At 44.2% G+C, this 129,511-nt stretch overlaps 1 protein-coding gene and 1 pseudogene across 1 annotated transcript; one reads left to right on the top strand and one right to left on the bottom strand.

Moving 5' to 3' along the window:
• Positions 18,467-128,444, top strand: SEL1L3 (SEL1L family member 3). Its single transcript, XM_018049349.1, has 24 exons — positions 18,467-18,658; positions 35,013-35,583; positions 48,706-48,832; positions 50,740-50,861; positions 51,217-51,332; positions 53,616-53,674; positions 62,752-62,884; positions 64,751-64,883; positions 66,584-66,724; positions 79,466-79,677; positions 81,172-81,351; positions 90,071-90,190; positions 92,235-92,375; positions 96,677-96,739; positions 99,751-99,927; positions 102,657-102,784; positions 104,166-104,249; positions 112,188-112,278; positions 112,411-112,495; positions 113,601-113,710; positions 117,897-118,024; positions 118,847-118,949; positions 119,033-119,105; positions 127,319-128,444. The coding sequence occupies exons 1-24, from the start codon at positions 18,494-18,496 to the stop codon at positions 127,456-127,458; spliced, it is 3,402 nt and encodes a 1,133-aa protein (XP_017904838.1). The 5' UTR covers positions 18,467-18,493; the 3' UTR covers positions 127,459-128,444.
• On the bottom strand, positions 56,670-57,046 carry LOC102183775 (annotated as a pseudogene).

The raw sequence follows: 129,511 nt of genomic DNA, 5'->3' as shown, positions 1-129,511 counted from the left end.
AGAAGGAAATGGCAACCTATTCCAGTACCCTTGCCTGGAAAATCCCATGGACAGAAGAGCCTAGTAGGCTACAGTCCATGGGGTCACAAAGAGTTGGACACGACTGAGCGACTTTGCTTTCTCTTTTCACTTTCATATCTAGAAGTAGACCTCTAGATCATGGGTTTTGCATATTTCAGCTTAACTGAAACTCCCTAATAGTTTTCCAGAGTGACTGAACCCATTTGTGCACCCATCTTCAGTCTGCAAAAGTTCTTGTGGCTCCACATTTTCTTAGGTTTTTAAAAAAATTATCCCCCATGATACAGCCATGTTTGTTTCCATGTTGAAACATATTATACATTTTTTGCCAGAAAGGGAAAATTGACCTTTCTGGAAGATGTACCAAGTTTATCCTGTGGCTTCACCTGTCCCAAAGTAGAGGAGCTCAACCAAACTGACCTCTTAGAGGTTCTTTAACCAGAGTCATTACCTTCTAGCCTTTCACCAACTTTCTTAGTCAGAGCCCAGCTTCCCTCCTCTGTCTGTGAGGAGGACCCACTGCTGACCTTCAATTTATTTTTCCAAGACAGTTCTTATCTGAATAATCTTATTTTGATCACACATTCCTCTCTCTGTCACTTGGATTTGCCTCCAAGTCCTTTCAAGGAAACGGACCATATACTCCTTTAATATATACCTTCATCACCTGCAGGAATTCTTGGGACCCCATGGGGAGCCATCAGGATTTGCTAATGGACTGCCCGGCTTAGTGTAGCTTAAATTCCATCTTTATACGATAGTTTAAGTGATTTAATGAGTGGCTGTCAGTGACAAGGCACTTGGGGACTGTGCATAAAATGACACAATAGTATAAAAATAAAGCTTTGCTCAGAGACTAATACACAGAACTGCTTTCCATGTACACATCACTCTTTATCCTAGAGGAAACAGTTCTTTCTTCGGTCAAGTGCAGTCTGTTTTCATTGATAAAACTAAGCAAACCCTCATTCCCTTTTTGCCTGGCTTGAATGCTTACAAAGTCAGGAATCATATATAATATTCATTTCAGCAATGAATATGCAGAAAGTGCTGCAACTCTTTATTTAGGGATTTTAAACATTGCAGTCATGTTCATCATGGTGACTGTGGGCTTTTATATCTAAGTCAGAATCATTTCTCAAATTCGTATTTAAATATCTCAAATGGTGCTCTTGGCTTCTTGGGTACTTTACAACATACAACTAAAGAAGGAAGGTTAGCCACGCCAAAAAATGACAAAAAAAGGAAAGGAATGGTGCAGCTGTGACTATTTCACGTTTAGGAAGCAGCAGGATCAGGGAAGAGAAGAGAATTCTGGGGGAGCCAAATTTGCGATGAGAATCTGGATGTTGGCTTCATCCTAAAGCACAGTGTGGGAGTTGTTCTCTAACTTAATGATGCTCTAAGTGAGGTATACAATTTTTTTCTCAGTTGTTTTGTAGGCAAGATTTCTCTTCTGCTCCTTTCAATAATCTCAATGCCGAATACTGACAATCCAAATGGTTACCTGGACCTAAGCACACACACAGTTTCACACCTATATCTTGGCTGGTGATTTTACGTTTTAGAATAGTTTCATTCATTCAATCATGTCGTTTCATTCATTTTATGTTTAATGTCTAATTAAATGGTCAAATAACAAATACTTACCCAGCACCTGTGATATGGTAAGTGTTGTGCTTGTTGTTCAGAGTACAATGATATGTCCTAGCCAGATATTATTCAAATAATTACACAAATGCTTGTAAACCTGCATCAGCGTGAATGCACCAAAGGAAGAACAAGATGGAGATGTGTGTTTGAGGGCTTTGATTTAGGGCGGTCTGGGATGTGTTCTTAAGGAAGTGATGGGCGGAGATGATGTCTGTTAAACCAGCAAGTGAATTAATTAGGTAAGGTAGGGGGAGTGGAGGGGAGCTTGAGGAAATGGGAACCGCTTGTGCAAAGGCCCTGTGGTGGGACAGTGCCTTATGTGAGGATTCGGTCAGTGTGGCAGGAGCAGAAAGAGTAAAGGCAGTGGGTAGGACCTTGCAGGCACTAAAGGAGCTCTGTCTTTATCTCAAGAGCCAAGTTGACACACGGGGAAGAATGGGTGAGGGACAGGAAGAGATCCAATTGCACAGTGTGAGTTGTGGGACTCAGAGGTATGCAAGGAAGAGGGTTTTTAGAACCTCTTGTTCTCACCTTACTCACAGCCCCAGGGTGTTTATTTGACTCAATTGCAGATGTCCCCTGATAGCTGTCAGGCAGGCTTCTCTCCCAGGCCTGAGTGGGTAACAGGGAGGATGCTAAGGGGTGGTGGCGGGCCACACTCCAGTGGTCCGGATCCGCTCTCTCCTCTGTGCACAAGGAGCCATTTGCAGGACGCCTGTGCTTTCTGCTGGGAGACCCAAATGTACTGAGCTGTAAGAGTCTGACAGGGAAGCCTGGTTTCAACTATAATAGAACACAGTGCACCCAACCTACTGACATAATCTCTCTCCAGAAAGGTAATGTGTGGCCTTTGTGTGCTGGAGCTTCCATTTACAACCTAGATTAAATATAGACAAATGCAGAATATAAACGTTCTTGACCCCATTTATAAGGCAAATCACAAAGTACATCGCAAATGGCATTCTCAGACTCCAGGTATTCAACATTTGGAGATGCAAAAGATCTGAAAAATATTTTTGGTTCAAGCTATTCTAATGTGGAGCCTGCTAAGACAACAGTAACAACAATAAGAATTCAAGCAGACTTCTGGGCGGGGACAGAAGGGAAGGGGCACCTATTTCCTGATGTTGGATGTGATGGTCATAGAGCAGAGTTTCTCAACCTTGGCACTGTTGACATTTGGGGCTGGGTCATTCTTTGTTGCGGGGCACTGCGTCACTAGCATATTTAACAGCATCCCTGCCCTCCCCTCATTCCATGCCAATAGCGCATTATCCCCTCTCCTGGTTGTGATAAGCAAAAATGTCTCCAGACATTGCCAAATGTCCCCTGGAGGGAATAGTTCACCCCCAACTTCTGAAACCCTGTACTAGAGGATCCGTAATTAATATATATGGTGTAGAGACTATTGTGAAATAAAAGTATGCGTTGCCAATAATCTGAAGATTGTTCCATGTAACAATGTTTGGATTTTTCTATGGAATGTGGCCAGAGGTTTTTCAACCTGAAATCAGTTTTACTTCTCAAACTATTTGGACACATAGCACATGTGTGAAAATGACTACTTGAAACTCCCAGCTAAGGGGCAAACCCCTTTCTATTCACTGAGGGAAGCTGAACTTTTGATTCTGCAAGTCCACTTTTTAATTTTAAGTTGGGAGTGCAAAGATGGTTTTGCCATTTCTTTCTTTGCAGAAGAATAGCAGCACCAACAAATAACTGACTGTTCATGTTCTGTGCTCTTAAGCCTTTAAATATTTCTCAGTTTGGGTGGGAAATGGGAGGATATTAAATGCTGCAATACAATCATTTGGATGCTTACCCATAGTCTGGAGGAATGGGAAAAACTTTGTGAAATTTCCCAAGAGGGTGAAGTGCCCTGTCTGGGGTCCAGTGCTCCCTGTCCTGTGCTGGGACAGGCATTGGTGTCCAGCGGGGGCTGCTGCAGCCAGGCAGACTGAAGAAATTTGGCTTTCAGCTTCTTTACTGTGGTGTACGTGAGTGACCTTGAAAATTGGCTCAATCTCCTTGGACCTCCACTGTCTTTTTCCCTGAGAATAAAAATAAAAGCAGTGACTGAATCCTTCATCTTAGTGTGGTGAGGTTTAATGAGATCACAGTTGGGGGATCTGGTGTTATCATTTAAGGACTGTTGCTTCTCACCTTGATGCTACCAGGGCTTTCCCCTTATTTTGCCTATTTTTGTTAAATTGGCTAGGTAGGCAGATGTTTCTTCTGTATAATTGGAGATGCAGGATTTACAAATGTCAGGGAAGTACCTGTCAACCATCCTAACTTTAAATTTGGTGAGTTGAGGTTAGATATAGACAAATTTAAGTGAATTTTATATATATATATAAAATATATAAACTTATATATACAAAACAAGTTTAATCTTATTTTGTATAATAAGATTAAATAAGTTTAATCTTAATCTCGAATATATAGTTGTTTGCTCTCTATATGTAATATATAAAATAGATTCAAACTATAGCTATAGCAAATATCCTTGAATAGAGTCCTCATGTAAATGATAATAAAATATTACCTAAAATATTAATAGTGCCTTAATAATATAGCTTGTGTGTGTCTGTATACTCAGTTGCTTCAGTCGTGTCCGATTCTTTGTGATCCTATGTAGCCCGACAGTCTCCTCAGTCCATGAGGATTCCCCAGGCAAGAATACTGGAGTGGGTAGCTATTCCATTCTCCAGGGGATCTTACCGACCCAGGGATGGAACCCAGGTCTCCTGCATTGCAGGCAGATTCTTTACTGACTGAACCACCAGGGAAGCCCAATAGGCAGCCTTTGTGTTTATCTGGGGGAAGGAGAATTTATCTACACTCCCTGAAAGAATACAGGGACAGGGCTTGTTTGGTTTTGGTTTGTGGTCTGTGCTGCTGGAAGGAGGAGGGTTAGGTAGGAAGATGCTGGTCCATTTATATGAAGGCTGAAAACTGCTCCCTGACTAAGGCTGAACTTCACCAGATAAACTGGGATGACTGCAGGGGGGAAGCAAGCAATAAAAATGAAACTAACATCTTTGAAACCGGAGCATGATGTTGGAATATTTCAGCGGTAGCAGCTTGGGATGTTGGTCTGTGGGAAAAGGTGGGAGGCAGAGACCTCTGAGGTTTTCGTTTCTGATGCTCAGAAGTGTGTGTCCTGAATAGTAAGACTTTGATCCCTGTCCAAAATGATACAAATAACCCCACATCTGTGTAGTTTGCAAAGCACTTCTCAGCCACCTTGTCCTTTAATCCTAGGGACAATCCTGAGAGTGGCTGGCATCATTTTCAATGGGTAAAGCCTGCTCAGGAGGGTGAAGGGACTTGCTCAAAGGTCCTTGATTGGGAGTTGGTGGAGAACGAATTCTATCTCACATACCAAGGAAGACAAATCCCTGTTTGTTTGTTTTTGAGAGGTAAAATAAAAATTGAAAGCAGTCAGGATTCCAGATGGAGTTGGGGATCCATAGAATGATTTTTTAAAAAGTGTCTTCCCCTGCAACTCACCACCCTTTCCTTTTCATTTGAATTTCCTGCCAGTGGACTTAGGGTAAGGTCATCTTTCATTTTAAGGAGGTGAGAAAACCTGTCTTCTTGTTCATTGCCATCTCTCTCCCACACTGAGACTTCCTATAGGCTAATGGCCACATCTCAACATTAGCTGCTGGTCTGTGTGTCACTGGGTGATAGGTAAGTGAACGATTGCATGTTGTGGTTTCAATCGCTTTGATCTCTCCAAGGACCATGCCTGTTCTTCTATGCGTGTGGATTCCGGTTTATCAGTTGTAAGATGCAGTGAGCTGAAGTCTGTTCCTGTAACTGACCAAGAGGTCTTAGCCCAGGGAGGCACGTGGCTACTCTTCTCATTCTGCAGCCGCGCTCACTGCTGCTGCTGCTGCTGCTGCTGAGTCGCTTCAGTTGTGTCCGACTCTGTGCGACCCCATGGACGGCAGCCCACCAGGCTCCCCTGTCCCTGGGATCCTCCAGGCAAGAACACTGGAGTGGGTTGCCATTGCCTTCTCCACTACAGCCACATATCTGCCACTTTCACGTCTCGGTTTTTTTTTTTTTTTTTTTTCATTTCCTATGATTTTTGTTTGGTTTTGCCCTCTGATGATTTGGCAAATACATTTATACTTCCCACAGAGATATTTAAACCATTTGTGTTAAAGGTATGTTTTTTTTTCTAATATGTGTCTTGTCAACAGTGCAGTGAAGATACAATTTTAGAAACTGAAAATATGTTCAAACACAGCCTAGTAAATGTTATGGCTCATCATTGGGTGTTTGGCCTTTGCAGTTTCATTTTATTTAATGCCATATTTGATGTTCTTGATTTGAAATACTTCTTTTTATTTTTGTCTTGAAGGCAGTATTTTTTTAACGTTTCCCATTCGACTTTCTTCTAATAACAGCCTCTCTCAAAATATACTAGATTTCTATAGTAATTCATCTCTATGTGTTTGTCTGTCCTTCTAGCATCATTTATCTACATTAAAAAAACCTGCTTACTCTGGAATGTGCTAAGACAGACCACCAGAGTGTCAGCCCCCAGAAGAAGCCTTGTGTCCTGTGGCCTCTGCCAGGCACCATGTGGGTTTGCTTTTTCAAAGCAACGCATCTGGTCATCACTCACCAACCTGCTTGGCTCTTCCTGGAATATTTTCACTGCCTTTCCACTTCACTCAGATTTGAGAGTTAATTATTTAATACGTTTGCAAAGCACATTGGGTTCCCTAGAGAAAGTGTGCCACGTAAATATATATAAATGAATAATTAATTAAAGTGTAAGCAGATTACTTGGTGATTTCTTCCTTAACTGCCCCATTTTCCTAATGAGGTGTTTTGAAGTTCCAGTCTGGGTTTGGTTTCTCGACCCTCCTCCTTCCCCACGCTTTCTCTTTCTTCCTCTTCTTAATTCCTTCTGTCTTCAATTCTTTTTCCCCTCTGCCAGTTCTATCAGTGCCTACCAGATTGTGAGCACTCAGTCAGTCACAATGATTTAGTGCCAGACCTATAGGTAAAAGCCTTCATTAACTTCAATGGGCATCATAAGCTCCTCAGAACTCTAGGGTGAGATTAATAATTAGATAATGATTCTAAGGCACTGAGAAAATGAGAAAGCAGGCTCCTGAGATGCTGAGCACGGTGTAGCGATCAGTAGTTGAGAAAACCTTGTTTACTGACCCCTTTTCCCTGATCCGTGTCAAGTAAAACAAGAAATCCCTGATACTCTAAAAAATTAATATAAATCAAATCAAATCCCTCCTACAACCTCCCTTCCTCTCAGGGGCCAGAGCAAACCGAGGAGATTGCAATTTAAGAGCACGCTTTGGCAGTTTGTTGGATTCTTTTTGAGTGAACAGTGGACTGATTTAGATGGAGTCTGAAGGAGTGACATAATTGCTTATTGAATGTTGATGTCCAAATCCTAGTTATTCCTTTACAGAGATTAAAAGGAATTAGGGAACAGTTCACGTCCATCCTGCTAAACCTGACCCAGTTTATTTACACTGTAATCTTACTTCAGAGCATGAGAGGTAAAATGAGCTCCTCTTATCAATTAATAGCTGAAGAAAAATTTAGATTTCAAGTTCAATGTAAGAGCTATTTATTCCAAAGTACTACAGAAATGAAGAGGTGTTCTCTCTTATGTTGGGGGTGAGGATGGGGGGAGGTGGATAAGGAAGTGCTGAAGAGAATTGTTTTCTTTCCCTCTTGAGAGTTTGAATTACTGTGCAATCTTGGATTTTCTAGTGACCTGTGTTAAAGCCCTGGGGCTAAAGCAGACCTATAATGGATCTATTTCTGAATTGTTCAGCAGTATTGGAGTTTAAAACAGCAGCCGTGGTACATGCATATAATGAGGCCAGTGCCTCCTTCTGCATCCGGGAGGGCACTGTTCACAGCCCTGCACGGCCTCCCAAAGTGCGGGGCAGACCCAGCTCTTCCTCAGCCCTCTCCTAGAATCCTTGAAGGCAGCCAGCCACATCCTGAACAGACACAGAAGTTACTTTCAGGATATAAGATAAAAGACCTGCAGAAGACTGAGCTCATCTCCAAATCCTCACTCTGCTTGGTCCACCTGACTCCCACCCCTATTCCATGCCTGGAAATTCCCTTCTCTGGGTGAAAGCATTGTTCCACATTCAAATACCTCTGGGAAGCATAACACATTCTCTTTACCAGTCATTAATAATTTAGTGTTCATTCGACAAACATTTGTTGTTTGTTGAATTTATTCATAACATGAATTAATCAGAGTCAGGGAGGGAGAAGATGTGGCAGAGCCCAAGGCTGCCTTTCTGCAGGTGGCAAGATCCCTCAGAACCTCAGCGGGCATCCCTGGAAAACCAGAAAACCAGGAAGACGGATCAGGAGACCTCCCAAGCACTTCCAGAGCCAGTATTGTCTGTCTCTCAGCCAGCTGTGGGAACCAGCACACACTGGACAGGTGGGGGATGGCTGGATCGAGCCCAAGACACAAGGGCATGAATGTGGAAATTCACCAGATGGCTCAGGGCCTCAGATTTGCTCTGTATTAACCTAAAACTAAGATCATGGCATCTGGTCCCATCACTTCATGGGAAATAGATGGGGAAACAGTGGAAACAGTGTCAGACTTTATTTTTCTGGGCTCCAAAATCGCTGCAGATGGTGATTGCAGCCATGAAATTGAAAGACACTTACTCCTTGGAAGAAAAGTTATGACCAACCTAGATAGTATATTGAAAAGCAGAGATATTACTTTGCCAACAAAGGTCCATCTAGTCAAGGCTTTGTTTTTTCCAGTGGTCATGTATGGATGTGAGAGCTGGACTGTGAAGAAAGCTGAGCGCGAAGAATTGATGCTTTTGAACTGTGGTGTTGGAGAAGACTCTTGAGAGTCCCTTGGACTGCAAGGAGATCCAACCAGTCCATTCTGAAGGAGATCAGCCCTGGGATTTCTTTGGAAGGACTGATGCTGAAGCTGAAGCTCCAATACTTTGGCCACCTGATGCGAAGAGTTGACTCATTGGAAAAGACTCTGATGCTGGGAGGGATTGGGGGCAGGGGGAGAAGGGGACGACAGAGGATGAGATGGCTGAATGGCATCACCGACTCGATGGACGTGAGTCTGAGTGAACTCCAGGAGTTGGTGATGGACAGGGAGGCCTGGCGTGCTGCGATTCATGGGGTCGCAAAGAGTCAGACACGACTGAGTGACTGAACTGAACTGAACCTAAAGCTTTGTTTCCAGGTTCCAGAGCTCAGCACAGAGCCTGGGACACAGTAAGGACCCAAAGACACTGAATTAAAAAAAATAAGAAAAATGATAACACCTATATGTTAGTTTTCTAGTGCCACTGGAACAATATGTCACAAACTGGGTGGCTTGAAACAATAAACATTGCAATAGCCTTACAGTTCCAGAAAGCAAGAGTCCAAAATCAGGGCTCTGGCAAAGCCATGCTCCCTCTGAAGCCTCTAGACAAGGATCCTTCCTTGTCTCTTCCAATTTCTGGCAGACCCAGCCATTCCTTGGTTCATGGTAGCAAAACTCCAATCTCTGCTGATGTCTTCACACGGCCGTCTTCCCTCTGCGTCTTCACACTGCCATCCCTCTGTGCATGCCTATGTTCAGATTGCCATATTGTCTGAGTACAGCAGTAGTATCAGATTAGGGCCCCTCTTATGAGCTCACCTTAACTGGAAATCATCTGCAAAAACTCTATTTTCAAATAAAGTCATATTGACAGGTACCAGGGGTTAGTACTCCAACCTGTCTTTTTAGAGGACACAGTTCAACCAATAACCACCTACTCCATGGGACTATTGGAGCAGTGAACTGAAACTGGATTATGAAATGTCTTGATGCTTGGAAAGTGTTTATGCAAATGTAGGGTAAGGAACTCAGCTGGGATGTGAGTCTGGCCCTTTCTCCCAACCATTAGGCTATCCACAAGGAGCTTCAACATAAGGACTCTGATGTCCAATTGTGAAGATAAATGAAGGGGAAGAATATAGAAAATGAGGTTCAGGACCCAAAAGACAATTTTCACCACCTTTACAGGGCTACGTAGGCTTAGTTCAGGTCCCAAGTGACTGAGGTCACTTCCAATACCCCATGTGCTGACCCAGATTCCCCAGAATATGTCCTGGGCGTTGATTGCCTGCTGGTCCCAAGTGTCAAGGTCATACCAGAGAGAATGGAAACCACTGACTCACATTCATCTGAGGTGGTTTATAGCCATAAACTTGGAAGGTCGCTTAATGAAGAAAAGCTTTAATAAGCAGCAGTAAGGCATTAAATATTGTACTATTCAGAAGATGGAAATGGTTCCTGACCTTCCAGAGCATGGGTTCTAAAGGACACAAGACATGAGCACTGGTATATATTTTATGTGTGAAGAAGGCTGAGCGCCGAAGAATTGATACTTATGAACTGTGGTGTTGGAGAAGACTCTTGAGAGTCCCTTGGACTGCAAGGAGATCCAACCAGTCCATTCTGAAGGAGATCAACCCTGGGATTTCTTTGGAAGGAATGATGCTAAAGCTGAAACTCCAGTACTTTGGCCACCTCATGTGAAGAGTTGACTCATTAGAAAAAACTCTGATGCTGGGAGGGATTGGGGACAGGAGGAGAAGGGGACAACCGAGAATGAGATGGCTGGATGGCATCACGAACTCGATGGACGTGAATCTGAGTGAACTCCAGGAGTTGGTGATGGACAGGGAGGCCTGGTGTGCTGTGATTCATGGGGTCGCAAAGAGTCGGACAAGACTAAGCGACTGAACTGAACTGAACTGCACCTGTTTGGGGGGGTTAGCACCAGGGAAGCACTGCATTCTAGTTGATTAGGAGCCACAAGTCTAAATTTCAATTTTGGGCTCAATAGTAATTTTTCCTGAAGGTTTGAATAAATCATCCAATCTGCTTCTGTTTCAACCGTTTCTGGCATTTCTATTTTAATCATTAATTTTGGCTGCTCAGGACCCCAGAGTCACCAAACCTGTTTGTGACTTAATATGGGATTTGAATGAGGGAGGAGGCAGAAGATTCACTGGGAACCAAACAGGAGGAAATGGGCTTGAATTCCATTCTGAAAGATTTGGGCCAAATGCAAGGCACATCTTCTCCTTAATGACACCTGCAATTCTTTGGTTCAGTCTGGCAAGGCAGATTATAGAATCTGAGCGATTGTAATTTTGGTAAAAATAGGAGAGATTGTCATGTAAGCAGGGTAGTTTAATTTTCATTCTGATTTGTCTGCAAGGAGATGGGTCAGATCAACTATCCATTCAAGTGAATCAGTACCTCAAGACAAGAAGAAGTGCGTATAATCCACTCTGCTCCTCTTTCTGCTTTGAATGCCAGGAAGCTCAAAGCCAACTACACAGTTCAGTTAAAATATTAAAAATTAGCCCGGGGCACTGTTTCAGTTATCTATTGCTGTGAACAGACAACCCCCAAACTCAGTGTCTCAAACAGTTTATTTGTATCTGTCATGGTTCAGTGGGTTGCCAGGATTCTGCTGGGCAGTGCTTGTTTGGGGACGCTAGTGCAGTTTCAGCATAATGGTGGCTGGGGCTGAAGTCATCTAAAGGCTGAACTAGGGTAAACATGCAGGATGCTTTGCTCATGCATGAGATGGCCAGAATGGCTGGAGGCTGGCTACCTGTCTCCCTCCAGATGGCTAGCTTGGACTTTCTCACTTTATGCCAGTGGTCACAGTTCACACATGGCCACTGACTTCCCCAGGCGTCATATTCCTCCCCTGCAAGCTTATAATGGGAGATGTGGTCTACGGGTGGGGTCATCTTTGGAGACATGCTCCCACAGCTATTTATTAACCTTTTATTATTTTTCATGGTCTTATAGGGGATGTCTTTTTTTTGTGAGCTTTTTTTGAAGTAGGCAAGCATGAATAACATCCACAGGATGCTTAACTCTTTTCTAGGGCTTGATAATGGACAATGCACCCACTTGTGCTACTTTACCTGGCCTTTGCAACACCATGAAGATGGGCAGGTCCACTGATTTCATCCTTATTTTTACAGACATGGAGACAGTTTAGAAAAAGATTAGTCATTTGCCCAGGGTCACACAGCTGGAAGCACAACTGGACAATGGTGTCTGAGCTGGCAGTCCACGTTCTCACGCACCGGGCGGAGCCCTGATAGATACCTAAGTGTGAAACCCGGGAGTGACTCCCTGACATGCTGCACAACACCTGCTGCTTCTCCAACACCCACTCCCAGCAGGAGTTCAGCGAAGTGGCCTGAGCACGAGTCCTTGGGCAGAACTGAATCCAACCTGGCTCTGCTGCTTCCCAGCTGCGGGCCTGGGACCCTTTAAACGACTCAGTGTCTTCGTCTGTAAAATGAGGTTGCTGATGACGATGCTGCTTATCCCCTCTCAGGACTCTCATGAGGATTAAATGAATTAATGCATCAAAGTCATACTTGATACCAACTTTAAAAAGAAATTTCTCCGTGAAAAGCTACCGAGATAAGTAGCTATTAAGAGGACTCTTGTCTAGCTTTCCTTCCTTTATGCTTTTATTGATTTTATATGGACCTTATTAAGCTTCCAGGATGGTATTGACATTTTACACTTTACTGGATACTGCATATTACCGGATAGATGAAAAGTCCTAAGTCAATGTTAATGACTGCCTGAGTATCACAAATGCAGTCGCAGGATGTAGTTGTAAAATACCATCAAGACTTGTCGACATAAGCCACTTCCCATGCTCTCGCACGCACCCATGCTCCTGCTTCAATTATTTACACTGACATTCTCTCCCTCGGTGCCCAGTGGCTCTCTCCTCTCACTCTCCATCCCGAGTGGATCTGCACATTCACACCCAACTCCTCTCCACTCTGCTGCTTTTCCACACACACATTCTTCTCAATATGCGCAACCAAAGACATCCTTCCACCTGTGGACATGTGCTCTTGACCTTCCGCATCTCAGAGCAACTTCCTTCCTCAGACCCACCGTGTACAAACATTTCGTGCTCACTGAGCCTGAAACGTCTCCCTCCATCTCAGATTCCCCCAAGGATCTGGAGAAGTTTCTCAGCTGTGCCTCAGAAGGGCAAGATGCAGATCTATGTATGAGTGAGGAGGTTCTGGCTGCACCTTCCCAGGGATGCTCAGCTCACAGAGCTCTTCATCAGTGGCCAGAGAGTGGATTTCCCTGCTGCTCACCTGGACACTGCACAGACATCCTGGGAGCGGACCAGGGATGACAGCTGGTGCTTAAGGGGACAAGTGTTCCCAACACGGGAGGGAAGAGGCTTGGCTAAGGGAAGCTGCCTGCTTTTTCCCAGCTCAGAGTTGGGGGGAGCATTGAGCTGAATATGCACCTATTCAGAAGGGCAAAGAGCCAAAAATAACTAGGAGCAACAGCATTTCATCTGACAGCCCCAGAAATAGAGCTCATTTCAGAGCTACAGACCGAATGATTCCGAGACCTTCAGCATCCCCACAGAAATACACAGGGAAAGTCTGAGGTGACACCAAGAGCTTCCATTGCCTCTTCACTACAACTTCTCAGAGTGAGGGCTCTGGGGCCCAAAGGAAGCGTCTGCAGAGTCAGAGGCTTGAGGCTTGAAGGACAAGGTCTGGCAACCAAGACATGAGGATGGTACCTGGTGCAATGTTCTAAGGAAGGCAGAAATAGGAAGTAATCAGTCCATATAGAACAGAGATAGAACTGGGATGGAGGGAAGGTAAAGACTAGGTGTCAAAAGAAAAATGAAGTACTGAACGTTTAAAAACGCCATGCAGAATGTAGCTGGATCCTGAATGCTGTCCTTGGCAGAAGGAAATCCCATGGTCTCCTGGTCAGAATGGGAATGTGTCTTCTTACAGCCTTCTTCTCTTCTATTTTCATTTTCTGCTCTTCTATTTTGATGTAAAAGGCAAATGTCACAGTTCATTCGTCTTGATTCCAAATATCTGAAATTGCAGAAAGGAAGTCAAGGATGGAAGAAAGGAGAAGGCGGGAAGATGCCAGAGACCTCTGACTGCAGTGGGGGCTGGGGGTGGGGAGGACGACTGTGTTCTAACAGAAGAAAATCAGGGAGAGAGGAACAAATGAAAAAGGAAAAGGAGGAAAGAAGATAAGAAGGAAGGAAGACAGGAGAGGGCAGAGAGAGGAAAAATGGAAAAGGAAGATAGTGGATTTGATTATATTCAAGGAATTTGTTTAGGAACTTTCTATGCAAAGCTGAGAGGGTTACTCAGAGCTGAATAAGACACAACCCCTGCTTTCAAGGAGCTCACAGTCCATCTGAGGAGCAGAAATGGACAACAAACTAACTACAGGATAAAGCAGGATTAAAGGGCTGCAGACAATGCTTAGTGGGAACAGAGAGAAATGACCAGTTGATTTTTTCATAGGTATATAATTTTATTTAGTGGCATTTTAAAATTGAAATATAGTTGGTTTACAGTAGTGTGTTAGTTTCAGGTATATAGCAAAGTGATTCAGTTTTATATATATATATTTTATTCAGATTATTTTTCATTATATTGTATGTATGTGTATGTGTGTGTGTGTGTGAAAGTTACTCGGTCATGTCTGACTCTTTGCAATCCCATGGATTGTAGCCCTTTAATCTACAGGTTCCTCTGTCCATGGAATTCTCTAGGCAAGACTATTGGAGTGGGTAGCCATTCCCTTCTCCAGGAGAGATCTTCCCAACCCAGGGCCTGAACCCAGGTCTCCTGCATTGCAGGCAGATTCTTTACTGTTTGAGTTGCTGCTGCTGCTGCTGCTAAGTCACTTCAGTCGTGTCTGACTGTGCGACCCCATAGATGGCAGCCCACCAGGCTCTCCTGTCCCTGGGATTCTCCAGGCAAGACCACTGGAGTGGGTTGCCATTTCCTTCTCCAATGCATGAAAGTGAAAAGTGAAAGTGAAGTCGCTCAGTCGTGTCCGACTCTTAGTGACCCCATGGACTGCAGCCCACCAGGCCCTCCGTCCGTGGGATTTTCCAGGCAAGAGTACCATTTCCTTCTTGCCATTTCCTTCTCCATTATGATGATGCTAGTTCCTTCCTAATTTTTGCTGGCAAAAATGCCCTGTCTTGTTAATGAAATAATCCTGATAGAAGATTGTGTATAGGAGGTGGGGATTGTATTTTGTTTGGTGGTTTGGCTTAAATATTTTTACTCGGTAAGTTAATAGTTGGCCAAATGGCATTGCTCTCTGAGATTTTTCTGATCTCCAACCATTCTGGCCTAGAGTAGGAAATGGCAACCCACTACAGTATTCTTGCCTGGAAAATTCCATGAACAGAGAAGCCTAGAGGGCTATAGTCCATGTGGTTGCAAAGAGTGGGACATGACTGAGCATGCGTGCACGTGCGCACACACACAGACACACACACACACACACACACAAAACCATTCCAGAATCTGAGAACTACTGGCCTCAGATGTTACACAGCATCAAAGGCAAGCAGATCCTCCCCAGTCCTTTTCCCTCCAGGACTCTGGGTGCTCCTCCACAGGTAAGGGAGGCTGCCATCTTCCTTCCAGACTCTGTTGCCTTTCTCCTTTCCCATGTTCAGGTATGGAATCGTTCACCTTCCACTGTCTCCTTAGAGAACACGTGATGAACTGACTTATGCTTTGGCAGTAATGAGAGATATCACATTAATACACTTTCTCCAGGGGCCTTCACATTTTAGTGAAGTATTAAAACTTAATTCAAACCAATGAATTGTAATGGTGGAATTTTAAGCCATTCCACGGGGGCAATGGAAAAGAGGCTATTTTTAAATAAAGAGACTTCTTCTGAAACCAGACCACACCCTTCAAATTAATGACACAAACCTCTAGAGAGGAGGCAAGGGCAATAACGGATTTTGTCTTCTGGATCAAAATGTCATAGTCGACTGTGAATAGAAATCCTGACCTTCTCTTTCTCTGCCCCTCTGCAGTACAGAATTAATCAGTCAATCCCATCACCCCCTGCCCTGGACCACAGAGCAACTTGAAAGTCACTTCCAGAGGATCAAATTGTGTTTGGGTCAGTTTTCTGCCTGCCTGCTGCTCCTCAGGATTGCCAGTACCTGGGGTGGAGCCAGACACACAGTAGGAAGGCAGTAGAAGATAACTAAGTGAGACATAGCCTACATCAGGTTAACAAGAGCCCCGTTCCCTAGGGGGTGCCTCCACATTGGCGAGAGTTAGGTAAATTCAAACCCTTAAAGCTCACAAGACTTGAAAGCTTTCATTCCACATATCCTGATTACAAACAACCCAAGAATTCAGTTCCCCAAAGACCAGTCTAAACCATGTATAATGAAGGAGGAGGGAAAATCCAGAGGAAGGTCCTGGAAGACAGATGGGACCCCCAGAAACACTATGAGGTCCAGTTCTCTGGAACTGGAACAGATTGTCTTCCATAAGCATTAAAAAGTACCAACAAACCTATTTTCAGGGCAGTGGACACAGTGGGGGAAGGAGAGGGTGGGACGAACTGGAAAAAAACATCATGGAAACATACTCATTACCATATGTAAAACAGACAGCCAGTGGGAATTTGCTGTATGACACAGGGAGCTCAACCTAGTGCTCTGTGACAACCTAGAAGGGTGGAATGGGGTGGAAGATGGGAGGGAGGTCCAAGAGTGAGGGGATAAAGGTACACCTGTGGCTGACCCATGTTGATATATGACAGAAAACAACACAATACTGTAAAGCAATTATCCTCCAATTAAAAAAAAATCAAAAAAACTACAGTCTACTATACTGATAGAAAAAAATATGTATATAATCTAGGACAAAGCCACCAAATCTTTTATCCCTTTGGACACTTGATAGAATAAATGGTTTTCTACATCACACAGGAGAATTTTAAGAGCTTTGGGTCTGTGGAAGTGGGACAAGGTATAAAATAAAGAAATCCTCAAACGCTTTAATGTGGTTGCTTCTGGATGAAGGGGGAGCAGAGTGACCCTTTCCTATCAGCCAGTGGTTCTGGAAATGGGGTCTCGGAACTGGCAGCAGCATCACCTCCCAGCTTGGTAGCAAGCCCCACCCAGGACCAGCTGAACTCCAAATTCTAGCTGACTTGCCCAGCAATGTGGGTTTTAACAAACCCTCCTGGTGATAGCAGGCAGACTGAAGTTTGAGAACCAGTGACATAAGACTACTTTGCAGCAAGTGACTTGGGGCCAAGAGCCTGACCCAGGGCCACAGCCCTAGGTGACCTAAAAAAAGTAAGGAATGACTCAGCTGAGTTGCTGAGTGTGGACAGGGCTGCACAAGAGATGGCTGAGGGCATATCCAGGCACAGGGGATTCCAAAGCTGGTCTAACCCTACCCTGGGCATCCTCTCTTCACTACCAACTCTCTCCCGATGCCTGTCGGGACTTGACCTGCTATGGTGTCCTCTCAGGCTCCCAATCTATTATTAGTTCCAATCCGCTCAATCCACCAGTGCCAAAGGAAAGCTTTAGAGAACTTTCGAAGGCTGGTTAACTGTTTCACAGCAGCCGCGGGCCCAAGCAATTGTGTGAGCCGTTAGACACAGCCACACGCTTCCCAGAGCGCCAGGGCTGGCGCCAGCTGGGGACCCCTCACTCCAGCCTGGCCCCTTGGCCTCACGGCAGAACTCAGGACAGCGAGCAGCCATCCCAACCTGAGTCCCCAAGGCCGAGGTTGTGCTGGATTTTTTTTTTTAAGCTGTTTGTGCACTTCAAGAGCCTCGCCCCTTTCACTTGGGGCTTGAGCACAATTGCACTGGCCTAATTAACTCATTTTCTTTTCGGTCCAAAGTGGAAGCCGCGGCACAGGGATGCAAATCAAATACAAGCCCGCTTTGGGCGCCGATACTCTGGACAATTAAAACAAAGAGCTCGGCGGCGGCGGCGGCGGTGCCAGCCGGGCACAAAACGCTCGGGAAGCATCCAGAACGTGCCGCGAACCAGCTGGCAGGGTGGGGCACAACCCGGGCTGAAACTGTGCAGGCAGGGAGGCGGCCCCGCCCCTGCAGGTGGACAGGTGGAGGTTGGCAGGGGTCAAAATCCATCTTAAAGACTGGAAGCTGGGCCGCTGCGAGGCGCGACTCCAGGGGGCACACTCGCCCTGCGCCGGGAGGGAATGGCGCCCTCGCCAAAAAAGCCACCAAACAAAAACCCACTGCACAGGCGGGAACTGGGCTGCGCGACCCGCCGGAGGAGTGGGTGGGAGAGACGCGATGTGCAGGAGAGAGACAGAATGAGAAAAGGAAGGGGAGAGAGGAAGCGGATTGGGAGAGAAGGGAGAAAGTGGGGGGAAGAGGGGGGAGGTTAGGAAGAGAGAGAAAAGAGTGAGAGAATTGGGGAGAGGGAAAAATGGGAAAAGGAGGGAGGGGAGAGGGATCGCGGAGAGAAAGAGTGCGGAAGGCGGGCGGGGCGGGGGGGTGGTTGGGGAGGAGAGGAAAGAAAGGCAAAGCGGAGCGGGCTGGGAACTGGGGGCAGCGGCCAGGGGGCGGGGCTGGGGTCGGTCCCCACCTGCGTGGGCGCGGGCTGCCCCCTGGGGTGGATGCCCGGGGGCCGCAGGGAGCGGCCGGGAGGCGGGCTGGGCCGGGAGCGGAGGGGAGGGAGGGAACGTGGACTGAAAGGCGGGGAGGAGCCGGCGCTCGGCTGGGGCTGCGGGGGCGGCGACGGCGGGAGCGGCAGTGGAGGCGGCGGCGGGTCCGGCGGCAGGTGGCCCCGCGCGCGGCGGCCGCCCGGCCGGGGGCGGGCGGGAAGGTGGCGCCTCGGGCGGGGGCCGGTCCCTGCACCAGGTGACCTGTTCCGGCCCGGATCCGGGCGGCCTCGCCATGCAGCGGCGCGGCGCGGGGCTCGGGTGGCTACGGCAGCGGCAGCAGCAACCCCCGCCGCCCGCGGTCGGCCCCCGGGCCGCAGCTATGGCACCCCCGAGCGGCGGCGTCCCCCTGGGCCTCGGCGGGCGCCCTGCCTGCGCGCTGCTCCTGCTCTGCTACCTGGTGAGCGCCGGACCCTGCCCGGGTCCTCCCCTCCGCGCGGGGCCCCGGGGACGCGGGTGGGGGCGACCAGGGACCTCCGGCTCGCGGGCGGGTACGGCGCGGCTAGTTTTGTCTCTTCCTCGCCGCCGCACCTCGGGCGCTCCCGGCACCTGGGATGGGTACCCGGGGCGTGGAGAGGGGTGCGTGGACCGGACTTGCGGCGCTGCACTCTCGCCGGGATCCGTTCCTCTTCCTCTGAGACCCGCTCTAGACCCGAGTCAGGTTCCTCTGGAGCCCCGGTCCTGTTCCCCACTTCACCTGGGAGCCTCGCTCCCCGCGTTTCCTCCCTCCCTGCAGCGCACGGCTCTCCTGCCCTCTCCCCGCCAGTCCTGGGCTTCCCTGACAGTCTTCTCGCGGCTCCTTTCCTTCCCATACCCAACTTCGCCTCTTGCTTTCCGCCAAAGCCACCCGCCTCGACCCTCCTTTTAGTTTCCACCCGGCCTTCATGGCCCGAACCGTTTTGTGCGGACGCACCGGGCGAGGAGCCTAGTATTTCCAGCGCTCTTCAACTCCTCCATGGTCACTCCAGCCAAGTTGCGGATGCCGGAAAGAAATCTAGTTCTTTGTAACACGCTTACCGCCAGAGTGGAGACTTCAGCTGCTTCTTGAGCATTATTTCAGAGAACACACTCGGCTCATGCATGTTCCGTTTACAGTTTGCACACTTCTTGGCTTCTGCTTTAGCCATCAACTAAATGGCAGTAGCCTATTATTTAAAACCAACTCATTTTAAATACCAGAGTAATTTAGACCCTCAGAACAAGGTGGGGAAATATTCCTCAGTTCCTTCGGTAGCTTTCTTTCTTCTGTTTTGAATTCTCCTAAACTATAGTAAATTTGCCGGAGGGAACACCCTTTCTGTCCAGCCAGCCTACCTTATGTTCCAGGATCCTGCAGAAATCTTGGGTTATCTTGCCATATATTACTGTAAATAAATGAAATGGAAAATGCTGAATCATGAAACTGATGTAATAGGAAATTCACAGAATACTAAAAAGAAAAAAAAATGAGCAGTGTCATTGTCCAGAATTATTTTCATTTATGTGGCATTGTCATTATACGTAGACTTTTCTTTTTGGAGGATAAAACTGCTCAAGAACTGGCAGGAATTAGAATTTGATTCCAGAGAAACTTGCCATCCAGCCCAAGTTTCTTTTGATACTCTACTTCTTGGATGTTTCACTCCGTGAAGCAAGAGGATGTAAAAATGCACGTTGTAATTCTGCTTTAGTATCTACCTGTTGAGCAGCCCATGTTTTCCCTCATATTATAAAATAAGCCAGTACCAGGTTTTGTGGTTGGCTTTAGTTCATGTTTTTATAAGAAGTTGTCAGTTGACATGAATGATTTTTTTTCACCCAGGAGATATTATTATTTAATATTTATGCCACAGGGTTATAGCACACAGGCTCATAAATAAAACTGCCGTAACAAATGACAGGGTTTCAGTGTAAACAGATGATTCCTGTCCACAATGCACTGGTTACCCACAGAAGCAGAAATGATGTAGTAAAGCACTGTGTGAAACATTAATGCACAGGCGATCAGGAAAGTTCCACGTGGAAATCCCAAGACCTGGCAAGGAGAGACTGCTTCTTGACAGTTACAAGAAATTTAAAAAAAAAAAAAAAAACAAGAAGAATAAAAGCCTAAGTGGTCCACAGGAACAGAGGCAGATGATGGAGCAAGTGTAAAAGTTCTCTATGGACCAAGGGGGATTTGAGAGAACCGATCACAGAGAGGACAAAAATGATGTTATGGACAGACTATGGTGAGTTAGTGAAGTGGTAAGGTAGGGCTCCAAAAAGAAAGATTATAGAAAACACTGTAAGGTGGGAAATAACTAGAGCATGGACAAATGTCTTGGCAGACAAAGAAGGAATGAATTTTGGAATTATCTTGGAAAGGGAAATGTCAGTGCTCCCTGACTGTGTGCGCTTCCTTCAGATGAGCTTCGGATATGCTACTGTACAAGAAAAATGATTTGGATAAACAAGAAAGCCGTGTTGCAACTGAATGAGAAAGTTTTGCAAAACCCAGAGAAGCAAACGTGTGACTTGGAAGGTGGGCTTAACCTTTTGTTCTAAAGGTCTAGCCGTTGGCTAGAGATTTTGCTCTAGAGGTTTGTGCTACCAGAGAAACTGCTGAGAGGTAGCCTCTCTTGACATTGGAGAAATTCAATTGCAAATTGGGGAAAATGTAAAACAGCTGCATGAAAAACATGGAACAACTGAGAAAGTGCATAATTGTGTGCATCTTGTATATCTAGAGAAAGTGATTGGTCAGGACAGAGAGGTGGACAGGTGGAATGTAGAGAGCAGAAAAGCTAAGCAGAACCTCAGAAATATGGAGACACTGGAGGAAGAAAGCTATCCTGTAATTTGGAAACCTAAATAGTAATAGTAATACTACCACTACTAGTAGTTTGCATTGTGATAGGTTATTTATGTGCATTATCCAATATTAATCTTAACAATAACCTTGTGAGGTAGGAGCTAGTATGATCCCTGTTTAGATGAGTTAACTGAGGCTCAGAGAGATAATGTTAGTTGCCCTGGGACACACAGGTAGTCCAAGGTGGAAACCCAAGTCTGTCTCCTTCCAGAGCCCCAGTTCTAGCCATTGGCTTCTAGCTTATTGCCTTCTGGATTTTGCTGCTTGTAACCCATTCCCCTCATTCATAGATGTATGGCCCATTAGTAAAGTTCTCAAAATTAGCACCTACTGTGAAATGGGCCAGGATGTGAGGTCATGTCTAAAGTAGCTTAAAATATACAAAGCAGGAAGCCCAGCCACAGAGTAGAAGCAGAATGCTAAAGAGAAAAAAAAAAAAAAAGGTAAAGTCAGGAGATATTTGCCATCGCAGTGGAGAGGTAAAGATGGAGTCCTTGTACAGTCCAGAGGCAGCTGGCCGAGTTCAGCGCTTGAGTCTGTATGAACATGTGTCCATGAGTATAGCCAAGTGTGCCTTGGAATGTATTCCAAAGACAAACTGTCGGTGATCTGGGGACTGATTCCTCTCTTGTGTCATCCTTACCTACATGCTTGTTTACAAGGGCTGAAGGTTCAGAGTGGCTTTCTAAACAAATGCCTTTAAGCTCCCGCCCTCATGGGGGACATGCTTCCTGGAGCCAGGGTCCTGAGGTGATGGGCACATTCCTCTTCCACTAGCTGGGACAGAATAACCTTCAGGAGCAGCCCAAGAACAGTACTGTGACTGTAGCTAGGATACTGCCAAAGCATGAATAATTGTGACGAGGCCTGAAAGATAAGTCACGGAACGATGCCAGGCAGATTTCTGAAAAGATGATCCCTGGTTCCAGCAGCTGCCAAAAAAATTCTGAGGTCGCCAAAGGTCAAGATGCAGAGAGCCTCCTCAGAGAGGCTGAGGCCCTTGAAAACAAAAAGGAATGGAAACCGCTTCCACTGGGGTCACGGGTGCTGCCTGGTGTGGTCCGTGGAATTCTTGCTCAGCCTCACAGACCCCCTTGCCAGTCTCGGTTATCGTTAACTCTTACCTTCCTCCAGACGTGACTAGAATGACCTGAGGCTGCCCAGCCTCATCTGTGGCAATGGCACTTGTAGAAGGCAGTTCTGTCTGATCCGAACTCTAGTCTCGAATGTATAATTGTTTTTCTTAAATGGGAAAACAGATCTCACGGCGGCTGGTATTGGTGTCATCTGTAGAGCTGAAATATTCCAAGTGGACATTTGCACTTGTGAGACAACCAGAGGACAAAGAAACAAAAGTGCATTAGCGTCACAGATGTATGTGGGGCTCATTAGCAGACAGTGACTGTGACAGTCTGGTACAGAATTCTGACCGTCAGTTATCCCTTTAGAAGTATTCATTAATTCCTTGCTTTGTGTAACACAGGACCTAGGAAGTTCAAAACAAGGTATAGAGGCCCTCAATTATCCAGTTTGTGCAAGTAATTATGCATGTCTGAAATGCACAGACCATCCTCAAACTTCACATCAGCCAATAGCTTCTGCATGCCTCCCAACCACAGCCCCTAAAAGCTCCCAAATGGTGGTGTTTGCCTCCTGCTTTCTCTTCCTTCTGGTTGTCTGTTGGCAACAGTGTAGGAGCCACTAGTTGGCTGAACGAAGCAGCTGGAGGGAAGGTAGAAGAGAAGGTGTAAAAAACCCGGGCAGTTTATGGAGAAGATGAATAGAGTGGAGTAGACCATAAATAGCCTGAAGCAAACTCAGTTACCCTGTTTATTGCTCATCCCATTCCCTGGGGAAAAGGACTGAGGGGCAGGAGGGCAAGCAGGATGTGAGGAACTGCTGAGGAGGTTCTGCTTTGGCGGCTTAGTATTGGTTTCCTAGCTTCACCCGAAGAAGGGCTGACCCGGACTGGGGAGTCAGCTCAGTGCAGCGTGTGTGTTTGTGAGTAAGATAATGTCTCCCCTCCCCAGACGTAATGCATGCATGGTGATCTGATGGCATTTTAACCTCTCATCCCCCACTTTTAAGATGAGAGTGAGCCAAGTCCTGAGACTATCCCACCTGTAACCAGAAGGTGGTGAGAGGCATAGACGTAAGTGAGTGCATTTAGGCATCGTTTTGGGTGTTTCTGTGAGTCAGGAGCATACCATCACAGGCTTTGGAGTCAGCAGCTATGGATTTGAATTTTGGTTCTGCTCTTTAGTAGCTGGTTGCTCTTGGGCGAGTTATTTACCCTATCTGAATCCATTCTATTTCTTCTTCTCTTAACTGCAATGCTGTGTCCCTCATGGAGCTGCTGTGAGGTTAAAGGGGAGACCTTCTGTGCAACTTAGTGTGAGAGGATGAGGTTAGAAATGAATGAGAAGACTTAACTGCATTTGTCCCAGTGCCCAGCACATAGTAGGTACTCAGTGAAATGAAACTGAACCAACTTTGTTTACCCTCCTGTAATGTGTGTTAGAAAGAAATAGCATATCAAACAATATTAAATAGGAGAGAGGAGTATTGGGTCAGCAAGGAGTATTGATCATTATTGTGATGGCGTTTCTCTAGCCAGCTCTCAATTTGGGGAAGGCACTTGGGTCAGCCGGGAAACGTTTCCCCAGGCTTGTCTTAACCTTGAAGTCCGTGTTGACATCATTGTTCATTCTGCTTAATGGCATGCTTTGTTGACATAAACAGAATTTTTGCTTATTTCTAGTTGGCAGAAGTCATAAACAAGGGACTTCTAAGTCAATGCAGTTGCCCTTTTGACCTCTGGAAAGTTTGATCCAGCCAGTTTGGAGAGAGGGTGCTCAAGAGCCAAGGTTTTCCTAGGAGCCCGTGGGGTAGAATAAACAGGGATGAGAAAAACAGTCAAGTGTTGTTTACAATCAGATACATTCATGTGCATGTGTAAGTGTAAATGAATTTTCCTCAGCGAGGTGTAAAGTGACGAGAGTTAAGATTTTCTAATCTCTCGGCCCCTTCCTTAGCTAATAAGTGGATCGTATAGAGAGAAGAACCAAGTTTTCTCAGCTCTTTGGAACAAGCGAAGGTTATTTGAATAGTTTCCTCTTATTGATTTTTAAAGGAATGAGATGCACTCATCCTAAAAAGAGTTTAGGTGGCTTTGATAGATTTTTTTTTTGTTCATCCAAAAGATATATCAGTTCATCTGTTTCTTGATTCTCAGGCTGAATGAAATGCAGTTAGATTTCCAATTTGGGGTCTATTATTAGGAACATACATAAATGACCCATTTCTTTCTTTCTTTTTTAAAAATTACAAAACACACATAATTAGACAAAGACAAAGGAAATCTGTTTTGTGACTCTGTGGACTGTTGTCAAGTTTGACTTTGATTAGGGCTTCCTTCTGGTATAAACAGATGTTGCAGGACTTCAGCCCAGCTCCATTGTGTGCGGGTGGAGCATGGATGTGGCTGCCTAAATGATCATTTGAGGGGCACAGCAATGTCCTTTACACCCCAACTATGTTGCTTATGAGCTGCAGGGCATTTGGCCTTGTTTTTAAGGCATGATCTCCCCGAAGCTGGCATAGAAATACAGATATATGACGTTACTGCAGTATTTTTTTCATTATCCCAGTAACATGGATGAACTTGCCAGATGAGAAGGAGTCCAACAGAGGCTAGAGGGACAGGAAATCTAAAATTTTTTAATTTGTATTTTTGGTATGTAGAAATGGAAAAGTTCTAGACTGTAGGGCAGTTGTCTGAAAGATATGGGAGAAGTCCACCTCAAAGGAACATGATGAGTGCTGGAGTACCACCTTCTCTGACCTCACTCACAGTCCCCCAGGTCAGCTCTAACACCCAGGGGCCGGGTGAGATGCCAGAGGTTAAGGGCTCTTTGGAAGGAGATTAATGAGGCTGGATGGAAAACATGGAAGGAAGTGCCAATCCACCTCCATGACCGTGGATGTCAGGAAAGGGTGGTGGGAACTCAAGATTGGATCTATTATATGCAGGTGCCCCTGGGACTGTGGGGCAGTTGATCCGAGTTGGACCATTGAGGCTTCTGGCAAAAATGCCCATGTCTGGTACTTTATTTCAGCAAGAAACACTTAGCCAAACTCTGTATGTGCCGAGCTCTGTCTTAGAAGCCGGAGACATAACAATGAATAAGACATGGACTCTGACTTTATAATATCTAAAGAAAGGAACATTTGGGGTACTTTTTAGCTTATGTTAATGCAACCTGGCATGTGAAAATACCTATGAAGGTTGGACACGTGTCATGCCTGTAGCTGAAACTCTTCAAGTTAATTGCCTTATTCTCCTGGCAGAAAATAGCTCATAACCACACACATGACTTGAGCCAGGAAATCAGCTTCAGCTTAATCAATATTTAGAGTGTGATGTGTCACTAATCGGTGTTGGTTTTGTACATAACAGAGGTAGCCACGGCTCACGGTGTAGCAGCTGCACACTGGGTCTGCTCCAACTCACAAGATGCCAGCTACCTACATCACATAGGTGCCCACAAGACTGAAGATTGTAACACTTTCTTGGGGGATTTAAACCATGGTCTTCAAACCACTTATAGTGATTCTGAGGCCCTCTTTGGGGCCAGCACATCCCATCATATTAAGAATATTGCCCTATCCCTGACGTTGCTCTTCTCTTGTTCCCCAGATGACACTCATACTTCTCAAATCTTCTGTGTCAGTCCATGAAATTCTGTCTTTTCTCAGCCTAGCTCCAACTTCTTGTCTTAGATTTTTAGTGAAAGAAACATTAGCGAGATGTCAACATGCCCACAAGAGACCCTTGGCAAAATAACAAATCAAACCTCATCAATCACACATATAGGAAATGATGCCTGATTGGGTAATTCATCTCATCTCTCCTATGTGATTATTCCTTTACAAAGTGTATCTCTGTCTTCTTTAAAACTCTGACACTTTAAGTGGTCTTTGTTGATTCTTGTATGATCTTGTCATCTTTCCAAATGGCTGTAATTCAAAATAATGACATGAGAACACATTTTCATAAAAATGAAAAAATAATATCTAATGATACAAAAACTCTATCTAGAGTAAAGGCTTGACAATCTACAACAGTGATCTGCAAGCTATGGCCCCTGGGCCCATCTGGCCTGCTGCCTTTTTCTGTAAACAAGATTGCAGTGGGCAACAGCCATGCTCACTGGCGTGTGTGTTGTCAATGGCTGCTTTCTTGATACCGCACTAGGTGAACGTTGAGTGGCAGAGAAACCCTAAATAATTACCATGTGGTCCTTTTCTACAGGAAATGTCTCTGACTTCAAATCTAGAGTAGTACTACTGGGTAGAAATATCACGTGAGCCACAAATCCGAGCCATATAATCACATTTTAGTAATGTATTTTATTTGACTCACTTATTACAACATGAAATCAGTATAAAAATTATTAATGCGATGTTTTTCATCCTTTTCTGTCTTCAGTCTTTGAAATCCATTGTATCTTTTACACTTATAGCACATCTCAGTTTGAGTGCTTAGTATGACTTGTGGCTACTATACCAGATAGCACACATCCAGAACCTGTCAACCTGGAATATACTTTTACTTCACTTGAGACTCTGAAGCCAGTGAGAATAAAATGATCTTCAAATGAGTATATGGAGGTTTCCTTAAAAACAGAATTTCAAGGGAAGGTCTTTGAGAGAATACCCCATACCTTCTTCATTCTCTTCTGTCACCACCCATCGCCACAATGAGGAGCCTGGGGTGTGGAAAGTTGTGTGTTACCAAGGAAAAGTGAAACTATATTTAACCCAATACTGCACTTACTAACACAGAAAAGTGGGCTGGGGGATTTTTAGCAATGAAATGTAAACTAATGAACATTATTATTAACTGCACTTTCCAAATGAAATGTAAGGAAATCAGACAGCTCTGTTTAAAAGAGGTTTTTACTGGAGTTCCTAGCATCAGCAATAAAAGTGCGATTTAAAGAGTCTACCATATGACCCAGCCATCCCACTACTGGGCATGTACCCTGAGAATACTGCAATCGAAAGAGATGCATGTGGCCCAGTGTTTGCTGCAGCACTTTTTACAATAACTAGGGCATGGAAGTAGCCTAAATGTCCATCAACAGATAAATGGATATGGAAATCGTGGTACATACGTGCAATGGAATGTTACTCAGCTTTAAAAAAGAATGCATTGGAGTCAGTCCTAATGAGGTGAATGAACCTAGAGCCTATTGTACAGCGTGATGTAAGTCAGAAAGGGAAAGACAAATATTGTATATTAATGCATGTGTATGGAGTCTATAAAGATAGTACTGATGAACCCATTTGCCAGGCAGCAGTGGAGATGCAAGCATAGAGAGCAGACTTGCGGACACAGTGTAGGAGGGAGAGGATGGGATGAATTGAGAGAGCAGCATGGAGACATGCTCATTACCATATGTAAAATAGACAGCCAATGGGAATTTGCTGTGTGACACAGGGAGGTCAACCTAGTGCTCTGTGACAACCTAGAGGAGTGGGATTGGGTGGGAGATGGGAGGGAGGTTCACGAGGGAGGGGCTATATGTATACCTGGGGCTGACTCATATTGATGTATGGTAGAAACCAGCCCAATATTGTAAAGCAATACCTTCCAATAAAATTTTTTTTTAAAGTGATTAAAAAAAAAATTGAAGTGGAGAACAGGGCTTGGGTTAAGTGTTGAAGTATGCGTAAAAAGAATGAGGAAGAAGTTTTAGGTCATTCTCCGAGAAGGGACACAATTATATTTAACAAGCCATAGCATATCCTGGACTCTGCTCCCTATTAAATATCATTAAATAAGGAAATGTCTCCTTCCAGGGAGCTGAGGAAGGGAAGCCCCAGGGATTGGGGGAGTGGGCATTTGGACTGGGGAGTGTTATTCACCCATGCTCACCCCTCTGGTCCAGCTTCCATTAGCACCGGCCGCCTCTGGCTTCAGCTAAACTCTACTGTGGGCTCAACAGCTCGATTCAGATCTTAACGGGGGCCACAGCTTGGCACCTCTGGCCAAGTGAATAAACCCTCACTTGTTTAAATGCTGGCCATATCTCCCTTCATACAAAAGCAGAATTCAGCCTGGAGTTCTCAGGGAGCAGTGAAATGGCAAATCTCTGGTCTCGTGGTGTGTGCTGTCCAGTGGAGAGCCTCGGGGTGGGTGTGAAGAGAAGGAGCCGCTGAGAGTCTGAGCTGACTCGGCTAAGCCTCCAGTTGTGGGATGTTGGAGAACGTCCCTTCCGGCTTGCCGTTTCCTTGGCTTGAAAAATGGGGTGAGCTGATTTATCGCCAAGGATTCATCTGCTCTAATATTCTCTACTTATGAGATGATTTTAATTTTTACTCCCCCTCTTGTAATTTGGAGGTCTACATGATAACGTAAAACAGTTAAACTTCTCCTTGCGGGGGCGGGCAGTTTGGACTGTACCCACTTCTTGAGGTGTTTCTTCCTACAGGTTTCCCATGACTGATCAAAAGTTGTGGCTGGCTCTTCTAACATTCCTCTGCCTTTTGAAGAAGCTGCATTTTCCACTTTCATCTTTTAGAATGGTTGTTTTTCTCCCCCACCCCTAAACCCCGACTTTTAGGGGATAAATATTCATGTGACACAAAATTTGAAAGTAAAGACCAAGCGTGCAGGTCTCACTCTTCCCCTCTCTCCTGGTCACCTGGTCCTTCTCCATGTGAGCAGCAGGTGCCATGTGTGCTGAAACAGAAGTGTATATATTTTTCCCTTTTTTAAAAAAGCTGCACTTCTGAATTTGCTTAAAAACAAACAAACAAACAACTAGAGATCGTCCCATTATCTGCAGGAAATCTTCCTGATTTGAATAGCTGTGTAGTACTCCAGGAGCAGATGTACTGTCATTTACAAAACCAACTTTCTCTTGGTGGACGTTTAGGTTTTCCATCTTTTGCAGTTACAAATAGTGCGATAGTGGAAAGTCATACATAGATCAATTTGCACAAATTTGACTCTGTATATTTGTAGAAGCAAATCCTAGAAGAATTTGGGGGCCAGAGGGTAGGGGCATTTACACCTTTGATAGTGCCTGATTTCCATCCATGGAGGTGACAGCAATATGTAAGGCCAGGCGTCCCCACTTCGACCAGTGCAATGTACTATTGGGCTTTTTCATCTCTGTGAACCTAGGTTCAAAATGGCATTTCAGTGTAGTATTTCTTTAATTTTTAAAAAATTATTTATTTTTTAATTGAGGGATAATTGCTTTACAGAATTTTGTTGATTTCTGTCAAATATCAACATGAATTAAGCATAGGTATACATACGTATATTCCTTCTGAACCACCCTCCCATGTCCCTCCCCATCCCACCCCTCTAGGTTGTTACAGAGCCCCTGTTTGGGTTCCCTGAGTCATATAGCAAACTCCCATTGGCTATCTATTTTACATATAGTAATGTTAGTTTCCATGTTACTCTCTCCATACATCTCACCCTCTCCTCATGCCCCTGTGTCCGTAAGTCTGTTCTCTATGTCTGTTTCTCCATTGTCAGCGTAGTTTTAATTTCCCTTTTTCTTGCTATAAGTGAGAATTTTGAGTAATATCGTTTGCTCATTTTTCTTGATTGCTAGCCTTGTTTCTACACGACTGTCAGTGCTCTAAAATAGAAACACTACCCCCTTTTTTATTTGCACACATTTGCGTATGAATATTCACTTATTCACAGATCCACAGAGATCAAAAAGCCCAATAGTACATTGTACTGGTCGAAGTGGGGATGCCTGCCCTTATGTATTGCTGTGGGCTTGATCTCCACGGACGGAAATCAGGCGCTATCAGAAGCGTAAATGCCCCTACGCTCTGACCCCCAAATTCTTCTAGGATTTGCTTCTACAAATACACATACTCAAACCTTTATTGATTCTTTACTGTCAGTAGACTGCAAGTCCGTCTTCCTCGGGCTGAAATGTGGTGTTCTCCAGAGCTGGGGTTCTGCTTTTCTTTTCATCCTCCTATTCCCATGTCCTTTTGTGTGTTTACCCTGTTCTGTTCTCTGGCCAAATCCAGCTGCTTGCTGGACCTTCAGACAGCCATGTTTCTGCCTTCATGCCTCTACTTAAGCTGTTCACAACACTCGTAGTGTTCTCTCTCTGCCTTCCTACCTAAAGAACTCTTCAAAGCTCTGTTGAAATGCCATTTCCTCCACAAAATCTGTCCCAGAGCCCCCAGTCAAAATGACTCGCGTTTGCTGTATTCCCTTAGGATTTTGCTTTCAGTTTGCCTGGCGCACTGCCCATGTTCTGTCCCATGTCCCTACTATTTGCAAATGTGATTCCCTGATCCCAGACTCTGGGTGCTGTCCACCTTTGCCCCTCTTACAGAACTGAAGAAAGGGCTCCCTATTTCTTCCTTCTCTGGAGAAGACTACAGTGACCCTTTTCTTTAAAACTGTGGTGAGAATATTCATAACAAAACATTTACTGTTTTAGCCATTTAAAAATTTACAGTTCAGTGCCAGTAAGTATATCCACACTGTTGTGTGGCCATCACCACCATCCATCTCCAGAACTCTTCTCAGCTTGCAGAACTGAGAGTCTGTGCCCATTAAAGCACACTTCCCCATTTCCCCTCCCTGTTGATGCTCGTAAACAACAATCTACTTTCTATCTGTGTGAATCTCACTTCTCTTGGTAACTCATGTAAGTGGAATCAAGCAGTATTCATTCTTTGGTGACTGGCTTATTTCATTTAGCATAATGTCCTCATCGTTTATCTATATTGTCGTGTGTGTCTTAATTCCCTTCCTTTTTAAGGCTGAATAATGTTCCATTATATGTCTGTACCACATTTTGTTTATCTGTCTATCCATCAGTGAACATTTGGATTGTTTCTACCTTTTGAAAATGTTAGTTGCTCAGTCGAGTTCAACTCTTTGTGATCCCATGGACCATAGCCCGCCAGGCTCCTCTGTCCGTGGGATTTCCCTTGCAAGAATACTGGAGTGAGTTGCCATTTCCTTCTCCAGGGGATCTTCTCAACCCAAGGACCAAACCTGAGTCTCCTGCATTGCAGGCAGATTCTTTACTGTCTGAACCCCCAGGGAAGCTCAGAATACCTACCTTTTTGGTGTTATGAATGATGCTGCTGTGAAGCTGCTTGTAAGTCTATGAACATATCTTTTCCAGTCCCTGCTTTCAACTCAGGTATAGACACAGAAGTGGCATTGTTCAATTATATGGTAATTCTGTACTTAATTCTTTTAGGGACTGCAGTACTGTTTTCCACAGTGGCTGTACCATTTTACATTCCTGCCAGTAATGCACAAGCATTTTGATTTCTCTACATGCTCTCCAAAATTTGGTCCTTTCTTTCTTTCTTTTTTTTTAATAGTAACCATTCCAGTGGGAGTAAAGGGGTCCACAGTAACCTTTTTGCTATTGTGTTTTGGACTGGGAGCTGACTGTGGCTCAGATCATGAACTCCTTATTGCAAAATTCAGACTTAAATTGAAGAAAGTAGGAAAAACCATTCAGGTATCAAATCGTGAGCGATTATACAGTGGAAGTGACAAATAGATTCAAGGGATTAGATCTGATAGAGTGCCTGAAGAACTATGGACGAAGGTTTGTGACATTATACAGGAGGCAGGGATCAAGACCATTCCCAAGAAAAAGAAATGCAAAAAGGCAAAACGGTTGTCTGAGGAGGAGTTACAAATAGCTGAGAAAAGAAGGGACACTAAAGGCAAAGGAGGAAAGGAAAGATATACCCATGTGAATGCAGAGTTCCAAAGGAACTAAGGAGAGATAAGAAATCCTTCGTCAGTGATCAACACCAAGAAATAGAGGAAAACAATAGAATGGGAAAGACTAGAGATCTCTTCAAGAAAATTAGAGATACCAAGGGAACATACATGCAAAGATGGGCACAATAAAGGACAGAAATGATATAGACCTAACAGAAGCAGAAGATATTAAAAGCAATAACACACAAAAGAACTATACAAAAAAGATACCTTCATGACCCAGATAACCATGATGGTGTGATCACTCACCTAGAGCCAGACATCCTGGAATGCGAAGTCAAGTGGGCCTTAGGAAGCATCACTATGAACAAAGCTAGTGGAGGTGGTGGAATCCCAGTGGAGCTGTTTCAAATCCTAAAAGATGATGCTGTGAAAGTGCTACACTCAGTATGCCATCACATTTGGAAAACTCAGCAGTGGCCACAGGACTGGTAAAGGTCAGTTTTCATTCCAATCCCAAAGAAAGGCAATGCCAAAGAATGCTCAAACTACTGCATAATTACACTCATCTCACATGCTGACAAAGTAATGCTCAAAATTCTCCAAGCCAGGCTTCAGCAATATGTGAACCGTGAACTTCCAGATGTTCAGGCTGGATTCAGAAAAACCAGGGGAACCAGAGATCAAATTGCCAACATCCGTCGGATCATTGAAAAAGCAAGAGAGTTCCAGAGAAACATCTGTTTCTGCTTTATTGACTATGCCTAAGCCTTTGACTGTGTGGATCACAACAAACTGTGGAAAATTCTTCAAGAGAGGGGAATACCAGACCACCTTACTTGCCTCCTGAGAAATCTGTATGCAGGTCAAGAAGCAACAGTTACAACCAGACATGAAACAACAGACTGGTTCCAAACAGGGAAAGGAGTACGTCAAGGCTGTGTACTGTCACCTTGCTTATTTAACTTCTACACAGAGTACATCACGCGAAATGCTGGGCTGGATGAAGTACCGGCTGGAATCAAGATTGCCGGAAGAAATATCAATAACCTCAGATATACAGATGACACCACCCTTATGGCAGAAAGCAAAGAAAACTAAAGAGCCTCTTGATGAAAGTGAAAGAGGAGAGTGAAAAAGTTGGCTTAAAACTCAACATTCAGAAAACTAAGATCATGGCATGTGGTCCCATCACTTCATGGCAAATAGATGGGGAAACAATGGAAACAGTGAGAGACTTTATTTTCTTGGGCTCCAAAATTACTGCAGATGGTGACTGCAGCCATGAAATTAAAAGATGCTTGCTTCTTGGAAGGAAAGCTATGACCAACCTAGACAGCATTTTAAGAAGCAGAGACATTACTTTGCCAACAAAGGTCCATCTAGTCAAAGCTATGGTTTATCCAGGAGTCATGTATGGATGTGAGAGTTGTACTATAAAGAAAGCTGAGCACTGAAGAATTGATGCTTTTGAACTGTGGTGTTGGAGAAGACTCTTGAGAGTCCCTTGGACTGCAAGGAGATCCAACCAGTCTATCCTAAAGGAGATCAGTGCTGGATATTCCCTGGATATTCCCTGGACTGACGCTAAAGATGAAGCTCCAATACTTTGGCTGCCTGATTCAAAGAACTGACTTATTGGAAAAGACCCTGATACTGGGAAAGACTGAAGGCAGAAGGAGAAGGGGAATGCAGAGGATGAGATGTTGAATGGTATCACTGACTTGATGGACATGAGTTTGAGCAAGCTGTAGGAGTTGGTGATGGACAGGGAAGCTTGGTGTGCTGCAGTTCATGGAATCGCAATGAGTTGGACATGACTGAGCGACTGAACTAAACTGAGCTGTGTTTTGGATGTCTAAATCACAAAGTCTCATTTAGAGAAGAGCTCTTAGCATCCATCCCTCTGTGCCTCCTAGTCAAAAAGCATTGCCTTGATTTCATGACAAAACTTTCCAGACTTTTTTCTGGAAGGAACGTCTACACTGAGAGGGCCTCATCATTGAAACAAGTAGATAAACCCACAGCTAAAAATCTTTCTTGGCACATCTGGCGCCATCCACGGTGAAAAAAAAATCAGACAACACAGTCTGTGGTCCGAGCCTGCCTATGTGTGATTTGGAGCAACAGAAACTTCCTGCTGGCTCATTTGTAATGTAGGCTTGTCCTGGCTCAGAACTTAACAGAGAAAAAGGGGCCAGGCTGGCATCCCTGATATGTGTTCTCTCGGGCGCCACTTTGAACTCTTCTCCCATCGTCTCATTTGGCTGCTTTTGACTACCATTTGAAGTCAGGACAATAGTTTGAAAATGTCTGCAGCTGGACTGCCTCTTTTCCACTCTAAGGCATGTTCACTGCTACTGTTCAGGATTTGCCCTGAACTAGCTCTTCCATTTGGAAACCAACTCTGGAATGATTGCCATGTAGCTTTGAAAGTCCCGTTTTGATCAGCAGATGCTACTCAGTCTGGGGAGAGAATTTAATGTGGCCTAATCTTCACTTGTGTGCATGTTGGTTTTTCTCCAATTGTTTGGTAGTGCTTTCGACATCCTTTATCTTCCACTTTCATTGCATGATGTAAATGGATATTTTTTTTTCTTCCAGGAATAAAATGATTCATGTATCTGTTAATATGGGCAGTGGGAGGAATTGGGAGATTGGGACTGACATATGTACACTGCTGATACTATGCATAAAGTAGATAACTAGTGAGAACATAGTGTCTAGAACAGGGAACTCTACTCAGCCCTCTGTAGTGACTTAAATGGGAAGTGAATGCAAAAAAGAGGGGATATATATATATATATATATATATGTATAGCCAATTGGCTTTGTTGTACAGTAGAAATGAACACAGCATTGTCAAGCAAATGTGCATGAATGCCAAGTCGATTCAGTCAAGTCCAACTTCGCAACCTTATAGACTATAGCGCACTAGTCTCCTCTATCCATGGGATTCTCCAGGCAAGAATATTGGAGTGGGTTGCCATGCCCTCCTCCAGGGGATCTTCCCGACCCAGGGATGGGACCTGTGTCTTTTATGTCTCTTTCATTGACATGCAGGTTCTTTACCAGTGGCGCCACCCCAGAAGCCCTGTAAAGCACTTAAAATGAAAATTAACAAGAATATGATCATTTTTAAACTTACTTCTTTTCTTTTCTTCTCAGAATTTTGTACCATCTTTAGGGAGGCAGACTTCCCTGACAACGTCAGTGATACCCAGAGCGGAGCAAAGTGTGGCTTACAAAGACTTTATTTATTTCACCATCTTCGAAGGGAATGTTCGCAATGTGTCTGAAGTCTCGGTAGAGTATTTATGCTCTCAGCCTTGTGTTGTCAATTTGGAAGCAGTTGTTTCATCTGAGTTCAGAAGTAGCATTCCCGTGTACAAAAAAAGGTGGAAGAATGAGAAACATCTTCACACCAGCAGAACACAAATTGTACATGTGAAATTCCCGAGCATCATGGTTTACAGAGATGATTATTTCATCAGACACTCCATTTCAGTATCTGTGGTGATACTACGCGCCTGGATTACTCACCAATATAGCAGTGGGGACTTGAATGTTAAATGGGAGGAAAATTTGCTACACGCTGTAGCAAAGAATTACACGCTGTTGAAGACTGTCCCGCCTTTTGAACGCCCTTTCAAAGATCATCAAGTGTGCCTTGAGTGGAACATGGATTATATTTGGAACCTTCGAGCAAACAAGATTCCCCAGTGTCCTCTCGAGAATGGTAGGTCATTTGCCTTGCTAGGAACCTAATGCTCATTTCTTCAGACAGCCTGGATGGGAGGAGAAGGAGTGTATGAGAAAATTCTTATCTTAGCAATCGGGGACACAAGGCAAACTGAGTCTATAATTTTGGACTTTGGGGAGAAAAGGGATAAAATGAAAAGTTGTGAGCAGAGAAAGAGTAGGAGAGAACAGGATTGAAGATGGAGGTGAGAGAGGGACAGAGGGTCATGGAAGGGTGCTTTGAGAGGCTTGAATCTGCTTTACGTTGAAGAGGAACATTAGTGCCACTGAAATAAGGATCTGGAAAATCTTCCTCCTCAGGTCCCTCAAAAAGCCCTCAAGTGTTGGTTTTGGTGCAGAGTTAGCTTGTCAGCCAAGTACCTGAGTTCAACTCCTGGCTCTGCCACTTTCTGCCAGCGTAACTTTGGAACTTTAAGAACCTCAGTTTTCTTATCTGTAAAATGGGATAATAAATAATAATTCCCTCAGGGCAGTGTGGTGAGAATTAAATGAGATGTGCTTGACATATAATCAACACTCAGTAAAAAGTAGTAGGCATAATGATGATAGAATGCAAACTCTATATTTTAATCCAAATGTCACAGGGTCACAGCCACTGAGGGATCAATAGAGGAGGCTCCTATGCCTTTTTTCAGCCTTCTTTAAGTACTGGGGTTGGAGGTCACTGGCTACGTGCATTTGGAAGAAGAGGGCTATAATTCTCTCCATTGTTGCAGGGGGCACCTTGCTATGTGGATATGGAGTGCCTGCCAGCTCTCTGCCCGTCCTGCAACTGGGGGCCTATCCAGGCATGCTCCCAGGCACTCACCCCGAGCCTGGTCATGTTTGCTAAAGTGGGACCCTAGGATCACCTGTATCAGAATCACCCAGGGCTCTTGTTGCAAATGCAGATTCCCATTTCCTGCTTAGACAGGATCTGTCGGGTATCCGGCCCTGGAATTCACATTTTAAATACATTTCCATGACTCTGATGCACCTTAAAGCTTGAGAATCCCTGGAGCAAGGATAGAGCTGGTGGGACTTTGAGTTGAAGTGGCTGGACCCCCAGGCAGACTTGGAGGGTGGAGGAAATACAATGGCAGTGAATATTTCCTGGGGTCACTCCCAAACAACCCAGCATATAATGAAAACAGAATGGACCAGAATAACCATGTGGTGTATAGTTGGTCAGAGGCCACTTGCTGTAGAACCAACACATTTGGCATTTAAAAATACTCTTTATTTTGAAATAAATAGACATTTGCAGGAAATTGCAAAAATGGGATCGAGTCCTTGTTTATTTCCCCCAGCTTCCCCTAACTGACATCTTCCATAACTAGAGTACAATATCAAAACCAGGAAATTGATGCTGATCTAATACTCCTAACTAGACTGCAGACCTTCTTCAGAGTGCACCTGTTTTTACAAGCACTTTTGTGTGTGTGCATAGTTCTAGACAATTTCATCCCACATTTTATTTTATAGTCCTCTTCTGTGTCTGGCTTATGTCTGAGCAGTGCTTTAAACGTAGAGAAATCTGGAAGAAGAATCCCCTTTCTGTCTTTCTGTGTGTGTGTGTGTGTGTGTGTGTGTGTGTGTGTGTGTGAGTGTGCACACTGGGGGTAGGGCAGGATGGGCAGTTAAGCCTCCGAAATAGTCAAGCTGCCTGCGTTTTGATGATCAGTGTACATCCCTCTTCCAGGCAGGGCCCCATGCTAGCATCTGTCTGGAATGCCTTCTGCGGGGATACCTAATTTGTTAAGGAGAAGGCAACACGGGGCACCAGCAGCCACAGTTTTGCTTTGCCTCCGATTGATTTTGTCAGGGCTTAATGATTCCATTTCATGTTTGGCAAATCACATATTTCTCATTGAAGAATGACTGAATCGCAAACTGGAAGTTTTCAAATGAAGTCATTTATGAACCGGCTGAGTTCTTAGGGTGCCCGAACATACCCTTAAAATGAGAAACAGCTTTTCTTTCTTTTGTTGTTCCTTCTCAGTAGTCACTGGGTTCAGGAACAGCACAGTGGGTTTTGTTTCTCCCCACCTCCTTCAGACCGTTACTTTTGGGGCGAGAACCAGTCTAATAAAGGCATAATGCAGAAGAAAACCTTTTCTAAGAGTCAAAATCACTGACAATGGGAGGGGGGCTCCATTCACCTGCAAAACCAGCTATTTGCCAGGCTGAGATTTGTTCACCAGGAAAGGGGAGCACTTCCCCTCCCTGTCTTAAAAAGGAAATCAAAAGAAAGTCTGCCGCAAGCCCCGTGGAAAGTGTCCACGACCTTTGTTCTTGATATCGGCGGCGCAATGGAAGGGGGCCAGGCCTCTGGCTGGTTCCCAGCGGGGGCTTCTTTATTCTGCTCTTGAAGAACAAGAGTCAAGTCCGAACAACAAGGTGGCATTAGTGCGCCGCGGGGGCGCTTTCATGCCTGGCCCCACCGCAGTCTGCCGCCAGCCCTGGTGTGGAGTTGGGGGGACGTTTTCTGTGTCAAGTGCCTGCTGTCCTGCAAGAGCTCTGCGTCTGAACTAAGTACCCCCTGTGACTCGCTTGCATTTTCTTTTCTCTTTCTGAAGAGAGAGCCCAGTCTCGGTGCATACATGTTCCATCTGTGTGGTTGGAGCGCCCCCACCTAAAGTCTTCAGTTAGGCTTCCGGGGCCAGAGCTGTGCACCCTGACACTCTTTGCAGCTCATCATCTCCTGTGCTGGGATTGTGCCAGCCTGGCCGGTGGGCTGGTTTTGGGTGGAGGTGCAGCTGGCTTCCGTCCCACCCTGCTGGGCCAACCTACCCCGGATCAGAAGCTGGCAGCCTTTCAGGACACGTTCGTGCCAAGGCTCGGCCACGTGCCCTGCCAGTGCACCTGTTCTTGCCTTTGGCCAATAGATCCACCCTGCCTGGGCCCCGCTGATCGTCTGTTCCCTCCGGGGGAGGACACCGGGCATTATCCGCTGCCTTGTCACACGTGTGCCTGACTCACGCATGAACTCACCCAGAGAAAGAAATCAACCGCTCGGGCTGGTGGCTCCAGGGGTGCACCTGGACCGCGCGTTCTGTTGTGAGAGGTCAGCTGGCCCTGCGGCCTCCATCTTCAGCCCCGACCGCGTATTCAATCTGTTCACCGCGTGTCTGCTGTCATCCTGGTCTAAGCCACCATTGTCCCTGTCTGGATTCTGGCCGCAGTCTGCAAATGGCCTCCCCGCTGGCCCTTGTCCCCCTACTCAATGGCCCCTGCAGCCAGCTCCTCCCTGATGGAGGAGGGAAGGATCACCCACGTCCCTGGGCATGGCCTGTGGAATCTGTCCCTGTCCCCTTACCGGCCTCATCTCCTGCCACGCTCCCCCTTGCCCATCTGTTCCAGCCATGCAGGCCAGCTTGCTTCTCCCTTGATGTACCAAGTTCATTCCCACTTTGAGACATTTGCATCACTGTCCCCTCCCCCTAACATGCTCCTCCCCTAGATCACTGTGTGACTTGCTCTCTTACTTCCTTGCAACCTCTGCATGAATGTTGTCTTACTGGGGACAGCATCCTGGACCACCTTATCTAAGACGGCAGCCCTACCCGGTTGCTCCCGCCACACCAGTATCCACCTTTTATTTCCTTCATAACCTTAGCTCCCCCAGGCCTTGTAATTGAATATACTGAATGGTTGATTTGCCTGTGGAGTGTCTCTGTACTAGCACACAGGCTCCATAAGGCCTGGTGTGTCTGGTTCTGGTGCCCAGGGTGGCACCCTGTACACAGCAGGCACATGACAACTGCTTGTTGATTGAGGGATGAAGGCTCTTAGCCAAGAGGCAGGGACCCTTTCTCTCTTAGCTTATGTGTGGCCCTCTCACTGTGACAGCCTGTTTCCATGGTAGGGAGCGTGTAGGGTGGGGTCAGCCATGTGCCGTCCGTAGTGCCTGTACACACTGAGGCTTCCCGGGTGGAGAGCGTTTTGCTGCGCTGGTTACGGCTGCAGTGATTCTCCTTTGCAACTACGCATGAGCACAGCTTCACCCCGCACCTGCCCTCTAGCTTGAGTCTGTGATCACTCATCTGTATGCCTTGGCTAACGCATCTCTTTTTACTGGAAGCTGCCACCCCGCCGCCCCCTCAACACTCTCTCTCCCAGCCCCATGGCCATTTTTCATGTTTTCCTAGCAAAATCATAGTCATATTTCAGTAGTCCGCTCAAATTTTCTACTCCTTCCCCACAAAGGTTTCTTCTTTTCTTTTCTTTCCTTTTTTGATTCTCAAATCGGAAATGAACTCTCTGCCCTCCAGCTTCCTCTTGTTCCCTCTTGGTGCTCACCACCCGTTATGATGTGTATCATGTTCAATTCCATAAAGACTGATTGAACAGCTATCCTGCGCCAGTTTCTTTACTAAGTCTGGAGATTCAAAGACGCGGACATGGTCGTTCTCTTTAATGTGGTTATCCACAAGTAAACACAGCTCCCAATAGTAACAGTCACTTTCCCTTACTGAGCACTCACTGTGTGCCAGGAACTGTGCTAAGTGCTTGTGCAAGTATCTAATTTAATACCAGTGCACTACTGTCATTATTTATAGAGGAGGAAACTGACTCGGAGAACGAGAGTAATTGGTCTAAAGCCACACAGCTAATGATCGAACTAGGACTTGAACTCAAGTAGTTTGGTTCCCAAACACCACGCTTAACCACTAAGCTATATTGCCAGGAGATGTCGTGAAGCTATTTGTTTATTTAAGTCACTTATTCATAGAAAAAAGTTACTGAGCAACCTGCGTCTTAGGTACTTTGCAAGGGTTCTTCATAGAGGAAGTGACATTTGAACAGAAATTTTAAGAAAGAGTAGAGTTTCCATAGTCAGAAAAAGAATAAAAGAAAGAACCCATCTGCCAGGGCAGGAGACACAGAGACACAGGTTCGATCCCTGAGTTGAGAAGATCCCTGGAGGAGGGCATGGCCACCCACTCCAGTATTCTTGCCTGGAGAATCCCATGGACAGAGGAGTCTGGCGGGCTGCAGTCCATGGGGTCACAAAGAGTCGGACATGAATGAAACAACTTAGCATTCACGCACGCACATCTAGGCAGAAGAGGAGAAAAAGAGAAAGTAATGCAGTCTGATGCGGGAATGGGGACGAGCCTGCAACCCTTGGAATGAGGGATGGCAAATGGGTTTCATCTTGCTTGCCAGCTCAGAGCAATGGGGGTGGCTACCTAGAGCACAGTGCTGAGAAGGATTCTGAGGCCGAGTCTGTGCTTAGTGAGAGAGACGCCGTGTAGATTGATTACCAGTGTCTGCCACAGGTGGAAGTGTGGAGTAGCCGCACTTGAGCTTTTGTTCAGGTAGACTCTCAAGTGTGAGATGGGCAGTTCCAGAAAGAAGACTGGAAAGGCAAGTTGGGGCGACACTTTGGAGTTCCTTAAATGCCATGCTCAGATGTAGCAAGCATTTTGTTCTACTTCCACCTGCTGCACGCTCAGTCCAGCTCTGACCCCGTGGACTGTAGCCAACCAGACTCCTCTGTCCATGGGACCTCCAGGCAAGAACACTGGAGTGGACTGTTGTGCCCTCCTCCAGGGATCTCTTATGTCTGCTACACTGGTACTTCCACCTAGACGAAGATTTTTCTGACTTTCCCTCTTAGGTCAGAAACTGGCAGTCTTCTTCTCTACTCTCTTTTTCTTCCACCAGAAATTCATTCTCATTTTCAGACCTAATGGATTGTAAGTAAGATTTCCTTATAACAAAATTCGTTTACAACAAAATCATAGAAGAGTAAGTCAAATTTTGGAGACAGACTTTACATGTCTCTGTGAAAATATCAGTTTATTCAGTGGAACAATTCAAGTTAATGATATGATGATGCTTTTTGTAATGATAAGAACTACAAATGTGACACTCTTAGAGACAAAAGAGACTTCTTTCTTTCCCCCAGGTAATCACTGTAGACTGGGATTTTTCAGTAATGCCATTAATGAATGCCTAGCGTCTGCATTGCCCTTTATGATTTTCAAGTCACTTTTTCCATGCGCAGTGTCTCATTTAACCCTCATAAGAGCCCCGGGGGCGGACAGTAGTTTCATTCTCTTTTTACAGAGGTGAAAATTGAGGCTCTGGGAACTTGTTTAATGGAGTCCAAGTTCTTTCAACTTTGCTAAGCTGCTTCTCTGACGTATGCTAAAACAATTCCAACCCAGGTTATACATTAGAAGGAATACACTTTTGTCTAAGTTGAATTTTGATTGGCATGAATCACCTTGTTTTCCTCACCCACTGGACTTTGCCTCTTTGAAGTGGATTGAACCGCTGGGGCGCCCAGGGCGGGGCAGGCCTCTGCGCGGGGCAGGCCTCTGCGTGTGGCAGGCTCCTTCTCCCTACCTGCATGGAAAAGCCCAGAGATGTTCTTTTCTCTTGTAGCCAACAAAGTAATACATGTACCTGGTTAAAAAATTCAGAGAGTGTTAAAAGGTTTGGGGGAAGAGTAAATTCCTACCTGCCCCAGTCTTTTGGTCCTATTTCTTAGAGGCAAGCTCAGTAACACTAGATTCTGTGTTTCCTTCCAGGGATGTTCTCTGCCCATATAATCATTAGGCTGATAGACCCTTCTCTTCTTACACACATGGGAAGATACTAAAGATTCTGCTTTGCACTCATTAACAATATGGCAGAAGTTTTTTCTATGTCAGTACAGGAAACATGACCACGTTCTTTGCAATAGCTCCCTAGCATTGCATTGCCTGGCAGTCCATAATTTATTTGCCCTGTCCTCTGTTGATGGTCATGCCGGTCATCTTTTGTCTTTTATTGTTAGCAACAAGGTTTCTGTAAGCACCTCTGCATGTGTATCTTTGTACACACAAATAAATATGTTTGGAGGATAAATTCCTGGGAGTGGAATTTAGTCTTAAGACTCCTAGTGTTGAACATCTTACAGGCTTCCTTAGCCACTCACTTCTTTGCTTAGTGCCCTTTGCAGGGATAAATTCCAACCTAAATCATACTTGCTAGAAAGTAGAATTTTTTGTTCCCAAGCTTTGGCTTTAAGGACAATAAAACTCCCAATCACCACTTTCTGTTCAGTGTCCTGCGTTTGGAAAGAAGATTGAGTTATCATCATTCTAACTTTACTTCTCTGGGTTGGAAAATCGTAGCTTATTTTCCTCCAAGTTCCCCTTACAGACTTTTAGCCTCAGGAACATCCCCTGGAGAAGGAAATGGCAACCCCCTCCAGTATTCTTGCCTGGAAAATCCCAGGGATAGAGGGACCTGATGGGCTATTGTCTGTGGGGTTGCAAAGAGTCAGACACGACAGAGTGATTAAACAACAGCAAAACAATGACTTCTTTGCCTCAAGACTATCTCTAAAGAAACGTGAAAGTGAAAGTCACTCAGTGGTGTCCGACTCTTTGCCATCCCTTGGGCTGTAGACTGCCAGGCTCTTCTGTCCATGAATTCTCCAGGCCAGAGTACTAAAGTGGGTAGCCGTTCTCTTCTCCAGAGGCTCTTCCCAACCCAGGGATCAAACCCAGGTCTCCCCTATTGCAGGCAATTCTTTATTGTCTGCGACAGAATTTCTCCACAAAAGGACTGAGGGTTTCAGCTGCATCACTGTGGTGTATTTGAAGCTCATACTAAATAGAGCTTTGTTATGTAGAAACAGGAACTTCCCCAAAGCAGGTATCCCTGTCAGGATTCTGAGCATTCTGTTGAACTAGAGAATGGGCTGTGTAACCCCCCAGCCACCCCACTTAGGGTAATCAGTTCAGTTCAGTTCAGTCACTCAGCTGTGTCCGACTCTTTGCGACCCTGTGGACTGCAGCCCACCAGGCTTCCCTGTCCATCACCAACTCCTACAGCTTGCTCAAACTCATGTCCATCGAGTCGGTGATGCCATCTAACATCTCATCTGCATTCCCCTTCTCCTCTTGCCTTCAGTCTTTCCCCACATCAGAGTCTTTTCCAATGAGTCAGTTCTTTGCATCAGGTGGCCAAAATATTGGAGCTTCATCTTCAGCATCAGTCCTTCCAGTGAACACCCAGGACTGATTTCCTTTAGGATGGACTAGTTTAATATCCTTGCTGTCCAAAGGACTCTCAAGAATCTTCTCCAACACCAGTTCAAAAGCTTCAATTCTTCAGCACTCAGCTTTCTTTATAGTCCAACTCTCACATCCATACATGACTCCTGGATAAACCATAGCTTTGACTAGATGGATCTTTGTCGGCAAAGTAATGTCTCTGCTTCTTAAAATGCTGTCTAGGTTGGTCATAGCTTTCCTTCCAAGAAGCAAGCGTCTTTTAATTTCATGGCTGCAGTCACCATCTGCAGTGATTTTGGAGCCCAAGAAAATAAAGTCTCTCACTGTTTCCATTGTTTCCCATCTATTTGCCATGAAGTGATGGCACATGCCATGATCTTAGTTTTCTGAATGTTGAGTTTTAAGCCAACTTTTTCACTCTCCTCTTTCACTTTCATCAAGAGGCTCTTTAGTTTTCTTTGCTTTCTGCCATAAGGGTGGTGTCATCTGCATATCTGAGGTTATTAATATTTCTTCTGGCAATCTTGATTCCAGCTGGGGTGTCATCCAGCCTGGCATTTCACATGATGTACTTTGCATAGAAGTTAAATAAGCAGGGTGATAATATACAGCCTTGACGTACTCCTTTCCCTGTTTGGAACCAGTTCGTTGTTCCATGTCTGGTTGTAACTGTTGCTTCTTGACCTACATACAGATTTCTCAGGAGGCAGGTCAGGTGGTCTGGTATTCCCATCTCCTGAAAAGTTTTCCACAGTTTGTTGTGATCCACCCAGTCAGAGGCTTTGGCGTAATCAATAAAGCAGTAGATGTTTTTCTGGAATTCTTTTGCTTTTTCGATGATCCAGTGGATGTTGGCAATTTGATCTCTGGTTCCTATGCCTTTTCTAAATCCAGCCTGAACATCTGGAAGTTCATGGTTCACATACTGTTGAAGCCTGGCTTGGAGAATTTCGAGTGTTACTTTGCCAGCATGTGAGATGAGTGCAATTGTGTGGTAGTTTGAGCATTCTTTGGCATTGCCTTTCTTTGGGATTGGAATGAAAACTGACCTTTACCAGTCCTGTGGCCACTGCTGAGTTTTCCAAATGTGATGGCATATTGAGTGCAGCACTTTCACAGAATCATCTTTTAGGATTTGAAATATCTCCACTGGGATTCCACCACCTCCACTAGCTTTGTTCATAGTGATGCTTCCTAAGGCCCACTTGACTCTGCATTCCAGGATGTCTGGCTCTAGGTAAGTGACCACACCATTGTGGTTATCTGGGTCATGAAGATATCTTTTTTGTATAGTTCTTCTGTGTATTCTTGCCACCTCTTCTTAATATCTTCTGCTACTGTTAGGTCCATACCATTTCTGTCCTTTTTGTGCTCATCTTTTTTTTTTTTTAATGTCACTCAGGGTAATATATATATATATTTAAAATATCACTCAGGGTGATATTAAAAGCATTTGACAAATAGTACGAGGTGGGGGGTGGCCCAGGCAGGCTCCTCCAGGCACTGGCCCTGGTGCTGAAACAGGATGTGCTGAATATCGTTACTGAGCCAGATTCTACTCTGAAGGAGAAGCCAGAGTGGGTATTGTGTGTGTGTTGGGGCACATCACCTAAACAATAAGGACATATTTCAGTATTTTAACAGCCAGTAGAGCCTCACATGGGCATGCCAGCTGAACATCAGCCCTAGTTCTCTCTGGAAGGACTAGTGAGATGTGATGTGGTTTAATAACAAGCACATTGGTTTGCAGTGGGAGACCAGGTTTGAGTCATACCTGGGTCTCTTGTTAGTTATACGACCTTTAACAAGACATGAACACTTCTCTTGTCTCCAAATGAAGGAGTTTGCACCATGTTAAATCTAATGCTTCTCCTTGCTCTAAAATTTGAGGAAACAAAGCAATAACAGTGGCCAAGGGAGTGGGTTTCAAACCTGAACTGATCCTATGGCATTTCGTGTTTATGTCCCAGTGATGCCTCTTCCCCATGTAACTTCCTCATTCAAGATTAGCCAAGAGAAATGGATCTGAAAAAAGACATTTAATTTTTGACTTGGGAGGCATGGGGAACATCGTAGAATGATGGAACATGATGGGTGAAAGAGACACAGATGCAGATCCCGATTTGGCCACAGCTGTGTTCATTTGTTCATTCATCCATTCACTCTCTAAATGTTTTCTGAGCCTCTATCATGTTTGGGCCACTGTTCTGGCTCTGAGGATGGATTAAAGAATGAAGTAAAGTCCTTGCTGCCCTGGAGCTTACATTCTATGTTAGCAATTAATTTAACCTCTTTGAGCCCATGTTTTGAAGTCGAGTTTTCCTACCTGTAAATCCTTCAATGGGCAGTGGCATTGTTACTGCAGTTTCCCATTTAATGCCTATGCCAGTCATCACAAATCAGTTATAGCAGTCCAAGCAGCCAGTCAATTACTGGAGGATGTTATTTATCCTGGGCTAATATTTTATGTTGATGCATTTTATGTAGAAGAATTCTCAAGTCTTTCCCTACTCCAAAATGTTTCATTTTTTTTCATTATTTCTAACGAAATGGGAAGACAATATTGTACTGAGGGAACCTGTAATAGAACTCCAAATCATAGAACTATTATTAAAGCTACAGATTTTACAAGAAAACCATCATCACTTTGGTTTTGTTGGACACAAAAGATATGTGTTATAGTAAAATTATTTTAGATCTTTGGGCCTTAGATTTTCCCTCCACAGTCTTTTGCTGCAAGTTCTCGTATTCAACTAGCTTTGCTTTGATCCCTGGATAAAGGAAAGGCTCATCAACATTCACTTTTGACTCCTTTCACTTTGGAAACCTCCTTTATGAAACCTCCTTTTACTGTAGTCAGATGGGGCAGAATCAAATCCTGCTCATTCTGATAAATTTTTCTACTATATACTAGATAACAGCAGTCACAAGCAGAAGGCTTTCCAGGGGGCTAACATGGCCATCTGGTCTCCTATGTTTTGCTCACCACTGTGGAAGCCAGCCAAGGTTGGGCTGACATCAACCTCTTGGTCAGTTTTTTTCCTTGGATTCTGAAGACACCCTTGCAGTATTTCCATTTCTAATCCTCTTTCCTGGCTCCCATAACTGACCAGCAAGTCCAACGTGCTCACATCGAGCTCAAATTGCAAAGAAAAAAGTTTGAAGTATTTCTGTTGGAATTAATAACTCCACCCTTTTGGGTTTCTAAATGTATCTCTGAGACTATGAAAACATCACTCTTATGATTTTCAAGTTATAATGAACTAGAGGGACCTCTTTATATATTGAAGCATTTTTCCCCAATGAGGAATGAGAGCTGGGATGTCCTCTATCCCAGGCTGAGGCTCCTATAATTTTTGCCAATATTGTCATTTGGTAACTTGCCCAGAAGTCAACTCTTCCCTCTCTAAGAAGACCAGGAAAGCAGATTATTTCCAGCATTTAAACAGAGACCTTTAGACCAGGAGCATTTTAAGAAAGAGAAAAGATGATCTTTATTTCTATGTTGAACTCAGTGAATTAATTTTTCTTTGAAGTGGGGTGGAGTATGGGAAATAAAAAAAATCCATATTAACCTTTTAGACCTTAAATACAGATGAAATAACTCAGTTTTCTCTATAAGATTTGTTACAGGTACTCCTCTTTTCTAGAGCCGCAGAACTCTCCCACATGTGCAAAATAAAGAGGAAGACTCTAGTTTTTTTTTTTGTTTTATTGATTCTTTAAAAAAATTATTTATTTTTAATTGAAGTTTAATTGCTTTACAGTATTGTGTTGTTTTCTGCCAAACATCAATATGACTTATCCATAGGTTTATTCATGTCCCCTCCCGCTTGAACATCCTTCCCACCTCTCTCTCCATCCCACCCCTCTAGGTTGTTACCAAAGACTCTAGTTTTAAAGGGTATAGTGTTTTGCCTGAACAAAAGAAACCACTCATTATACACAATTCCACTCATTACACAACAATTTCAATATTTAATAGAAGACTATTTAACTTAATTTCAATATGCAGTCATTAAAAGAAAAGAAAGAACCATTAGAGAGAAGTAGTAGTATATTCATCACCAAATTGGGCCGAAACCTACATCCAGACTTGAACAGTGCTGGTAAGTCCTGAATGACAGCAATCTGGAGTCCTAGTTGGGAAGAAGGTCCTGGGCTGTGTGTTCACTCTGCAAGTAAGAGTTCAAATTGCAGTTTTCGCAGTTCTCATTTACAACCCCAGGCTGCAATCTGATATCATCATCGGTTTGCATTCAGAAATGCAGCTCTTATTTTTCTTTAACTTTTACAATGCCCTCTGTTTCACCTTGTGAGTCAGAAGACTTCTTAGACCCCAAGTGAAAGAGTGAAAGTTGCTCAGTCATGTTGAACTCTTTGTGACTACATGGACTATACAGTCCATGGAATTCTCCAGGCCAGAATACTGGAGTGGGCAGCCATTCCCTTCTCCAAGGGATCTTCCCAACCCAGGGATCAAACCCAGGTCTCCTGCATTGCAGGCAAATTCTTTACCAGCTGAGCCACAGGAGAAGTCCTAGGCGGCTCAAGAAATTCCAGGACCCACTCCCTTTCTTACCTAAAGTGCAACTTGACTTGCTGAACAACTATATATATACATTTACATATTTATTTATTTATTTAACAGCAGTACGGACCATAGTAGATGGTACTTAAGTGTTAACTGTTAGTATTATTACACAAATTCAAAATGCTTTTCATAGCATTAGACGGGCAGGATGTGAGGTAGTTAAGCACATGGAATCTAAGCTAGAAACTTGACATTTTGTTCTACTACTTATTAGCTCTGTTACCTTAGGCAAGTTATTTTATCTCTCTATACTTCAGGCTTTTCATCTGTAGAGTGGGACTAATGAAGACTCTCCTTTGTAGGGTTGCTATGGACATGAATTGAGATATCTCTGTAGAGTGCTTCTTGGGTGCCTGGCATATATTCAGGGTGCCATAAATGTTTGCTGATATTTTCAGACTTAAATGTTTGATTGGAGCTAGGCAATAAGTTCCAGAAAGAATGTGATGTTGAAAGCCGAGTTTTTCTGGAAATAATTTAAAGTCAGCTGTCTTGCTGTTTACAGATATGGTTACCCTCCTGGGATTTCTCTATGCCTCCAGTGGAGAAAACACAGGCATTGTGAAGAAGTTCCTGAGATTTCAGAATCGAGAGTTGGAGGCCACCCGACGCCAGCGGATAGATTACCCAGTGTAAGAAGGGGCTGGTGATGGGAGGCCAGTGCGGCCATAGTGTTCTTTTTATCTGAGGATCAGAGCAGGCTGATCTGACTCACACGCTGAGTCACTCAAACATGTCTGACTCTTTGTGACCCCAAGGACTGTAACCCACCAGGATCCTCTGTCCATGGGATTTTTCAGGCAAGAAATACTGGAGTGGGTTGCCATTTTCTTCTCTAGGGAATCTACCTTACCCAGGTACTGAACTTGCATCTCCTGTGTCTTCTGCATTGCAGGCAGATTTTTTACCTGCTGAACCACCTGGGAAGTCTAGAGCAGGCTAGTGGACCCACTTAGGAGGACCTACCTTTGTATTATGCTTTGAGGAAATGATGAGATCTACATAGCTTAGGCAGAATTTGTGGACCCAAAAACTTCAGCATTTGGAAATCATTCTCTCACTTAGCAATCCTCAGTTTGCCTCGGAATGACTGGTATGCCATTCCTGGGAATGACCTAAGTAAGGGAGTCAGGTGTTGGAGCCTGAGGCTTTGCAAGGTGTCAGATGCAGCCAGCCACAGCCCTGCCAGATTGCAACCTTTGGTTTGCTTTTTCTGCCTTGGGAGATTGGATGAGCTGTTTGAATCTCATAACGTCTGATCTCCTCCATTGATTTCAGCAAAACCCAGATATATATATATATATATATATATATATATATATATTTTTTTTTCCTTCTGCTGAATTGAAGATGCTGAAAATGGTTCGTGGTTCACCTCAGACCGGATGGATTCAGCAGAGTGATTTAATTCTTCCCATGCTGTTGGCTGTAGAAAGATCTTGAGTCACTTTACTAAGCGTATGTTCTTGCTAAGCTTCCTTGTAATAACTTATCTTCATGAGCTTGCTCAGCTGGGTGGGTCAGAAGGGAGCTGTGTGGCACCATCTGTTTGTATATCTTACACTGATTTGGAGGCCAGATTATAAAGCCCAGAATATTCTAATATACTAAGGTCTTGTTGGGATGAATCCCCAAAGAATCTGGAGCTGCTGCCACTTTAACCCAAACTGTGAATTGGTTTTTGGGGAAATGGAGAGCATTCTCTGTATTGGTTTTGACCTTGATTCATGTTTTACTCACAAAACACAATTGCTCTCAGCTCATCTTTAAACTGCTGGTCACTAGCACAATGTGTAACGTCAAGCAAGTGTTCAAACAGCAAATATTTGTTGAATGATTTGTGGATCACAAAGCTTGGCTAAAATATTTCCTCTTGAAGTTGACTACTGTTATTTTATCCTCACTTGGCAAATCACAGATGGACAGTGTATTTTTTTTCAACTAAAATAGCCCTTATCCAAAAATGGAACAATTAGAGTAGTTGCTCCATATCGGTCAGCCAGAACTGTGATACCAAACAACCTCATGTGTGCGTTAAAATAGTATTTCTGGGTCCTATTAACATATTGCAATGCCATTTGCAGATTATGACATGTTTCTGCCTTAGGGCTTTTATCTTTGAAAGAAGTGAAATTGCTCAAAAAGCCCTAATTATGTCTTTTTTTTTAATCATTGAAATTAGAATAGCTTCTTATCAAAACCCAGATTTTTAGTCTGTTTTTGGCTTTATCAGCCTTAATCAAGTATTCAAATGGCAGGTCCGTGTGATTCTCAAAAAGGCATAGGAATAGTTTTTGGTGCAAGGTACAATGTCTGCTAGTTTTGTACAGTGATGCTTAACTCCTGTCTTTCGCAGTTACTATAACTACCTCCTTTGTTTCTAAAATCAAGCTTTGCAAGTGGATCTCCCATGATGAGCACGAAGGCAAATTCATCCCTTCAATGGAAAAAAAGCAATTTACTTGGTCATTGTTAACTATAATTACCTGTTCTCAGATGGTATCAATCTGCAGAATTTTTTTTCTCCTCACTCTTGCAGGTTTACTGTTTCACTGTGGCTTTATTTACTCCATTATTGCAAGGCCAGTCTCTGTGGGATTCTGTACTTTGTTGACTCTAATGAGATGTACGGCACACCTTCTATATTTCTCACTGAAGAGGGTAAGCATGAAATAGAATCTTTAGAACAACGGTGTGGTTTTCTTAAGCTCTGTCTTTTGGACGATATGTCTGTCTAGAATAAGGAATGTTGTCGTTGCGGCCATGCAGGAGGAACGATGGTTTCCAAGTATGGACTTCAAGTTCAACTTTTTCTGGAAGCTTAAAACAAACATTTTTAATACAGATGAATGTACCTAGGTGTTTTTTGTTGTTTTGTTTCATTTTGCTTTTATTTAAAGGAAGAAGGAATGTGATCTAGTCATAGCTTTTTTGGAAAATCCTTGAAAAGATATAGCCACTTCCTTCACTTCTAACTATACTTTGTCATTTTCACAAACTTTTGTTTTCCCTTTAGGCTACTTGCATATTCAAATGCATCTTGTCAAAGGAGAAGACCTTGCTGTAAAAACGAAATTCACCATACCTTTGAAGGAGTGGTTTCGCCTGGATATCTCTTTTCATGGTGGCCAGGTACCAAGAGCATGTTCCATCATGAATCATATCAGCACCGTCACTTAACTTTAAGCATTGCTGTAAAGTCAGGGAGCTAAGAAATCTGCAAAAACAAATTTGTGGTAGCTGATAAACTTTTACAACCATAACACTTTTTTTAAATAAAAATTTTATAGTTGGAATCTTAAATCATAAGCATCCTATCCCATTTAATTAACTTTTAAAGTGCTTTTTCCGACTATATTGTGAATGAATAATACATCTAGCTATATAACCACAATTATCTGAGCAATTCAAGCCTTTTTTCCTAGCAAAATAGGCTTTGAAGAGATAAATGGTAAAACAGCCTTGGCATATTTATATAGTGTTATCAAATCTACAACTTTTTTATAGGAAATTTATTGGTTAGCTCAGCCAAGAAATGGTTTGACTGTTTTTGGCAGTGAAAACAATTGCTTGTGTTTGACATTAAACACATAATAACCAACAAACCTGAGTGATAATTCTGGTGAGGTGGACGTTCTTTATCCACTTTGTACTATGAAACACTGCGTATAGCAGTTTCAAGCACTTATAACACAGATTTTATGGATTATGGCAAATCTCTTGTTATTATTGAAGATAATTCCATTCCTTTATGTTGTTATATATGATATTGGTGTACTGCCTTTTTTCTGGTTACTTTCTTATCAGCTTCTCTTGCTGATTGGTGATTTTCTGAAAATGAAACTGGAAAAGACGTTTTGTTTGTCTTCTGTGTTAGAGAATACACAGACTTCCCTTGGTGGTTAGGTTTATCACATGTCCTTTTTCTGAAGAGAAGAGAAATTGGGTCAGTCCTTGTAGCTTAACTGAGGAGAGTCTGTAAGATATTAGCTGGCATTTTTTGTATTTTTTTCCTTAATGTTGTTAGGTGACATTGCTGCGGTCTGAGTTTTAGTGTCTCATTTGCATGAAGATTATGATGGCATTATAGCTTGGTTGCTGCTTTCTCTTAAGGTCAGCTCAGTGCCTCATATCACTTAGGTATCAAATCATCAGAGCAAATCACAGATCTTATTTTATACCTGCTGTATGCCAGGCACTATGATCAAGGAGCTTAGAGACTATTTATGGAAGTCACATAGAGCAGGTAAGGGGTGAGCCTAATTGCCAAATGATTCATATGCATTCGCAGAAGAGAGACATCCAACTTCATGCTGGGATGCTCAGGGAAGGTTTCCTAAAGAAGGTTCCTACAGATGGGGGACAGAGTTTAAATGGAGAAACAGAGGGGATATTTTAGCCCATCATTGGATGCTCACTTCCAATTTCTTCTTGCCATGCAGCATGGTGTCATTGAAGTTTTTTAAACAGAGGAGTAAATCAAAGTAACCCTTTAACTAATGGCAGAGTACATGATTGGGTAAAGCAGGAGAGAAGAGTTAGGAAGACCAGATGGAGTTGAAAGAAAAAAAAAGCTAGATTTTTTTTTTTTTAGTAGACATTCACCAAATGCCCTTTTATCTTTGCATCCCATCTGCTCTCCTTGATACCCCTAGGTTCCAAAATAATACTCACTGTTTTTCTACACAAAATCCAGCTCTGTGGTAAGACCACTGTATTCATTACTTTGACTAAATGGACACATTGGCCTAAAGTAAATGGTTGGTTTAGAAAGACGATTGGTCTGAGTCATTTTTTTCTCTGAAACAACACAGTGTCTATGGCTGAATTAGACTGCTTTTTCTGGGTTAGCTTTTCTTTCAGAGACATGGTGTTGGAGCTACATCTTTGAGAATCTAGTTAAGCCAGAATGTGTTTTCTGAACACTTGCTCTGTGGTAGCACTGGGGAGTCAAAGAGCCCTCTAACCTTAAGGGTTTATGTTGTAGTCCAGCCACGAGAAGAATGCATGACAGCCAACAACACTCACGATGAAAACATTGTCACCACTGAAGTGATGGTGACGATTCTTAGTGCTGGGGAAGTATCTTACACCTTTCTTTGTCTTTCTATGCAACAAGCTTTCAAGCACAAATTCACCAAAAGAATCTTTTGACTCAAAGTTTAGAAGTGTCTGCAACCCCCTGGGGGAAACCTACGTTATAGATATTTTTCTCATCTCAAGTCATTTGGAGAAATTAAATTTCTTAAGTCTCAAAATATACACAGTGTTGGTAAACTACTATTTTGATTTTTGCAGAAACTGATCAAACAAAAGACTATGAAGCATATTTTATGGGTAACTCATCCCCAGGACTGTATTTATGGTGTGGGGTCTGGAGGCATTACTAATCCTTGTGTATCTCTCCCAACATAGATAGTAGTAACCACCAGCACTGGGCAGGATTTGAAAGACTACCATAATCAGACCATTAGGTAAGTGTGGCTTTTCATTTGTGTCAAAATTTTCTGGATGAGGGCTAAAGGAACCTTCCTGTGTTAGCCCTGCACCCTAATGTTATTCCTACCCCATCCGATTCAGCTTTTCCAAGCACGAATGGTAACTAGTCTGCCTTGAAGTTAATCTTTGTACCTTTTTTTTTTTCTCTTTTTTAAATGCCCACAAACTCTCCTTGTTTTCCCCACAACCTTCTTTTTGTTTTTTCCCAAGCGAGAGAAACTAGTTCTGTCTCCAGATCTCATTGTAAATTCTTCCTCTTATAGCACTGCATAATTTGTGTTCTTTGAAAATTATCGTTTACAAAGGATTCTAGCAAACAAATCAAAGTATTAATGTTGCTTACTGGGAGGAGTTGATAACTTTGACTTAGTGTAAAACATAAAAGCAGACAGCCTTCATATTTATGTTTATAATCTAAATTTGAAATGTATGTAACTATTGATATTGGGCTAACTTTTCATCTTGATATAATCATTCTCTACAAGAGTTAAAGAAACTGAGAATTGGGTCTTTTTCCTTGTATGTCATAGTTTTAACTTGCTTCTGCATCCCTGATTAAGAGTGGGTTTTAGAGTGGTAGAACCATGGTGCATGAGTTCTTTAGGAACTCAGGATACCTCATTATGGTGTCATGCAAGGAAGAATTTACAGTGAAATCTGGAGACAGAAATAGTTTGTTCAGTTGCTCAGTCATGTCCAACTCTTTTGTGACCCCATGGACTGTAGCCCACCAGGCTCCTTTGTCCATGGGATTTTTCAGGCAAGAATACTGGAATGGGTTGCCATGCCCTCCTTCATGGGATCTTCCCCCAATCCAGAGATTGAACCTATGTCTCCTGCCTTGGCAGGCGGATTCTTTACCACTGAGCCACCTGGGAAGCCCCTGTATGTGTGTATGTGTGTGTGTGTGTGTGTATAAAACAGAAACACAAATTAGTAGCTTTGAAGGTATAATTTTTAAAAACTTACCAGAGGAATTCCCTGGCACTCCAGTGGTTAGGCCTCTGGACTTCCTCTGCACTGGGCACAGAATCAGTCCTTCATCTGGGAATTAAAATCCCGCATGCTGTGCTATGTGGCCAAAAGGAAAAAGAAAATCAGGACTGTTGGGTACTTTGGCTGGTGGGTGGCAAATTGGTTGATTCCTTCATCTTGTAGTCATCTCACAACACCAAGCATAAAACTGTCTTTCCAAACAGGCTCTGTTCACTCAGAGTCCCTGAGCAGTCCAGATTTTCTTGGAAACCAATTACTAAAGGAAAGAAAGCAAAGAGGGGTGATGTCAGCAGAGTAGGGAGCACACAGTCTGCTTTCCTCCCCCACTATTTCTCTTTACATTTAAATCAAACAACTATGTCAGGACCTGGGCACATACAACAATTCTTATGTCCATGACCAGATTAATGGATGGAAACAGTGTCAGACTTTATTTTTTTGGGCTCCAAAATCACTGCAGATGGTGACTGCAGCCATGAAATTAAAAGATGCTTACTCCTTGGAAGAAAAGTTATGACCAACCTAGATAGTATATTCAAAAGCAGAGACATCACTTTGCCGACTAAAGTCCGTCTAGTCAAGGCTATGGTTTTTCCTGTGATCATGTATGGATGTGAGAGTTGGACTGTGAAGAAGGCTGAGTGCCGAAGAATTGATGCTTTTGAACTGTGGTGTTGGAGAAGACTCTTGAGAGTCCCTTGGACTGCAAGGAGATCCAACCAGTCCATTCTGAAGGAGATCAACCCTGGGATTTCTTTGGAAGGACTGATGTTAAAGCTGAAAGTCCAGTACTTTGGCCACCTGATGCGAAGAGTTGACTCATTGGAAAAGACTCTGATGCTGGGAGGGATTGGGGGCAGGAGGAGAAGGGGACGACAGAGGATAGGATGGCATCGCTGACTCGATGGACATGAGTCTGAGTGAACTCCGGGAGATGGTATGGACAGGGAGGTCTGGCGTGCCGTGATTCATAGGGTGCAGAGTTGGACACGACTGAGCGACTGAACTGAACTGAGCTGAACTGAGAGAGGCTAAAGCAGTGGTATTCCTTAGCTTACAAAGAGAAAGTCAGGGGCTACTGGATGGCAGTATTGAAGCACAGAAGCCAAGATCTTAGGACAGAACAGAAATCTCAAGGGCACCAGGTAGATTTAGACCGGTCAGGAAGAATTCAACAGATAGGAGTTTTGTTATATAATGGGTGACCACGGGCTCTGCTATGAAGACTTTGAGAATAGGAAGGGCAGGGAGTTTACTCTGGAGAAACAAATGATGCGTGGCCCCTTTGGAAATATCTTCCAGTGCCCTCTTCTGCCCCCGAAATGTTTTGTACAATTTCTTTATTTATTTTTGGCTGTGCTGGGTCCTCGTGGCTGCGTGGACTTTCTCATGTTACGGCGAGCGGGGGCTCCTCTCTAGTTGCAGCGCCCGGCCTTCTCACCTCGGTGGCCACTCCTGCTATGGAATACAGGCTCTAGGATGCACGGGCTCAAAAGCTGCGGTGCACGGTTGCCTGTGGCGTGTGGAATCTTCCTGGACCTGGGAGCAAACCTGTGTCCTTTGCGTTGGCATTTGGATTCTCAACCACTGGACCACCAGGGAAGTCCTGACCCAGAAACTAAGGGTTTGCATTTCAGGATATAAAGTCTAAAATAATACCTGCCCTTTCTCCCCTGACACCCATCTCCAACCTCAGACACTTTGGACAACCAGTTGAATTTCATAAGCTTTTCTTTTTTTTCTTTCTGTGTCAGGGCTTCCTTTCTTCTTAAATCCGCAAAAATGTAGCTTCTGACACGAGTGGAGTGAATCACAGTAAGATCCAGTGCTAGGACCAGGGTAAGGCGAGAAGGGCACCTTCCACATAAAATTTAAGCAAGCCCCCCAAAACTTAGTGATTATATTTTTTGCCAAGGCTGCCAGAACACAGTGCCACAAACTGAATGACTTGTCCCAAGTCACTTCAGTCATTTCTTTTTTTTTTTTTAATTTTAAAAGCCAGAATATTTATTGTGCGACTAATCATTGAAATCCTTAAGATGAACTGGATGCTGCAACAGCCGCTCGCTTGGGTTTAGATGTTGTTCCTTCACGGAATCCATGCCTGAATCTGCGGTATACAAATTTTAGGTGCCTCATTCGACCAGTCCCAGTGGTATTTCGTCTTTTAGCTTTAGCACTCCAATTATACTTTCTCTTTCACTTGGCAGGGTAGCCACACTTGCCACAGGTCGACTTCTGAAGGTGGTAGGCCTTAGAGCCACAGCGGCGGCACAGCGTGTGCATCTTATTCCGACGCTTTCCAAACAATGACATTCCCTTCGTCATCTTGCTTCTGCCGCCGAGCCCAAAGAGCCACTTCAGTAATTTCTGACTCTTTGTGACCCCCTGGACTATAGCCCACCAGGCTCCTCTGTCCATGGGATTCTCCAGGCAAGAATCCTGGAGTGGGTTGCCATGGCCTCCTCCAGGGGATCTTCCCAACTCAGGGATGGAACCTGCGTCTCTTATGTCTCCTGCATTGGCAGGAGGGTTCTTTACCTCTAGCATCACCTCTTTAAGCAAGAGAAATGTATTGCCTCTCACTTCTAGAGGTTGGAAGGCCAAGATCTAGGTGTTGGCAGAGCCACGCTCTCTCTGCAGGCTCTAGGGAAAGAGCTGTTCTAAGCTTCTCTCCAGCTTCTAATAGTTCCTTGGCTTGTGGCAGCATAACTCCAGTCCTCACATGACATTTTCCCTGCGTGTCTGTCTTTGTCCAAATTTCCCCTTTTTCTAAGGTTTACCAGTCACACTGGATTAAAGTCCACCCTATTCTAGCATGATCTCATTTTAGCTAACTATATCTGTAATGACCCTATATCCAAATAAGGTCCTATCCATACTGGGGGTTCAGATTCAACATATGCTTTTTACAGGGGGCACAATTCAATTCAACAATCTTCATAATAAATAACATTTAACACAGTGTTTTAAAAATCAGGATTAATGTAAAGAATCCTTGATGCACAAAGTAACAAATTTTTCTTTAATATTTGTTTGTGTTTATTTGGCTGTGCTGAGTCTTAGTTGTGGCACGTGGGATCTTTTTAGTTGCTACATGTGAGATCTAGGTCCCCGACCAGGGACTGACCCCAGGCCCTCCACGGTGGAAATTCAGAGTCTTAGCCACTGGACCACTGCTGCTGCTGCTGCTGCTAAGTCGCTTCAGTTGTGTCCGACTCTGTGCGACCCCATAGACGGCAGCCCATCAGGCTCCACTGTCCCTGGGATTCTCCAGGCAAGAATACTGGAGTGGGTTGCCATTTCCTTCGCCAATGCGTGAAAGTGAAGTCGCTCAGTCATGTCCGACTCTTAGAGACCCCATGGACTGCAGCCTACCAGGCTCCTCCGTCCATAGGATTTTCCAGGCAAGAGTACTGGAGTGGGGTGCCATTGCCTTCTCCGTACTGGACCACTAGGAACATTCAAAAAATAACAACATTTTAAGTAAAGACAGAACCAGTATGATCATATAGGATTCCAGAGTTCAAGACTGATGTTCAGGTACATACCAACTCAACATCCCAGTGAAAGCTTTGACATGGTTCCTTACCTGGGGATACTGGCAGTATCCAGGCCCAAGACTGCCCCTCACCACCATCTCAGCTGCTCATCCTATACTCCTGGAGTACCCCCACTACCACCACCATCAATGGAACAACTTAAGAGTTAATCTTGGCCCACCTGGGATTCCTGTGGTTAGATATTTTTGAAATCTCATTCACCAGAGAGATTTCAGAATGGGCCAAGTCAGTATACTACGCCTCAAATATTTCAGGTGTTTATAGGTGTTTCAAGGAAAGTCTCTTAATCCTCCTTTTATTTGTTCTCATAATCTAAACATAATGATAGCTGTTACCCTACAAAAGCGGTGTAGGAAGATCAGTAATTAAGTGCTGAGAAGTACAGTGCTGCACTGCATGAAAGGCTGCAGTGACAATCGCAGAGCTGTCTGCTGTTGAATTCATTCATCCATCCATTTATCCATCCAGGATATATTCATTCATCCAACACGTTTACTGCATGCCTGACACAGTGCTGGACACTGGGAATAAAACAATGAGCAAGAATACAATCCATCCCTGCCTTCGTGGAGCTAAAAATTCTAGCGTGGGGAAGACAGATTATAAACAAATATATTCACAAATAAATTTAAAATTCCAAATTGTGATAAATGCAGGGAAGGAAATAAGGAGGTTTTTGGCTTCAGAGGACCACAAAGGGGCCAGAATTTAGACCAGGTCTTGAGGAAGTGACACTTAAGATGACAATTACTTTAAGGAGTAAGAGGCTCATTTGAGGCTCTAAGTTCCCCTGCTACAGAACCCTCGAGCCAAAGCTGTTCCCTAGATTTGAGCGAAGCCAGTTTAACAACGGAGGCAATCCTTTCCCACTGCCGGGTCCTTCACAGTAATAAACCAGAGCATTCTCCTATGTCCAGATAAGAGTAGAGATAGCTTGCCAGTCTGTCCGATGCGTGCGTGCAGAAGGGACAGGCTTGGGCTTTCAAACCATCTAGCTCAGCTTTTATGTCAGCAAAATTGATGACCATCAAACAATGCACAGTGCAAGGAATTTCTTACAATCTTGATGCAGCCACTGAGAATGTTAGAGAAGAAAAATGGAGAGAGATGGAACTGAAAGGATCTATTAGTTGTATTATAATAATGACAAAAAATTACAAGCTAGTACCATAGGGACAAAGTAATTTATTGATTAATTGAGAATTCAGTTAAAGCAAAAATCCATACAAATATTCGATAAGCATTTTATTTTAATTGAAACAATGGATATGTACATTCATTTGCCAGTCTTTCTAGTTACAGCCTTGCCTTTGAGTATGGATCTACTGATTGGAGTTTCTTGTGATCTTTCTGGCATAAATGGTACCCAATTTCTGTTTCTTCCAAATGGAAAGAAAACAAAGACACTTGTGAAACCACTGAAGCCCAAAATTCATCAAGATTTCTTCAGTTTCTTTTCCCAGCCTTTTCCAGCTGTCCTAATTCCATAAGAGCTTTTTTAGTAACCATTCTTTACTGAGTCTACCCAAAATATTCAACTTAATTTTTAAAGAATGAACATCTCTTTCTTTTCTATGCTTTCAGGATTACGTAAGATTTAATTACATTGTAGGGTTACAATGACCAAACAGGTTTGGGAACAAACACATCTTATTCTTAGTAAGCACGAAAAAAGTGAAAGTGAGTGAGGGACTTCCCTGTTGGCTTGGACGGTTAAGAATCTGCTTGCAGTGCAGGAAACAAGGGTTGGATCCATGGGTCAGGAACAAGGAGACAAGAGTTTGATCTGCTTGCAGTGTGAGAGACAAGGGTTTGATCCCTGGGGGAGGAAACAGCAACCCACTCCAGTTTTCTTGGCTGGGAAACCCCATGGACAGAGGGGCCTCGTGGGCTACAGTTCATGGGGTCCCAGAGTCAGACATGACTGAGCGACTATCACTTTTTCACATCTTACTCTTGGTAAACATACAACTCAACAAATGGCAGCAAAAGTAGTAGGGTGGACTAAGTTAATAATAATAACTGTAGTTAACAGTTATGGTGCCTACTATGTGCCAGGCATCATTATAAATGCTTTGTTTAAGTGCTGATTTCTCCCAGTGACCGTGTGTGTGTGTGCATGCCAAGTCACTTCAGTCATATCCAACTCTGCGCGACCCTATGGACTGTGGCCCGCCAGGCTCCTGTGTCCATGGGGATTCTCCAGGTAAGAATACTGTGTGGGTTGCCATGCCTTCCTCCAGGGGATCTTCCTGACCCAACATTGAACCCACACCTCTTATGGCTCCTGCACTGGCATTCTTTACCACTAGTGCCACCTGTAGATAGGTACTAATATTGTCCTCATTTAAAAATGAGAATACGAGGGATCCAGAGAGTAACCTCAGCTGGCTAGTATCCATTATGTTGAGGACTGGCCACGAGGTGAGCTGGTGAGTTGGTTAAGCAGAGTTCTGTCATGAGAGCTTCTACTTCAAAAGTGTTGCTTCGTGTCCACCAAGTGCTGGTATTACCTCCTCATGAGGGTAGTTGGAGTGTTCAAATCTTTCAAAGGTCTTAAGAAGCAGAATCAATTCGCCACTCTCAGAGATAATAACTTTGTGGTCCTGCCTTTAAAAAGAAGAAGAAGAGATCATCATCTTCCCCGGGCCCTTCAAGCCTAAGATTCTGGAAAAAGAAACAGCAGGCAAAAAGCATTTTTTTTTTCCTCATTGGTTGCCTTTGCAGAAAGCTGATTTCTAAGTGTTCCCTCTGGCCGCCATAGGGTGATGATGTCAGTGCCCATTTCTTCACCTTTGTGTCTTCCTTCCAGCCAGGAGTACCTGCTCAGGGTCGGGTTTCTGGCTGACAGTCAGCCCTTCCTCTCTCCTGGAATGACCCCAGGTTGCCTGGCTTCTGCCCCAACCACTGGTGGCCGCTCTGTCCCATCTGCTTCACCCTGGCCCCTTGCTCCTGGCAGCCTGCCTGATGAGCTGTGCCCTTCCCTTCTGCTGCCATCTGCCCTCTGCACTCCCTGGCTCTTTCATCTCTGCCTGGCTTCTCACTTGATGCCTATCTTGACCCCCTCTTGCTGTTCACATGTGCTCCTACAGCACCTTGTCCACCCACACCTATTTTACTTTCTCAATTGGTAGTAAATGCACATGGTAGAAAAGCCAAAACTATGTGCAAAGGTCTATAGTTAGATGTTTTGCTTCTATCTCTGCCCCCATCCACTCCATCCCTTAACCCTCATGCCAGGGGAAAATACTTTTATTAGTTTCTTATATATATATCTCTCTCCAGAGTTTTTGTAAATGCAGATACAAAAAAATCCACTCTTCTCTTCCTTGGATAAAATGTATATGTATTGCTCTGCCCTTACATTTTTATCTTTTTCACTTAACAGTGTATTTTAGATATTTCTCCAGAGCTTTTTGTTCTTTTTTAAACTATGTGATGAAAGAGCTCGTGCTTAAGACCCATTGAATGGTGTGGGTACCAGTCCTCACTGACAGACACCTGGACTTTTCCAGTCTTTGGTGGATGTAAGCAATGCTGCCAAGAACAGCTTTGTACATTTTATTCATGTCAACCCATTTTCCTCTTCCATTTTCCTTCCTGATCCTCTGAGTCTTTCAAGACAAAGTGGACTTCCAACACGTCATCTGTGCTGACCTCTTATCTTTGGCCAAGCCCTTTGACCTTGCTATGGCCTCCTTCTCCAAACTCTGAATTTGACCTTGGTTCTTATCTAATAGGGTGTGTTTTAATTTTTCTCACATTCACCTTCTGTCTACTCAACAAATTTTCTTTTTTTCTTTTACAGTAAAATATTTCTATTTAAGATTAGCAATTACACATAAATCCAGTGATTCTAAACAGTTTCACCAATATCAATAGTTGGCATGTATTAAATATTTATGGTGGGCAAGGCACTTTGCTATTAATAGACGCTGTATGTTTTCAGTAAAGAATCTGCCTGCAATTCAGAAGACCCTAATTTGATCCCTGGGTCAGGAAGCTTCTCTGAAGAAGGGAATGACTACCTATTCCAGCATTCTTGCCTGGAGAATTCCCTGGACAGAGGAGTCTGGTGGGCTACAGTCCATAGGGTTGCAAAGAGTTGGATATGACTGAGTGACTACCACTTTTTCTTTCACTTGCATTGAATATTTATGGTGGGCAAGGCACTTAGCTATTAATAGATGCTGTATGTTTTGTCTTTGCATCTACCTAATCCTTTTACCAACCCAGTAAGACAGGAATTATCATTTTTACTAATGAGAAACCTCAATCTCAGAGAGGCTAAGCAACTGATCCAAGGTCACACAGCTGGTAAATAGCAGAGATGGGATCTTAGCTCAAGTCTGCCTGACCCCACCATCATCTCATCTTCTTGAATTCAGAGTAAAGGGTTTGTGGAAATTTGGGGTTTTAAGTCAAGGAGGGTCAGTGAAAAGGTCTTTAAAAAAATCTGTTCAAAGCTTTCTTAATCCTTTGTACTTTTCTAGTTTCCGTGAGGATTTTCATTATAATGACACCTCTGGGTACTTCATTATTGGAGGGAGCAGGTACGTGGCCGGCGTTGAAGGGTTTTTTGGACCCCTGAAGTACTATCGCCTCCACGCTCTGCACCCTGCACAGGTGAGCCCAGGGGACCAAGGCGTATTCTGGTGCTTATGGGTGATGGGCGGGTGGCTCAGGGACATGGAACTCAGTCCAGTGCAAACAAAAGATTTATCCATGCCTGACCTCGTATCGGCTTTGTCACCAAACATAATTAATATTGAGGCTTTTCCCCCCTGCAAACACGATAATAGATTTTTGTTAACGTTTGGTTCATTTAGTACTCATAAAATGGAAACCGTTTACTTCCTCTGTTTTAATAACTAGTAGCTTAATTATAGAGTCGATTTTTATCAGGCTGTTGCCTCTCCACTGATTAAGCTAATGAAAGGAGAGAAGCTTAGTTATTTGGTAAAACTTCTTTTATGTGATATTATTTAAAGTATCAGAAGAGGAGACACTCAGCAAATTAGACTCTTGGTTCTGCATACTGCTTTCTCCAGAAACAGGCCTTCAGCTCATACTGGGTGGGGTGAATGGCGGTGGCAGAGATCACAGAGGGCCCTGTAGTCAGAATTGAATTCTCAAGTCCAAAACCCCCCCACAAATGGAATTGAATTGTCCAAGTCTCCAGGCTAGCTCCAGCAGGGCTAACAGCTAGAGGAGGGCGGCCCCACATGGGAAACTTCACCCTGTTTTCTTTTTGTGCTTTGGTAAGGAGATCGCTGGATACCTGAAAAAGGAATTTTTTTCATTCTCATGACCTTGTGGAGTTTGTTCTGGGAAAATCAGGAGTTACTAGGTAAAATCAGTTAGGAAAAATGGAGCACATTATTGCCCATGGGTCATCTTAGAGCCCCTGCTGAGAAATCTCTAGAAGAGGAAAAAAATGAAATTTTTTTGTTCATTTGTGCAACCAGTGCTTATTAAGCACCTACTATGTGCCAGGCTCTGTACAAGATGCTGAGGCATCCAAGATGAATTAAGGTGGTGACTTCCAAACTCTTTTTTGAAGGTGATCTACAATAAAAAAAAAATCTGTTTTAAAAGCATGAGCAATACATACATATTCATACATATACAGTACCTACGTGTGTATATATATATATATATGCATGTACATAATACACACACATAAATGTATAAACACAAAACTGAAAGAAGAATTTTACTAAGAACACAGACCCTTGGTGTGTTCAGTGTACTATAATATTTTGTATTCTACTTCATAAAAAACAAAATCACTGCTAGTTACAAAGCACTGAAATAATGTCATGACCCTCTGATAATGGGTCACAACCCGCATTTTGAAAACCACTGAGTTGAGATAAGACCTCTGGTCTTGAGGAGCTCCCTGCCTGGGTCTTAAACAGTTAAGTTATGAAAGAATGGGGTCCATGCTTTCATTCAGACGTGAGCATGGTGTTTGGGAGTGCTGAGGTGGGCTCATCTGCTTGGCTACTTGTGTGAAGGTGGATGGGCTGCTAAGGAGGCAGCCCTGAAGTGATGACCTTGGATCTAACTCTTAGAAGTTGAACAGGAGCCTTCCAAGCTGAAAAAAAGGAGAGGAGGGCTGCCAGGGAGCAGGTGCATCACGGTTAGACTTGGTGCCCTTTGGGAACTCTGGGGAGATGAATGTGATCTCTGGGGATAGAATGCCGCAGTGGAGAAGAAGAGAGCATGGAGATCTGGTCTCTGGGAAATCCTAACATTTAAGAAGCTCTGCAGACGAGAAGATGCTACAAAAAGAAGCCGGAGGGAAGCGATCAGAGCTGGCATGCCCTTCAGTTCCTAGTAACACCCTTCTTTCGAGAACCAGAGAAGATGATCTGTGTACGAACAAGCCAACTTGGGGCTCTCACTGGGAGAAGGAAACCCAGAGCGTAGGTATCCACGGGCATTTGATGACAGTGTTGTTCCTTTCGTTTTCTTGCCCTTTTGCAGATTTTCAATCCCCTCCTTGAGAAGCAACTTTCTCAACAAATCAAGTTATATTACGAAAGGTGTGCAGAAGTTCAAGAAATAGTGTCTGTGTACACATCTGCGATGCAGCAGGGGGACAGGAGACAAGAAGCATGTACGTACTAAACTTAAGGAGAGCAGGTTTTAGCTCTGGGCATTTGTATCAACATATTTGGCTTCTTTCTGTGAGTGTGTTAGTCACTCAGTCATGTCTGACTTTTTGCGACCCTATGGATTGGGGCCCACCAGGGATTCTCCAGGCAAGAACACCGGAGTGGATTGCCATTCCCTTCTCCAGGGTATCTTCCTGACCCAGGGATCGAACCCAGGTCTCCCTCATTACAGGTGGATTCTTTACCATCTGAGCCTGAGAAAGCTTCTTCCCCAGGAGGCTATGACTTGATCAGTGGGGACAAATATGACCTCACATAGATTGATGCAAATGAAAGTGTGCCTTCTACCTAGATCCCAACAAGACCAACACTCAGCAGGAACCCAAGGCTGCCTCATAGCTTCAAGCAGCTGTAATTTAGTTTAAGAATATAAATGAGAGTGTTTTGAGCCTCAAATTGTATTATTCCCATCCATAATGTGATCTTAGGCCAGTCTAAGAAAATAAAAATGAATTGGAAAATAAATTAATCATTAGAAATGTTTCCCCATCGGTGCACTTTTGTCTTGGGCCATTAATATCTGAATATTAGCTTTCAGAAATGTTGAACAATGGCTTTGTTGTCAGGGGCTGGGTTTTATTTTGTTTTAATCCTTGAAATTGACTCATTCTGGAAGACACTGGTGATTTTTCAACAGAAGGAATGAATTTCAAATAGAGTGTTTTCATGCCTGCCCATATCTGCATGGACATCCTTTCATTCATATGGAGGGTGTACCTGTTATAAAACTCGTCTCGTCTTCCAACGTTCCAGCTTGGACCTAGCACTTACAAATTTCTCTGGCTATAGATCTTCTTGCATGGTATGGTGGCACTACAGTTAGTCACATATGTTCCTTCTGGAAGAGAAATTCCTGTGGGACCTTTGCCATCAGCAAAAGCAAATTGAGTATTTCAGTCTCGCCAAGATATCGCACCATCCCCAGAGCTGAACTTCCCATTTCAGACCATGGAGGGATAGATGCCTCTTGCACAATACCCCATTCTGATAAGGTTCACATAAAATGGTCTTGGGAAGTGATTAGAGATGATGATAGGTAAGTGTGGAAAGGCAGCACTTCTGCAATTTAATTTAAGAATAGGCTATACTAGTCCCCCAGCTGCCGCTTTCACCGCTGAATCATCCAGAAAATATGATGCTGTCAGGAGAGGGGGAAGATATATAGAATAGTAATATCCCAAACAGGAAAGAAACTGATTTTGATAGCTGATGTAATTTCAGGAGAGATACCCGGAGTCAGAAGGCCGGTCTTGCATGCTGATCTGTGTGGTGGCATTGGGAGGACTTTTCTAACGTCTTCTGCTGCCTCGATTCCCTGGGGTCCCTGGGCTTTGCTCCTCGACTCACACTGCCAACAAAATGGCCTAGATATTGGCCTCTTGGGGACACATCCGAGGCCAGCTGCTCGTTCTGTAGAATTATTCAACAGCTATCAGCAACTTTGGCACATTTCCCTTGGACGAGGCTTTGAATCTGTGACCTCGAGGCAGAGGCATCGTAGCCAATTTCAAATCCCTGATGTATCCAAACCAATATCTAGTAAGCTTAAGTCTGGCGCCTTATTTCTGGTTCATCTTAGAGGAAGGGATTTAGGGAGCAAGCCCTTCCCTCTAACGGTACCTGGGGCTTCCCTTTCCTGTAGGCAACCTCCGAAATTCCTACCTGGACCTGAAACTTAGATATGGGCGGCCCTCGACGTGTAGAGCCTTCCCCTGGGAGAAGGAGCTGAGAGCCAAGCATCGAAGCTTGTTCCAGGCCTTGTTGGAGCTGAGTTTGGTGACAGGTAATTGAGTCCATGCCTTGTCTTTGGACATTGGTTAGAAAGGTCCCTGTTTTTCTGCTTTCCCTCACAGTGATTTATGCCTTGAAGTTATTTTTAACACTAGTGTTCTAGCTTAATTTCAAATTTAAATTCTGCCCTTGTATGTCCAGCACTCTCAATGTACCTGTGCACATTTGTGACACTAAATAGAAAAACTTAAATTTAGGAATCACTTGAGCACGTCTTTATGTAAAGCCAAGGCCAGAAACAAACAGCCGACAGCCAGACCTCACCCCCAGGTGTGGTTACTCTGGCATACACATTGTTGTCAATTTTTAAAAAAATTAGTTCCAGTTTCTAAAAACATATAAAAATACAAATTTCTAGCTTTTGTCAAAATATCCAAAGATCTGGTGATACTGGGCCTCAGTTCCTGAATGGCAGCGAGCTCAGAGGTGAGTGGTTGGCACAGACGGGTTTTGTCCATCTGCAGCCCCTCCTGCCTCTAGCTGAGCACTTCCTGTCTACCTCCATCATGGATCTCACCTGCCTGGGCCCTTGGGCACTTGAACTTGAGACCCCCTGACTTGAAGTATTTCCAAGCGCCATTCCAGGAGTCTGTGTATATTCCCCAAATGTGGCCAGCTTAAGTCCATTGCCATTATGGTTTGCATCGTAATTAAGTACACACTGTTAGACTGAGGGGTCAGGAAACAGTGTCTGATGGGAAGAGGAGAGAAGCTGGAAGTGTGCAGCCTGGGGAAGGAAATGATAAGGAGGGTGATGAGAACTATTTTAGTGACTAGTGAGAGCCTGTGGTGTTCCTGGGCGTACGATCAGACCCTTGAGGCAAGGCAATGCAGAAACTGATTTCTGCTTCGCTTAAGAACTTTCTAAAAATGGGAGCGTCCAGTGGAATAGATTCTCTTTGCAGATAGTGACTCACCCTCACCCCATCTTGAAAGAATTCAAACCATAAAGGATATTTCATCTTTGGTTCATTTGATATTTGCTGAGTGACTGCTCAGTTACTTGGCTAGACTGCAGAGTTAAGTAAAATAATTCAAGATTTCTGCCTGTGAAGGACAGACTTGAAAGCAAAGAAAAATCGTAATGTATTTTTAAAAATAAACACTATGGGAGTAATTGACAACTGCACAAAGGGAGCGGTCAGTTCTACTGAGAAGTCTAGGGTGTTCAGGGTAGGCTTCCTGGAGGAAGTGACACTGGGATTGATTTTTTTCCTAATTTCATTTATTAATATTTATTTTTGGCTGTGCTGGGTCTTCGTTGCTGCACACGCTTTTCTCTAGTTGCGGTGACTGGGGGCTAATTTCCAGATGCAGTGTGCAGGCTTCTCCTTGGCAGTGGCTTCTCTTGTTGCAGAGCGTGGGCTCTAGAGCACACAAGCTCAGCAGCTGCAGCTCCCAGGCTCTAGGGCACACAGGCTCAGTAGTTGTGGTGCATAGGCGTAGTTGCTCCGAGGCTTGTAGACTCTTCCTGGATCAGGGAACAAACCCATGTCTCCTGCATTGTCAGGTGGATTCTTTACTACTGAGCCACCAGGGGAGCCCCTGGTTCCAATTTTAACTTAGTACTTTCTAGCTATGTGATCTTAGGCAAGACACTTCATTTCTCTGAGCCTTAGTTTCCTCATCTGCAAAATGGGGATGACAAACAGGAGTCTGTCTCTCCTACTGTTGGTTTAAATGAATTTATACTTAGAGTACTGGCACTTAGTAAACACTATGTATACAGCATTTCTCAGTCTGGGCACTGCTGACGTTCAGGACTGGATAATTCTTTGTTGTGAAGGCTCTGTCCTGTGCATTATAGGATGATTAGCTGCATTTCTTGGAGAAGGAAATGGCAACCCACTCCAGTGTTCTTGCCTGGAGAATCCCAGGGATGAGGGAGCCTGGTGGGCTGCTATCTCTGGGGTTGCACAGAGTCGTACATGACTGAAGTGACTTAGCAGCAGCAGCAGCAGCTGCATTTCTGATCTCTGCCCAGTAGATATCAGTGGCACTCTGTCTCCTCCCACGCCCCTGCACCCCCTCAAGTGTAACAACCAAAAATGTCTCCAGACATTGCCAAGTGTCCCCCAGGAGGCCAAACTCCCCCCAGCCGAGAATCACTGCTGCTGTGTACGTGTTAATCTGTTATTACCTCGTCTTCATGGATCTTCTGGGAGATGGTGGAGTTGACCCCCCGAGTTGGGTGAACAGAAGAAGGAGATGAATGTTGGAAGGTGTAGGCTAAATGGACGAAGACAACATCCACCTGAAAACTAGTTTCATGAGATTTTGGATATGCTTAAATATAGTTTTGCTGATTGGGAGCAGGAATGAATCATTTTTCACAAAACATTCTTTTTAAAGCAAATACTCTCAATAAAGAATGTTTTTGTGTTATTTTTACAGCTCAGAAGTTTCGTTTAAAGAATGTGGAATGATTTTATTCTCCGTGGAGGCCTAGAAAGGGAGCTCATTAAAAACCCAAATCATGAGCCCCCGAACCCTGAGACTTGATGGGCTGTGGTGCTGGGGAGCTGCCACGTGCCTGGGGGAGAGGGGCCGCGAAGCTGGGGTTGCCGCTTCGAGGCTCACTGCTGGTGCCCAGCCAGCCAGGTGGGCCCTGCTGGTGCCAAGTCTGCTCACATCAGCACCAGTGAGCATACCCCGAGGGGCCTCTGCCTCCCCAGGCACGGGGCCTCCTGCATCCCACCTCTCCCTGCCACTTCCTGAGGTGCAGGAGCAGGCGAGACAGGGATGGGGGCAGACAGGGTAGGCAGATCTCCAGAACCAGCCTCGGACCCCCGTTCTGTCAGCCCCTGTATGTCTAGTTTGCATTGCCCCATCTGTGGCAACTGGGAGCCGTCTGCAGAGTCAGGGCCTACACTCCTCGTTAAAATTCATCTCTGCCTGGCACACTGCCCTTACTTGGGGCAGTCATAGTTAACCAGGTATTCTGCCTGCCTAATCCTAGAGAGAGACTGGTGTCGCACATCATGCCCAGTTTCTAACAATCCTGAGACAATTAAGAAAATTTGATTTTGTAAGTTGAGGGTAAACAAAATAATAATCAAAGATTATTTAGATATCTTTACTCTGGCCCTATAGAAAGAAGAGTAGTCAGACTGGTGTGACTGTGTTTCTCTTCCCACATCCTCACATACCTTTTCTCCCAAGTTTGTCCTGCTGTGGGTGTCTCGTTGGCTTTGGAGTGCTTTGGACAACTCCAGTCAACAGGACCTATGTTTGTATCATGTCTTCAGCTGTCAGCCTGAGCTGTTTTGTTCTGTTAACTAACAGACTTTTCTAGAATACCCTCATCAGATTACATTTCTCGTATCTGAGATAAGCTATAGGAACAGACTCAAGGATCAGATGTTGGCTGCTCAAAATTCCTGATGTAGGAACCGAGCAGGTGCGGTGGCACAGATAAAGGAATGCAACTGTGTGAATAACTTAAGTCACTTGTATCACAACCTTCCATTCATTCATTCCTTAGACAAGTACTGACCAAGTGGCCCCCATGAGCCAGGATAGAACAAAGATGGGGCCATGTTTTGAGTGAGAGTGACTTAGGTCAAATGCAAAGAAAAACATCAGCTCCCATAGTTCCCACAAATAGAATTAATTGGTGGAATTATTTTTTTCCTGGCGTTAAAAAATACATATGACAGCAACAGACAATGGCCTGCAATTTCTCGTTCTTTGTGACAGACTCACCATTTTCTTGGCAGCACTGCCTGACATACACCGCCAGCTCCATTGCCAGGCTGCTGTACGTGCGCACTTCAGATGTGAGTGTGTCCCTCCACACCGACACCATACGATTTTAGATGGATCATCACTTCAAAGGAGCCGTGGGAACAGTGCATGGGTACAGAGCTGGGAGCTTGTGCTTCCTCACAATCAGTTGGAGTGTCCTCTGCTTTCTGCCCAGGGAAGTCAGGAGTGGTCACCACCTCCTAGCTGTTCCCAAAAGATTGAGCTCTACTTATCTACTACAGAAAAGAAAGTCAAGTGTTTACACTATCACTCTTTAAGGATTGTAATTTTAAAAAACGTTTATGGTAAAATGCACATAATTTAAAATTCCCCATCATCACCATTTTTAAGTGTAAGGGCTTCCCTCGTAGCTCAGTTGGTAGAGAATCTGCCAGCAATGCAGGACATCCAGGTTCAATCCCTGGGTTGGGAAGATCCCCTGGAGAAGGAAATGGCACTCCAATATTCTTGCCTGGAGAATCCCTTGGACAGAGGAGCCTGGCAGGCTACAGTCCATGGGGTCATAAGAGTCAGACATGACTTAGCGACTAAACCACCACCACCATCAGTAGTGTTAAGTACATTCACATTGTTGCACAAAAGACTCTAGAACTTTCTCACCTTGCAAAACTGAAACTCTGTACTCATTTAGAGGGGCTTCCCTAGTAGCTCAGACAGTAAAGAATATGCCTGCAATGCAGGAGACCTGGGTTTGATCCCTGGGTTGATATGCAGATGACACCACCCTTATAGCAGAGAGTGAAGAGGAACTAAAAAGCCTCTTGATGAAAGTGAAAGAGGAGAGTGAAAAAGTTGGCTTAAAGCTCAACATTCAGAAAATGAAGATCATGGCATCCAGTCTCATTACTTCATGGCAAATAAATGGGGAAACAGTGGAAACAGTGTCAGACTTTATTTTTCTGGGCTCCAGAATCACTGCAGATGGTGACTGCAGCCATGAAATTAAAAGACGCTTACTCCTTGGAAGAAAAGTTATGACCAACCTAGATAGCATATTCAAAAGCAGAGACATTACTTTGCTGACTAAGGTCCGTCTAGTCAAGGCTATGGTTTTTCCTGTGATCATGTATGGATGTGAGAGTTAGACTGTGAAGAAGGCTGAGCGCCGAAGAAGTGATGCTTTTGAACTGTGGTGTTGAAGAAGACTCTTGAGAGTCCCTTGGACTGCAAGGAGATCCAACCAGTCCATTCTGAAGGAGATCAGCCCTGGGATTCCTTTGGAAGGACTGATGCTAAAGCTGAAAGTCCAGTACTTTGGCCACCTGATGCGAAGAGTTGACTCATTGGAAAAGACTTGATGCTGGGAGGGATTGAGGGCAGGAGGAGAAGGGGACGACCGAGGATGAGATGGCTGGATGGCATCGCTGACTCGATGGACGTGAGTCTGGGTGAACTCCGGGAGTTGGTGATGGACAGGGAGGCCTGGCGTGCTGCGATTCATGGGGTCGCAAAGAGTTGGACACGACTGAGTGACTGAACTGAACTGAGCTTGGGAAGATTCCCCTGGAGAAGGGAATGGCAACCTACTCCAGTGCTCTTGTCTGGAGAATTCCATGGACAAAGGAGCCTGGCAGGCTACAGTCCATGGGGTTGCAGTGTCAGACATGACTGAGCGACTAACACTTCTTGTATACTCCTTTAGACCACAATTCCCCACCCCGCCCCCTGGTGGCCACCATTCTACTTTCTTTGCCCATGCATTTGATTCTTCAAGACCACATATGAGTGGAATCATTTAGTATTTGTCCTTGTGTGACTGGCTCATCTCACTTAACATAGAGTCCTCAAGGTTTGCTCATGCTGTGTCAGAATATCCTTCCTGTTTAGGGCTGAATAATATTCTATTGCATGTCTAGATCACATTTTGTTTATTCATTCATCTGTGGATGGACACTTGGCTTGCTTCCCCCAACCCAAGTGCACTATTTTAAATAGTGCTGCTTTGAATGTAATATACAAGTATCTCTTGAGGACTTGGCTTTCAATCCTTTAGGCTGTATACTGAGAGGTGGGCTTGCTGGATCATATGATGATTCTACATTTAATCTTTTGAGGAACCATTATCCTATTTTCCATAAGGGCTGCACGATCTTACAATCCTGTCAACAGTGTACAAGGGTTCCAATTTTTCCACGTTCTCACCAACGCTTGTGATTCTCTGGGGTTTTGATGGTAGCCATTTTCATAGGTGTGAGGTATAATTTGTAATTTATTTGCTAGGGTAAGTCTAGTTTCATAGGAATGAAGAATGCAATACTCTCATAAAGTGATGGTGTCTATGAAAGAGATCCATGGACAGAAAGGTAACTTATGGACCTGAGACAGAGTCGCGCACATAAAGCTCATCTCATCCGCCTTGAGACACACGTCCTTGATCCTCTGTGTGTCTCCATTACTTGCTTGACTGCAAGCTCGTCCAGGGTGATGCGAGAGGTGTAAGTATCCAACTGACACTTCCAATTACTTCGCAGTGTCTGCAATGATGCTGGACATAGGTTAGCTGCTTAGCTATCAGTCCTTCTTCCATATGACCTGATGTAGTGCATTTCTGCACCACTCCCCACAAAGAACACATCTCCGCCAGCTGTGCTTCTCAGCTTGCCTGCCTTGCAAGAAGCCTTCAAGTTCCAACTCAAACAGCCTCTTCGCATCATCGTTCCTGTCCCCTTAGGCAGTCCGCGCCATCTCCCCCACCCTCCTTGCCATTGTGTAGGTATTCCCTTATCAGTACCCATCTTTACCAAGTTACAATGTTGATTTACCTGTCTAGTTCCACAGCAGCACTCAGATGTCTTCAAATCTAGGCTTTCTTTGAAGACCCTCCGTATTTGTTGAATCATTAAACGCACTCCAAATTAATAAGTGATCTCATTGTAAGTACTGAAAACATCTTTTGGGGATATGAGAGAACAGGGAGTTTGAATTCCAGGAGATGCAAGTTCAAAGCCAAGCCATTATAGCAATCCAGACTGATGGAGTCTATGGCTTATTTGCCTTTTCTCTACACTTTTCTGATTTCTCTCACACATTTTTAGTCTGCTTCCCCCTCAGGAGGTGACATCCTGGCTCTGAAAACACTGTCCTGTTTCCCATGTCAGGCAGAATGCTGTCTCCCAACTCTTGCCTGTCAGCACAAGTAGACCAGAATCCTTCTTAGACTATGCACACGCACTGCAAAAGAATACCCAAAATACAGCCCTCGGGGTTCTTGCCTCCATATATCTGTAACCTCATTGCTGAGGTAATACAGGTGCCTGGATATGAAACTGCCCGAAGGTTCATGCAGACCCAACTTGGCACCCCTGTACTGAGAACCTCCAAGCATGGTGCTGGGCCCTGGGGCGACTGTAATGAGAAGCATAGACCGACCCACACACTGCTGTCTGCCAAGTGCCAGGGGGTGTGGAGGTGGGAGTCTTCTTACATGGTAACAGCTGATGTGCTAACCTGATATAAAATGCAGCTGTCCCCGCTGGTAGTTCCCCCTCTGAAGCAGCACAGGACTTGTTCCTCACCTCCCGGCGTCAGCATGCCTTTGAGTTACAGATGGCAGTGCTCCTGGGGCACCCGGCTGCGATGCATACAGATGTAGCAGTCAACCCTTCCCGCTGACGGCGTTCCTGGGCCTCTGCTCTGCATCCTCTTTCCGTCATGTGGTCCAAGAATGCTCCCGTGCCACTCTGTCCTGAAGTCCAGGCTCTGGGGGACATCCGACCAAGACCCCATGTTCAAGACTTCAGGGGGACCATTCTAATTGGCCAACCTCTGTGCTGTTTCCTGGGGAAGCTCCAATTCTCTGGAAAATGGCTCTTGTAAGAGCATGGAATCACCTATTAGCTGTTTCTAATGCTAGGCTGGTAGTATTTCAGTACGCACACCTTTTCATCCTTGAAGAGCTGGCTGCTTCTTTTACTCTCCTCTCACACCTTTCTTGACGGAAACCTTTGAATTCAGAAACCCTTTGAATGGGGCTCTGGAATCAGGGAAGAGAGATGGTGGGGACTGGCTGGTAAGAGGCTTCCGGAATGGCAGAGCCAGGTGAGGGCTCTGGGTCAGAAAAGTGCTCATGGTGGGAAGGAGTGAGGAAGGACATAAAGGCCTAGGTGCAGGGGACTCCGCGGCAGGGACGGCCAGGGAAGCGAGACAGGTGAGCGGCCAGCACGCCCTCCAGACACATGCCCCGAGGCCAGAACTGGTGACTCCCTTTCTTCTTTTCGTGCCAGACTGGGCACCCCTGAGCCCGTGAGAGCTGGTGACTGTGGCTACAGAGAGGCAGAGTTCTGCCTCAGGGGGTCCTCAGTGGTCCTCAGGGGGAGGCCGGGGTTGAGGCTGGGCTCCCATCCTGGGGCTGACGCCATTTGCATTGTTCCTGCAGGACCACTGCCTGGCTCCTGCCCCAGGCTTCAGAGAGTGGAGTAGGAGACAAGGTTCCTCTTCACAATATGCAGAGGGGTGCTGGCTGCACTGATGTCACTCTAGCGTGTTTCTGAAAGGGAAAGTGTTAGTTGCTCAGTCGTGTCTGACTCTTTGCAACCCCAGGGACTGTAGGCCCTCAGACTCCTCGGTCCATGGGGATTCTCCAGGCAAGAATACTGGAGTGGGTTGCCATTCCCTTCTCCAGGGGATCTTCTCAACCCAGGGATGAAACCCGCATCTCCCACCTGGCGGGCAGATTCTTTACTGTCTGAGCTACCAGGGAAGCCCCCAACTCTTCATATTTTTGCAGTGTTTGTTTGGAGACTAAAATGCAGAGCATGAAAAGGGTAGAAACACAATGGTGTTATTTAGCAATTCCAGGATGCCCTGGAATTTAAGAGCTATGCTTGCTGTTTTTCATTAAAGGGCCCCTATCTTATTTTTTTAATTCAAGGAAGTATACATTATAGTTTTTAAAGAATATGCACAGAGAAAGAGACAAAAAGGAGGGAGTGGGGAGAAGAGGAGGGAGGAAGAGAAATGACGTGTATAAAGTCAGAAAATCTACACAGGACAGAAAAGTACAAATAGTTTATTTTGGGGAGAGAAATAAGCCACCTCTTTGAGCCTCAGGAACCCTCTGGGGCTCATCAGATGCAAATGCAAATGAGAGATGTGCTATTAAAAAAAAAAAAAAACTAGTAAAACTTGGTGAAGATCTTTCCTTTTCTGGTTAAATGATATTTTCTCCTTCCATGTTTTTCCCCTGTTTTCAAACCTCTCTGGATACATTATACCTTTCGGAAGGTTGAAACCAAAAATGACTTTCTTAATGTGCCTTTTCCCCCCTCACAAGGAATAAATAAGCCTGCTTTTTTCTCCCAAATTTTCCATCAGATGTGGCTTCAGCTCCTTCAGTAGGCAGCTACCTTCTCGCTTTCTGCTTTTTGCTTCTTTTAATGATGAGCCCACAAATGGTGACCTTATGGTATTGCTGGAAAAAAGAAAAAAGAGCAAAATAAACAATACTGTGCTCCTGGGAAGAGAGTGAGAGTTAATTAACGGTGGTGGTGCCTTTTGTTTCCTTAGCCTCTCGTGTAGGAAGAAAGAAAAATGGGAAAATGGCTCCACTTCTATTTTGTTTGTTTGTTTTTCATTACTCCATTAATCTCCATAAACAAGGCATGTTTTTTAGTTACAGATCCACTAGAAAAAAAATGCATATGCTAAACCAGATGGGTGAAATTAACAGTCTCATTAAATGTATTTTTAGATAGCCAGTTTTACAATATCACCAGTGACATCAGAGCTTTGATTTTGTGCCACATTTGAAATGCAAACCTTAAAAAATGTGCAAAATGAGCAGTTTTCCTTCAGAAGTATTATTATTTTATTATTATATCCACAAGGGCAGAAAACTGTCTTGATTCTTTTGTAGAGAAAGTACCGATTGGTAATGTTTGGGGGGAGTTAAGCATTTTAATAGGTAAAAGAAATAATGAAGGCTTTTCCACCTGCCTTCATTTCAGTCTGCAAATTTTGTGTGTGTGTGTGTGTGTGTGTGTGTGTGTGTGTGTGTGTGTATTTGCTGAGGATTGGAACTTTGTGAAGTTTCTCCCTCCTGATTGTTATTCTCCAGCAATCCGTGCTTCTGGGACAATCCTGCTAATAATTTCTGGGGTTCTGTGCCAGATGTCAGCAGGGCAAGTGTTTCATTTGGAGCTTCATTTAGTTTGGAGTCTCTTCTCTCCTTTGAGTCCCCAAAGCCTATGTCCGTGGGTACTCAGGCAAAACTCATCATCTTAGTTACGTGTTTGGCAAAGCAGGTAAGGCCAGAATGAATCGTTAACAAAATGGTAATATTGCTTTTCTCTGAGTGTGCACAAAGGGGCATTGGAGATGAGCATGTATTTAAAAGTAAATATAAGAGCAAGTAGGGGTAGGGTTTATTTTGCAGCTCCAGCTGAGTGCTGCAGTACGCACTGAATCTCTGCAGTAGGTTCTCACCCTGTCTAATGGTTGGATGGGATGGAATTCTCTCAACTCTGCAGAGGGAAAATTCAAAAGAAGAGCCCCAGACTCCTGGTGGAAAAGGGGGTTATTATTCAGATCCATCCCAACAGATGAGCAGAGGAAAATGTTCAAGGATGTTCATTGGCATGTTGTTGGTTATAGCCAAACCACTGGAAGCAACCCAAGAGGCTAAAAATAGAGAACTGGTTGGAAGAACAGCACTGCTATAAAATGCAAAACTATTAAAAGTTTGGGAAGAAGAATAAGCTTCGGACTGCTGAGGACAGGTATTTGTGGTATGCTGTCAATTTCAAAAGAAAGTCGACAGATGAGCACAGGGAACTAGACTTCATATCTGCAATAACCTACAATGGAAGAGAATCTGAATAAGAATATGCATGAGTCGTTTTGTTCTACAGCTGATACTAACACAATGTTAAACTAATTTCAATAAAAATATTCATAAGGGGAAAAAGTTGGGAGTTTGAATCTATAGGAGCTTTTCAGAAGGAAAATATGTATGTATATAGGCAGATAGATGTGTAATGAATTACTTGTGCTGAGGAAAAGTCTAGAAGTACGTACACCAAACTTTCAATAGTTTTCCTTCACAATTAAAGAATGACTGGGAGAGAGGGGACTTTTTATTTTATATAAATCTACATTGTTTGAGTCTTTTTTTTTTTAATAACAAACAGCTATTTCTTTAGGAGTTAAAAAAAATACAGAAAGATGAGCAAAGTCCGTTTGTTCAGTGAGGTGATTCTTTCAGCACTTACCTCTTGGCACGGAGAGAGTAAAAGCAGATCCAAGGTGCGGCCTCTGAACAAGCTGAGGAGGGTGAGGGTGAGGCGTTTCAGGAGCCAGGAGACAGGACTACCTTAGCGCTGAGGGGAGGTGGTGGGCGGGTAGCTTTCCCACAGCTTAGCCAGTGAAGGCACGTGCCTCCCTGACAGGGGCAGTCAGCTGCCTATGTGCTCAAAGGGATAGGCACCAGCTCATAATCAATAGCATGGGGCTCACAGTTTCATCCGTTGGATTCCGCTGGCTTCTGTGATGCCAAGGCAGAGGCATCAACCTCTGCCAATGACCTCCCCTTCAATCCAATCTCAGATCCTCCAGAGAGAGGTTTCCCACGTTGGAAACTTATCTCTGTTCATGCCTTTTGTGAAATTTTTGTGAAAGTCGCTCAGCCATGTCTGTTTGCAACCCCATGGACTATATAGTCAATGGAATTCTCCAAGCCAGAATACTGGAGTGGGTGGCCTTTCCCTTCTCCAGGGGATCTTCCCAGCCCAGGGGTCGAACCCAGGTCTCCCACATTGCTTTGAAGGAGTGCTGATAGAATGAGTCTCTCGTTGCCTCCTGGAAGTTGTTAGTAACATTTTAATGTGGGATAGATTGAAGAAGCTCAAAGAAAACTGTTGGACGTAATACTTAAGGGAGAAAATTATCGCTTTAAATAAGTTGACTGTATCTCTTTAAATGGAAATAGTACCTGTGCAATCCTATGTGGCTTTTTGTAACATAGCATCTAGTAGATACACAGAGTAGAACTGTAAACATTTGCTGGCTGATTAATAAACGAGAGATGAATAATGTAGATAGACTTTAAAGGACTGTGACAGATTATAAGGCCTTACAACTTGCCCGTTGGGACTTAGTTTATCAATTTATGGGAGGATTAGGTGAAAGGAAGTGCCATAGCTTAAAGCGATTGTATAGGGAGGTCTCTACCCATGGCAGTAAGGTACTTATTAAGACACCTGGTTGCCTATTATCAGGAAGAAGCTGGAGCGCAGTGAATAGGACTCTTTTTCTGTGACCTACCAAGCTGGCTTCTAAGCTTGGCTCAGCCATTTGCCAGCTTTTGTAACTTAAGACAAGTTAGTTGACTTCTGTAGACTTCAATCTCCTCATCCGAAAAATTAAGACCCTAATAATAGTACCTCCTAAAATTGTTTGAATTACATGATATAATTTGCATAAGGCACTCAACCCAGTATTGGGCATTTCATAAGCCTTCAATAAAATTTGACATTCTTTTTGTTGTATTTAGAAACCCACAAGGAAAACCGGAGGCAAAAGATGATAAGAAGGCATCTCAAAATAAGATTCTTGTGCTCAACTTTTTACAGAAGCACCTAGGATCTATTTCTGAGATAAAACACACTCTCCTTCAGAGTTTTAGAGGGAAAAAAAAATCTCTCTGGCAGTTTCGATGGTCCTAACTTGGTGTGAGTTACACTGAGTAGATTATTCTCTTGAGGCGTTCTCTCAGCTATAGAAAGCACATCCTTTCCCCCAGGATACTAGGCTGTCATTTAGTGCCAAAGGAAAAGCTATTTACAGAATGACACTCCGGCATCCCCAACGGGTTTGATTTACTTCCCCGGAAGGTGGTATATCTCAAGGCACTGCAGGACCAGCAATATTAATAACTCAGGTGATTTAATTGGCTCTTCCCAATTCTTTTTAAAGCCATGTCGATCCCATGGTAGTTAATTGTGTGTGCTGTGAATTGTGTTATTTACAGTGCCGAGGAACCAAAATGAATCTGTGTTAGACATCGGTGGGCGGATATTCGAGAAGGCTGTAAAGAGACTCTCCAGTGTTGATGGCCTTCACCAAATTAGCTCCATTGTCCCCTTTCTGATGGATGCCAGCTGCTGTGGATACCATAAAGCATCCTACTACCTCGCAGTCTTTTATGAAACTGGATTAACTGTACCTCGGGATCAGCTGCAGGTAGAGTATTTCATGCGTCGCAGGAATATCCGTCACCTAGATTGTATTTGCAGGGTAAGGCCCTCATGCCCGAGGTGGAACTGGACATGTTCATGCTCCCTGGAGTCCTTTAAAATCTTTACACTCAAGAAAAACAGCTTAGGGCTGTGTTAAATACAGGATCTTCTGCTGGCAGTGAGTGAAGAAGTGCACTTTATCCGTTTCTGGACACAGCATGGGGATACGATTGATATACTAAGGAATAGTTTGTGCAGGGCTTATCAAACTCCTAGTCCTTCAAGAACAGGTGCCTCTTACCCAATTCTTGTAACTATTCTGGCTGTGGGCCCATCATTCCATATGACTTTTTAGCTTAGTGGAATCATTTAGACCTCTAAGCAAACAGTTGTCACATTCAGCCTTCTACCACTAAAACAGGAGAAGGAAATGGCAATCCACTCCAGTATTCTTGCCTGGAGAATTCCATGGACAGAAGAGCCTGGAGGGCTACAGTCTATGGGGTGACAAAGCGTCAGACACGACTGAGTGAATTGCTCACATTAAAACAAAAGCCATACTAGACTGTTTTGTTTATGGTGTTGAATCCAAGTTTCTTATGCAACTTGCTTAACATCCGGAGTTGCATTTTTATAAGTGCTGCTAAATAATCCCTGATCACATAGTTTTTGTATTTGCACCCAGGATTGTTTATCCTGGATTTGAAGAGACTCAGACTGTTCACACCCTCCCAGGTGGCTCCACGTTTCTTTCACTTGATTTCTTTGTGTGCGCCTCTGGCTGTAGCAGCTCATGACTGATGGCATGCTTTCCTAAGTCCCTGAGGCAGTCCCCATCGAGGTGTATAGAGGGGAAGACTTGAGCCCTGTTTCTGCCACAAAACGACTGCTTGACCAAAGGCATATGACTTCAACTTTCTGAGCCTCTGTTTCCTTAACTCTGAAATGAGGTGGTTGGACCAGTCTATCTCTAAGGACACTACCATTCTGAGAATGTGAGGTTGGAACGCAGCCCACCATTCAGAACCTCTGACCACAGATGATGTAGCTGAAGTGGGCCAGCATCCTTAGAACAGTTGGTGGATACACGGAGAGATGCTGTGAGATAAGTCAGGGGAAGACCCTGTCTTCACTGCGAGAAGAACAAAGGGATTTTCAGCTATTAGACAGTAAGGACAGATAATCACGAGAAAGCTCTTGTGACTTTTCTGAAGTTTTTTGTGTTTTTTGTTTTGTTTTTTGGCCATGCAGTGTGGCACACAGGATCTTAGTTCCCCAACCAGGGATAGAGCCCATGCAACCTGCTTTGGGAGTACAGAGTCTTAACCACTGGACCACCAGGGAAGTCCTATCTAAAGTTTTTCTTAAAAGGTGTATTAACTTCTTTCCAGAATGACTAAGTTCATATAATAGGGGTGGGTCCAGATGACCTTTCTGTGTTAGAATTTCACCACCCTTTTCTGTAATCTTGTGAACACTGTCCGTTTCTTTCTAACAGGGCATGTTGTACAGTTTGGTTGGAGGCCAGGGCAGTGAGAGACTGTCTTCGATGAATCTTGGGTACAAGCATTACCAGGGTATTGATAACTACCCCCTGGACTGGGAGTTGTCCTATGCCTACTACAGCAACATCGCCACCAAGACACCTCTTGACCAGCACACACTACAAGGAGATCAGGTACAAGAGAGAAATGGGTGGGAGTGGTTATGGCCCTGCTTGCTAGGGCTTCCTGAGCAATTTTATGAAGTATCTGCCTCAGCGGCTGGTTTATTCACTGGCCTTCAGAGTGCAAGCATAATCCCATGCAGAGAGAAGCCCTCTCATAATCTCTAATTCATATTTCCTCACTGTGCTCTCAGGCTGAATGCAGGGACCACCCTACATCTGTGCGTGAAGAGCTTTTCATGAGTGGGAAGACTGGTATGGGGAGGGGAGACAGCCCTGGACAGACTTTGATTTTGAAAACCATGTGCACCAGAAAGAGAGACATTTTGTCTTGGTTCCAAAATCATGTGACTTGGCAGGATCTGGAGATGTCAGGGGAGATTGAGTCAAATTAAGCGGGAGCAGTTTAGCCAAGGGCTGCTATCAACACATCACAAGCAGCAGAGTTGCAGAGTCTACATATAAGAAAGCTCCATCCCTCCCTATGTTCCTGCTGCCCAGCACCTCGAGAAGCGTCTGCCCGTCACAGGAGCCACAGGGCTCCAGGTGACTGACAGCAGGCAGTCCATCCTGGATTAAGGACTGGATGAGGGGCACTGACTCCAGCCTCTCGTTTTGCAGGCTCACCTATCTTTTTGACTCGTTAGGCAAAGAAATCAGTGGCTAATATCTGCCTTCAAAACATGGTGTGTTACACTGGACCAACTGATGGTTTGTTTCAGGAACTGCGAATGAAAGGCTATAGGTAAAGGTGACGCGTGCATGCACCATCTGTTCGGTCGCGTCCGACTCTTTGCGACCGTATGGACTGTAGCCCGCCAGGCTCCCCTGTGCATGGGATTCTCCAGGCAAGAGCGTCGCAGTGGGTTGCCATGCCCTCCTCCAGGGGATCTTCTTGACCGAGGGATCAAACCCATATCTCTTTACATCCCCTGCACAGGCAGGCAGGTTCTTTACCACCAGTGCCACCGGGGAAGCCCAAGTGAAGGTGACGGTGTAAGAATAAAAAGAAAGCTGCCTTGAAATGATGTAGATTTGCATCCAGCAGGAGTAGACTGTGACGTGGTTGGCCTCTCGGCTTGTATTTTTCATAGCCTTTAAGCTAGTTAAGTTGAGAAATGCGAGTAGACTGTACCAGGAGTTGACGATGTTTTTCTATATAAGGCCAGACAGTAAATATTTTAAGCTCTGATTTTATAGTCACTATTTCAGCTACTCAGCTTCTGCCAAAGATAGTATCTAAACCACTGGGGTGCCTGGGTTTGTGCAACCAGGGGCAGTAGGTTGCTGCATGGTCAGATTTGGCTCTGGTCAAAGCCATAAGCTCTTGATTTTCACCTTATGCTTGGTGAGCCTGGGGGATGGGTCAGGATTGTGGAATCTTAGACAGAGCAGGCTAACTGGGAACCAGACCACTTACTGTTCCCCATGCTGCTCCTGTATTACATTTAGAAACCCCCAGTGCAGGAAACGTGTGCTTCGATGATTGGGAATGAATGGTTTCTGGAAAAGAAACCTGCAGTGGCCACTGCAGAGTTATGAAATAAATGACTCAGAGATACATGTTGTCAGTGAACATTAAACATGAATCAAGCTATAAAGCACCCAAAGGCTGTCTGTATAGACATTCTAATTCCTTTAGAAGATAATGATTTCTCCTGAATAGACTTGTATTCTCTCAGCATACATAGGCTATGGGCAAAATTTGACCTCAGTTTGACAGGAATGTTTTAATTTATTCATTTATAAAGTTTTTAAAGAATTATTCTGGAAACACATTCATAAAAACATTAGACCACCAAATAACATTGTTATTGTTCTGCTAAGCTTCAATGTGTTAATAATGTCCTGTACGTATACACTTTTAGGAATTCTAATGCAGCATAAATGAGCAAGGGGAGATGGTATGTTGCTAACAAGCTCCTTTTCTTTTGAAGATTTGGCCCATGAAGTGTTATGATTATGAAAGAAAATGTTTAATTGGTCAGAACCAGAGAAGATGAATAGAGAAGATCCATCTTGCAGCTGGAAAGTCATATGATTAAGAATCATAGATACGAATTATACAGTCAGTTGTATCATAGCTCATTTTCTCAAGAGTGTGTAATTAATGGCTTCTTGAGAATTTTAGCAGGTGTCATACGTCAATTTAAATATCCTTTTGTTGAGAGATTTATTAATTCACTGGCAGCACACAACAAGGGGCTTCTCAGGTGCCACAGTGGTAAAGGATCCTCCTGCTCATGCAGGAGACACAAGAGACAAGGGTTCAGTCCCTGGGTCGGGAGGATCCCTGGAGAAGGAAATGGCAACCCACCCCAGGATCCATGCCTGGAAAACTCCATGGACAGAGGAGCCCGGCAGGCCACAGTCCATGGGGCCACAGAGAGTCAGGCGTGACCGAGCACACCCACACACAGCACATAAAAAATGAAGAGATCTGGAAAGCCAGACCTCTAAGTAACAAACCAGAGATCCATCAGTGACTTCGTTCTTGATTCTTGTTCCATTTTCTATGTAACTTGTGGTTCCCATCACTTCTGTGTTAGCAATCTCTCTTCATGTCACTCATATATGATTTAGAGGGACTCTACTTCAGGTCAAAGAGAAAGAAGACACTAATTGCTTTTTGGCTTGTTTTTGTGGCTTAATCACAAATGAGTTCCTATCATCCATTTCGCCCTTCAGAATGTGCTCTTCTGAAAGGTTTGGTCCTCAGCCTTTTGTGTCTACACCTTCTAGAGGGGTCTCACACATCCCCCCCTCCACATACGATGACACAAAAATCTGACTCTCAGGCTGAGCTCTTTCTTACAAACCCCCATCTGCAAAAATAACCTATCACAAAGGCAACACACTCTTTCCTCCTCTCCATTCCCCCCAAACTCCTCAACCCATGACACCCCTGTCCATGCCAGGAACTGGGGAGTCATCTTCAATCCCCCCATCACCCTACCTGGGGTTATAATCCCCCCATCATCCTAGCTGGGGTTATAATCCCCCCATCATCCTAGCTGGGGTTATAATCCCCAGCAGCTTTACACGCCAACTTCTCTCTGCTCCCACTCCCATCCAGTATACAGCCGCAGCCTACAACTGTCCTTTACATCTCTCCACTGAGCAACTATGATGGCCTCCCTTTATGGACTGAGTATGGCATGAATTGACTGCTAAGTCCATAGATTGAAGCCCTCCCACCCAGTACCTCAGCACAGGGCCCTACATTAAGGAGACAGAACCTTTGCAGAGAGGAAAACGTTCAGTCATGAGTAGCCCTCATCTAGCATGACTGGTATCCTTACAAGAAGAGGAGGTTAGGATGAAACAGAGGGGGACCATGCGACAACACATAGGGAAAAGGGGCCTCAGAAGGAACTAGACCAGGACTTCCCTGGCAGACTCCGAGCTGCCAATGCGGAGGGCTTGGGGCTGATCCCTGTCCAGGAACGAAGATCCCACATGCCGCGTGGCCAGAACAAACGAAGGAACGACACCTGCCAGCCTCTTGATCATGGACTGCCAGCCCCCAGAAGCACGAGGAAGTTGGTTTCCGTGGTTTAAGCCGCGCCATCTGTGGCTTTTTGTTATGGCAGCAGCTCCGGCAAATACATTTGCCCCCTAACTGGCCTTTCTGTCACCAGTTTTGTCCCTTTCCGTGTTCTTCCCATGGAGGCCAGAGGGGGCTGACGACAGGAGAGGTTCTCAACCTGGCTGCACCTCAGAGTCTCGTGGGGGATCAGAGAACACCTCTGCACTGGCTCCACCCCGCAGTCTCATCAAATTGACAGGGCGGGGTCCAGGCGTATAGTATGGGTATATACGTCTACGCGCATGTGTGTATTTAAAACTTCTTCAGATGGTAGTAACGTGCAGTCAGGGCTGAGAAATACTGACCCGGAAGCACCAAGTCCAGCTCATCGCTTGGCACAGGAGTCGATCCTTGATCAGGTTTCTCTCTGCTTCTCCTGTCTCAGCTCTCAGCAGTCCCTACTTGGCTGGCCCACTCTGGAGATGCCAAGCTTTCGGTCACATCAGGCTGTCCATACCTCCTGACCCTGCCAGGTTTCCTCTGCCTGGCTTGCTTTCTCTATGCCCACCCCTCCTTTTCCCATCTGCTGACCCTTCCTCCTCCTGGAACACTGGGCTCAGACATCACCTTCTCCTTAGATGTCCCCTTTGCCCTGCACCTGGGCACCCAGGCACATCCGTGCCCTCACTCAATGATGGGTGCTGAGTACAGGATCTGAGGACTGGCTGTACCAGTAGACTGGGAGCCCCCCAAGACAAACACTTTGTCTGTTCACGTTGGTGATCCCGATGCCCAGCACTGTGCTTGAAATTTAGATGGCACTCACTGTTGACTGACAGGATGGAATGCAGAGTAACCAGAAATGGACACAAAATGATAGCAGTGTTTTGTTGACTCTCTGGTACTTTTTCATGTGACCAGTGATCATTGTCGACAGCAAGCACCTAGGCACTTGGCTTTCAACTCTGCCTCCCTTGCAGTCGACACCCCTTCTCCCTATTTGGGGAATCTTGCTTCTGTGTCTACATTTTTGCACTTGATATTCCTCCATTCTTACTTTTAAAATCCCTAAAATGTTAAATGTCAACAAAGAACACTTAGATTCCCCGCATTGGAAGCCAAACATTGTAGCTGATTTTAAACACCCTAAGATCTGGGTTCCTCCCGGTGGCTCCTCCAGACCCTGAAGGAAGTGGTGGTTTAGGTGTAGACTCAAATTGCCCTGCTGCTGAGTTCCCGGGAGTGCTGGCTGAACCATTCTATTTCACGACTTCAGAGAACATAGATGCTCTGGGAAATGGGGGCCCACTAAGAGTATTTGCTTCCCAGGTTCAAACTCCACGAAGTCCTTCACCCTCCTTACCCCTCCCTGATCTCTGCTCCGTCCTGCCTGTCTAGTGATTAATGGCAGACAGCTGGCATGATGTAGCCTGCAGGTGAGCAGAGAGAAAGGTGGCAAAGCCTATGAAGAGTCTAGGGACAGTGTGGAGACTTCTCTGATGCTGGGTCCAAGGACGTATGAAGATTGCAGAGTCTCTGGACACCGGACCTCCTCTCACCTGGTCAGCAGGTCTTAACCCTGCAGTATAGGCTGTGAACTGCTCATCCTAGAGGCCTTGATTTTATAACACAGCAACAAAAAGAACCCTTCCCCGACAGAAGCTACAGAAGATCCCAGAACTGGTCAGTCTGGGACTCTGGACTCCTGCCAGCATCTCCCTAGCTCTGTCCCCAACACTCACCTCCACCGGTCTTTCTCCACACCATAGCTTCATCCAGGATCGGTCACTTTCCCATCTGAAGCATCATTTCTTGTTCTCAAAATGTTTGATGGATGAACAGTCCGACACTGCCCCCTTTTAGGGATTGTTCTTTCTTCAGATGTCTTTGTAGATGGTTGACTTTCACAGAGGGCCTGGGTGTGTGGCTCTGACTGGTGCTGGTTGCCACTGTGGGGACCCCAGAGCTGTAAAGATGTGACCACCAGCCTGGGTGCGGCAGGCAGTTGAGGTGTAGCTTCAAGGCCAGTTTGCCTGGATTCAGGTCCCAGGTCTGCTGTTCATAGCGTGTGAAATCTTGGATAATTCCACCCACTTCTCTGTCTCTGCAGTTTTTCACTAGTAAAGACTGCCATGACACATTCCACCTCACAGAGTCAATAGCGTGAATAAATTAATTCATCTGATGTGTGCTGAGTGGAGCCCAACACACAACACGATGCTCTCAGATGTTTCCAGCCCTGACACTCCCTCCTCAGATCTGTCCCTTCCATCTTCAAAAGCATCAAACTCTCAGAAATTCATCCCCACAATGTAAGGCTCTGAGCTGTACAAAACTGCAAACACCAACAGGAGGGCTGATATTCTAAACTGCTGTCAGCCTTTCACATGTTAGAATGAGTTCAGGACCTAAAACATGAGTTGCCGCTCCAGAGGGCTTCCCGTGTACCAGACGCCCTGCTACGATCTTCACAAGCAATCGCATTGAGTCCCCCTGCAACTCTGCGAGGCCAGTACAGGCATTGTTTCCATTTTACAAACGGGGCAGCTGAGACTCGGAGAAGCCAAAGAACTTGCCCAAAGTCAAACAACAAGCAGGTAGTAGAGCCTACATTTGAACCCTGAGTGTTTGTAACTCTTTTGAAGTGAAGTCGCTCAGTCGTGTCCAACTCTTTGCGACTCCATGGACTGTAGCCCATCAAGCTCCTCCATGGGATTCTCCAGGCAAGAATGCTGGAGTGGGTTGCCATTTCCTTCTCCAGGGGACTTTTGCACTTTTAAAAATAATGGCTAGTAGGTAGAGTGCTTTTGATATAGAAGATACCATGCTACACTTCATTTTTATTGATGCAGAAGCTAAGACTCAGATCAATAAAGTCAGTGGCCCAAGGCCTACAGGTAGTTAGTGGCGAGTTAGAATTCATATCCCCTGGGGGTGATGTGAAAGATCTGATGTCACCACCGTGACACTACTAGATGGAATTCGTTATGTATAAAGGGAGAAGATGAACAAGCCCCTATCTGCTTTCTCCCAGAGGCATAAGTCCTTCACAGGGTGGTGAGGCTGGGTGAGGACTATCTCACGGCCAGCTGTCCTGGGTCTGATTCATTAGTTTGAAGAACTTGGGTAAGTTGCTTAACCTTTCTGGGCCTCATTTTCCACATGTGTGAAGTGGGGATATTGACAGGGACTGTCTTATGAGGTTGCAAAGATTCAGCGAGTCAATCTGGACCAAGCAATTGGTCCCCACACACAGTCCTTGTTGGTGATTATGGTATGTTATCTCCGCCAGAGAGTGGCAGAAATACCTAAGAGTATAAATTCTTGCAGCATAGAAACTCTGTCTTCATGTGCTATGTCTTTCATTCAAATATCATAACAAAGTTAAGAAGGAAAAAGCAAAATAAGAAAAAGAAGAAAATCAATCCCAAATCAAATATCCAACTCCCTAGTTGACAAAAAAACCCTTATGGCTGAGAATTATATTATTTGAGCAGCCTGAGCTTCTGCCCAATTCCAGGCTCATTGCAGATGACAGAGTATCTCCTGGAATTTGACCTGAAGCGCCTACTTATTGGCCTTGCAGTTAGCGAAGAATGAGATAGAGACCAGTGCCCAGACAGGACTCCAGGGCCTTCCTGCTAGAAGGCGACATTGCTGGGGAGTCTCTCAGAGCCTGTTATTGGAGACAGGTCAACCTGGCTTCCAAGGCCTGCTCTACAACATGACCTTGAGCTCACGGTTTTACCCTGTGAGCCTCAGTTCTTTGCCTATAAATTGAGCACAGTGATATTTGGGTTTCAGTCCTATAATGAGGATTAAGTGAAAAAAATGTTTGTTAACCACCCTGTACATGGTTTCAGTCAAAGGTGGCAGCATCATTATTCTGCTTGTTGCTATTTGCTGGGTGGTATGTCAAGGTTAGACACCCAACAGGAACTGATACCTGTTGTGTTCTGAGTCCTAGCTCTGTCCCCAAGTCTGCCCTCTACTGCCCCTAAAAGGGACCTCTGGTTGCATGTGGCCACAGTGGATGATGGGGCTGCAGGCTAGAGCTTGTGCATCTGAGTCCTTTTCTCTCTCTCTCTTTTTAATTTTATATTGGAGCATAGTTGATTAACAATGTTGTGATAGTTTCAGGTGAACAGCAAAGGGACTCAGCCATACATATACATGTACCCATTCTCCCCCAAACTCCCCTCCTATCCAGGCTCCCATATAACACTGAGCAGAGTTCTCTGTGCTATATAGTAGGACTTTGTTGGTTATCCATTTTAAATACAGCAGTGTGTACATGTCTAAGTCCTTCCCTTCGCTGACAAACAGAGGATCAGAAGGGAAATCAGGCTAAGCTTTTTGTTCTCTAAAGCTGTTTGTTCTTTCTCCCAGCCTCATCCAGAACCAATTTTTTTACCATCTGCTTGTGGCCTTGAAGCCCTTCCCAGGCCCTCTGGCATTAGATAGAGTTCATCATGTATTAAATATAAGGGGAAACTGTGAAACAACAAGACTGTTTTTTGGATAAAGAGCCAAAATTTATACATAAAAATGAGCCTTATTTTCTTCAAAGGAGGCAGATACCTGGGAGGCTGTTTGCAAATCTGAAGCATTTTGTGAACTTTCCCCTTGGGTTCCTCCTTAGAACCTCGGGTGCATCCTTGTGCATATACTCAAAAAGTTAATATGCCCTTTTCTTTTCAGACCAGATTTCATTTTTGGAAATAGCCAAAAGATATTGGAGGCTGAGCCTGCTAAATAAAAAGGGCTAGTCATGCAGGATAATAATAAAACATAATAATAAGATTATATTTAAAATTCATTGATTTACCTTTTTTGACGCCTTGTATAATCTGGCCCTAAAACTGATGGCACAGAGGTGGACTTCTGAACTAGCTTGACCAAAGGAAGAGAAAGTGGAGTAAGTTTCATCTTCCCAAGGCAAATGCTTTGATAGGAACAAAAATGCCCATTTAGATGCAAGGCGTGTGATCTACTCATTTAAAAAGAATGTGCTCTTATGGCATTGTGGACACACCTCATATTTCCATTATTTGTGAGTTTTTACTTGAATAATTGCTGGTTTAAGAATAATGGCATGTCTTTTGCATGCCCAAATTATTTGGATATTTTCATTCTCCCTTCTCCCCTTCCTTTCTTCCTCTCTCCCTCCCTCCCTTCTTATATTCCTTCCTTCCCTTTTAGGCATATGTTGAAACGATTAGACTGAAAGATGATGAAATACTCAAGGTACAAACCAAAGAAGATGGAGATGTCTTTATGTGGCTGAAGCATGAAGCTACTCGAGGCAATGCGGCAGCTCAGGTAACAGCGTGGTCCGCTGTCTTGGACACTGTCTCAGCCCTGATGCACCAGGACACGCTGTGATGACAAGATCTCCCAATCCCAGTGACTTAACATAGCACCAGTGTATTGCTGTTCACACTACTGGGGGTGCCGGCAGGGGCTGTGCGCTCATAGTTCTTCAGGAGCCCAAGCTAACAGAGGAGTCTCCAAAATGTGCTTCCAAAGCCATTGCCTCAGGGCCACCCTGTGACATGTCACAGCTGGCTCCTGACGCTTCTGCTCAGATGGGGCACTTCGCACATTTCATCGGCCAGAGCAAGTCAGTTGGTCATTCTTTTTAAATAATTTGATTTCTGTCTTTGTTTCTGGTTCTGTTGGGTCTTTGTTGCTGCACGGGCTTTTCTCTAGTTGCTGAGCATGAGGGCTACTCTCTAGCTGCGGTGTGCGTGCTTCTTGTTGCCATGGCTTCTCGTTGCTGAGCCTGGGCTTTAGGGCACGCGGGCTTCAGTAGTGGTGGCGCAGGGCCTTTGTTACTTGGCATGTGGGATCTTATGGGCTCAGGGATTGAACCTGTGTCTCCTGCATTGGCAGGCAGATTCTTTACCACTGAGCCACCAAGGAGGCCCAGTTGATCACTCTTGACATTGAGTGTAGTCAGATCTGCACCCGTTGGAGAGAGAGTCACAGGATTTATGAACAGTCCCAAGACCCCATCAGACATTCTAGTGCATCAGATATAATGATATAAATCATTTATATAGGGCAGTTCTTCAGGGTCTTTGTTTACCTTTGGCCATTTATCTGGTTTCTTTTTTCGTACTTGACCTACCCTAGGACACTCCCCTGTGTGTGTGACTGTTTCCAAGATGGATTGAGGCCTATGGGGTGGCCTTGGCATCACATATTATGGGGTGGTACCTCCTCCTTTTGATCCCCAAGGAGCTTTCTGCACATGTGTAGTGTCTCTCTTGCCCCAAGAATAGGAAATATATGACCTCGTGATCCTTTACTCAAACAGGGTTTAGCCCCTCTCTTCCTGCCTTGTCTGTTATCTTAAGGTGTCCTCAGGAGACAAAGCCTGGCGATTTACCCTGTTTCTATTGTTATTTCTGTTTCAGTATGCAGATAGGAGGCTGGTTGTAAATATCTAACCAGGAGCCCACCTACCTCCTGTCTCAGGAAATGCAAACAGGAGGCCAGCTGTAAATGCCTAGCCTGGAGCCCATCTATCTCCTGCCTCACAGGGAGATGCCCTGACGGCCACAGATGTGCGCAGGCAGGCACGCCTCACACTGGGCCCAGAAGACAGACAGTGACTCCCAAAGGGGAGGGCATTTCGAGAGAGGAGACAGTACGGTTGTTGATCCATCAGCTCTGACCTGGGTATAGTACATTCATTCACATACACACACCCACATCCCCCTGACACACATCATTGTGTTAATAACTTGTATTTAACCCAGTACACCTTTAGGGCTCTGGTCCCCAGTAGAAAGACAGCATGTGTCCACCTAAGTCTCGGTTCTCAATATAAAAACATTTTAAACTAGGTTTGCCTTACCCTCTTTAAAAATCTCGTATGTTACGTATTACAGCTTCCCAGGTGGCTCAGTGGGTAAAGAATCCTCCTGTGATGCAGGAGGGTGAAGGGTGAAGGGTAAAGTCGCTCAGTCATGTCCGACTCTTTGCGATCCCATGGACTGTAGTCTAGTAGGCTTCTCTGTCCATGGGAATTTCCAGGCAAGAGTACTAGAGTGGGTTGCCATTTCCTTTCTCCAAGGGATCTTCCTGACCCAGGGATCGAACTCAGGTCTCCTGCATTGCAGGCAGACTCAGGTTCAATCCCTGCGTCAGGAAGATCCCCTGGAGGAAGGCATGACAACCCACTCCAATATGTTTGCCTGGAGAAGCCCATGGACAGAGGAGCTTGGTGGACTACAGTCATAGGGTCATGAAGAGTTGGACACAATTGAGCCACTAAGCGCACGTGTGCACATACACACACATATATGTTAAGCATTTCACAGGAAAGTCATTGTTTTAAATTGCTATTGTCTTAAAGCAACGGTTGGCCCAGATGCTGTTCTGGGGCCAGCAAGGCGTGGCCAAGAACCCGGAAGCGGCTATCGAGTGGTATGCCAAGGGTGCCCTGGAGACTGAGGACCCCGCATTAATATACGACTACGCCATTGTGTTATTCAAGGTAAGAATCACTCAGTTTGTGCTGAGGTTGCAAAATTCCTATCAGGTTTCCTGAGCAGTTTGATGTAGGCGTGCAGGCAAACAGGGAGCCTGTAACCCAAGAACCTTGGAATCTGCTTCTGTCAGGCTGGATGGAAAGGGGTATTTGCTGAAAAGGCAGAGTCAGAAACAGTTCCCTGGTCTTGTTTTTAATCATTAGTCTCAGGTTTGGCACCTGGATTCTCTTTGCTTTTGCAAACACTGTGGCATTCTGGAGGAGACACCCCATATTTTACAGATTGGTACATTGCTGGCAGCCCCCAAAGGTGCTGCAATTCTCTTATCAGGCAGAGCTATCGCTGAATTACAGCTGAGATGAAGTGCGTATTTGGCTGGATCCCAACAGTCTCTCTGATCAAAACAAAGATCTTGGTTTTAAGCCAACAGGAGAGCAGGGGAATGGGTGAGAAGATCATTAGCCCAGGAGACAGAAGATGGAGTTCAAATCCCTCCTCTGCAACCAGCAGCTGCATCCTTGGACTTATCTGACCTCATCAGTTCAGTTCAGTCGCTCAGTCGTGTCCGACCCTTTGCGACCCCATGAATCGCAGCACGCCAGGCCTCCCTGTCCATCACCAGCTCCCGGAGTTCACTCAGACTCACGTCCATCGAGTCAGTGATGCCATCCAGCCATCTCATCCTCGGTCGTCCCCTTCTCCTCCTGCCCCCAATCCCTCCCAGCATCAAAGTCTTTTCCAATGAGTCAACTCTTTGCATGAGGTGGCCAAAGTACTGGAGTTTCAGCTTCAGCATCAGTCCTTCAGGGCTGATCTCCTTTAGGATGGATTGGTTGGATCTCCTTGCAGTCCAAGGGACTCTTAAGAGTCTTCTCCAACACCACAGTTCAAAAGCATCAATTCTTCGGCACTCAGCTTTCTTCACAGTCCAACTCTCGCATTCATACATGACTACTGGGAAAACCATAGCCTTGACTAGACGGACATTATGGGACACTGCTAATGACCACAGGTTGAGTGGAAGAACCTAAAGAAGGGACCCCAAGAACTCAAAATGCTTTATGGAGTAACAATAGTTTACTTCGATTGATGCAATGCTTATTACCTGATGTACATTCAGTCTGCAAGACAACCTTGCAAAGGTAGCTACCATGGTATATGATGATCTCTGTTTATGTGTGTGCTAAGAGAAGCTAAGAAAGGATTTGTAACTTACCGAAGGGTTTCCCAGATGGTGTTAGTGGTAAAGAACTAGCCTGCCAATCCAGGAGCCTTAAGAGACATGGTTTCAATCCCTGGGTTGGGAAGATCTCCTGGAGAAGGGCATGGGAACCCACTCCAGTATTCTTGCCTAAGGAGCCCCATAGCCAGAGGAGCCTGGCAGGCTACAGTCCATGGGGTTGCAAAGAGCTGGACACTACTGAAGCAACATAGCACGCACGTACACGTACAAGATTGTACAGCTGGTACATTTCAGACCTGGGATTGGGATCCAGGCAGTCTGGCTTCAAAGTCTGTGCTCTTCACCCCTGAACACAGAGACATCAATTCATCCACCTTGGAAAAGTAAAAAGCTGTTAGCTCTACTAAGGAAAACCTTGGTGGCTATGTCCAGGCCCGAAGGAGGCAGCTGCCCACAGACAGCAAGTGGGCTGTCAAACAAGGACTTGGATGCACATGGCCGGGCTCATCTCCAGAACCACAGTTGTGGTCGCTCACTGATTAACAACCATGACTCTTGCTACATCTCCAGCCCTCCAAGTCTTAAAACCTATTGGTTGTTATGGTTTCCAAGTTTAGAGCCCAGACTTTTTCTTTGTAGTTGTTAAACCAACATAGAAGTGGTCTGACTCTTAGCCATATGCCAATGCATTTGCGTATTTATGTAATACACACACATTCAGGGCTGACAAAACGCCAGGCTCTGCACTAGATGGAGGGACGTATGGATGCCTGAGCCACGTTTCTGACCTCAGACACTCATGGGGAAGACAGGACTGAGACAGGTGCAGAGGAGAGGCACCGGTCCCCTGGAGCTGGGGCTGGTCATTGCCCGGAGTGCAGAGAAGATAAAGCATGACTCAGGCATCATTTCTGCCTACCAGGGAGCTTGAAATCTAGGGGGAGAGCCAAAGATATAAATATATGACATGGGAGGTGACAAAATGTTTCTTCAGGGTCTGATTTCTGAAAACTGAAAGTTTTTTTGGTTTTCCTACATTCTAAGTTATCTCTGAGTGGGGAGTAAGAAAACCCATTATCAACATCTCGAGAAAGATTTTTACCTCTGGCCAAAGGTGTCTTGAAGTGTTTTCAGTGTAAAAAAACCCCCATATAAAAAATGAACTTTCCAAACAGGAAGAAGGGCAGTGTGCACTCGGCTTATTGTTTTGTGTGGATATTTGGCTTATTGTGTTCAAAAATGGTGCCACGATGATGGTTGTAGTTTTTCCAAGACAGTCGAGTCAATCCCGTTTTACATACACCTGAGCATGGAGCTTGGACTTTCACTGCAGCTACCGTCCTCCGTGAATTCAGCCAATGGACAGTCACTGAGCGTCTGCTATGCATCAGGACTTTGTGTGTTTCTTCTGACAGCTTCCAGTGCTACTCAGACTTGTGCAGAGTATATAGTCTTCGTGCAAGAAACCATCCCACTTCTGATTATGTAATTACACTGGGAAATCCCTGATCTAGAAATGAGAGTATCTTGAGTTCTGTTTGCAGATCTAACTAAGAGGCTTTGGGTTAGTCAGCCCCTATGGGCCCCAGTTTTATTTCTTCCAAACAAAGAAGCTGGAGAAGATAAACTTTGAGTGCATCCAGGTTCTAACGTCCTGTCATCCTGATGGTTCTGATCCTTTCTGCAAAGTACAAAAAGGTTGTCTCACTGCCCCGTCTAGTTATTCCAAATAGCCTTCATGTCCTTTTCTCTTTCCTCTTCCTCTAATTAAACGAAGTAATGGTCCACTTCTGAAAAATAGTTTCATCTTGCATCCTGCTTCAGCCCATTGGCTTTTATTAAATAGGTAAGTTAAAGGCGAGTAGAAACTCAGTGTATGTAATTTAACCTTTATTGGATCCACCGTTTTACTTTGGGTCCCGGAACTCTAAGGACAGATTCTGCAGCTTGTTGTTTTTGTATTCTGTAAGGAGATTGTGAATCATTTTACTTTCTCAGCATGGAAATGACAATATACAGGAGAAAATACAGCATGGCAGTTATAAACCTGAACTCTGGAGCCTGGGTTCAAATCCTGCCTCTGTTCCTCATTCCCTGTGTGCCTCTGGGTTGGTTTCTCAGATGACAATGATAGCAGCACCACGGCTAGGGTCGGGAGGATTAGACATGGCAGGAGAGCTCCTGGCCCAGCGTAATTAACGTAGGAATGTTTGCTAGTGCTGTCTTCATTACTAGAGCTGAGTATTTAAATAGCGTTAATAGTTGTAGTCATTGCAAAGCCCTCTGACGTTATATCGCATGTGATGAAGGGGTCAAAGACAGGCTCTAAGTGAGCTTGGAAGCATCAGGGTTTTCATCCAGCTCTTCTCACCTGCCCTCTTCGTGGTCAGAGCCACGTCGAGAGAGCCCTCAGCGACTCCTCCTATCCTGCCCTTGGACCCACCATTTTCCCACATGGTCCCACGGACACCCCAGAGTGGTCCCATGAAGTTCTGCTCTTCTGACAAGAACCCCAAAGCCATTTCTCTCGTGATCCACAAACCACGTCTGCTGGAAAAACTTGATTTTGCTGGAGGGAGCTTGTCAGTTGTCAGTGTCTGAAGGAACTGATTCTAAGGGATCCTGTCTCTTTCACCACTGACCTTCCAGCTGTTTCTGAAGCCACAGAGGTCCACCTTGGGGACTCCCACATGGAACTGGGATAACTGAGTTGTCCCAGCCTGGTAAGTCTTGACTGTCCGACACAGATCAAGTGCTTTATCTGACTCACACGTTAGGTGATCCCCAGAAAAACACAACCAGAATGACCAGACTCATTTAACCTTGTTCAAGGCTTCTCCCAACTGCACCAGTGGATTGACGAGAGTGTGATTCACCTGATGATCAAATGGGGAATTTTGTGTGATGCTAAATAGGAAGGGGAGGGTTGTTGTCACTGTTCTACAAATATACCCAAAATGATGATGATGACGTAATAGCTCTGCATATGGAAATCTTCTTTGGCAGGCAGGGCCTGGGCTTCTGTTGGATCTTCTGTTGAACACTGGCGGATCGGTGTGATGGTTTTGCGTGCATTCTCTGTTTATTATTTTTTTGTGATCATTGCTGTTTATTGTTGTTTAGGGTCAAGGAGTGAAAAAGAACAGACGGCTTGCCTTAGAGCTGATGAAGAAAGCAGCTTCCAAGGTAACACTTGTGCATATTGTCGGAGGGAAGCCTTTGCCTACACACACCCACCCATGCATTTACAAGTCTAGGAAAGTGAATGGCCGGCCTTCCGAGGAAGGTAGAAATGCAGTGAGGAGGGAGGGGTCACTAGCATTGCAGCGATTAGTCATTTTTGAGCTACAACACATACACAGAAACCTGCACAATGGGGATGACAAACTTCAAAAGGCGAACTCACTTTCCAGTCAATAGAATTCAGACTGATTTTGTTTGAAGGCTAAAATTATAATCAAGGGCTGCCCTAATAACAAGCAGCAGCAGGGACTCCTTGAAACTGAATGGATATAAAAGCCAATGAATTAGGAAAATCAAAAGCCTGATTCCTCTGAATCTTGAATCCTCTGGATTAACCCTGTCATGTCCAGTGCTCATTTCCTTCTCTGTGCTTTAATAAAAGGACTGTTTATCAAGTTTATTGCTGCGTTTAGAAATTATTTTCTTTTTGTCACTATTTACTCTTCAAAGTAACCTTCAAGCCAACTAGTTTCAGTATTGCAGTACAGAATGGAGGTTGTAATATTGCTTGTGAGGGGATACACACACACACATACACATAAGCAGGGACACACAACATATCCCTCTGTGCAAACACCCCCCCCCCATGCATGCACACTCACGTGCACACTCACATGTGCATGCATACATATTTGTAAATAAATGGATTGGTAGAAACCACTGTAACTCTACAACCTAGACAGAGTCCTTTATAGCCCTTCAGGCTCTTGAATGTACCTTCATCCCAAGGCTGCTAATATTTGCCCTAACTACAACAATTCCTCAAGTAACCATGCCGATTTTCCTTCCTCGCTCGCTTTTCTTAGGAAGCTTAGAGTGTCTATTTTTCCTGTAGACTAGGAAGTTGGAGCATGTAGTCAGAGTCAAGAGGCTTTTTCTCCACCTGTGTGGTCTCAAGGGGGCACATCACCCAGGAGACAGTGGGCTGAAACACACGCCAGCTCCCAACCCTGACACAGACTATAGTGCAGAAATAGAAAAGCTGCTTAATGTTGGTCATTGAGGGCATAGTTCTAGAGCACCCTAAAATGGGGCTTACTGGCAGGTGTGAAATTTGCATCTCTTTAGCATGCTAGCGGTGAATTGTCGTCTAAGGTGCTTTATTCAGAGCGTGCTTTTAGCAGAGCTGAGATGAATATTAGAGGAAATGCCGTTTTATAGCCTGGAGTACTCACATTCTTAAGAGTGTTACATGATTCTCACTTATTCATTTGGCAAGGAGTTATTAAGCCCTTACTCTTTGTCAGGCACCATGGTGAAGCACAGTTTGATGTCTGGAATTAGCTAAAAGTCACTTGAAAGTAAATCTGCAGATATAGCTGGGAATGTCCGGAATAAGGTGTGAGCATGAAGAAATAAAACAAGATTTCTTGTGGGGCTCCTGACCTGGGTCCCAGTACAATTTCTAAAGAAAGTTCTGCTAATGTTTTGAGTGATGACAGGTACCTTTGAATAAACCTAGGCATATGGAGGTGAGCAGTACAGAAACCATTTTGATGTAAATTCCATAGGCTTATTCCAAAGCTGGTTCTTGTCACATCATAATATGGCGTGGTCTGTCACTTCACGGAAATACATTCATCCTGCAACTTCTCAGGAGGCTGCCTTGCATCTGGTGCCACCCGAGGCTCAGGAAGAATATCTATGACTGGCCCACAGCACTGATACTGTGCCAAGTGGCAGCTATCTTGAGGGCCTGTGAATCTGAGCACTACCCTCAGTGTAGGATTGGATTCTGTTTTGCGTGTCATCAGCATTCAAGGGAGGGCTCTCGTTCATTTCTCAGGTATTTATTGAGCACTTACTGTATGCAAGTACTAACACAGGTGCTTGGAATACAAAATAAAGATCCTTGCCTTCATAGAGCATCTATTCCAATGGGCTTTGTCAGTTTCTTTCTCCTGGTCTTCCTGGCACCTGGAGTCCAGTGTAAAAACTAAAAGGGTTTCGGGAGCCCTCGCAGATAAAAAGGCTGCAGGCTGGGATCTTGGCATCCATAGCTGAGGGACACCTGTTCTTCACTTCTCAAAGGAGAGGGGAAAGAGATTTTGTTCCACACTTGGACTCTTAACCTGTCTCACAGATGCAAGGGCACTCGCTGTTTGCCTCTCTAATCCTTTTTTCACTTGCTTGCCCATGGTCTTGTTGATCTGGCAGGAAAGCAGGAATGAGAGACCCGAATGTCCAGGTTTGCACACTTACACCCCCACAGGGTTCCTAAGCCTTCGACAGCCAGGCTGGAAGCTACTGTATAAAAGCAGGTGGGAGCACCTAGAGAAAGCAGAAGTAGGCCCCTGAGAGCACGAATCAGCAAGAACAAGGAGATTGGAGACTAGACTCACAAGAACCAGCCCTTCTGCGGTACCATCCCAGGTTTAGACACAGTCCTGAAGCCACCCTTCCTTCTCCGTCCCCTCCCCTCTGCCTCAGGCCCAGCTACCTACCTGTCTACTAAGCAGACCCATAGCCCCTGAGCTTTACAAGTAGACCATTGCAGCTTCTTCCCTCAGATGGTTTGTTGGTGTCCAAGGCAGAGTAATCAACAGACGGCCGGCAGGTCACCTAGAAATCAGCCCAGCCAGGCCAGGTTCCGGCCTCCTGTCGCAGTTGAGTGCTTGTGAATTTCAAGGGTGTTGCTGATACTCAGGGCAACACAAGGCCTTCTGTAGACGAGGGCATTGTGAAACAGTCCACGGGGGCTGAGTGATGATTCAAGGCCAGCATCATTGCCGAGGTGGAAGGCAGAAATCCCAACAGCAGGCTGGTGAAGTCCTCCTGGGAAGACTTTGAGGTGGCCTCATGTTTTAGCCTTTCTTTAGTGCCATCTGGCCCCAAAAAGAGACAGGAAAGGTTTTTCTCAGACTCTGGCAGAATGCTTTCACAACAACTGATTCTCTTTAGAGAATTTTTCATTAAAAAAAAAGTCATTTCTTTCTTGTTGTTCTAAAATCTAGGGATTGCATCAGGCAGTCAATGGCCTGGGATGGTATTACCACAAATTCAAGAAAAATTATGCCAAAGCGGCTAAGTACTGGTTAAAAGCAGAAGAAATGGGGAACCCAGATGCCTCATACAACCTTGGAGTCCTGTACTTGGATGGCATTTTCCCAGGAGTTCCTGGAAGGAATCAGGTAAGCCTTGTGACCAGCTGTGCAGCTGGTCAGACACTTGGTCGGGGAGCAGGTGTACTATGCGCCCAGCCCAGTACAGACACCACCCGACATACAGATCATGAGCTCAAGGAACTCAAGGGCCCAGTTAAGAAGACAAGAGAGTGAAGAGCAAAAACCGGCATTAGCGAGATGCCAAGTGCGTTCTAATCGCTGTGACCCAAGCAGTTCTGGAAAGGGGAAATAAGGAAAGCCAAAGCAGTCAGGAAGGCTTCATGGAGGAGGAGGCTTGTGCTGGGGAGAGGAGAGGGAGATGATGCGAGACGAGAATAAGAGAGATGGTGCAGAGATTGATCACTGATCTTACTGGAAGCAAAGCGCACTGTGCCCAAAAAGGATTGCCAGGTATGAGATCGGATTGGATAATAATAATGTAAATAGCAGTGACAGTCTTCAGTGTTTGCTGAATACTTCCTCTGGGCCATATACTCATAGATACTTTCTGTCTGCCATCCCATGTCACCCTAACTACACTCCTGGAATACAAATGTTACTACATCCATTTAACAGAAAAAGCGACCAAGGCTCTGAAAGGTTGCATAACTTACTCAGACATCAGACACTGAAGTAGAGTCAGGACCTGGTTCCCATGTGAAATGGAAGCCCCTCGTTGTTGATAATAATGTTAATGGTGGTAATAACAATCTGAGCACCATTATAGTCAACAAATTAACTGAACACCCACCCTCTGCCAGGCACTCTCCCGGGCAGTGGTGGTTACAGCAGCAGACAGTCTCTGCTTTGGGGAAGCTTAGAAGCTTATATTCCAGTGGGACAGAAAGATGATAAGCAAAGATAGAGCATGCGGGAAAATGGAGGGAAGTGATATGGGGAGAAATAAAGCCAGATGAGGAGGACCCAGAAGGTAGAGACTAGGGGATGCAATTTTATAAGCGAGATCAGAGAAGGTCTCTCTGATAATGTGACCTTGTACAGACTCCTAAAGGAGTCTTGTGAATATCTGGGAGAACATTCCAGAAAGAGGGAAGAATATTCCAGAAAGCGGGATCAGCAGAAGAACAGTGGGGAGATGCAACTGGTGGGAGCTGAGAACAGAGAGGTGGCAGAAGAGATAAGGTCAAGAAGGCAGGTGCCCAGGCAGCTGCCCTGAGCAAGATGGGACAGCTCTGAACAGGGCTGGGATATGCTGTGTTTGAAAAGGCTCCTCCTGGGTCCTGATGAAGATGGAGGTTCCTGATGGGCTTGAGGAAGAGACAAGCAAGAGTGGGGGGTTGATGCAACAAGGACCTACTGTAGAACACACGGAACTCTGTACTCTATGTTGTTATGTGGCAGCCCGGATGGGAGGGGAGTTGGGAGGAGACTGGATTCATGCATATGCGTGTCTGAATCCCTTTGCCGTCCACCTGAAACTATCACAACACAGTTAATCGGCTATCCTCCAATACAACACTAAAAGTTTAGAAAAGAAGAAGCAGATTAATGCACTGAATCCAAATGAGAAAGGATGGGCAGTATCAGAAAGCAGGCTGAGATGTGACTAGATTCTGGATCTGTTTTGAAGGTCAAGAGGGCAGAATTTGATGGTGATTCGATGTGAGGTGTGAAGCGGGGAGAGGAGTCAGGCTGACTCCAGAGGGTTTGGCATTTATTGAGATGGGAAGAAAGGTAGTATTCAGACAGATGGGCAAGCTGTAGCAGCAGATTTGGGGGTGAGAAATGAGAGGATTATTTTTGGTAAAGCCTCAAATTATTATTACTTGGTCAAGCCTCAAATATTATTATCTTATTTAATCCTCGTGACAAACTTTCATGGTAGCTACTATCAGAAGCCACATGTTTCATCTGTAGAAACTGAGTATTCTCTTAGTTGGAGAGTTAAACTGACATGCTCACAGTCACACAGCTAATAAGGAGCAGAGCTGGGATTTGAACCCAGGCCTGCCTGACTCCAAGTGCCGTTCAGTTCAGTTGCTCAGTCATGTCCGACTCTTTGCGACCCCATGGACTGCAACACACCAGGCTTCCCTGTCTGTCACCAACTCCTGGAACTTGCTCAGACTCATTCCATTGAGTTGGTGATGCCATCCAACCATCTCACGGCATCACCGACTCCAAAGCCCTTGCTTAAAAATGGCAGTTAGCTGCCTGGGAAAAAATAACGATAATCAGCGGCGCGTCTACCCATTTAAGCACTTGCTTTCCCTTTTCCCTCTTCCCTCTACTTCTCTGACTACCCCGGAGGCTGTGTATTTTTATGCACTGCAAATGTCTGTTAGCCCTCCCACATATCTGCTAGAATGGATTTTTTAATTGTCATATTCTAATTTTCACCTTCCTACTGGAACTGCAGTTTTTGCATCTGAGTTTGAAAAAAGGTATTAAGTGAGGTTAGGAAAGCAAATGCCTGAAGTTTCACCAGGTGTGATTTCTGCTGCGATCTTCTGTCTGGCTGGCAGGGGGTTTATGTGAGGATACCTGATGATAGTGACATTCATAATGTTATTTATTGGGTAAACTTAACAGAATAGCTGCAGTCAAGGTTATCATGTCGAGAAGCTCCTGTGATTGACTGTCTTCCTGGAACTTGACTTGGTTTCTTAAAGATATCAGACGTTGTAAGCTTATGATGAAATCACGTGTTATGTACCTCACGCCCTTAGTTCTGATGAAACCTGCCCAGGAAGACATCTCACTAATGATACCGACGTTTGCCCATCTCTTTCCAGACATTAGCTGGTGAATATTTCCACAAGGCTGCACAAGGTGGACACATAGAAGGAACTTTGTGGTGCTCTCTGTACTATATCACAGGCAACCTGGAGACGTTCCCGCGAGATCCCGAGAAGGCTGTTGTGTAAGAACCTATCAGATGTTGCTTGTGAAGGGAAAGCCATATACTATGTTCACTACTTCTGAGAAAATAGAGTTCTTTTTTCTTTTATTCTTTTTTTGTTTTCATTTTTAAAATGTAATTTTTATCAGTTACATGCGCACAAAAAGAGCCAAATTATTTGAGGAGGCAAAAATTTAAAAAGTAATAATTCGACAAGAAAAATAGGAAGTCTGTATCCCTTACCCACATACCATTTCCTGCTGCCTAGAATAAATCACTTTTCATGAACTCTTGCCTGGAGTATCCCATGGACGGAGGAGCCTGGGAGGCTGCAGTCCATGGGGGTTGTGAAGAGTCGGACACGACTGAGCGGCTTCACTTTCATTTTTCACTTTCCTGCATTGGAGAAGGAAATGGCAACCCACTCCAGTGTTCTTGCTTGGAGAATCCCAGGGATGGGGGAGCCTGGTGGGCTGCCATCTATGGGGTCGCACTTCTGGACATGACTGAAGCAACTTAGCAGCAGCAGCATGTTTTATTAATAATTATTTCTCTTTTTATTTGCCTCTATGTCTAAATAACATGCTTAAATCACTATTTCTTATTGTACTCACTACAGACTTTGTCTAATGATGTGTCACTGGGAAAAGACAAATATATAAATAGTTCTTTCACTCTGCTGCTTCTGACTGCCCTGCATGTTCACACTTCCTACTTTCTCCCATCTTCCCCATGAGTACATCATCGTTTTGCTTGGATTGGTATCAGGGTTCATATTATTGGATTTGCCAAAAAGTTCTTTTGGCCAACCCGATATTTTTACCATTTAATGCTACTCATAGCTGACCATGTAGTGTGCTCTGACTACGCTTTCTTGCATAACTTTTTGTTTTCTATGGAAGACTACTAATAATTATTATTTATTTGCTTAGCTCTCTGTGTACTTATCATTTCCTGTGTCCTTGACGTTCACATTCTCCTTGTGTTGTCTAAATCTCCTCTCAGTATGTCTACAACTATCAGGTACTCTGTTCATTTAATCTTCTTGGCAACATCTCTTCTCTTTGTTCAGGGAGAGCTGTCTTCCTGCTATTGACTTGTTAGAATTCTTGATTCACACTATCTTTTTCCGTATTGGTTGACTCTTTTCATTAAGCACTTGTCACATCTTTGTTTCAAAAAATGACAACTCTTAAACATTCATTATAAAGGGCACTGAACTCAAGCGCTCCCAAAGTATATCTCTCTTTGCCTTGTTAACATTCAGTTCCAACTTGTGACTCCATAAAAATTCTAACAAGCAAAATATTTCCCAAGTGAGATTTATTGAAATCACTTGAAGTAAAAAGAAATTATTTAATATGCCGCAGTTTGGATATTTTCTCCTCTGTTTCCTTTATAGATGGGCAAAGCACATAGCTGAGAAAAATGGCTACTTGGGCCATGTCATTCGCAAAGGCCTCAATGCCTACCTGGAGGGCTCGTGGTAAGTTCGACTGAACTTTCTCAGTCCTTACCTTTCAATCTGTCAGTGTATTCTTAGGAGATGGAATCTTAAAATGCAACTGAAAAAGCAATTTGCAGGGAAATCACAGCCTCCTGGTAATGATATTCAGAGTATCACCGACTGATTGGCTGTTGATTAGGAAACATAGCATTTCCATGTTTAATTATACGCAAAAATTAGTTCTCTGGGGGCGCGTCCACATTCATCAAGTTGAGAAACACATGAATGCATTGACTTTTCTTCCCTTTGGCTCGTTATACTTGGCTTCAGAGTCTGGAGACAGCATAGGGGATCCCTACCCACCCTCTGCCTCTCACTGGCACGTCACAGAAAGTCCAGGATTTCTATCTTGTTCATGGGAAAGAGTGAAAGCAGTGTGTTTTAGGGCTTAGGCTACATCTTTCCTAGGATTGCTGGAAGTCACTCAGCAGACCTCAAGTATCACAGCCAAATAGACTCCCCCTCTCTAAGTACCTTCTGATGGAGTTAGCAAATCTCACCCTGTATGAAATGGGGTGAAAGCCCATACATGAGGACCAGTAAATGCCCCATTTCCAGTTACTTGATTTTACAGATATAAGGGCACTTCTCTCCAAGATCCACCTGAGTCCGTCTCTCTGTTCTCTGTTTTCAGGCCTCACGGTCCATCTTACTTTTCTTTGTGCTACATTTTGTGTGCTTGTTTATTGCCTTAATGACCTGGATATTTCTGTAATGAATAAAGGGGAAATGCAAATCAGCACACATCCCATTGGTCCACCATCTCAAAGACTTTAGAGCAGCCCTATCATTGATTGTGCTCTGATATGAACTTTAATTAAAAATTAAAATATAAGTCCCAAAGAAGGTCATTTCCTTCTTTGGTTCATGGATGCCCAGGTAATCCACAGATAGCATCTCGGTGAATGAGAATCTCAAATTAGAAAATGCAGGGGAAATGGGCCACGTGAAAAAAAGCACTTCATAAAACTGTATTAGTATCATCTTGTAAAAGTTTATCATCTGTGGCCTCACTTTGTATAATGAGGAAGGAATTTTTTAATGAAATGGTTCTTTTCCCAATTGATACACCTTACTATTTGTGTGCTGTTTATCTTGTTTCCCAAGTAAACTTCAATTTATAAAACTTCCCAGTTTGACCTTAGCTCCTTTCTGCTTCTCACCCTCTACATTTCCCATCCTTTGCTCCTGACAATTTCTTAGGGGAAACTAAGCATTCAAACATCAAAATGTTTCTATGTGGGGTTTTCCCAAAGAAACAGCACATATGTAAACACCCCCAGCACACACATACACACACACACACACACACCCCAAGATGTCTCACACTTTTTCCCATAAAGAGGGTATCTGCTAATAGCTTAGCTTTCTTGCCGACTTTTGAATTTAACATCACAAAGCACTTCAGGGAGCACATTTAAAAATTTTCTGTGAAGGTCAAGAGGGATTAAGCTGTAGTGGCCTGCTTTCCTTCTTAGAATATTCAGCTGCATTACATGACTGACTTGGGGGTGGTAGGGGGGTGGTGGATTAAGTGTGCTCTCCACGGTTGGTGAGTTTGGGTTCAGTTCAGCAGTTTTCCTGAGTACACTTAAATGCAGGGTGTCATAGCTGCAGGGGATGTCACAGGTAAGACTGGGGGCAGTCCGCTGCCTCATCTCTTCCTGGTGCTAAACTGCCTCCAGTTTCTCAGGTGGCCCATATTCTCTCTGACCTCTTGGCCTTTGCGCTTGCTCTTCCCTCTGCCCAGAAGTCCTGCCTAACCCCTTAGTCCCTTTGTCCTTGCATGGGTCATGATGGCTCTTGTGGATTGCCCTGTGACGTGTATCCCAGTGCCCAGCACCTAATGGCTTCTAGGAAGTACTGAGAAACTACTGAGCGAACAATTTAAGGCAAATAGAACAGCCATCACTGAAGAGCCATAAGCGGTATATGAAGAGCATTGGGGATTCAGAGGAAGACAAGATGCAGCCTGGTTGGGGTACTTAGTTCAGCCTTTAGAAAGGAGGTAACACTATATGGCCCCGAGGGATGGGTGGAATTTCTACCTAATCATAGTGCTTCTATGGGCTTCCCTGGTGGCTCAGCTGGTAGAGAATCTGCCTGCAATGCAGGAGACCTGGATTCGATTCCTGGGTCGGGAAGATCCCCTGGAGAAGGGAATGGCAACCCACTCCAGTATTCTTGCCTGGAGATTTCTGTGGACAGAGGAGCCTGGTGGATTACAGTCCTTGGGGTCTCAAAGAGTTGGACATGACTGAGTGACTAACACTTTCACAGTAATGAACAGGATCACAAAAAAGCAAAGACACAGGAAAATTCTGGGAGTGTCTAGAAATTTTTAAGCCACCCAGTTTGCCTTGAGGGTAAAATTCGTAAAAGGAAGTGGTCTATGACAAGACCAAAGAGGTGCTGTGTTATGGGATTTGAATAGCAGTTATATAGTTTTTATTTAGTTTTTCAAGTAGTGGGGAGCCAATAATGGTATGAGGAGAGGGTAGTGACATGAGAGAGGTGGGTTCTGAGATGCTTAACCAAACAGCTGCAAATTATGGGGACGAGAAGGGAGAACCTGAATGGGAGAGTTAGTTCAGAATGGCAGGTTAAAGGAGCTGAGCTTTTGAGCTGGAGCTGCGGCCTGAGCCAGGTAAGTTGTTTCCACTTCTTTTATGACTCAATAATTGTTGCATACCAATAATATGTAATATGTTTGTAGTCATGTCTCACTCTTTGCTACCCCATGGTCTATATGGTCCACGGAATTCTCCAGGCCAGAACACTAGGGTGGGTAGCCTTTTCCCTCTCCAGGGGATCTTCCCAACCCAGGGATCTGACCTAGGTCTCCCACATTGCAGGCAGATTCTTTACCAGCTGAGCCATAAGGGAAGCCCAAGTTCCAAAGCGTAACAATAAAATGAACACTTGTAACCCTACCATCCTGTTTAAGAAAATAAACCATTGAAATCCCCTGCGTGTTCTTCCCAGATGAAACCCACCCCAGCCCCCAGGATCCAGAACTAACCATTTCGTGAGTCTTTTGTCCTTCTGCCCGTTGCTCGCTTTATAGTTTTGCTATATATGGATATAATCCTGAGCAATAGATTTGGCTTGCTTCTGAGCTTCCTATCATTAGAGTCATATCATATGTAATCCTTCATAAATAAACATCATGCTTATTTAACCTGATGTTTCTGGGATGCATATCTCTGGATACATGTAGGTCGTTAATTTTCACTGCTGTCACATGCTGCAGTTTACTTACCAGTTCTCATGTTAACACATGTGGGTTCTTTCCCTTAAGAACAGTGCAGCCATGCACGGTTTTGATGTATATCTTAGTGCATGCAGGAAGAATTTCTCTAAAAATACACGCTTCGGAATAGGGTCACAGGCTTGCCATGTGTTCAACTTTACAAGACAACGTCAACTGTTTTCCGAAGTATTTTACCCATTTACCCTCCTGTCAACCCCATATAAATTTCTGTTTCTTCATAGCCTTGCCAATTCTGATGCTGATGCTAAGTATTATTAAAGATATGTCTTCACCTGGACTTGAGGCCTTCTCCTACTAACAGGAAGAAACCCCTAGTACCCGCTACAGTGGCAGTGTCTTTGTCAAAGTACATTTGAGACAAAGAGCTTTTCTCTTTTCCTTCCCGCTGAGCTTCCAAATGCCTCAGAGGTTAAATAGGAAATGTATGGCCCTTGGCCTCCTCACACCACAACATGGCATTTTTTGGAGTCCCGTCTATTTTGCTGTGATAGAACTAAATCATCCATCAACGTCCCAAGTTCACCTCTTTTTTCATTTTTTGTGAGTGCATTTATTCTGGGCATTATTTCCAAATCACATGTGTCAGTTTGATGAGCTTGTGCTTTTCTCTGTTGCTCTGAGATTTATATGGGATAGTTTAAAAGAGGAGCATGATTGAGAAAAGGGCATTTTGCTGCTTAGGCAAAATTCGGAAGATAATGCTGTCATGCCCGAGGCCACCCTTGGACGCCAGGAGAAGTCAGCTAAGGAGAGGTCACCTGTCGTGTTTCATTTCTTTCCCGCATACCCTGCTGTGTGTTTTATCTGTGAGCTGTGTGTTTTATTGCCCTTTGTCTTAACTATACCCTCCAAACACTTAGCCCAGGAGGTTAGCCAGATTCTAGTAAGCTTGAGGCAAGACAAGCAGGCATGCAAGATTCCTGTTCAAAGAGATGCGTCTTTTTGCCTTGGAGCAAGGTCCTAAATTCCACTGAGACCCCAGGATTTTTTTTTTTTTAATATATGTATGTATATGAAACTTCCAGTTTGGACTGCTTCAGGTATTGGCAGAAAGAATCCAGAGAAAATAATTGGATTGTTTGAAGAACTGCTCAGAGAAACTCAAATTCACAGTTCACAGCAAGCAGCCAAAGGATTGATTATTAAGATGTATCATTATAAAAGTTCTATAAATGGATGTGCCAAGTCTGAAGTGGGAGGGTAGCAAATGTGCCCCTACACTCGCTCTTTAATCCGCTTCTCTCTGCACCCCCACCCCAATCCCCATTAGAATGACTGCCTGGGTGACGAGTTCACTTTAGCACATTGGAAATAAAGCTGGACACCCTGGTCAGCTTCCTAAACCTTGAGGAAGTTCATGGAAGGATAGTACAGATTTCCAGCTTGTCTCTGGGCCCTCTACACAGAGAAAATACTGAATAAATGTTTATCCTGTGAATAGAAGCATAGAAATATCTGTAATTAATACTTTCAGGCAATCCCAGTTGAGACACAAGTAAGAGCAAAGTGCTGGGAGGCTGAATGTAGATAGGGTTTCAGCAGAGGTGTCCTGTCTCTGAAGTCTTCGTAAGTTGAGAGAATCTGGTCTTCAGTGTTCTGACGCTTGCCCAGAGTTCACTCTTCAATATATGAAAATGGATACTGGTGGTTTTGGATTCCATGGCTTCTGTAAAATGGAAGACAGAGGTGGATTTCTGTTCGGTGCTTCTTCTCTCTTTCTGCCCCTGGGCGTGTGGGATCTTCCCTGATCAGAGACTGAATGTGCGCCCCCCCCTCCAGTGGAAACGCAGAGTCTTAACCACTGGATCTCCAGGAAGTCAAAGTTTTTAGACTTCTTTTTGATGATTTCAGTGCTTCCTCGAAGGAAACGTTTGAGAATTCTGTGAAATTTCCTCCTGGCTTCTACTGACACAATAATTGGTCAATGGAAGTTTGTTATTGTCATTTAGTTGATAAAGTCCTGTCTGACTTTTGGCAACTCCATGGATTGTAGCCCACCAGGCTCCTCTGTTCATGGGATTTCTCAGGCAAGAATACTGGAGTGGGTTGCCATTTCCTTCTCCAGGGGATCTTCCAGACCCAGGGATCAAACCTGCATCTCCTGCATTGGCAGGCGGATTCTTTACCACTGAGCCGCCTGGAAAGCCTCAGTCAGTGGAAGTCTTCCTACACAATGTGTTTCTCTCTTCCCTCTCCCATCACCCAAGTAACTTTAGAGACAAGGTATTGTCTTTATGAAGTTTATCATAGTGACTGTTTTTACGGGAAATGTCACCCTGTGTCCCCTGCTCCCAAATTCTAACAGTCTGCCCAACCACTGTCTAAGAAAAACTCATTTTCTTACATTGCAAGTAATATGAGCCCTGTTCCATGACGGCAGCAGAGGGAGCCCACCTGACATCTGACCTTGGGCTGGCAACTCCACGCCATCTCCTTCCCTCATCCATCCCTGGGGGACACTGAAGCACTGATGCAAACCTCAGTGTTTGATATTTTAAGACCTTTGGGATGGAACCTTATTGTAGGATGGGATTTGCTGCTGAATCTTCCTCGAGGGTCCTCCATCTAGGGTCCACTCTGAGGATTCTTGTCACCAAACATGATTCTTGGAGGCTGTGTAAGAAAATGCCTGGGGCCTTTTGTGTTGTTGCAGTCGCAGTTGTGGGCTTGTTACGTGGCTGGTCTACACTCCTTACATGGCTGCTTAGCCAGCCATATCTCTCGAGCATGAGTCATGCCTAATTGGTCAGCTGCCTTGGGTATCTTGGAGGCCAGGAATCAGCACACTCAGCAGCCATGACCTGGGATGTCTGATTGAAGGTCTGCCTGTCCTAATTTGACCCCCAATCATCTCTCTCTGTCCCCACTGGAAGGCCTGCCAGGAGCTGCTTTAGCCACGTAGAAAAGGTGATCTTCTGGGACTTTCTTGGGGGTCCAGCGATTAACACTTTGCACTTCCTCTGCAGGAGGCACAGGTTGGATCCCAGGTTGGGGGACTAAGATCCTGCATGCCAAGAGGTCTGGCCAACCAAACGAAAAGAAAAGAAAAGATGACTGCCTCCAGCCCCCCGCCCTGCCCAGTTCTTAGATGTAGCTAAAATTAACGAAGAGTTCTTAATGTCAGCCACTGAAAGTGAAAAATAAGCTTTAGAAACAACTATTTATAGTAAAATTTTAACTTATGAAATGGGTAACACAAAAGAAAATGGAGGAAATCAGATAAGTAAAAAACAAACAAACAAAAATCACTTGCCCTGTCAGCGCCTAGGGATAAGTACTGTTAGCATTTTGGTAGATCATTTTAAGTCATTTTTTCTCTGCATATATGCATCTGCATCTGTATGTCCATGTGTGTATTCAGTTTTATATTTGTTTTGCAAAAATGAGATTGCACTGTTTTTTATCCTGCTTTTCTCACCCAATGGAAGATTTGGCATAGACACCTTTCTATGACTTTGAATGCTCTTCTTCAACGTCACTTTAATGACCTCCTCTGAAAGTGGCTGCACCATGGGTTAACTGAACTTGTCACTGGTTTTCAGATATTTGTGGGGTTTTTGATGTTGTCATTGTTGATATACACAGATCTGACATGAGCTCTGTTGTCACGGAGTCTTTGCATGTTTCTGATTTTTTTTTTAATTTACTATTTTTTTTTAAATTAATTTAATTTTTATTGAAGCACAATCGCTTTACAGAATTTTGTTGTTTTCTGTAAAACCTCAACATGAATCAGCAATAGGTATACATATATCCCCTCCCTTTTGAAACTCCCTCCCGTCTCCCTCTCCATCCCACCCCTCTAGGTTGATACAGAGCCCCTGTTTGAGTTTGCTGAGCCATACAGCAAATTCCCGTTGGCTGTCTATTTTGCATATGGTTATTGGAATAAACCTTCATGAGGCAGAACTGTTGGGCCAGGTGGTATGTGCATTTGTAAGGCTCTCACATTTAACAATTGCATCAATTGCTAGTGCTTCCCACTAGCAACGGTTAGAGAAACCTGTCCATTTTCCCCAAGCCCTTGCCGTTATCCAGATTATGAATCGGATGCCAATCTTTCAATAGATGACAGGTGGTCTCATTGTTTTGCGATTATTCAACTACCAGTAGTCTTGAATACTTTTTTTTTTAATGTGTTTTTGACCATTGGTATCAAGCCCCTTGTAAACTGCCTCTCCTTTGCCAAACTTCTAATGTACCACAAAAGCTCAGCTTTAATTAAGCTTGTTCACAGTCCTAAGCCTCATAAAGCCCTTCACAAAACAGGACTCAAAAGCACAGAGCTTTTTCTTAATACCACTTATCTCCTCTAAGCAAGGGTGGAGGGTGGAGGATGGAAGGATTTCAAGGGCCCAAAGCCGATAGGCAGCTCCCCAGGCAGCACTCCACGTGTCATTCGGCCAGTAGAGGTCGCTGTTGTATCAACCAGCTCCCCAACCTTATCTGTGAGTTCAGCTTTTTTAGAAAATAAATCAGTGCAAGCAGTATTTTTAACAACAGTATTTATTAAAAAAAAAAAACTCATGATTTTGTGCTTTTAAAAAAGCTGCTTATTTTGTGCCCTCTTATGTGCGAATATAAAGCTGTGAATATTAGTAAGAGCCACTATATGAAATTTATTATTAATCATCTATTTTTAGGCACGAAGCTTTGCTGTATTATGTTTTAGCAGCAGAAACTGGAATTGAAGTGTCACAGACAAATTTAGCACACATCTGTGAGGAGAGGCCAGTAAGTAAATGTATTCTCCTCAGACTAGAAGCTCTAAGGTTAAGGGTAATGAATTGGGTTTTATGGAGGCGAAATCAGTCACTTGGCCAAAATATTAATGAGGTAACTTTTTCTCCCCCTTCATTCCCTTAGGACCTGGCCAAGAGATACTTGGGTGTTAATTGTGTTTGGAGATACTATAATTTCTCTGTTTTTCAAATCGATGCTCCTTCATTCGGTACGTATAGAGAAACGGGTGCTGAATTGAAGCTTTGGAGGCTTTTAATCTTTGGTAACAGGGAACATCTAACAGCTTTGTGTGAAGTGTGGTATTTCTAAACAACTAAGAAAGAGAGTGAGAAATCTCGGCTATTAAGGTCTTGCCTAAACTCTGCTCTCAATCTCAAGCAGCGCATTTCTCTTCATCCGTCGTCTACTGAATGCTTAGAGCCACCATTTTCTAAGGAATCAGCGAGAATTGTAAGAGAAAGCTATTCTGGAGAGTCCCTGGGCCAGCCTTTTACCCTTTTGCCCTCAGATGGATTCCCTGTCTACCTGGTTCTGCTCTGTGTGATAGGAGGCTGACCCTCAGGAACTATAGTTCCCAGACCCGTTTGGATTTGATTAGTTTCAGCCAATGCGAGGCACAGGCAGGGAATTTCAGGGTAGGAGGAGATGAGAAGCCCAAATATTTCTCCACTTCTCTGTCTGCTTTGGGCTGTATCTCTGCCAATGGCTGCATTTCCATGGTCCCAGCTCCTGCCTGGCAGTCCATCCTCTGTGGTCTCAGCTGGCCCCGAGTTCTGGGAAGGTTGTAGCTTCCTGCATTGCTAATCTCTAGGTTGCCTACTCTTTCCCATTTGCCCTTTCAGCTCTTGCAACACTCGTAGCCAGTAGCAAAATCCCAGTTTTGAATGGTCCAACATGGATTCTTTTTCTGATTGGACATTGAGAGATACATACATTCTTAAAATTTTTCCTTAGAGAAAAAACAAAACATATGGCTTAAACAGAGTAAAGACATGCTCATCAATCATAAAACTCAGGCAGCAAAACCTTGATACTCCAAACATCCTTGGCTGATTGGACTGTGGGGTTGCAGACTGATTTTCACTGGGTAGTCTCCATGTAGGAGAGCTACCCAGCCAAGCAAGAAAATGTGTCCAGAAATGGAGAAATACAAAAGCCATTTTCCCTCTCCTAACAGCAAGGAAACCTAAAGATGTATCTGTATTCAGATTCTGGTGGGAAAAATTTGAAATAATGCAAAAGAGCCATTCTTCTAAAATACCGATCTGAAATCAAACCACTCGACAAATGGACCTGTAATTCTTGTCCTGCAGCATATTTGAAAATGGGAGATCTTTACTACTATGGCCACCAAAACCAGTCACAAGACCTTGAGTTGTCTGTGCAGATGTACGCCCAAGCAGCGCTGGATGGAGACTCACAGGTAAATAGCGACAGAAATGAGCTCCTGGTGGTGCTCATTCCTGAGGTTGCAAATCCACTTCTCATTCATTTTCTTGAGCCCCTCGCAACCTCTCTGAGGCCACTAATCAGCATGGCAAACCTTTATCAAGCACTTACTATGTTTCCCACGCCATTCTCATAACAATCTTGTGGGAATGGGGGTCAGTGGACCTATTTTATAGTAAAGAATGCCAAGATTGTGACAAGGTGATAAGATGCTCAAGGCTAAACAACCAGGTAATAGATGAAGCAGTTAGAGCCTAAACCCAGGTCTCCTGACTCCAAGAGTCTTTCTGTCAGATTCCATCAAACTAACTCCCCAGGTAGAAACTCAAGCAACTGCAAGTGGTCAAAATGGGAAGGAGTTTACTTGTATAGCTGAGTGATTGCTTTAGTGATAGGACTTTATTCTCAGTGACCTTTTTTTTTCAGGAGAGGGGGGACTTCTTATTTTGGAATATTTCTAAGAGTTATAGAAAGGTCACATAACCATAATACCAGTATCAAACTAAGAAATTAGTGTTGACTATACAGCAGAAGTTATTTGGATCTCACTGCTTTTTCCACTGATGTTACTTTTGCGTTCCAAGATCCCACACTGCATTTAGTTGTTATATTTCTCTAGAGTTTTTCCAACTGGGACCATTCCTATCTTTGTTTGTCTCTCATCACCTTGGTACATTTGAAGGTTGCTGGTCAGATATTTTGCAGAATGCCCCTTGATTTGTGTCTGTCTCTTGTCTCACGAATGTAGAGTTTATGCACTGGGGCAAAGATAGCCCAGAAGTGATATGTCCTTCCCAGTGTATCATATGAGGCATGCATGATGTCTTATTACTGGGGAGGTCGATCTTGTTCACTCAATGAAGGTGGTTTCTGCTGGGTTTCTTCCCTGCAATGTTAATATTTTTTTCTCTTTCTAATTTATAGATATTTGGGGAAGGTACTTTGTGACTACACAAATATTCTTTTTCTCCTCAAACTTCTGCCCACTGATTTTAGTATCCTTCAGTAAATCTTGCCTGCAACAATGTTCAGGCAACCAACTGTGGCGTGCTAATGATAATTTTCTGTTTCTCTCATTCCTTCTGTATTTGCTAATCAAAATGCTCCTGTAAGGACCTAAGGCCATTTCATGATGGAAGTTAGAATAGCTGTTACTGTCTTATGCCACAGATTTCCGGTGTTGTGATTTGTGATCTGATCACAGAGCAAAAGTTGGAAACCTTCCTATCTCAGTCTCTTTTTCTGGACCATGCCGCTCAGCTTTTGAGATCTTAGTTTCTAAGTTCCCTGACCAAGGACTGAATCTGGGCCCTTGGCAGTAACGGCACAGAGCCCCAGCTACTGGACTGCCAGAGAATCCCCATCTCCGTCTATTTTGTTTTTTTTTAAAGGAGGTGCTATATTCCTTTTACCCATATCTCTCTCACTTCACAGTTATTTGAACATAGAAAGTCACTCAAGTACTGAGTCTTGATTTTCTCATTTGTGAACTGGGGATAATAATAGCATCCAAATCATAGGTTGCAAAGATAAATGAGATGCTAGATGTAACGTGCCGAGCCCATCTCTGAGTACGCTCAGTGGACATGATCTAGCCTATATTATTATTATTTCTTCTGGAATAAAATAAATTTTGCTGCTAAAAGGATTTGCTCGAGAGCCAAACTCCCCTAAATGACATCTGTTTTTACTCAAAAGCAGGCCTGGACCTAATTTTTTTTTTTTTTCCAATTCTGAGTTTTTATTTTTCAAAAGATAATGTTATAAAAACATTAAAGAATAATTTTTAAAGAGAATAATATTGAAGAATGCACCCACAATTCCATGTCAGGGGGCTTTATTCCTTTGGTCTTTTTTTTTCTATCAATTCCTTCAGTTTTCATGCCTTTCTGAGTCCTGGCCACAGGCCAGTGGGTCTCTGTAATAGTAACTAGAGCACATGGGCCACTTGAAAAATCTGCTCCTCACATATTTCAGGAATATGTGCATCCTATTGCCTAATCTCTGTAATTATTACTCTTAACTACTGCCCCATATTCTGTTAAGCTGATAGAATGTAATTTATTAAGTTTTATCTTTTCATGGATACTTATTATATCTTGTTCACTAATTTATTGATTGATTTGACAGATGTTTATGTAGTCCTGCCGTGTCTTAGACACTGCTTAGTAGTGGGGGCACAACATTAAAAAATAGACAATATTTTTGTCTACTAAGGAAGATGTGAAGGTCATTTCCTATTGTGTTGCAATTATAGTAAGTACTACAATGAACGTGTTCGTATTTCTACCTTTTACCTCCATTTGATTAATTTCTTTATAATCTGAGAAATGGTATTACTAAGTCAAACAGTCTAAATTGTTTTATGGCTCATAATAATAGTATATTGCCGATTTGCTTTCTGAAGTTGTTTCCCAATCAATATATCACCAAGCAGTACTTAAGTATAAGAGGATAACGGAAATCACATCAGCGCTAGGTATTTTCACGGCTTAATTTTGCTAATTGAATAATACAAGTTGATCCTTATTGTTTTAAATTGTCTGTATTTGACCACTGCTGGGGAGGGACAGTTTTACATATACTTATATATGATAATTTATTTACTCTTCATATTTTCTTATGTGAATTCTCTGCTCTTACTCTCTGTCTGCTTATCTATTGGAGTTGTGGTATTTTTCAATTTAAATTATAATTAGTTCTTTATACATTTGGCCAATAGATAATGAATTTTAAGCTATTACATTGCATATAAATATTTCCCTAGTCCGTTTTCTCATTTATTTTAACCATGTTGTTTTTCCATTGTTCAAAGGCTTTAAAATTTTATAAAGTCATTTTATTCTTTTCTTCGAATACCTCATTTTAAGAGGACCTTCCTTTCAAAAAGTGAAGAAATAGTCTGTTTTCTGCTTGTGTGTGTGTGTAAAGTTTAAAGATGCCTTATACCTATAACTATCAAGAAATTATTTGTCAGCACAGTGGAGCTTCAGATTTGGGACTGTGAGTCCTGTCCGCTTGCATCTGGATCCCCTTCCCAGCTGTGTGACATAGGGCAAATTCCTTAACCTCTCTGGGCCTCAGCTTCCTAGTAACAGTAATATACAGGGTAATAGCGCCTATCTTGATTTGTTGTTATGAGGATTGAGTTAATATACATAAAACAGAACCAAGCCTCCTATACAACAGCACTCAGAAAATGCTGGCTCTGTTATTTTTATCATGATCATCACTTAGCACGCTTGTGAGACTCCTGCTGTTTACAAACCAAGGGTTGGTGATTTTTATTTAGAATCAACTAAATGAAAGAGAAGGGAGGATATGTCATTAAAGTATGACTTAATTCTTTGAAGGGCGACAACTCTTTGGAATCTATAAAGCCCTAATGATAAGTAATGCATCATTGTTTATTTCTTGGGCTGGCCACGTGCTCAGCTCCTGCTGGATGGTGCATCTCCTTCAGGTACTGTAATAGCTGTCATTCTTTATGAAGCATCTCAACCATCAGGCTCTTAACTGTGCAATTTTATTGCACCTGCACAGCGTAATATGGTAGTCCCTACCTCTGTGGGTCAAGAAGAAGATGTTTAATAAGGGAGAGGTAGGGAAGCATGCCAGAGTAGAGGATTTGTGCCAAGAGGAATCAGAAGAGGAGACTTTCCTCACTAGCTTAGGAAAGATGAGTCAAACACTCATACATGACTCTGTGCATCAGAGACCCTCTCCACTTGGAACATCAGCCGTGAGCAGCGCCCACAGCCACAGCTTGCTCCATTTCTGACATGCCGATGGTGACCCAGGGTAGTAATGTAATGATGCACATTGCCTTTGACTGGATGTTCTGGTTTTGTTGATAACTCAAAGGCATGTTTTCCAGAAAGTTCTGCCTTGAGAGAGTGAGCAGGAGGACAGATTGCTCCGGTTGACTGGCTTCTGAGCAGATGGGACACTGCAGCCTCTGAAAGCCTCCTGGTTCTCCTGCAAATAAGTTTCTCAGATGCATATATTTAGGGAAACAATTTATCAATGAAGATGACAAAGCCATCTGGCTCTAAAGACTGAGGAAAAATCCAGAGGTTGTAAAAGTTTATATTCTGAGGAGTGTACGTCTAAGTTTTATTATAAGGAAAGAATGAGTTTGCTTTCTGGCTTGTTTTCAGGGATTTTTTAACCTGGCACTGCTAATAGAGGAAGGTGCTATAATCCCACATCATATTCTGGATTTCTTGGAAATTGACCCAACAATCCATTCTAATAACATCTCCATCCTCCGGGAACTGTACGAAAGGTGAGTTCAGAGCCTCTTCAGTACGGTGACTTCTGGAGAAGTCCAAGTGGGTAGTGTTTGCTTTTTAGCTAAAGTTATCCTTATTCTTATTTTTTTTAAGTATTAGTTGCTCAGTTGTGTCCAACTCTTTGCGACCCTATGGGCTGTAGCCCACCAGACTCCTCTGTCCATGGAATTCTCCAGGCAAGAATGCTGGAGTGGGTAACCATTCCCTTCTCCAGAGGATCTTCCTGACCCAGGAATCAAACCCTAGTCTCCTGCATTGCAGGCAGATTCTTTACTGCCTGAGCCACGAGGGGAAAGCCCCTTATTTTCTAATGTCAGTGGTTATAGAGGGCCCAGGATTTGCTTCAATTAGAGAACACACAGCTGGACCCAAACTTAATTCCCCTTTCTAGTATCTGAGGACTGAGATACAGAATGTGCTTGATCTGAAGTTAAAATGCTGACCCAGGTTTTCCATGAGAGTGGAAAAAATAGTGTCCAATTAGATGATGCTTCTGCAGATAGAGAGGTATCCCTGTGTCTGGACTTTGGACACTCAGACAAAAGTGTTGCTGGCAGTCTACATGCTGCAAGGTCTTCCTTGAAATGTCTTTTTATAAATGATAAGACTGACCTTTTCTGAGATTGTTGCCTGGGTGTCTAGTATTTCCATGTAGGCTCAGACTCCTCAGAACTGCTTTATTTCTTTTTCCCCTTATCTTACGTGTGCTCATTTGACCCAAAACAGAAGGACATGGGTTTGAGGATCTGGAAATATTGGCAATGCTACCAACGTCTTCCAACACTGTCAGGATGCCCTGTGCTGTTTGTCTGCAGGTGCTGGAGCCATAGCAATGAGGAGTCCTTCAGCCCCTGCTCCCTGGCCTGGCTTTACCTTAACCTCCGGCTGATCTGGGGCGCTGTCCTGCACTCTGCACTGGTAAGGAGCCGTCTCCCCCCAGCCCTGCCCTCGTGGTCCCTGCCTTCTATCAATCATCTGACATCTGCTTCGGATGTTTGCAGATCTACTTCCTGGGAACCTTCCTGCTGTCCGTATTGATCGCCTGGACTGCGCAGTATTTCCAGTCTGTCTCAGGTAAAGATTTACAAAAAGCTGGGCCCATATATAAAAAAGTAGTGATTCTTTTTCCCTACGAGAAAAATGACACCTTCCCCCCTTGGCCATGCTGTTGCCTTTTGTTAGGAGGGTCATTCAGGAAGTGATGGTTACCCCTAGGGCTATATGGTAATCTCTGGCTGATGCAAGTCTCCAAGCACTGTTATAGTTTCCAAAATAAGCAAGGATTTAAAAAACAAAAAAATAAGATGCTTAAGAAATTGAACAAAAATGTCTACTCCCATTGCAAATATACCTGCTATCAAAAAAACTATGGATTTCCCAGGTGGCACAGTGGTAAAGAATCCACCCACCAATGCAGGAGATGTGAGATCAGTCCCTGAGTCAGGAAGGTCTCCTGGAGGAGGAAATGGCACCCCACTCCAGTATTCTTGCTTGGAAAATTCCAGGGGCAGAGGAGCCTGGTGGGCCATAATCCCGGGAGTCACAGCGTCAGACAAGACTGAGCAACTGAGCACACGTGCACACACATCAAAACTATCCTTTGTGTGTCTTAAAACCCAGTTCCAAGGCTCCCTCTGGCACAGAGTCCTCCTGTGCATCCCAGTCAAGCATGCAGGATGATAAAGAAGCTCTTGTGATGAATAGCATACCCAGTCACTTAGATTCAGAGGGAGGGGCCGAGAGGGTAATGGAGCCAGCGTTCTGTCTAGTGCGGCTTCCACTAGTCAGTAGTGCTTTTCTGAACTAGGGTGGGGCAGTCCTTCTAGCTGGGTTTAGAGTCCAGGCTTATCGCCTCATTAGCTGTGTGACTTATGGACAGTTATTCACCTTCCCGATCCTCTAATTTCTCATCAATAAAATAAAGTTATAGCAGTAGCTACTTCTCAGGGCTGTTAGGAGGGCTCAGTGAAAAAAAAATACTCATGGCACTAAAATGACAACTGTAGTTCAATGTTAGATGTTATGTTTGAAAGTGAAAGTGAAGTCGCTCAGTCGTGTCCGACTCTTTGCGACCCGTGGACTCTAGCCCACAAAGCTCCTCTGTCCATGGGATTCTCTAGGCAAGAATACTGGAGTGGGTTGCCATTTCCTTCTCCAAGATGTTATGTTTATTTGAGATATAAAACCCTCTTGGTAAAGTTCGCTGTTGTGTCTGTCTTTCCTGTGAACCATAGGCTGAGTCAGAGGAAGGCCTTGGTCTCATCATTTATGATCTCACACTTAGTAGGTGCTCAAATTTGCAAGCCCTCTCAGTGGAGAATTCCAATTCCCCACCACCTGGGAAGCTACACCAGGACTGAATTATGCACGAAGACCAACAGGGACATTTACAGATGGATACATTAGGACTGGACATGGCGTTTGAGCATCGGCACAGCCGTTGTTTGTGTAGCAAATAATAAAAAGCAAAAGGAGTGCATTTCAGCACATATTCGATGGTGAGATGGGAAGTCACTCTTCTGAGAGGCTAATACAGAGTCATTTTCCCTGATTACCTGAGGAGGTTAATAAGGAACCATCAAAAACCCTTCCAGGCTTGATGCCCTGTAGCATGCTGGCTGATAAATTTTCCTCATGCAAATTCTGTCCCGTCCCTAAATTTGTTGCCAGGTAGAGCACATTTATTTTGCATCTTGTCAGTGTTTTCCATTTCAAATTATCTTTGTCATTTTTACTCTGTAGAAATATTGTTATGATTATTACAAATGCGATTCCGTTAGAGGAGCTGGAAATTGTCTTTATGATTTTATGCCAGCTGGTCGCCATGAAAATTCATGGGCTGGTAGAATGGCTTTTATCAGAAGTCGTCTTTTTTCCCTTTCTCCATAGCACCATTATCAGTCCCTCCACATTCCACTCCCTGTCCCTCCTGCCTTTTGAAATGTTTTCCCCTTCTTAGGTATCCTTTGCTCTTTCATTCTCTTTTTTCCTTCACTTTTTTCAAACTCTTTCACTTGCTCCTTTATATATATATACCTCTTTCCTTTGGTAAGCACTGGAGAAGTCTGAATAAATTTAATTCTATGCCCTTCATTTTACAGATGGTAAAATGGGGGCTACAGGAATGACGTGGTTTGCCCAAAATCACAAAATAAAATCCAAGAAAGGATGTAGAGCAGCTGACACCTGAGCTTTTTCACACTCACAACACTTTACAGCAGGGGCTACCATCTGCCTCTGACCCATTGTCATCTTACATAAGACGTATTTTTTAACACATTTTCTGGTACCCTGAAATGAAGGACAAGTAACCTGCCTATATACTTATTTTTTAAAAAATACTCTAAACAGCGATATAAAGAAGAAATAAAAAAGAAAGCAATTATAATAAAATAACATGTATTTCAACATGTATATCCTAGTCCCGTGCTTCTTAATTCCAATGTGCATAGAGATCAGGCATGGATCTGGTTAAATATAGATTCTAGGTCAGTCAGTCTGGAGGTGGCCTCTGAGATCCTGCATTTCGCATAGGGTTTCAGGTTGCATCCACAGAGCTATTCTGTGGATCATACTTGGAGTCACAAGGGCCTAGAAGTAAAAAAAAAACAAAAACAAAACAAAAAAAAAACCTCTAGGTATTTCCAAAACATGCCCCCATGGGGGTACCTACCAGCTCTGTTAGGACTAACCTTGACTTAAAATATGTAGTAAATTATTTCCATATTTTTAAAGTCTTCAACATAAGTGCAGATTTGTCCCTAGTTTTGAAATAAGAGGGTACTCCATCAGTGATTGGGCGATGGGGCAAGGGGGGATTGGAGCACAGAGAAGAAGAGAAGCACTGAAGGGGGTCCTGAAAGGGCAAAGTTTCTGCCCCAGGCACCTCCTGGATGAGCCAAGGTCCATGAGCCGCCCCACAAATGGGATGGATGTAGTAGGCACAGGCGGTAACCCTGACCATGGTGCAGCTGGTGCAGCAATGCAGCCCGGATGCTGACACCCAGAGTCCAGAGGGACAGGATTTGTTACGCTCAGAGCCCCCCTTAAGGTGGGTGGGAGGATTGTGCCGTAAGTTAGGGACCTTTGTCAGTTTGTGATTTGCATTTTTTACTGTCAGTTGTTTTTAAAAACTAATGATTTATGGCCAGACCTTTAAATTGAACTGTCCATCCATTTTGCATCCAGCTCCAGCTACCTTCATTTCCCTCCTGAGTTTATTCGCTTTGTGATATATAGTCAGCATTTCACTGTGTTTGCCACATTAAAATGTCCTGCATTCAGAAGGCTAGCGGTGCGGGACAGTAGCTGACAGCACGGGCTGCTGAGATTCCGGCCTGTTGCTAGCTGTGTGACCTTTGGCAAGGGAGGGACCCTTTCTGTTCCTCAGTTTCCCATTCTCTAAAACAGCAGAAGACCATCTTATTTACAAAGCAGAAATAGAGACACAGACATAGAAAACAAATATACTGATACCAAGGGGGGACGGGGTGGGGGGGAGGATGGGATGAACTGGGAGATCGGGACTGATGTATACACTATTGGTACTAAGGATAAAAAAGATAACCAATGAGAACCTACTATATAGCTCAGGGGACTCTACTCAGTGCTCTGTGGGGACCTAAATGAGAAGAAAATCCCAAAAAGAGGGGAATATATGTATTTATATAGCTGATTCACTTTGGTGTACTATAGAAACTAACACAACATTGTAACGCAACTATACTCCAAAAACAATTTTTTTAAAGAAAAGAAACAAAAATAAATAAAACGGCAAAAATAGTAGTACACCTACCTCGTATTGTAGTTGAGAAAGCCAAATGAAAGAACATAGGATTCTTTAGGACTCAAGAAATGTTAGCTGGTAGCTTCCTAAGGAGTAATGGTCTCTGGGACATTTTCCTTTCAATTAAAGCATGCTGACACCAGGTAATTCCTACACTTAAAGAGCTTGTTTACCTCAGTCAGTATCACAATACTACCAGAGTCTAGCATGCTTTTCTTTGCTGTTAGGCTCTTTCTAAGACATAAAACTCGTTTTCAAAAACCAGCTGAACAAAGATACCGATTAGTCTAGCAAGCATACCAGAATAAGTCCACAAAAAATATTGTGTACACACAGTAGATCTTTTTGTTTCCTTTGAGGGAAATTGTTTTTGATTCCTAGCTTGCATTCCCCCAGTTGGCTCAATCTTTCTGGAAGCTGATGCCTCCCAGGGACGTGCTAAGGTCCATGGGTCTTGGGTGGCACTAACCACTCAGATGATCACCAGTCTGATAGCAGAATACACACTGATCTGGGCCTACAGCGTCCTTCTGGGTCCGTCAGCTTTGCAGCTTCTGAGTCATCAATGAGTCCCAAAGCTGATCATCATTAGCCTTTCTTCCCCCAACTCTTCCTTTCTCAGATTGCTGCATGGCAAGATGAGAATTCCACTGAGCTATACCCCCAGCCAGGCTCAGCCTCTTTCTCACACTCCAAAAACCTCCTTTCCCCACCTCATTGCATCTCTAAAGTACTTTTCCTCTTCCCTCCCTGTCAAAGATGCCAAGCATAATTGCCTTAATAGACTCGGGCTTTGAGGGGGGAAAAAAATCCCAAAGTGTGTCTGGGAGCATCTCAATTTCTCTTGTCACAAATCTCCCCTAAGACCAAAAAAAGTATGGAGCCTGGCTGCCTAGTAGAAAGTAAAAGGGAGAATAGAGGGAGGCAATGTAATGACCAGTTCAGAGAAAGTCCTGCCTTCCTCGGATTCGCGTAAACTTTATGTCTAAACATAACACACAGGAGAGAGCAAGATCTGTAGAACTCCTGGCTCCGGGCATGACACAGGGTCACCTTTGGAACCAACGTCAGCCAATTCAAAACATTCATAATTTAAGCCAACTCATCCGTTTCCCCTAAGTAGTTAATTTAGGGGTCTTTTAAAAAGAATAAGATGATACGAACAAGATTAATTAAACCTTTTCCTACTCTTTCCCTGTCCTCTACATTTCCAGTTAATGAGGTTTCTTCTAAAATTACAGTAAAATGTCACAAAGTGGTGCTCATGAAAAAAGCAGTAGCTTTAAAGTCAGAGTGATTTAATGGTGAGATTTTACTTTTCTCCTATCTCATTACCCTTGGTGCCCTACTGGTATCTTTACTCATGAGAAATGTTTAAATGACATGGATTTTCTACATGGGCTGGGCCCTGCTGGAGCCAGAGGCTCAAATGAGGTAGATTTAATCTTCAGATTTTCAGAGTTTCCCTCCCTCACCTCCTTACCCGCACCTACCTCCCCTGTCTTTGTAAATATTCAATTATCTCCCAATTCACCCAATATATTCTCTACTATTCTTCTTTTCTTTGTGCTCACATCTGGTGAGCTGGCAAGCAGATATTTTTCCTACCATGGTCCACGACAGAGGTTGGTGAACTTTTTCTGAAAAGGGCCAGGTAATAAACATTTGGGCCTTTGAGGGCCATCTCTGTCACAGCTATTCAACTTTCATTACAGTTCGAAAGCATTCATTGATGATACTGGAAAACAAACGATGAAGCTGGTCTTCAATAAAATGCTACTGTGGACGTAATGATTTAAATCTCATATACTTCTCACATATCACAAAATAGTACTCTTGATTTTTATTCAACCATTTCTAAATGCAAAAACCAATCTTGGATTGCAAACTATACAAAAACAGGCAGCAAGTCACATTAGGTCCACGGACTGCAGTCTGCCAACCCAGGGCCAACTCTTGATTTTTCTCACTAATGAACAGGAAATGGTCCCCCAAGCAGCAAATAATCCAAAAATCACTTCTATTTGGCTCTGGAATGCACTCTGCAATTTTTTAAGCAGCATGCTGGTTTTCCTGGTTACCTTGATTCTAGTCCGGTAATCAAATTAGAATGGATTCCAGGTGAGTGGAGACAAAGAGGCCATTCTAAAATGGTGACCCACTATGGGGGACAGGGCTTGTCCAATGATTGCAAACTCCTGATGAAAATGGAAGAGTTCTCACATGGATAATAGCAAATTTACTGCTGAAACACTGAGCATTTTTATTACGTTCTAACAAGATTTCAGTGGTGGCAATGCTAATTATGCATTCTTTCTACATTTACACATTGGCACTTTTTTGTTTTAATCAGAAAACTGATTGCTGATTTATCTTGTTACCATGGTGATTTAAACATTTCCCTCAGCTTGAAATGGAAAAATAGGTGACTTAGTACTTCATTAACTTCCTCAGGGGATCATCAGAAGGATAAATCTTTGGGCCTGAGAAGGTTTTGGACACCATGTGATCCAAGCCCCTCAACTTACAGATGAGGAAACCGAGGCCTATGCGATTCAAGCATCATCTTAGGACTGAAATGTCTGCCATTTCAGTATCTACCCCAAAGTTGCCTACTAGTGGTTGATAAATGTGATTTGCCTAGAACAGGTCTCCTGACTCCAACAAACGGTCTTTCTACCGAGTCACCGGGTCTCACAGTCCCTGCCATGCATGGTTAGGTCACCTGCCAGCGTGAGTGTCATCATTACATAACACCTGGGCACCACCCCCCACCCCACACCACCATCACCACTGTGTTGTTCTTTCAGAACAATCTCTGGATTCACAAAGTCTTCTGTAGATACTGGAGGGGGCTCCTTGAAGAATTCCTTTACATCTTCAAAAAGGTCAGAGGCTTTGGAGCCCATTCCTGATTTATCTTGGAATAGCCTCTCAGAGGTGGCAATCTTGAAGAGTTTATCTAGAGGTCAGATGATCAGCGTCTGGTGGCATCTTCTGCAAGTTGGTACATTTCAAGATGGGCATTTGGGAACCTTTAAAAAACTAACTCAAGGACTGCAGAACTTAAGAGCACTGCTTAAAGGCAAGCTAGCCATTGTTCCCACAAAGCATGGCCACTGTACTAGCCATATGTCATGCTACCCCATTTGACAGAGAAACTGCAGCTCAGAGAGGTTAAGTAACTTGCCCAAGATCGCTCAGCAACTGGGAACTGGCAGGACCATGTGACTCCTCGGTTTTCTGGCTTCAAATTTTAGCTATTTTCATAAGCTCTTGGGGTCTAAAAGTGAGCCATAAGCATCCCAGAAACAAATGCTTTCATCAGTCCTGCCAGCCAGGCCCCAGAAATTGATAAATCAACACATTACCATGGTTAGCCAGGTCACTAGTAGTATTAGCTAACATCTAATGAGTATGTAGACAAACCAAACACTGCTTTAAAAACGGAATATACATTAATTCATTTAATCCTTATGACAATAAGGTATAGATATTCTTATTTTGCCCATTTTTTAAGAGGCAGAAAGAGAGTGGGTAACTTGTCCAAGGTTACATCACCGATTAAAGGCAGGGCAGCCAGGTCCCAGAGCCCAGTTTTATGGATGGACCAGGATATATCTCAGCCTCAGTGCCTAACGCAGGTGTGTCAGCCTTAGCACTTGTGATATTTGGAGCTGAATCACTCCTTGTTGATGGGGGCAGGGGAGGCTGGCATAGGCATTTTATGATGCTTAGCAGCATCCCTGGCTTCTGCCTTCTAAATGCCAGTAGCACCTCACCCTCCAGTTGTGACAACCAAGAATGTCTACTGACGTTGCCAACTGCCTCCTGGAAATCAAAATTACCCCCACTTGAAAACTATTGACATACAGTATAAAACTTTATAAGCCTCCCTAATCTTTATGGTGGTCCAAGCTTCTTACTAAAGGTAGAATGATAAATAATTAAGCCTGGTAATTATGTTTCCAAAGCTTATATACATGGACTTAAATAAGTCAGTTTAAATCAAATTTGGTATATCATCCAAATGGAATCAGAATATGAATGAAACCAACACTCTTTTCTGATTGATTGTTATAATCCATAGCTTGCATTGCATCAACACCAAGTGGAGAAAAAAGAGAGAGAGAGATCTGACCGTAGAAAACATAGACCAAGGGTTGTCTCTCCCTTCCGTCCTTCCTTCCATCCCTCCACCTTCATTCCTTTCTTTTCCTCTTTTTCTTTTTTTCTTAATATTTACCTGGAATTCACAGCATAATTTTAAGACTTAGACTCCCAGAGATCTTTGTATATCTATTCCAATTGCCATTTTATAGGAGGAAACACCAAAGTCCAAAGAACCTAGATAATGGGTCCAAAGTTGCTCATCTGTTTATAGTATCAAGGACACTAGATGAGCAGCATCTCTTCTGGCTTGCTAGAGTCCAGGTGTGGTTGTGTGTCCCATACATACAGTTTTGAGGATTCAGCATGTGTTGTGCACGTGTCTCTGCAGCCAGCAGTTCCTACCTGACAGCAGCCCGGGCCTCTGCAAACCCTACGGACCCCCCTGCAAGTCCAGCTGTGACTCCAACGGCAGATGCCTCTGCTCAGGACCAGCCCACCGTCACCAACAGTCCAGAGCCACGTGGGTGAACTGTGTGATCCAGGTCTCTCCAGATGAGAGAAAATCCTTTCAGCAACTGGTATTGGAGAGCTGTGGCTGGGGCATTATACACCTTAAATGTCTTCTCAACTGGATGCAAATTTTGCACTTGGTGTCTTTTTTTTTTTTTTTTAATTAAAGAAATACCCAGAGCAGACAGTGGTTATACCAAAGGTTATCAAACAAATACAAGGAGCATCCTAATCACAGAGGTGTGTTGGGAAGGTTAGCTGGGTTATTCTGGATGTCTATGCCTAATGATTGTGTGTACAGGGAGTCAGAGTTTGCCTTGTGGTGTATCCAAATCCTTATACACTGAGGTGCATTTTAAGAATCTTAGCCCCTTGTTCATTCCATTTTATTAAAACAACAGAAAATTGTGACCTCTCTACCAGTTGGATAATATTTGGTATGCGTGTTTGCCACTGCCCTGCTCCTCGCAGTCCCACGGAGAGATTTCCATTTGACATCTAAGACCAGCATTTCTGAGGCACCTTGAAATGAATAGGTTAAGGCTGGAAACACAGGAAAGGCAATGGCTTTGTAAATGGGTTTACATTTTTCTCCTTGATTTTTTCTAGGGTTGTAATGCTTCCAAATCAGTTAATGACACTGTTGGATGTCATTTACTTTTCAATTGCAATCCATAAAATAACATTTAGAAAATTCTTAGTATTTAAGTGTAGTATTTTCCATGAATTACCCATTAGAATAGACTGGCAGCAGTGGAAAACGCAGGAAACAAGACTTTAGCTCATAGTCTCATTCCCCACCCATTATGCCTGCCTGCATCTGCGTAGGGGTGTGTGTGTGTGTGTGTGTGTGTGTGTGTGTTTCTGAGGAAGAGAAAGAGCCAACTGCCCACACTGTATGCTGCTAAGGTAGTAAATAAATCAGTAATGCAATATTGTGGGTCCAAACTACTCTTTGCACTACTTTATTTACAGTAGTAAATAAAAATTATTTTTATACCATTGACTCCTAGGAAGTGGCTGCTTTTTTTTACTTTTTTGTAGTTAACTGTTGTCATCGTACAAAGTCCTAAAGTCCATACATTCACCTCAAGGAGGCAAAAAGAAAAAGTCCCCTTATGAGAGGGATTATTGCTGGTAACCATTAACGTTTGTGGATAGAGAGGTGGCAGGAGTCTCCTCTCCAGGGAGCCTGAGCTCAGGGGCGGGGCCCTGTGATGTTCACACAGTATCAGCTGTTGTCTCAGGGCTCTGCTGTTGTGAGGCTGGGTTTCTATCAGTTCTAGGCTAAGTCTGTAGCCCATCCTTTCACTCCTCTGTGTACTGTTCTTGTTTTAGCAAAGACTATCCTTCCTGCTTGTGAGAACATTAGGCTTTGGAGTCAGACAGCCCTGGATACAAATTCTGGTTCTGCTGCTTACTAGCTCTGTAATCTGGGGTGAGTGATTAACCTCTCTGAGTCCCAGATTATTGTTTTACAAAATATTGGCCATATAACCCACCTCTTTGGCTTTTTATGAGGCTTAAGTGGGATAACAGGGCTTCCCAGGTGGCCTAGTGATAAAGAACCTGCCTGCTAGTGCAGAAGACTCACATTCGACCCCTGGGTGGGGAAGATCCCCTGGAGAAGGAAATGCAACCCATTCCAGTATTCTTGCCTGGAGAATCCCATGGACAGAGGAGCCTGGCGGGCTACAGAACATAGCGTTGCGAAGAGACAACAGACACAACTGAAGCGCCTCAGCACACACGCAATCAAGTAGGGTAACGTGTAAAACTCTCAGGATGGTGCCCTGAACATGATTGGTTGTTATTTATATTAGAAAGAGAAGTTGAGGGGTCAGATCAAGGGCTCTTTGGTCCACCCAGATGCTCTTCATGGCAAACACGCCTGTTCTCCAGCTGCTGGGAACACAGGCCAAGGACAGTCCATAGCTGCACTCCTCACTGGGGATTGCCATCAGTGACAGGGATCTGCCCAAGGTAAATTCTTTGCACATGCAGCTCAGGGCCAGTGACTGGTTAATGTCGGGGGGGAGGGTTTCACAATCTCAGCACTTCTGACGTTCGC

This window comes from Capra hircus, chromosome 6 (assembly GCF_001704415.2).
Source record: "Capra hircus breed San Clemente chromosome 6, ASM170441v1, whole genome shotgun sequence".
Lineage (NCBI taxonomy): Eukaryota > Metazoa > Chordata > Mammalia > Artiodactyla > Bovidae > Capra > Capra hircus.
Note: the sequence above shows the minus strand (reverse complement) of the source record. Positions and strands in the feature narration are given on the sequence as shown.

What these genes read in the sequence shown, in the direction of transcription:
- SEL1L3 (XM_018049349.1), top strand. Translation starts at nt 18,494, where the DNA reads ATGCAGCGGCGCGGCGCGGGGCTCGGGTGGCTACGGCAGCGGCAGCAG. An exon ending in CCAGTGTCCTCTCGAGAATG is followed by an intron (nt 35,584 to 48,705) that starts GTAGGTCATTTG and finishes TGCTGTTTACAG; the next exon opens with ATATGGTTACCCTCCTGGGA. An exon ending in TACCTCGGGATCAGCTGCAG is followed by an intron (nt 79,678 to 81,171) that starts GTAGAGTATTTC and finishes TCTTTCTAACAG; the next exon opens with GGCATGTTGTACAGTTTGGT.